The following is a 144,179-nucleotide window of genomic DNA, read 5'->3' as shown; positions in this document are numbered from 1 at the left end:
ATTTTTAAACATTTGTTAACCAGGAAACTAGTCTGACTTGGAACAAAACAAAGCCAAATTTCAGCAGAGCATGAAGAAACACTCCAGACACATCTTTGTAAGGAACGGGAGGACATGCAGACTCCACACAGAAGGCTACCCAGCCAAGAATCAAACCAGAGAACCTGTAGCTGTCAGGCAACAATGCTACCAGTGCACCACTGCACTACAAACTTTGCACGAAAATATAAAGATACAGAAACCACAGATTTTATGAGGAACAGAACAAATATGAGGCAAAAATCTGCATTTTTTTTTTTTACAAATAGTGGTGGGTAGGGAATTCAGGTCCTTGCCACCTGCATCCAAGGTACAGGGTTCAAGCCAGAGTATTTCTACCCACCACTATGTGTTAACAAGGGCATTTCTCACACACACACACACACACACACACACACACACACACACACACCTATAAATAGGTCTGGAAGCAGTAAACCAGGTCCAACTTCATTGTCTCGAAGCAGCAAACCCGCACTCGACTTAACGCTTCCCTGCAAGAGCTTTGCACTCAACTTACCTCACTCCTGATTGGTCCTGTGCTCAAATCCCTGCGTACCTCTCTCCTGATTGGTCCTGCCTGTGGCTCAAGCAGTCCAGAGCTCCTCTCTTCTGTGCGGTCGTCTACCGTATGGCATCTTGGGCATCTGCGGGTCAGAAAATACCTTCTCTGCATCTGGACTGCTGACTCGAGCAGTCAGAGTTCGCAAGGATTCCTGGGCATCTGCGGGGCAGTCTGAGTGTGTCCGCGCATGCGCAGCAGTTCCGGTACTCGTTAAAAAAAGAAAAAAAAATTTTAAAGTTTATGTTTCACGGTATGTATTTTATTTATTTCTAGGTGGGGGGGCTGCAGTCCTGCAGACTGATAGCACGAGCCGCCCCTGATATAACGGCATGTAGCATGATCAGCAATAAGGTTAAGTAAGAACAGGAAGTGTCCCTTATTACGGAACTATTTGTGCCCAGGGGGTATAAAGAGAATTGTTAGAGTATATAGAGAAGAAAGTCATGTCTAAAAGAGATGAATTATATCCCGCTATATTGAGATTACCCCTTATTACTAATAGAGGGAATAAAGGGATCAATTATAAAAGTTTGGTATTTAATTTAGACATGACTGTGGATAGTTGCAATATTTGCATGATTATACAGAATAATTGGAAACATTTTGGAAGGAAATAAAGAATTAATTAAGGCAATAGGAAATGGTTCTGGGGTTGTATATACCAATAGGGTTAATTTTAAAGCCATATTATTTAATGACAGCACTAAAATTTTGGCTAATATTATTAGCAACATAAGTAAAAGGATATTTAAATGTGGTGTTTGCAATGTATGTAGATACATTCAGGAGGGACCCTATGTTGACTTAAATTCTGTTCCTTATACCTTAGAAGTACTAGGTAGGTTTAATTGTAAGACGAAAGGAGTAGTATATGTGAGTGTGTGTTCAGGTTGCTGTGCATTTTATGTAGGCATGACTACTAGATCTCTAAGAGCAGAATTAAGGAATATTTATATAGTATTAAAAAGAAAGATGACAGAAATGCTCTTTATAAACATACTATTGGTTGTGAGAATTATAAAAAAATTCAGTTTACCATATTAGAACAATGCTTGTTAGATCTTAGGGATGGGAGTTTTAAAAACTTTTTAGAACAAAAAGAGACCCTTTGACAAATTAAGATGGGAGATGATAAACATCCAGGACTTAATGATATGATAAATGTTAAATGTTTTTTGGGATAGGAAGCTATTTATTAAGAAATGAAGAAATGAGCAAGATCTATATTTTTTTATTTTTGTTTTTTGAATTTAATGTTAATTGTGTGTTAATGAGTAAATTAATGGAGAGCCATTTTGACTGGTTTTACAGTATTTAAACTATCGTGTTTGTTACATATGTCATTCTGATGAAGTCTGTGCTTGGATGAAAGCGTTGATCAAAGTTACTAGTACGCTAATCTAGTGTGTCAGTGCCTATTCCTGCCTATTCCTGCTGTTACTGTGGCCACTGTGGTTTTGCTGTTTTTGGTATCTCAAATAAGTTTGGTCCCAGCATCAACACCCATTGTCTTTTCAAATCCCAGTTCTGGGATTTGTGAAAAGGGAAATCACTTGGTGGAGACATCAACTTTCTCTGAATCCATGTGTCTCATTCTCCCTTCCTGTTGCAAAGTAGTCACTCACTTCTAATGCCTTGGACTTTGCTTGGGGAGCGGTGTGAATAGGAATAAAAGTGCAAAGTCTCTGGCACAAAAAGGCAGGCTAAAATGTATAAACATAAAAGTAACACTAGCTCTTATAAAGTCTCTCAGCTCTCTGAATTATCTATGGTCCTCAGGACCTTGTCAAGTAGTTGCAGACAATACCACATTGATGTGGTACTTAAACAAGTTATGGAGAAACAAATCTTATCCCCTGTGCAGATAAGCCATGTTAGCTTGGTATATAGTTTATAACACAATCTCACTCTACAGGCATCTTACTTTTGGTTAGATCAAAATTTTGAGGCAGTTAAGCTGAGTAGGACCAAAGCAGGCCATCATGAATGGAAACTGAATCAGGAGGCCTTCCACGATCTGAACCATCTGTGGGGAATTCCTCAGGTAGAACTTTTTTGCCTTCTCTGTAAACAATCAACTGAAAAAATTCTGTTCCAGGACTCCATGCAAAAAAGGCAAGGAAGACAGATGTCTTTTCTTTTCCTTAGACAGGAATGTTCATGTATGCATTTCCAACACTTCCACTGATTTCAAGGGTACTTCTGAAGATTCAGAAAGACTCCCAAAAGATCATTGTGGTGACTCCCTTCTGGCCCAGAAAACAGTGGTTGTCCTTTCTTTTGGAAATGGCCAAGGGCAATTACCATAAGCTGCCTCGCAGGCTGAATTTGCTCACATAAGCTCAAGAGATGTTTTAATATCTTTTAGGTACCTGTTTACTGAAGACGTCCAGCAGGTATTAATGGAGGCAAGAAAGCCTGCTACTAGAAAATCATATAATATCAAATGGAAAAGGTTTTCTAATTCATGGCAATGAAAGAACCAGGTTCATATTACGTTGTCAAACTTTCAAAAGTCCGAACGCCACATGGTCGAACCCATACGTTCGAACTTTCAAAAGTTCGAAAACATCAAAAAAATAAAAAACAGAAAAAACCTACCTGACAGTTGTAAGTAGTGGGCAAGCCCCCTGCACCCCCCACATGGGGGACTGTGCCCCACACCCCCCAATCTTTAAATATACCAACGCCAAGATCGCACTACAGTGCAGTAAAGGGAAGTCTTCCCTTTTCGCACTGAACAGAAATCCCCATTGAAATGTTCAAACTTTTCCAAGTTCGAACATATGGGTTCGACAATATGGTGTTTGAACTTGTTACTGTTCGACAACGTAATATGTATCTGAAAGAACCATCACCCATTCAGGACAAGCATTTCTCTGGTTTTATAGTATTTGTGCGAGTTACTGTTCTATCACCTGTCTTAGTTCTCTATTAAGGTTCATTTGTCAGCCGTTTTAGCATGTATGCCCATGGATCCACCTTTTTCAATGCAATCTCATGTGAGAATGTTTTTGAAGTAGGTACTACATAAAAAGCCTCAAAAGAAACTGATGACTCCTCCTAGAGATCTTACATTTGGCTGACATTTTTATGATTACTCTGACCTCTACAAGAAGAGTATCTGAGTTACAGGGTCTATATTACGGTGTCAAAATGCCGTAACAGCGAATACAAAGACCAACACATACTCAGCAAAATCCATTTCTGCGATTCACTGAATTCTTACAGGGCAAAGATGTAGTTGGCCAACTACACAATTTTGCCCTTTTCTCCACTGTAGTGCGATCTCGGAGTCGGTATATTTAGTTGGGGGTGTGTGTGGGTGAAGCCCCCTACATGGGTGGGTTTGTTTTAGGTAAAATTAGTTTTGTTGCGTTGCGGGGCAATTATTTGTTTGCCCGACAAGTTTTCAGCAAATTGCAGAAATGAATTTTGCTGAATACTTGTCGGTCTTTTCGCATTTGTTGTTACGGTATTTTGACGCAATAATATAGACCAGAGTTACAAGCGCTTATGGAGGGTTAACGTTATCTCATCTTCCATAGGGATGAGGTTTCTTTAAGGACTGATACTACTTTCATTGCTAAACTAGTATCTGAGCTTGCTTTAAGCCAGTCTTTTCATCTTCCTGTTTTCCTTTCAGAATCCAAAGAACGAGGGAGAAAGGATACATCATATCTTGGATGTCACAGACAACTTAGAGTCTATGTTGAAAAAAAAATCTTTCAGAACTTTTGATCAGCTATTCAATTCTTCTGAAGATAAAAAGAAGGGACACTGCTGAAGCAGACTTTTTCCAAATGTTTGTCTCTAGCTGTTACCTTTTATTATTCCTACCACAACAAAACTATTCTAGGCAGGATCAATGCTCATTCTATAGGGCCTTTGCTTAATCAGTGGCTATTTGGAAATAATTGTTCTCTAGAAGTAGATGCTTGGTCCTCTATGCATTCTTTTACAAAGCACTATAAACTCGATTCCTTCTCCAGGTCTAGGAGTGGCTTTGCTAGGAGTATTCTGCAGTGGATCATGGACCCATCCCCTTCCACCTCCCGGTTATTTTATGCTATGAGAATCTACCCATATAGCTTTAATTACTACAGCAGTGATCAATATGAAGAACATAGCACAGCTGTGTATCTAAACTTACCATAATAATAAATGTTTAAATATCACTGCTGTGATAGCCGCTCCCTCCCCCTTGTTTTTGGTGTGTTGTTTATGCCAGGGTGGGAACATAGGTTCATAGGTTCATAGGTAGGTACTAGGCTATTGGCCCTAGAGACTATATAAGCCTAGCCAAACAGTACCCTGTTTTTTGCCAACCAAGAAAATTATTTTCCTGTGCCCCTGTCAAGCAGAGCCACAGAAGTGATCCCCAGGGTGAATTTCCTAACTCACATCCAATCATCAAGATTTTTCTTGGAGTGCTAATGAGGAGCTTTGTTTGATATAGATAGATAGTTTGTTCCAGAGTATGGGAAGTCGCTGGGACAGGAATCTATCCCTCCAGCATGTTCTGTTTATTGTGGTGACAAGGTTTAGGTCCCTAGAGCGTGTAGCTCAGGGGGATTGGGATTTCTTTATGTGGAGCATGTCGAACAGCTCTGGGTTTGACATAGCTTTGTATGTTAGGCAGAGATCTCCTCTGAGTAAGCGATATGTGACAGAGTAAAGCTGGAGTTTTTTGAGATGGTCTGCGTAGGGCATCTGTTTGAGGCCAGTGATCCTCTTTGTTAGGTATTTCTGTGGCCTTTCCAGTTGTTGTAGATGTCTTGTGAGGTTACATACCAAAAGGGGCATTGTATTCTATAATGGGTCTAATGAGTGATGAGTAGAGGGGAACAATGACCTCTTTTTTCCTGGATGAGAAACCTTTTGGGATGAGGTGTGCCACGTAGAAGGATTTCCTGACTACTGTGGTGATGTGATTATCAAAGGAGAGGCTACTGTCCACCTGTATCCCAAGGTCTCTTATCACACTTTCAGTGTTAAGTAGATTACCGCCTATGTGGTAGTTCATGGGTACAGAATTTTTACCAAAAGGGATGACAATGCATTGAGCTTGAGGCCATGGCTTTGACACCAGGCATCTGTCTCAGTGAGGCCCTTTTGTAGGATGTCCACATTGTTAGAAGTTTTGATTATGGCTCCTAGTTTGCAGTCATCTGCGAAATTTGTTAGCCAAAGATCTTCTGTGTTAGCCTGTACTTCAGAGAAGTAGATACCAAACAGGAGAGGACCTAGGACTGAACCCTGTGGTACTCCACTTGTCACTGGTCTGAAGTTGGATTTAGAGTCTGCTACTTTCACAGTGTGGATTCTGTCAGTGAGCCATTTGGCAACCCATCTTGTGACATAGGGATTTATATCTAGTTTAATGAATTTATCTATACTTCCAGAGTGGGGGATGGTGTCGAAAGCCTTGGTGAGATCTAGATACGCTGTGTGAACTACCTTACCCTCATCTACGGCTTTGGTGACCTCTTCAAAGAAGTCTATCCGTCTATGTATTTTTTTTCCGTTTCCTAGCAATATCCTGTCTAGGCTTAGCTTCCTTCTCTCTCTCTCTCTCTCTCTCTCTCTCTCTCTCTCTCCCAATTGGCATGAAAGATCTCAAGGGCTAGGCATCCAAACCTGCATTTTTAGTCAGCTCAGCTCGAGATAACTAATGATTTGGGCACATGGAAGGTACCCTGAACCTTTGGATGCTGTCAGGCTGTTATATTCTAAGCAAATATAACCCATATAGCCTAGGCTGCTGCAGCAGTGATCATCCAAACATCTACTGTTATGGTAAGTTTACTTACACAACTGTACTGTCTTATCTTCTCCTTAAATAAGTTTTGACCCGTACCATCTTTGCTGTACTTAAGCATTCCCTTTCACCTTCTACTTGCCTCTACAGAAATGCATGTTTCAGCAACAGCCAACCACGTGGTGCATAAGCTAGATATAATAACCAGACAAATGGCACAGAGGCAGGGTGTCCATGAGCACTGCTGGCAGCATGTGTTCAGGGATGGACACAGGCTGCTGGTATGGCTGGCAGAAGAGACCAGCTGTCCTTCCCTAGAGGGAGAAGTGTTACTAAATTTTATTCCTGTGCAACCTCTGATGGAACCAACAAGCCTAAAAGGTCAGCTCAAGTTAATGCAGGGGACAGTGATTATGGCTTCTGCCAGTTTAATTTGTCCATGTGTTTGGGTTTCTAATACCATGATGGGAATGGACCCCATTCCTAAGTTAGGGTTTAAGTAGTTCAAGAAATTAGTATTATTTCAGTATTTGATGTTAGTGGAGAGGGCTCTTCTCAGCATCTGCAATGTGCCCAGAACTGCTTCCTTCTGCAGGTCCTATGGAATAACATATATTTGTAGCACACGTAAGTATGATTGTAAATTAGTTTTTATTAGTCCTGGTCCTCCTGCTTCTATTGAAACTGTCTACTGTCTAGGTATTTTACTCTCACACTGCTCTTGTTTCTTCTTGCATATCCTAGTATTTTATGATTTTTTGTCTCTTTATTGGTAAAACACTGTAAGCACTGAGCAATTTCAATCTTCAGTATTCTGTTTGTGTTTTTTGCATGAACTACTATATCCGGTTTTCATGCATTTATTTTTGAAATATTTGTATTGTGTGATCCCATACAATATAAACTTCATCATTCTCTGTAATGATTTGTGGTTCGTGTTGCCAATGTTTCTCAGCTACTTCTGTATTGTAACGTTTTCACAATCCCCAGTTCAACAGTCTTACCACATTATTGTGCCTTTCACTATACAGATCGTTTGCCATGACCGTTTCACACCCAGCAATGAGATGTACAACTGTTTCCTGTTATGCTTTACAGGACCTGCATTTGTCTGTGTCTCCCACTTCTTCAGTGGACTTCATAAAGCAATGTGCATTTACTCCACTATCCATGGCTGCCATTGTTGGCTTTTCATATTTTGGTTTTAGTTTGATAAGCATGAAGTGTTTTCCTTGTTTTCATGTCCAGTTGATTCAATACTTCTTGGGGAAAGTTGAGCACATCAAAACTGCCAGTTAAAACAAGAACAGCAAATTGATTTGTAGCTTGGGCTTTATTCCTAGATATGAAGAAATATTTCAAAATCAGCTTTAGTCTTCTGAAGTTTGTCTTATTGAGCTATATTCTCATTTGTGCATGTTTTATTGTCGACCCTTCATCTATTCCCAACTATTTATATCCTCCCTCCTGCTTCCATTTAACAACTGTTCTTAATTTTGTCTCAGTTTCTCTGGCTGTTACTTCATCCTATTTCACATCCGCTGTAGTAGGTCTCCTTGCCGTTTTCTTCACTTCTTGGAAGTATATCACTTCAATTTCTGTTTAACTTATACCTCGCTAACAAGGTCTTCATAAATAACTTCTCAAAACTGTACCTATTTCTTTTGTTTTGCTGTTATTTGCATTCATTTTTTGTTGTTTCTTAATTCCCTACTAAACCTTTTTAGGTCATAATTGACTTGCTTATTTTATACTTTTCCTTTATTTGTCTGCACACCTTCTAAGTGTTTCAGCTTGCACTGATAGTTTTAGTTTATTATTGTTAATAGCGTATGATAAATCCTGGTCTGTTTTATTATTGTGTGTTGCTTTTACCACATCCATAACGCATAACCTCTTAGTGTACAATATCTGGGCAAAGTCTAATAAATGGAGGGACAAAGGCACAAAACTAGGGACAGTTTTTAAACATTGTTCTTACAAACTTAGAAAATTGTTAGATTAACAAGAATTCTGTTAGCATGCACTTTCTGAGGGATATGAAATCTGAAACTCAAATGTATGTCATTATTTAGGAACTTCAATCCTCAGTAATTTGCCATAAAACCACAAATATGAAGCAAAAATCTGGACATTTGATAGGTGTGATCCCATCTGTCTGATTTTTTGTTGATCTGTTAGCGTTTCTGATTTCGTTTAACAGTGATACTTCTTGTTTAGTTGTTTTATGGTTTTCCGTATTTGAGTTTCTGTGGTGTCATTCTTCTTGTTCTGCTTGTTATCTTCCTTTCCTTTGTTACTCTAGATTTTTGTGATGACGCTTTATCCGCTATTAGTTTAGCTGTGCTATGGTATACCCTATTTATTTCTGTTGTGTCGCGTGAACTTCTTGTAATAGCCTTGACTAACGTGTTCATCTGCTTTACGAGTTTTCTAACATGTTGATCCCAATTACTTTCTGTAATCATCCTATGTTGTACCTCAGCAGCTCACAGGTTCTTCCCACAGCTGTGGTGCATTGTATAGCTAAACTAATGTTGTGGAAAGTGAACATTGTGTGCTAAAGTCCGTCTTAACAATAACACCTTCCACAAGGTAAAATTCTTTTTTTGTCACTATGTAGTAGTTTTGTTTATAATGGATGCATTTCAGGGACAAAGCGTCACTGCTGTGTACCATATGATATAAATGTGCAGTGCAACACACTGACTTTAATACACTTTGCATCAGTGACAGTATATGATGTCACTATTCTTCATTAAATGGAATCATAAATTGCACACTTTCTTACATTCATAGCAGCCTGCAAAGCACAGAGCTGTAGGCAAGTTTAATTTCCTTTTAACAAAAGCCTATTGTAATATGCAGTGTTATCAATCAATTGCATTTCTACATTAAAAAGTATTAAAGCTTTACAAAATCTTAATTTTAAGGGACACGTCTTATAAAGACTGAAATAGCAGAGAACAAAAGTTACTTTTCATTGATTAATTATACTTGCTTAAGTGAAAGATAACTTTGAAAATATCCTTGTATTAGTTTCATATCTCTGTAGATCATGATAAAAATAAACACCAGTAAATGCTTTATATACTGCAGTGGTGGTGCTGCAGTAGCATTGTCGCCTCACAGTGAGACGTTGTCCTGTTCGATTCTCAGCTAGAGTGTCTTCTGTGTGGAGACATGCATGAATGGGCGTACCTTTATTGAAGGTTGTGCGTCAGGGCTTGCAACTCAGCACGTAAAAATCTACTGCCAATCATTAGCGGACCAGACTTCCACTGTGGCGACCCCTAACTGGGAAAAGCCGAAAGACACAAACAAACAAATGCTTTATAAGTCAAAAACATTTTCCCTTTAACTGTCTACACACATAGATGATGTCCAAGTCTCTACACACATTGTTTCTTATTCTAACTTCTCAGATATTATTGTTCTGGTAAGTAATAAGATATTATCTGTTACTCATTTCCTTATTGCACAGCATTTGCGCAGAACTGACTGCAGTGTTCAGTTCTGGGTATCCTTAAGGGCAAAAGCATACAAAGTTATGTTAGATTCCTGGATGAAATTAAGGGGAAAGTAGCACAGAAAGTGGAAAGCAACAGAAAAGAAACTAAGGGAAAACTGATGCACTGAGGATGATATAGAGATGTAAGAAATGTGCTAGAAATGCAAGGAGAGGAACATGAGGAATACAGTGGAAGAGGTGCACAATCAGATGATATCTGCTGGATAGACTGGCAGAGAAAATATGACAGATGCAGGGATGATGATGGGGACAGGGTAAATAAGGAGGGCTGGAGAAAAGATTCGGGTAAATCTGTAGTGCCAGGCTAGTGGTCAGCAGAAGCAGCTGAAACAAAAGTCTCACAGAACGGTGTCCGAGCTGGAAACAGCATCAGTCAGCAGTGACGTTGCTATGGCCAGGTTAACTGAGATATGGAACCATAACAACAGAGGATGGGGCAAGGAAATCCCAGCATACAGGGGGGTTAGGAAGGGTAGGGTTAGCAGGGAAATACAGAGAGATGCACTGTATGTTGAAGAATTGAGGGAGGGTTTTAAAAGAGGAAGTGGTATTACAAAGAGAAATTTGGGAAGGGGACAGGCAGCTGAAGCAGACTAGATGGGAGAGCTGACCATCAGGCTTTGTACAATAAAGTTTCTTGGGGTAGAAAAAGGTTGCTGGTATAATGATATCCGTTACAGGCCACCCAGTGCAACTGTCCTGGATGACAAGCTGGTTATGGATGGCACTGAAGGATAGGCAGGTAACAATAGGGTGGTTATAAATGGTGACCTCAGTCTTTCTGTGACAGACTGGAACATTCAATCATCTCAGGTGGACAGAGAAAGCACTTTCATCAAAGCATTCATCATAGAAGGATTCATGCACAAGCTAAGACTTGGAGACAGGAAAGGTAATATTCTTAGATTAGTTCTCTACAAAAATGCAGTTCTGTGCAAAAAAAATATGAAATAAAGAACCTACAGGCAATGGTGGAGTTCACACTAGCTATAAAAAGAAGAATGGAGCTTGATCAAAAACCAGTAGAGTGCATGATTATAAGGGGGATAACCAGGGGAAGAAAATATGTTTGCTAAACTGAAAATGATATGGTATCCATTTACTAAAGAACTGATTATGTTGAAAATGTTTTCGTGGTAAATTTTCACCAGCATACCTCCCAGTCTTCAGCGTCCTGCTAATGGCCTTGAGACCATTCATTCCCAATTTACTGCTGTTACTTCGGTGACAATTGGCAGGGTGAGAGCTGCCAGGAGGGGCTGTTATCCAGGCAGCTATGGGAACTGATAGATTTTGGTAAGTCTGTAACTCCTCCCGAGTGGCTGATGTATATATTCACTTATGTAAGAACCTGTCGCTTCTTCCTCAGTGCACATGAAAGCTTCTGCACACATACATTGAAGGCTGCCACATGAGCATGGCTTTACACCACCAAGCTTACTTCACGGCATGCACCTTTCCGCAGGGTCGATGTTAAATGTTCGAACATCCAAAATTTCGAACATTACATGGTCGAGACCAAATGTTCGACATTTGGATGTTCGAACATAAAAAAAAAAGAAAATACAGAAAAAAACGCTTTAACAGTGTAGGCAGGGGGACAAGCCCCCAGCATGCCCCACGTGGGGGGCTGCACCCCCCTACTTAAATATACCAACTCCGAGACCACACTTCAGTGCAGAAAAGGGAAATTCTCCCTATCTGCACTGTACGGTGCCATTGAAAGTCTTTCTTCGAGCACTCAAAATTTTGAATGTTTGGTCTCGACCATGTAACATTCGAAATTTTGAGCAATCGAAGATTTGACAGATACCCTTTCTGCAGTAGGTGTCATCAATGGAACAGGTTGGACCACCTCACTCCCCCTCAAGGATGGGTGCACCACCCTCAGTCACTAATTCCGCCCTCTTTCACCAGATCCCCTAGGACTTAGGCCACTAACTGATTCCAGTTTATGTGAGTCACAGTCTGTTCTCCTGTGATGCAAGCCAGTAGGGATGGTCTCAATAATTTAGCCTGCAGTAAAAGATAAGCTTGCTTGAGTTTAAATTAGAGACTAGTTTGTTTGGTTCATACTCATTAGAATACAGATAGATTGGAGGAAAATGATTATCTGCACAAAGCCAGTGTCATAGAGGGTTAAACCCTGACTATGGCCCAGATAAGCCAGTAATGATCAACAGCTTAGGCGTCACAGGCACTGGCAGAGGATGGATGGCATGTCCATTCTGGGGGTGTGCTATGTGTTCAAATGTACCTTGTGGAGGCTGTGAGGCATAGAATGCATTATCCTAAAAGCAGCAGCACTTTGGCTGAGTTGCCACAGAGGTGGGACGGCACTACAGTAAGCTCCATTGCATATCTGACACTGGACGTTATGAGTGCTCATAAGGGGAAACACTCCTCTGCAGCAATATGATGCCATACCAGATGCTTTAATCTTCTCACCAGTCCTGAGCATGGGTTGGAGTTAGTCTGGGAGTTGAAACAGAGCCCAGAAAACCTAGTGGTCAAGGGTAGACCCTGAAAAAAAGCTGATGGCCAGCTAAAGTGATTACTGTATACAAGCTTGCCTTTAATGAGTACACCATTGAATGTTTTGGACTTGAGTCTCTAATAGGTTTATAGCCATAACAGATACAAGTAAACAGCTCCTGCAAGGCTCGAACCAAGGACTCTGCATACTATCGACAAAAGGATTTACCACTAAGCCATAACAGATACAGGAAACTCATAAACTAAAAAATAATCTACACAAATATAACAAAACCACAAAGTGGTTCTCTAAACGAATTGTGCAAAAATGGAATCTATTACCACTGAACATTAAAAGCAATTTTAATAGTGAATTTCTCAAAAAAAAGACATCGGATCTATGGTTTGATTCAACATGCTTTGATTTTTGACTGGCAGGCATTAGCCTTTTTTTGAATTCTGAACTTTGAACTTGAACTTAGATTTTGTACAGTGCATAGAATATTACAGCAAGCTATTTTCATTTGACAACAAGTCTAGAGGATGGTAGAATTTGACATGAGTTCAACTCTAGCAAGGGGTCTAAAGGGGCTGCAGGCATAGTCTGTAAGGTGGAAACTTTAATTACATGGTGATGTACTGGAAAAAACAAACCCAGTAGTGCAGTGTGCTCTTGGAGTGTCAGTCACAACAACCCATAGCAGGAGAAGGACATCGGAATGTTATTACAGAATACATGTATAGTCAGGTTCAATGCCAGAGAGTGGCAACGAGCACCAATGGGAGTTTCGGGTGAACATCTGGGTGGTCTAATATCCTGGGAGAGGAAGATAATAATGCCTTCAAACCCGTGTGAGAACAGATGTGGTGTTATGTGTTGCAGTGTAGTAAAGTTGTTATTTATTTATTATAATTATTGTGGAGTACAAAGTACAGAAGCACAATGTGTTTTTTTTTTGGCTTAGGATAAGAGCATCATACTATAATTAGGACAGCCATCAGTTTCACAGTCACAAGCTGGTGATGTGGCAGCTGGAATACTTGTTATATTTAAGTAAAAAGAAACATTTGGTCTTATTTGTAAGAGTAGGAGATTTGACCCCTTTGGACTTACCCAGCTCCAGATAGGAGTAATGTTATGGCTGGAGAGTTCTTCCTTTTTTGTTAATATAAAACATAAAAGTATAATCAGGACTACTGTCAGTTTCACATTTGCAGGCTGGTTTTGGGGAAGCTGAAGTATTTCTTACAGCTAAATGAAAAAAAGTTGTATATTAGCTAGAAGAACAGAAGATTTGATTACTTGTTATGAGTTAGTAAAATGGGTTGTCTGGCCGGCTTTGGGGTGCATATTTTGCTCATAGTATAAAATTAAGATACCTGTAGTTAAGTATTATATGCAAAGGTTGTGTACTTTCCTATACTGTACAGCCTTTGTCTATAATAGTTGACTACAGTTTAAGAAAGAAAAAAGTTGTATTATGTTACAGTGATGGCAGATAGGTTAACTTCCAACTTAAAGGTATTTATTTATTTTATTTATTTTACATTTGTTAACCGGGGGTGTCTGACTGAGCCGAAAAGGCCCTTTTTCAGCAGAGGCCCGGGGAGAAAAGCTCCACAAAGAAAAATTACAGACACATTTAGTTATTCAGACATGATCAGTATGCACACAAATTGCAAGAGACATGTTTTTACAGTGGTATGCGGCACAGTTACAGTGGAGAGAACAATCAAAAAATATTAATTTTAAAAATAAAGGTAAGTAATAGATTTGTGGTGTACGGCTGAACTTTGGAACGTAGGTAGAATACATACATAGTACACAGGTACAGTACATACATTGTAGATTAGCCAGTGTTTGTGAGTAAGATTGAAAAACTATTATCAATTGCTCTAGATTTAGTATGTATATGTTATCCGCTTTCACTAGCCTGGGGAGCAATCATGGTACTGCCAACTTTGCTTGAGATGTTGCCTGATGAGGTCTTTAAAGGAGGCTTTGGATGATGTGTTTTGAATGCTAGTAGGGACAGAGTTCCATTTTTTAGCCACCGAACTACTATATAGTGCATCTCCAAAGCTGTTGTAGCTGTTGGTGACTTCTAGTAGTAGTTTGCTTGATGATCTAAGAGGCCTTTTGGCTGAGTGATGTTGTACTAGGTTTTTGAGGGAAGGACACTTATTAGGGAGGTAATAGATAGAATGACAGAGGCAGAGCTGATTGTAGGTTAGGAGGTTGGGCAGTTCAAGCCAGTGGAGCTGTCTCAAAGCAATACAGAGATGAGTTCTATATGAGCAATTTGCAGAGAAGCGGGCAATTCTGTTATAGCAAGCTTCCATTTTGCTTAGTTCAGTTTTGTTGAGATTAGTCAGAATGGGAGATGCATAGAGTAGGGTGGATAGAAGTTGGGAGCGAGCAATGGTTGATCTTGTGTTGTTGGTAAGAAATGGTTTGATACGGTAGAGTGACCCCTGTTTGGCATGTACTTTTTTAATAGTTAAGTTCAGATGACTATCAAATTTTAGGTGGGAGTCTATGGTTATTCCCAATAGCTTAGCCTGTGCCACTGGAGCAATTGGAGTAGCATTTGTGGAGTAGATAGTGAATTGACTGTTAGTGTTTTTGTTAGAACTGGTTATAATCATAAGCTGAGTTTTCTTTGGATTGAGGATAAGTTGGGCTTTGGTAAGGTAGTTTTCAACATCAGAAAATGCTAGTTGAGTTGTTTGCAGAAGGGTGGGAATGTTTTGTGCAGCACAGATTAAGGTAGTGTCATCTGCATACTGAATTATAGATGCATGCTGCGTGGAGGTGTGGAGGTCATTTGTGAAGACTGTGAATAGTAGTGGTCCTAAGATAGAACCCTGTGGGACTCCTATAGTTATGGGCAGCTGAGGAGAGAGAGAATTTTCCCATTTCACAGCTTGGTACCTGTCAGTTAAGTAGCTTTGGAACCAGGTAAGAGTGGAATTAGATAGATGATATTGGTTTAGTTTGTTTAGCAGGATTTGGTGTGAGACTGTGTCAAATGCTTTGGACATATCCAAAAAAAGAGCTGACACTTGTAGGCCTTCGTTTTCGAGATGGTTTACTGTGTCTGTGAAGCAGAGGAGAGCTGTAGTGGTACTATGGGCAGGTCTGAAACCATGCTGAGTAGGTGACAGGATGTTGCAGTCTAGGAGATAGTTTAGCATCTGGGTATGGATGCATTTTTCTAGGATTTTGTCCAGGGGGGAGAGTAAAGCAATGGGTCTGTAGTTATTAAGTTCAGTGGAGGTCCCGCCTTTATGTATGGGTGTAACATAGGATATTTTCCAGAGTTTGGGCATATAGTTTTCAACAATTGATCTGTTTATGAGAGTGGAGACTGGGATAGCAATAGCATCTGCTGTGAGTTTCAAGAAACAGCTGGGGAGTAGGTGGGCTGCTGTTGGTGAGGTTTTTAGTTTGGAGAGCATGCTGTTGATTGAAGTGGTGGAAACTGTTTTGAGGGTAAAGCTTGTATTAGTGTTATTTGTGTTGGGGGGGATAGTGAGGAAGGAACTGTCCTGTGATACTAAGGATAGAATTGAGTTCACAAAGTGGGAGTTGAATTGTGTTTCGATGGGAACTTTAGTGTCAGGGGTGGTTGGTTTGGGGGTAGCCTTTTGGGTGGATTTTAGTAGCTGGTTTACATTTTTCCAAAATTATTGCGGGTTGTGTTGGTATTTAGTTTGTAATGTTGTGTAGTAGGATTTTTTGTCCAGCCTAATGCATTTTTTTGCACAGTTGTGCAGTTCTTGGTACTTAGGCTTTGTGTTTCTTTGTTTTTTTGATAGTAATGCCAGGCAGTGTCTCTGGACTTGAGGATTTGTTTGGTTTCTTTACTGAGCCAGGGGTTTGTAGAGGTTCTAACCTTGATTTTGCGTAATGGAGCGACAGTGTCTAGGTGTTGTAGAAATGTTTTGTTGAAATGTGCTATAGCCTGGTCAAGTGGGAGGGATTTTAGGGGGGTCCAGTCACAGTTACACAGTAAAGTGTTGAGGACCTCAGGAGAGAATTTTTTTGTGTTTCTAGTGGATATATAGTTAGTGGTTTTGCATATGCTTGTTCTACTACGTATAAAGTATATTATGTTGTGGTCACTTAAGGTGTCTGGGAGACGGCCTGTGTGAGGGTACAATGTGGGGTTGCTAGTTAGGACCCAGTCAAGGATGGATTCCCTTTTAGATTTTTTATCACACCTAGTTGGAATTTGGACTAGCTGCTGGTAGCCATGGAGATTTATTAGATTACTTGGTGGTTCTGATATACAGGTGAACTAATCTAGGTTGAAGTCCCCTAGAATAAGGGTTTCTTGTGAGTATGTGGAAGAACACCAGGATAAGAAGTCTTCAAGGCGAGCAGGTGTATTACCAGGTGGAATATAGATCACAATTGTGGTGATGACCTTTTTAGGGTGAAGTTGAAGTTGTGAGATAAGTATGTCCCAATTATTGGGGGAGGGGTAGGAGTTTGGTAATTGATGGACAGTTAAGTTGGACTTGTAGAGTAAGGCAATTCCACCCCCTTTACGAAGTGGTCTGTCTTGTCTAATGATATTGTAGCCGGTAGGGAGAACTTCTGAGTTAGCTATGTTTTTATTTAGCCAGGTTTCTGTTAAAGCAACTATGTCTGGGGAGTAGTGTGCTTTGTGGCCTGGAGTTCGGGTATTTTATTTTTGATACTTCTAATATTAATATTTAGCATTAAAAGATGGTTGGTTTTGCTGCTGTTGTTGATTTGCCCAGGGATGAAGAAAGTGGGGGTGTTATGTTCTGACATTTGTGTTGGAGCAGTTTGTGTTGGACAGGATGGATTTGGGCCTGGGTTGGGGTGGATATCCCCACTTATGGTGAGCCTGGAGTTAAAATGATTATACAGATGTTGGAGTTTGGTGAGGAGTGTGAGAAAGTATTGTGTTTTTTTGGAGTAGGAATGAGAGCATATGTGTTTAGTTCTGAATTGGTCCGTTATGTAGTTCTTGAATAAGTGTGGGCAGATATTATTATAATGTGTAGTGTCTGTGTATGAGAGTGCATAATGCAGTGTTGTGCTACTAAGTTTAGGGATATTGCTAGAGTGATAACTTGTGGTGTTGTAAAGAATTATGAGAAGACAGACTAGATTTAGTTGTGTGATAGTCATAATGATTCTAACCTTATTTATGCTGGATTTATATATATATTTATTTATTTATATTATTTATTTATGGAATTTATAGAAGCTGTTTCTTTTTTTTTTTTTGGCAGGGGGGATAGATATCATTAAAACAGCAAAGCAAGGAAGTCCTTCATAAACTGATGAGTTCTGCAGTTACTCCACCTGGTTGGAAGTTTGCCAGCAGGGTTTGTACTGTACAGCATTGTTGCTTCTTGAAAGTTTTGCATACATATGTATGCTTGCATCTCACTCTGTTGAGGTACTTATCAGAACAAGTCAGTCGGTAATGTCCTACAGTCATTGTGCAAATGAAAGCTTTCTATTAGGGTACAGAAAAGGCAGTGGGAACATATCTGATGGAATGTACACTTCCCTGTGTTGTTTTGCTACCAGATGTACTGTTAAACAATCACATGGACAAATGGTAGTTAAGAACCATAAAAGCTTCTCTTATGTCTGTTACAAATTATTGCCAGAGGCATTTTATTTTCTGACACTCAAGCTGTTTAGTGCAATTTGTCATGCAGATTTCAGTTAATACATGAAGTTTTAATTTTTGTTCATGTGAGTGAGCTCCTTTGTTTGTGTTTTTTTTTTTTTTTTTTTTTTTATTATTATGGTCACCTGAGTCTTTTCAATTTCATGTAGCAGTTCTGAGAACCTTGATTTTACAGCAAGGAAAAGGAGCCACATAGAAAATGGCAACTAGAATGCTGAGAGGAACAAAAAGAACACTGTCTGAATAAATGTTTAAGAAACTCAAACTAGGTTTACTTGATAGCAGTGCAGCTACTGAGGATGTGATTTGGTTACTGAAGCCAGTACTGATAAAGTGTGATGGGAATTAGGCTTAACTGCAAGGAAAGGCGAGGTAGACTAGATATGTATGTACAAGATTAAAGAAACACAGTTTAGTCCTAACACTGGAGAGCACTTCTTCAATGAGACGACAGTATCAAAACAAAGTAAGTTGCGAGAATGCATGGCAGAGACTAACACATTGGAAACACCAATAATTTGAAAAAGAAAAGAAATAGGGTAGCTTCCCCTGGATAGATGTACTTGAGCAGACTGTGGTGACACAAATCCTTTTTCTGTTAGCATTTCATGGTATCATGTGATATAGCTATATCTGTACATTTAAAAATGGATTATATTTTCTGTGTAATTAGTGAGGAAAGAGTATAGAAGTTATTATTTCCATGTTAAAAATCCTAGTTTGTTTACTGTATCTGTGAAATGTAAAGGGTATCGCACTAGCAATACTTATAGGTTCATAGATTAGTACTAAGCTAACTGCCCTTGCGAGCCATTTTAAGCTTAGCCAATTGTTTCTTGTGAGGCTCAAACCTTGCACCTTGTGATTATAAGGCAAATACCTTAACCATTAGGCCAACCTCCCAACCTCCCAACTTCCCAACCATTATGTAAGTGTTTTACTTCCAGGCAGCATAAATGCACATTTATTTAATTTATAGTAAGTTTGTTCACAGCTCACCATAAGTGAAGTTCGTTTAAAGCTGACGGTGGAAGGGTTGGAAATGTTACTATTGAAGTAATGCCTTTTATTATACACTTATCTGTGTATTTGATCATCTTAGCTTTTAGGACTAATCTTCAAGCTGCTCAAATGAAAGTTAAGCGAGATGAGACCAGTGAAGAACCTCATGGTACTCTACAAGCAATGGTTCAAGGTGAGAATATTCCTTTATTGATGACTCCTAGATTTCCATATCCTCAACAAGAATGTATTCAAGTGCCTATAGGTGGACAGACTTTCTGAAGAATTAAAGTATGTCTATATGATATCATAAGCCCTACTAAGATACAAAAATGTTGTTGTGCTACTTAATCTCACATCTGTGCTTTTATTCACTATCTTAAAAAGACCCACCAACTTTGTTAAGTATGATCTGTCTTTTTGATATGAAGCAAAAGTCATGACTGTTAACTAATTGATAATATTTCAGGTAATGAATATTATTCAAAATTCGAGTTGTCAGTCAGACTGAGTGAGGGGCATGTAGTTAGAGATATATTTCAAGGAACCACACTTATGCATTTAAACAGAATTACCTGTGTATGAGCTTTCAGATGCAAAGGAATTTTCCAACACGTTTTCAAGCAAAGCTGTCAATGTTTATTTTCTTTTGTATGCCTTATGCATTAACAGTATATAAACCTGACACTTTATCTGGACTAATATCCTATACTGAGCCTAAGAAACTATTTTAATGAAGATGCCCCCTTCAGGAATTATGCAACATTTTATTTATTTGATAATGGGGTAGATGGACAAGTCCAAAGATCTTCTTCAGCTGGAAGCAAGCTTAAGAGGCAATAAACAGTGCAAGTAAACTTAAGTTATACATATCAGATATGATAGAGTTGTTGTTGTGTCTTTCGGCTTTTCCCGGTTAGGGGTCGCCACAGCGGAACTCTGGTCTGTTAATGATTGGCAGTAGATTTTTATGTGCCGAGTTGCCGACCCTGACGCACAACCTTCAACGAAGGTACACCCATTCACGCATGTCTCCACACAGAAGATACTCTAGCTGAGAATCGAACAGGACAATGTCTTAATGTGAGGCGACAACGCTACCGCAGCACCACCACCGCAATGATCAGATATGATAGAGTGTTGGGCTTATTTTTATAAAGTGCAGTGTTATACAGTTCTTATACAGTTGTAATAAAGTAGCAGGTTTACATTAGGTTTTGTCAGTTCATATGCATTACAATACAGTTTGGCTACATAAAATTGCTTCTTACAGGTTGTAAACTAAATTTCCTTGAAAAATAAATGTGCATTTAAATGAGTAAAAAAAGAGATTACAGAGCTAGGCCTTGGAATTAAGAAGAGAACACTAGGGTTGCCACCTTTTGCTGCGGCTGAAACCGGACAGAGACCATACCCTCAGCACCACCATAACTCTGCTCATCCCCTTTCGCTGCTCTCTCTAACCACATCCATGGCCATTTTATGATGTAATTGGCCATGTTGGGGAGGCAGGATGGCTTATATTTCCCTGATCACATTGCATTAAAGACACTTTTCTTTTAAAAATACAGTTCAGCCTATTAATTTTAGCAAACACATGTATTCTGTTTGTTTTGTTAAACTGAATACCAGAGTTTATACAGTGTTTTCTAGACTACCAGTCAATTGTTCTGATTTCTGGATAGTCCGGAAAAAATCCGAATAGGTGGCAAGACTAGAGAACACAGGAGTAAGAACAGTCAAATGACAAAGGAAAACAGTTGAACGACTCAAAGCATTTTTAGAATTTTAAGCCTTTTTAAATTGTTTATCTATTAGCTCTACATAAATAGCAGGCTAGTAATTTGCATCAGTCACAAGTGGGTAACTGTGCTGCAGCCAAAGCTAGTTTCTCAGGCTGCTCAACTTTTATTCAAAATGCCACTATGGACCGGGGGTTAGCCATGTCCTCTGCGGCTGTTGGGGCCAACTCAGTGGGGAAGGGAGAGCCAGTCTTATCAGTCCTGGGAGAAGGAGCAGGAAAGTCTTCCCTGTTTAGTCAGAATGTTGGGTCTATTCCTGAGGAAGCTGCCACTGCCATTATCAACTCTATTGGCCCCATTTTTACTGTCAAAAAGAAACAGAAAATTAAACATTTGCTCCTGCTCAAAATTCCATGGAAAGGAATAATTTATTACATCTGACTCATGGTCCAATTCAGGCTATTGATTCTTCTTGTAAAATATTTTCTGGTAAAAGAAAGATGGATTCCTCTTTTTCTGAAGAGATTCAAGATTTTGAATCTGAACAGGAAGATGCATGGATGGGTACAGGGTTTTTTTTCCCTTAGATTTCTGATACAGAGGAGAGATCAGTTTCTGATTCACCCGTGGGGGTTTCTGTTTCTCTGAGACTATTGCTAAACTGTGCCATTGTTTTCAGTGGAAGAACACGGAGGTGTCTCAGTCTCTCAGAAAATACTATCAACTGTTACAGAAGGATTTTCCAGAACACACATCCATTCCTCCTGTTCTGACTGCTTCAGAGGATGTGTTTGTTCCTGCCTGCAATTTCCCTGCTAGTCAGCCAGCTGCCCCTAAAAGGCAGATAGGATATATGAAGTTCATCGTTCTTTTAAATTTTTACATACTATTCAAAAACCTGACTCAGCAGTTACAGCTTTAGTTAAGTTCACTTCTGCAAAGCACTTAGATAATTCCAATCCTAATCTTTCTGATAATGAGTGGAAAATTACTGATAGGTATGGGAAAATAGTGTATACTTCTACAAATTTGATTTTTCAGAATTTTGAATTGTTAGGCTCATATGTTAAAAGTTTGTTCTGGCAAATTGTGAAAGTATGGTGAATATTTTATCTGCAGTTTCTTCTTGGGAGGAAAAATCTAATTTAAATAAGTGTCTTCTGTTGCACAGGTTACTACTAAATAATCAATAGTGACCTGTTGCACAGGTCACTACTAATTGTTTAGTGAGTATGACTCTATTGATACTTCTTCCAGGGCCATGGCCACTGGTATTGTTTTGAGGAAGTTGGCATGGTTGCATTCTCAGAACCTCCCAGAGGACATTAAAATTTTTATTTTAAATTCTCCTCTAGTACAGATTTTGTTTATGGCCCCTCTGCTGCAGATGTGATGAGAAAGTGTGATGAAAGGGGCAAGTTGATCTCAGTAAACTCTATGATTTTTCTGACATACTTTTCCATATTTTCCAAAAGAGTTTCTATCTACTCATCCAATTTTGGCAAAAAAAAACAGAATGAACATTTTTAACAAAATACAGATAAACAGATGTTTAAGAAGAAATTGTTGGGGGTTCCAAAAAGAAGTCTCAAACATTCCAAAACCAAGGAAATAAAAAAACGTTGTGACCCCCCCCCCCGCCCCCATCCTGGCTAATTGTTTTCCCATTTTTCTCTTGGCAACAGATAGTTTCAGACAAGTGGGTTCTGAAAATCATTCATCAGGGTTACAGATGGAATTGGGAGGAAATTCCTCCATTCCAGGGGTTCATTCCTCCAGACCAGACGTTTTTGCTTCCACCAGATCCTTATCATATGCTGTCCCAACGAGTGATAGAACCAGTTCATCCTTCCCAGGTAGGTAACATTTTTATTCAAGGATGTTCCTAGTGCCAAAGAAAGAAAATTTCTGGAGACCATTTCTGAATCTTTATTTCCTAAACTTGTTTGCCGTAGTGCCCAAATTCAAAATGATATCACATCACAACCTGTTACATTTTCTTCTTCTTCTTTCAGGTTTCCTGGCAGCACTAGAATTAAAAGATGCTTATCATCACTAGTCATCCAAACTTCAGACATTTCTTAAAGTTTTGTGTGTCTGGATCACATTATCAGCTTCCTGCCCTACCATTCGGACTATCCATTGTGCCAAGAGTGTTTACGAAGTATGTAGCTCCAGTTATAGCTCATTGCAGGGTATCCACATTACCATACTTAGATCACTTGTTCATCTTTGCAGAGTCTTTTTCAAAATGTCAGGAATCTCTCCCTTGGGTAATAGATCTCTTCATAAACTGGGATTCCAAGTGAACATTCAAAAATATTTCTAGACTCCTTCACAAAGGATTATGTTCCTGGGATGTCAACTATACACATCAGCTTAAATAGCTTTTCTTCCACAGGAAAATTACATCTTTAACAAGATCTATTTCAAAGCTTTTCCAGTCAGAGTTCAGTTGCTGTGAAGGAATACCTCAGGATTTTTGATCTCATGGCATCTATGATTCTCATGATACCACTGGAAAGACTTTACATGAGAGAGTACCAATGTTATCTGAAATCTTTTTATTCCCAGCATCAACACCCTTTATCTTTTCAAATCTGACTACTGTGGATGATCAAGAGAGAAATCTCTTGGTGGAGACAACAGATAGCTTTAAATCCTGGTCTCCATTTTCTCCTTTCGTACTCCAAAGCAGTCAGTCACCACAGATGCTTCAGACTTTGAAGAGTAGCTTTAGGAGGGATAAAAATGCAGTGGGAGTGTGACACTAAGGAGAGACCCAAGCACACAAATATCAAGGAGAGGTTTGCCATGATCAAGGCACTCAACTTCCTGAACCATCTTTGGTCCCCAGGACTTCTTCAAGTGGTTAGAGACAATACTACAGTCATGTGGTACATCAACAAGCAAGGGGGGACCAGGTCATATCCCTTTTGAAAACTAGCTATGTTAGCTTGGCATATAGCTTCATAGCACAATCTCACTCTACAGACATCCTGGATTCTGTCAAAGCAAATCTATGGGGAAGACAAGCTGAACAGGACCAGTGCAAAACCTCACAAATGGAAACTAGATTAGGGGGTCTTACAAGATTTGATCCATCTGTGGAGAGTTCCTCAAGTAGATCTCTTTGCCTCCTCTCTGAATAATCAACTGGTAAGAATCTGCTCCAGTAGTCCATACAAGAAGGTCTGGAAGACAGATGCCTTTTCTTTCTTCGGACAGGAATGTTCCTGTATGGTTTTCCAACCTTTCCACTAATATCCAGGGTACTTGTGAAGATTCATACAGAATCCCCCAAGATCATTGTGGTGACTCCCTTCTGGCCCAGGCAACCATGGTTCTCACTTCTTTTGGAAATTGCCAGGGGTAATTATCACAAGCTTCCTCACAGGCTGGATCTACTCACACAAGGACAGGGATGTTTGCTATACCTCAACATCAATCAACTACCATTGACTGACTTGATGTTAGGGTCTTAATTCCTTTTAGACACCTGCTTACTGAGGATGTGCAGCAGGTACTAATGGAGGCAAGAAGGCCTTCTACTAGAAAATCATATATTAACAAATGGAACAGATTTTCTGGTGGTTGGTGGCAACAACAAAACCAGCACCCATTCAGGGCTAGTGTTGCTCTGGTTTTACAATATTTATGTGAGTTATGATCCTTTAGCCTTTTCTACTCCTCCGTCAAGGTTCATTTATCAGCCATTTCAGCATATCTGCCTATGGAACCCCCTTTTGCAATGCATTCTCATGTTAAAATGTTTTTGAAAGGGATTTTGTCTAAGAGACCTCAAAGAAAACTCTTGGATCCTCCTTGGCATCTTAATATTATTTTAGAAAAGCTAGCATTTGCTTCATTTGAACCATCTCGTCCGGCAGACTTCAGGTTCTTAGCATGGAAAACTGTTTTACTGAATGTTCTGACCTCTGCATAGATAGATATAGATGATAGATCAACCCCATCTCGTTTTCCACAGAGACAGGGTTGCTTTGAGAATTAATCCTTGATTTATGGCTAAAGTGGTCTGAGTTTAATTTAAGTCCAACTATTCATCTCCCTATTTTATTTTCTGAACATAAAAATGATGGAGAAAGGACACTCCATATCTGCAACTCGGGTATTATCTGAACAGAACTAAATCTTTCAGATCATTGGATCAGTTAGTCATGTGTTGTGAAGATAAGAAGAATGGACAACCTGTGTCAAAACAGACTATTTCCAAATAATTGTCTCAGGTTATTACCCCTTCTTATACTCACCCTATCAAAACTGTTCCTTGCAGATTCAAGGCTCACTTTACCAGGTCCTTGGTGTCACATACGACTTTTTGAAAAGGGCTGGATTCTAGAAGTATTCCTCTGTACATAATTTTACAAACCACTGCAAGCTAGATTCGTTCTGTAGGTCCTGATCATGCTTTGCTAGGGCCATTCTCCAGGGGCTCCTGGACTGTCCTCCTTCCTCCCAAATGTAGTTAGCTAAGGTAATCTACTCATACAGCTAAGGCTACTGCAGCCTTGATCGATATTATGAACATAGAGCAGTTGTGTAAGTTTAACTTACCATAACAGTGAAATTTTCAAGAATAGCTATACTATTTGTTTGCCAGCAGAGCGTTCACTTTGCTTGAAACAAATGGTTGTTCTGTGATGTATATATACTCCCGTGATGACTCTGAGTCCTGATCCTAGGTTATCATGAATACGTTGATGAATGGTGGTATATGATTCCTGTTGTGACCTGGGTAAAATGAGCACGGGGAGAGATCGAAATTTCATGGTTGTTCATTAGGGAGGTCCAGGCTCGAACGGTTGGAAAGTTTGGTATCTGAGGTAAATTCAGAACAGTTTCCTATTAAACTCTTATTAATAGCTTTTATTAGTACAATGTAGAGCTAATTTCAATGTCTCTATTAATTTAATACAAAAACAATCTAATTTAAATTATACAAAAGTTTTACAGGTAAACAGGTTGGCTTTCTTAGTTAATCTGACGCATAAAAGGAGGAGAATTAAAGATACAAGAGTGGTATTAGGAAAGTTATTATAAAATTTTAATTGAGGAGGAGTTACAATATGTATGTAATTTGATATTTCCCCTCTTGGGATTAAGAATGTTTAAATTACTTAATATTTAAAACAAAGATAGATGAGAAATTGAAATAAAGAAAGGAGTTGGCTTAGGAGGTAAAGTCCATTTAGGCTCACACAAATGCTTTAAAGATGATTGGGTAAAGAAACGGTTGGACTTACGGCAGATACAAACACAATACATACAAAATACTGAAAATTACTCTATATTCTAGGTACTTATCAAGGTTAGGTTACAATTTGTTGGCTTAAAGTTTTTCTGTCATACTAATGAAAAGAAAGCTAATCAGAAAAAAAAACAAAAATTAAAAGGGACAAAAAAAAATAAAAATCAATATAAGTAGCGTTTTCTTTAAAAGCATAAATCTTTATTTGAAAATCTTTAAAAACCTTTAAAATTAAATAAAAAAAAAAAATACAAAACAGAACATCTCTTCAAGGTCATCTTCTGAAAATTACATAAGCAAGCGAAATTAGGAGAAATTGTCACTACAATCTTTTCAGCTGCTTTTTCAATTGCATATTCCCAGCAGCCATCCAACTATGCTATCTTCTCAAGCAATAATTCAAGAGAGGAAATCAAAGAAAAGGGTTGAAACAGGTTCTTCATCGGAATAAAACAAGTATAAAACAAAGATACATAGGAAGAAGTGACCAAGACTTTTAGTAAAGTCTCTCTTTCCAAATCCTGATTAGTTTATCTGATTGGTCCTGACAATTTAATGATTGAATTAATGTTTTCTGAAGAGGGTGTACTACTGTCATACCTGTACTACTATTGATTAAAACTTTATTTTTTTAATTTTAAATAAATTAGATTTTTTCTTTTCAAATTTTTTTCTCATTATAACTATTACTAATTTTAAAAGTTGAATATTATGAAGGAGATGATGACAGTGATGCATGATATGAATCATTATTTCTCTCAGATGAGAGTGATTATAGTATTATACATAATTATGAAGATATATTTGACTTAGATATATTGGTATTGATTTCACAGGGAGTTTTTTTTCTCCTTCTTATAATAATTTATTTATTTTTCAATTTTTTCAATATTTATTCATTTTCCATTCAATGAGTCATTTATTCATTAATATAAAAATATCAAATATAAATAATGAAAAAAATGAATTGAATTTTTTGAAAAAAATTATGATATAGTTATAAAAAAAAAAAATAAAAGTAATAATGTAAATAAAAGTAAAACTGCAAGATATCTTGATAAATCTTGATGATATCTTAATATGTCTTAATATCTCTAAGTTAGTAACATCTATAGTTATCTTAATAATCTTAATAGCAATCTTATAATATGATGTTTTATTAAATTAGGTTAAAAAGGTTTATTAAACAAAACATGAAGGTAAGGATAAAGGATATGAAAAGATAATTTTAGATAATTAAACTTTTTGTGTTTTTCACTTTAATACAAAAAAATATAATACATATAATAGCCCTATAAAATCAGCCTTGTTAGCTATGTTTACAAATATAACAATTGTTTTACATGGAACATAGGCATTGTCATACATAATCATTCTTTACCACATGCATAAAATTTTGATTTTATTGATAAGATTAGTGAAGTTACTTTGACAGATAATATGTTTTGGATCTTGGATTGATAATAAGTTTTGATGTACAGTTTATATACAAATATTATACATTCAGATGGTATTTATTTTTCTAGACATTTTGATGCTTTACATTTTTCTATAGATCATTATAGATTTAACATCTTCAATAAATTTAAAATTTTTAATGAAACTGTTAACCATCAAATTAATTTTAACATTAAAGGGACATTTTGCCCAAAAATATTGCCTGCAATATGCAATAATGTATTTATGAATCATTTTAAATTATATATATGAATTAGAATATGTACTTACTAATGAATTTACTTTTACTATCTTATTTTTTAATTTTTATATTGATCTGAATTTTTTTGTTTTGCGATGATTTTTTTCAAGTTTATTTAAATTTTAATAGAATTTAATAAATAATAGATTCAATTTACATTTTGATGGTTATTATTTGGATATTAATAACAGATATTATATTACAGGAGAAGTCAGGGAGAAGTAGGTAAAAGATTCTCTGATAAATCAGTAGAAATTTGGAACTGGAGGTCAGTTCCTTAATGGAACTTGTTGTTTACATCTCCCCCTTATTGTTATGGGAGAAATTATTAGATTATGATAGATATGTAAGAATGAAAAAATATTTAGAAAAATATTAAAATGTTTATTTATTGTGTTATTAAAAAAGATTATTTTATATGGAGTATATATTATATGTGTAATAAAAAATTACATAATAATAATATAATAATAATAAATCAAAATAATAGAAATAATAAGAAAATAAAATAATACCATTACACATATGTTAATAACACTGATAATATTATATTAAAATAAAAACTTAAAAATTAAAATCATTAAATTAATGACGAAAGTTTCTATTTTTCTACATACAATATTTATAGTAATAGTATTTAAAAATTATTTTGTATTTTTTAATTTTTTTGATTTTTGAAATCTATCTCTAATCTTTCCTTGCTTTCCAAAATTTTCTTAAAAAAAAATTTATTTAAAATTAAAATTCAAAATTTATTTTATTTATTATTATCATAATAGTCCTAAATATCAAGTCTATCAGGTATATTTGCTATGGTACTTTTGCTTATGTCGATGTATGTAAGTAAATTTTGGCCATTTTTGATAAAATCAATGATCAACATTATCATTAAAAAAATGTTTTCATGTAATTCTATAGGTATTATTTTATGCATTAAATGTCCATCTAAGCTCTATTATATAGGAGAAACAAAAAGAAAAATTCAATTCAAACGAGAATGCAAGAGATAATTAGGGATATAAAAATTAGAAAGTCAATTGCTTCTCATTTTAGAGGTAGTGGTAATGTAGATGTTTAATTTTGAATGTTTTGAATGTTGAGTTGAAAAAAATTAGTTAAAAAAAATAATAGAAAAATTTAATAAAATATGTGGAAGCTATCTACTAAGCTATCTACATAATTAAATAATAATACTATGTCACCTATTTGTTTAAATTTAGAAATGAATTGGAAAAGTTTAATATAAATTTCTTAAATTTTTTTTTTTATATGTGTATATATTATATGGTATATACCTTTTTTTAATCTTGTATATATATATAATTAATTTAACATGATTTGATTGATTGATTGTATATATTATTTAGTGGGTGTGTTTTGTTTGTTATGTTCATTGAAGGCTATATGCAGCGGCTAAGCTGTATTAAATTTTCAAAAGGAACTGGCGTTGTTTTTTTGGCTTCGGCCTGAATATTCTTCAAAGTTGTTTGAGATGTTCGAATGATCACTGCTGCAGTAACTGCTCCCTCCTTGCACCCCCTTGTTTTTTGGTATGTTTTTTATACCATGGTGTGGACATTTATTTTTAATTGTTTCTGGCATTGCCCTTTCAGGGTTCAGCTACCTAGGGAGGTTTTTCCTGGCAAAAGTTGGTCTGTTTCTTCAGGAGTTCCTATCAAAAAGAAAAAAAAACCTTATATATATATATATATATATATATATATATATATATATATATATATATATATATTTTTTTTTTACCTTATTTACTCTAAGCTCGGGGTTAAATTCAGGCTCTTGACTCTTTCTCTATGGCATTTTTTCTGGTACAAGAAAAAGGGATCTTTATTTTCTGAAGAGATTCAAGAGACTGAACCTCAAAATACTAGTGAAGGGACATTTATTCCACAGATTTCTAATTCAGATTCTGAGCAGAGTGTGGTTTTATCCATTCCTTTTGAAATATTTATTTTCTTTGAAATTATTTACAGAATGAATCAGTTGTTTAATTGGGAAAACAGTGATGCTTCTGAGTCACTCGACATGTTTTATGATTTATTACAACTAGAATTTCCAGAACCTACTCCTATTTATCTAGTTCTTTCTGATTTAGAGGATATTTTTGTCACAGCCTACAACTTCCCTGATAGCCAACCTGTTGTCCCCAAGAAAGCAGATAGACTGTATAAAGTTCATCAGTCTTTTAGGTTTGTATACACTATTCCCAAACCTGACCCGGCAGCTACTGCTTTAGTGAATCCACTAATCTCCTTCTGTCAAGGATAGGAAGCCTTTTAATAGATTTCGGGAAAAAAAAGTGTTTTCTTCTGCAACACTTGTTTTTAGAATTCTCAGCTATCCAGCTCCTGTGTTGAAATTTATGCTTGCCTCTTATGGGAGTATGAGGAATATTCTGGCATTTGTTTCCTCTTTTGAGAATAAATGTTCTTTGTGTAACTTGGTGTCTTCTGTAAGTGACAACCCACGCTTTGAAATACCCATGTTATTCTGCTGATACCACTTCCAGAGGAGCTGCCATTGGAACTGTTAAGAGGAGGTTTGCTTGCTACATTCTCAAAACTTCCCAGAGGATAACAAAAATGAAATTGTGAATTCTGCCATGGATTATACCTGGTTTTCAGTCAGAGATTATTAAAAGTGTGATGAAAGAGAAAAGCTGAGTGAAGGGATCCCTCAGACTTTTCAGCCCTCCATCTCCAAGTTTGCCAAGGGATTCAATGCTCCCTCTACAACCTTTTTTAAAAAGCAAAATAAACAGACCTATCAAGCTGCTGGCAAGCAACTTTTAAAAAGCAGTGGCGGGCAGGATCCAAAGAGAAAGCAGAACCACAAAGGACAGTCCATTTTCAATCCCCACCCCATCATGACAGTTTCTTAATCCTTCCAGCATGTCTGAACCTCTATTTCTGTCTTTGGTAACACATAGTTTCAGACAGATGGGTTCTGAAAGTAATCCATCAAGGTTACAGATGGTGTGGGATTTTCTCCCATTTTTGGGGGGATTCTTCCTCACCTGCCAGACCAAACTTTTCTTTTCTGTTGTATAATGCACAGTATTCTTTCTCAAAGGGTGATGGAAGATGTACTTCCTCAGTCAGGGGAAGGGTTTTATTCAAAGATGTTTCTGGTGCCAAAGAAAGAGGATTCTTGGAGACCACTTCTGTATCTTTTCTTTCTGAATCTGTTTGTGATAATGCCCAAGTTCAAAATGTTGTCATTTTACAGCCTGTCACCCCTTATTCCCCATTTGTGTTTTCTAGTGACCTTAGATTTAAAAGATGCATATCATCACATTCCTTATAAATTCATATCTCAGATGTTTCTTAAGGTTTTTTTATCTGGATCACATTTATCAGTTCTGTGCATTACCCATTGGTCTATCTACTGCTCCAAGGGTGTGGCCTACTGCAGACTATGGGGTATTTACATGTTTCCTTATTTAGATGACTTACTTATCTCTCCAGAGTTTTTTTTTTTCAAAGTGTCAGGAACCTCTCAGTTGGGTAAGAAATCTCCTACACAGGAAGGAATTCCAAGAGAATATACAGAAGTTGTCTGACCGTCTGCCTCCTTTTCAAAGGATTGTTTTTCCGGGGTGTCTCTTGGACACCTTAGGTCAAAGAGCGTTTTTTTCCCCACAGGAAAGAAATAGATCTGTATTTAGATCTATTCCTGAGTTTTTCCACTCTGACTGCTATCTCAACAAGGCATTCCTCAGGCTTCTGGGTTTCATGGCATCTGTGGTATTCATGATGCCTCTTCAAGAATGAGAAAAATCCAGTGGTACCCAAAGTCTTTATGGTCCCGGCGTCAACATCCCCTGATATTTCAGATTCCAGTTTTGACAAAGGAGATTATATGGTAGTGACATCATATTTATTAGAATCCAGGTCTTCCATTCTCTATTTCTACTCCAGCACAGTCAGTTACATCAGACATCTCAGGCTTTATTTGGGGAGCAATGTCTATGGGAATAAAAGTACAAGGTTTTTGAGACAAAAGACAGACAAAAACACATAAACATAAAAGAAATGTTAGCTCTTATAAATTATCTCAATCCCCTCAATTATCTTTGGATCTGGGACCTCTACAAGTGTTTATAGACAATACAGACAATACCACAGTGATGTGATACATAAACAAACAAAGGAAAACTAGGTTTTACCCTCTGTACAGACTAGCCAATCTCACTCCATAGGTATCTCACATACTATCAGAGCAAAATTTTGTAGCAGACAAGCTGATCAAGACCAGGGCAAATCCTCAGGAATGGAATCTGAATCAGAGGGTTTCCAAGATTTGATCCAGCTCTGGGGAATACCTGAAATAGATTTTTTTTGCCTCTGCTCACAACAATCAGTTGGCAACATTCTGCAAGACACATTGCAAGAAGGCTTGGAAGACAGATGCATTTTCTTTTTCTTTGATTTGTACAGGAATGTTTCTGTATGCCTTTCCATCTTTGCACCAATACCTATGATCATGCAGAAGATTCAGAAGGACTCCACAAAGATCATTGTGGTGACTCCCTTCTGGCCAAGGCTACGTGTTTCTTCCTTCTTTTGGAAATGGCAAGGGTCAATTACCACAAGCTTCTTCACATACTGGTTTACTTGCACAAGACCAGGGGTATTGGATACATCCCGACCATAAACAACTACAACTGACTGCCTGGATAATAGAATTTTAATGCCTTTTGCGGACATTTTTCTGAGTACTTACAACAGGTATTAATGGAGGTACAAAACCTACTACCAGAAAATCATATATTGGTAAACGGAAAAGGTTTTCTAGTTGATGCCAGAAAAGAACCAGTACCCATTTGGCACCCATTCCAGTCTAGTGTCTCTCTGGTTCTATTGTGTTACTCCTCAATCAAGGTTAATTTTTTAAGCAGATCTGCCCATGAATCCCCCTCTTTTAGAGCAGTCTCACATGAAAATATTTGATAGGGGTGATGCATACAGAGTCTGCTAGAAAACATGTGGTTCCACCATGGAATCTTAATTTTGTGTTAGAAAAACTAACTCTTGCTTTATTTGAACAAGCTCATCAGACTGATGAGGTTCTAGGCATGGAAGACAGTCTTACTAACTGCTATAACTTCTGTAAGAAGAGTATCTGAGTTGCAAGGTCTCATACTGGGTCAAACTTATCTCATTTCCATAAAAACAGGGTTTCCTTAAGAACTAATCATTCAGTTCTGCCTGAGGTGGTATCAGAGATTACCTTAAGCTAAGTCAAGCTATGTATCTCCCTGTCTTCTTTCCAGAACCTAAAAATGAGAGAGAAAAGGATACTCCATGCCTTGGATCTTCATAAGTTTCATAATAAGTTGCTCAACACAGAATGATTTCCTCACTACTGTAGACATGTGATGGTCAAAGGCTAGATAACTATCTATGTGTGTCCATATGTCCCTGACTACTGGGTCAGCTCTAAAGGGTGTATTGTTAATATGATAGTTATTAGGGGTGGATGACTTCCCAAAGGATATTATTATGCATTGCTTGGCACTTAGTTTTAGTCCATGGCTCTGACACCAGCTGTATGTCTGTCTCCTGGAGAATATTTGTGTCAGTGTGGGATTCAATGACAGCTCCTAATTTGCAATCATCTGCAAATTTAGTCAGCTTGAGACCACTGACATTGGCCTTGACTTCAAAGAAGTAAATACAAAAAGGGAGCAGTTCAAGGACTGAATCCCTGAGGGATACACTTGTGACTGGCCTCATTGTAAAGGTGGAGTCCCCAATTCTAACTTACTGAGTCCTGTCTGTAAGCCAATTGGCTAACCATTGGGTGACATACAAGTTTGTGCCTATCCTCCTAAGTTTGTCAACAATGCCTGAGTGGGGTATTGTGTCAAATGCCTTGGCCAGGTCAAGGTAGGCAGTGTGAATCATTTTCCCTCATCCATTGCTTTGGTTACCTTCTCAAAGAAGTCCACCAGGTTGAGCAGGCATAATCTGCCCTTGATGAAACCAAACTGTGTTGGGTCCAGTGTCTGGAGGTTTACTATATCTCTGTTGATCATTTCCATGATAATTCTTTCCATGGCTTTGCATATAAGACTGGTGAGACTTATGGGGCTTTAGCTTCCAGGATTTGTAGATAGTCCACCTTTGTGGAGAGGGCTGACTGTTGCTGTTCTCCCATTCATGAGGCACAAAGCCTGTTTGGAGGCTACAGTTAAATAGTAATTCCAGAGGCCCTGATAGGTCATGTTTCATGCCATTTAGAAGGCATCCTGGGATATTGTCTGGGCCCAATGATGCAGTGTTCTTTGTCTTAGCTGTTCCCTAGTGATAGTAGAGGGAGTTATATTTGATGGTATTTCCTGAGGGAAGGTTGAGGGGGAGAGATGGGTAAAGTTGGAGCTGAATTTATCAGCCAGGAGGTTTGCTATATCTTTTGGCTCAGTATAGGTATCTCTATTTACAATGAGCTCTGCACACAATTGTGTATTGCCTTTGAGGTTGTGGAAATAGCTAAAGAATGCTTTGTGGTTGTCCTTGGCCTGGGAGGCCAAATTTACCTCAAATTTTGCTTTGGTGGACTTTATTTGCCTTGTGAGTTTTTTTTTTTGTTTAGTTTGATGAAAGTGCTTTTTATCCTGCTGGGTGCTGCACCTTCTAATTTTTGCCATAATTTTCATTTCTTGTTGAAGGTAAGAAGAAGGGACAACCTGTGAAAAAGCAATTTCTAAATGGTTGTTAATGGCTAATACCTTCAGTTGTTCCCACCAAAACAAAACTATTCCTGACAGGGTCAAAGCTCATTCTATCAGACTATTTCAAAATGGTAGTCTTGTGCTGTTAGTTTTTGTTATACCCACCATAATGAACAAATTCCAAGGAAAGTCAAGGCTCATTCTACCAGACAATTTCAAAATGGTTGTCTCATGCTTTTACTTTTTGTTACACCCACTATAATAAACATTTCCAAGCAGGGTCAAGGCTCACTCTATTTCATAGTTCATAGTTATACACTAGACTAATGACCACCAGGGCCTTTATAAAGCCTGGCCATGCAATTCAACCCACTTGTGTCCCTATGTATCATAGGCATTTATTAGGAGGGAGTATGTTAGTTATGAACTTTCTAAAGGTTATGTGTGTTGGGGGGTATGTTAATTTGGGAATTACTCTCTGTCTGTGTCGATCCGAGAAATGGGGTGCCAGACCCGAGGTGAATTTCTATCCATTGGTCAAGGTTACACTTAAATCGGGTTAGGGCCTTGGCTTGATCTGTGGCTTTTTGGAAATGGTTAGATTCTAGAAGGATTCTAGAAGCAGCAACTAATTTCTCAGTGCATACTTTTACAAAGCACTATACATTAGATTCCTTCTCTAGGCCTAGGCTGTGCTAGAACCATTCTCCAGGGGGTCCTGTACATTCATCCTTCTTTCTCTCAATCATGTTAAGCTATGGTAATCTAACCATATAGCTAAGGTTACTGCAGCAATGATCTGTATGAAGAACATAGTACAGATGTATATGTAAACTGTGCAATTTTTCATATAGAACACAAACCAGATGTGTAAGTAACCTTACTATAACAGAACATGATCGAATGGCCACTGCTGCAATAGTCGATCCCTCCCTTGTAAGGTTACCATACGTCAGGGTTTCCCCGGACACGTCCTCTTTTTTGGGCTCCTGTCCGGGCGGTTTTTGAAAATTCTGCAATTTGTCCTGGTTTTAAAACCCGGACAAATCTCAGAATTTTCAAAAAACAGACATCCCTGTTTCAGAGTCTTTTCTCCACTTTGGTTTTTTTATTGGCTCATATACTGGTATACGAGCCAATCAAAAAAACGGAGCTCTGTTCAATGCAGAACTGCTTGATGTTCCGCATTGAACAGAAGAGGGTCCGCTGTGCACGTTTTTGATTGGCTCGTATACCAGTATATGAGCTAATCAAAAAGCGGAGCTCTCTTCAATGCGGAACTGCTTGATGTTCCGCATTGAACAGAAGAGGGTCCACTGTGTGAGGTTTTGATTGGCACATATACCGGCATATGGGCTAATCAAAAACGAGCTCTGTTCAAACACGGACCTTGATGTTCCGCATTGAACAAAATCCCCAAACACGGACCTTTTTTTTTTTTTTTTTTGAAATAATATGTGCTGGTAGCAGCACATAGTTTTTCGTCCTCTTTTACATAACACCAATTATGGTAACCCTACTTCCTTGATCACCCTTATTGTGTATTTTTTTATGCCAAGATGTGGACTGTTATTGCTATGTTCCTAACATTGTCGTCTCAGGACTTTAGCCTCACTCTCTGTGTTGGAGTGAAAGCTCTGATGGGCTTGGCACCCACACTTGATTTTTAATCAGCCCAGTTCAAGGTGACTAATGTTTTGGGCAAGTGGAAGGTACCTGAAGTCTTTGGAAGCTCTCTGGCATTTATGCCCTTAGCAGTGTATAACCCATATAGCTTAGGTACTGCAGAAGTGATCATTCAAACATCTACTGTTATTAAGTTTACTTGCTCAATTGTACTTTCATTGAATTTGCTTTGTAAACCCATACATTATTCCTGTTTGTTTCTTACCCTTCAGAATATAACTTTTGCATTACATTTTCAATGTATACAAATTTATGCATACAGTTATGTTATTCTGTATGCTTATATCTTGTATTTGCTTTTCATCATCTGTAATGGATAAAATAGTATCCTGGCTAGCCTATTTACCTGAGTAAAAAGGTAATAAATAAATAAATAAATGGTATATTGAAAAACAAGCAAATAAAAAATCAACATTTGCTTTTGTACCTAATAGCATTCGAACAAATTTTTCAACTGTCCCTGTTTTGGAAGAAAGTTCCTATTTTGAGGCCTGATTTTCCTCTCCACATGATGTACCTAGTTTTTGGAGGTATGTTCCTATTTTCGAGCTTGATTTACCCCTTCACACAGTTTTCTGAATCCCCCTCATCACACGATTTTTAACGGTGCAGATAGAAAACCACACTACATGACCAACATGCTCGTGACACCAGTAATTTAAAGAAAGATGACACACATCTTACAATTATAATTCCCTTTTCAGAAGGAAAAATAAATGACCTTGTGTTGTAGAATTTGACAACACAGTTCTTTAAAATCTACAGGTTTTACACTGTCTCTTTGATAATGTGCTTATGTTTTTCTATAATGTTTTTATCACTCTGTTTTTTAAACATGTTTATGAGCAGTAACTTACATTCCTACTGGATGCAGGAAGAATTATGTACTATTCAATATGCAAATTTTATGCTGATTAGATGTTCATATTTTTTGCTGAATGCGCCTACTTTTCAAGGATCTTTGTCAATATTTTCAATGTCTGCAGAATGAATGGTATGCATTAAAGTTTTTATCACTATGATGACAACAGCTTTATAAGCTGGCAGAAGATTTGTTTATAAATCTATAAGTTTATTCATTTATTTATAATCTATAAATCAGGGGTCTATCTTAGGTCTTCTACTCTTTTCAATTTTCATTAATAACCTTCACACAGCCATCCCTGAAGTAGCCTGTATCCAATACGCGGATGACTCCACACTGATCTGCACTGCCTCTTCCCTGTCCAACTTATAAACCTTAACCCAGAATACATTTTGCACAGTTGAAAACTGGCTCGCTAATCACCACTTACTTTTAAACACAAATCAAACTAAACTAATCCTCTTCACCCTAACCAGTAGATCCACCTCCCTCACCTTTTCCATAACCTCCACCAATGGCTCCTCCATCACTCCTGAGACCAGTACTAAGCTCCTAGGTGTCATAATTGACAATAATCTCAAATTCACCCTTCACATCAATAAAACTATCAAAACCATTAATAAAAAACTTGGCCTACTATACAGAAATAAATCCTTCCTAACCCCATTAACTAGGACTGCCACTGCCCGAACCCACCTACTCTCAACCCTTCTCTCTGCTTCCCCCATTCTCACCAATCTGAATAAAACTAACCTAAATAAACTTACTTGCTGCTATAACCATATGGCTAGATTTACCATGGGCTCTTCATACAGGACCCACCATTGCCTTAACCTTAAGCCCCTCGGATGGCTCGAACTACCCACATGAATCCAGTTTAACCAGCTCATTATCACCCACAAAATTCTATACAAACCCGAAAACACTCTGGCTCTAACAAATATCATAAAACCATATCATAATCTCAGACCACTTAGATCATCCAACAAATCACTTGTCCAAACTCAAAAAGCATCTAATTCTGCTGGTGACGCCCTGTTTGCCAACTTTGTTGGAAAAACATGGAACTCTCTCCCAACTATTTTTACTCAGGAACCCTTGCTAAACCAGTTCAAAAAAGGCCTCAAACAATACCATATGGGACATTGGCTCTGTCCCTGTACCAACCCTGTAACTCCTACCCTAAACCATCTGTCTTATGCAAGCCACTTCTGTCTTCATTCTTTACTGATAGCAACCACATCTTGCCTTCTTTACTGATAGCAGCCACATCTGTCTGATATGTAACAAAAGTCTTTATACTCCCTCTCTAAGACCACAGATTATGTCATTTTGTAAACAAGCTGTAAGTAACTTGTAAATAGTTTCTACTTCAGTATGTACTGCTTAACAACTCTTGCATATAACTCTGCTTCTACCTTATTCAACATATATTTTGTAATCACTCTTACTTTTGTGTAAGCCCTCTCTACGGGGACACCTCTATAAGAACTGTATAGATATTATTGCTTTTTTTATAAGTGCAATTGCTTATTTTTTGTAACCTGGAGCTTTTCTCCCCGGGCCCCCGCTGAAAATGGACATGTATCCAGTCAGACTATCTCAGTCAACAAATGTAAAATAAATAAATAATAAATAAATATAAAATGAGCAGCAAATAAGCACATTTTAAGAAAAAAATACTTTAAAGGGTAAATATCTATATTCCTGGCCTGTAACAATCTCAGTTTATATGTACAGCCATGACAAAAGAAACCACCAGCAGTTATATCAAATGTTATGCACATCTGCCACCGTTAGTGAGCATTGAAAGTCTGTATTTTACATGTGTACATCTGTTTAGTGCTATCCTTGCTTCTGCACTGCAGGTCATGAGTAAGAAGGTGGAAGATGAGGCTCCAGGAAGTCCAGTAAGGAAGTAGACCTGACAGTAAGAGTGCACCTACAAAGGGCTGTGAGACCTTTCATTGAATGTATGATTCAGTTTGAAGGGATGGTGAGTGGAAACTGCCATTCAGAAACTGAGAGCAGCCACAGGGGTGATATAAAAAGAAAGACCATCCAATGCCTTATGCTATTGGGACAATCAGGCAGAGGTTGATGGGTGGCCTTCAGACACTATGGCATGTTCACAGTAATCTTGTACAGAGCATAGTACACTGTTCGGGAGCATCTGACTGGTCTTCCTCCAACATAGTTTTTACCCCTGTACAGCAGTCCAGATACACCACCAACTCTCCACTGGGATTAGCCTCCCTGGCTTCCCAGAGTACAGCATTCATAGCTTTTCTGACATGTTCTAATCTCCCTGCCCTCCAACAGCATCATACCTGGTGCAAGGCTTGCTAGTTTAGCAGCAACAGGACTCCCAACCTCTCCTCCCAGCACTATCTATGACCATGTGTGCATCAGCTCCATGACCTGGATGGTCAAAAGGTCCCTTGAAAATCTACACAAGCTCAGGTTAGACTTCTATATTTTATTAATCCTACTTTTTATGATAGTTTTATATATTAAAACATTTTGATGGTTTGATGTGAATATTATGTAATATAGCATGTTTATTTGTAGTTGGTGTCATAATGTGCTTCCACTCATATGCACCCGTCAATGTATATGGTATCTGCATATATATGTTCATTATTATGTGAATTGGCATCATCAAGGTACAGACTTTTGCTATTGAGGGGCACATGGTCTGCTGTTGTGAATCATTCAAATGGTGGTGCATGGGTGGACACTGCAGGTTACTTACGTGTCATTGTTGTGGGTCACATCTTGCTATGCATTTTGCATGGCCTTCTGATATATCCCAAATGTTCCAGTAGAACACTGTGTGCAGTTATCTTTAGTCCTTATATATTCACAACTACTCACTCATCAGTTCTAGGTGCCTTCCTTGGTGCAAAATTCCCAAATGTATCTATGCCATGTACTGTGGTGCATGCATGGATGTGAACTATGCCCTCTGATGGGGCATACTGATATTCCTGATTTCACCTTGTTGTGTGGTTGAAAAATATACTTGTGAATTCTTGGAAAAATAGATAACAAGACAGTCAGAAAAATGAAAACATGTCCCTACCATCTCTTGTAACAGATTTTTCACTATAAATTGCAGATGCTGAATTATGCATTGTTAAAAGTTTGTGTGCTGTGATTTATTATTACGTCAAATAGTTTCAATATGTACTGAAATGAAAATGACACTTTAAAGAGGAAAAACTCATTACAATTTCTGATTTTGCTCATCACAATTTATTTTTTAATACAAATGAAATATACAAACTAATCAGATAAGGACTATTGTTTGTTTCAGGCAACCACATCATCGCCATCATCAACCTCCCTTATTCCCATTTTCTACTCAGGGTTGGGACGTCATGCCAACTGTCACCCTCTCTCTCAATTCAGTACCACTCTCCTGCATTCTTCGATAGTCATGCCTGACTTTCATAGGTACTCTCTCAGACAAGCCATCCATTTTACTGGATGTCCTGTTTTCCCTCTTGCCTTTTTCCTGTCTGTCCCAAATCGTCTTCATCAGATTGTCTTTTGCTTTCCTGCACATGTGCCCGAGCTACCATAATCTGCTCTCTTTGACCTTACTATAATTATAGCTACTTTGGCTTCTGCTCTGATGTCCTCATTTTTTAATCAAAATCACAGTGTGCATCCTACCACCCATCTCAGGCACTTCATATCCATTCCCTCTAACTTCCTCATCTGCTCTGCCTTCAATGTCCAGGTTTCTGTACCATGCAGTAATACTGGTTCACTACTGTTTTGCACACCTTATGTAGGTCAAGTACAGCAGCAGCCACAACAAAGTTAAAGAGCAAAGCAAATAAAAATATTTAAAAACACATATTCTGCAGAATAAATACAAACCATAGTATGTCAGCAATATACAATGTTTGAGTATGGGTAATGCTAGATTTATTCATCCCTGGCTTGAGTTAAGGCTACTTGTTTTGTTCCTAATTAAAAGTCCTTGTCAAATATACATGAATTCCAGTGTAGCCTACAAGACATACCTAGGGATTCATAAAGAACCCCAGCACTGGCAGTAAAAGCTGCCACCAAAAGGGACTGTTTATGAGATGCAGGAAATTGGGATTCAGAGACTTGTTGGCTGCAATGAGAAACTCTTTCTAGCCTAATTTGGATGTCTTTGAATTCCCCTTCACTACTGTGCATGCAAATCAGCAGTCTCCTGAGAAAGTTAATGGTAGTGGCCCATGTATCGCATTGGCATAGGTACCACTCCTATTCACTCTCCACACACATGGACATATTCAAACACGCACACACATACACCAACATACCACTTACTTGTCCTTGAATTGACTAAATGTCCCCAATGTTTCTTCTTATCTTTTTGCCCCTGCCCTTGTAAATCAGAGATAGTTACAGTCAGTTAGTAATGCCAGATATTAGGGTTTCATTTTCCTTGGCGTTAGTAAAGTGCATCATGATGACAGATTGTGCTCTATTAAATTCTTGAGTGAGTTCAAGTTCTCCCTAGCATTGTTTAGTGTTCCTCAGGGCTTCGTCCCAAAGCATCCCCAACATGGACACACCTTCATCCCTCTCAGTTCTGTGCCCCTGATTTTACAGTCTGGCCCTTCTGTTGTCTTTTATAGGTGCTCTGTCCTCATAACTCACAAACTGTTGTAGTCATTGAATCGTGACAGATAGAGTTTAATATGTCTTATTGTGTGAAAACCCTACTATATTAACTGATCAGTTAGAGTCATGGCTTAACGCTGCTGTTTTCTGTGTCAAGGCAACAGAGATTGAAACTTTACCCCCCCCCCCCGTTTTACTTTACTGTTAATATTTTAAAGTATCCCTAGTATTCAGTGGTGGTACAAATGACTATTCTTGCTATGAGGGTAAAGGGCTTGAAACTTTTTAATGTTTTTAAGGCACATTATTTACAGTAGAGTACTCCTGGTGTCTTGTGCTCCCCCTGCCCATGTCTTTTTTTACTGCAAAATTTTGGTATTTTACTTTTTTTAAATGCTTTGCTTTTATGGCACAATATAAACAGTTATCCTTGGTATCTAGTGTTGTTCCCACCAATGTTGCAGGAATTGCTTATTAGTCTAGGGCATGTGGGGTACACACACACACACACACACACACACACACACACACACACACACACACACACACACACACACACATTCATGCATACACATACATGCAAACACAGCCCTCTCCCCATTGCACTTATGGGCACACTCACCCATTTACCCACCCACCCACAAACACACACACACACACACACACACACACACACACACACACACACACACACACACACAATCCTACCCTATCCCCTAACTAAGCCCCAACACTGCGACCACACAGGCAGATGCACACACTCATACATACACTCATACATGTAACTACACACATATACACACACAACCAATACACTACTTGTTGCTAAACTCCCTGGCACTTCTCTGAATTGCTCAGCTGCACAAATGGCTTACTGCTGGAATTTGCTGGGGAGAACACATGGCTAATTAGCATGTGTCCCTCCCCTGGAATGTCTCATTCTCATTTGCAGTAAGCCCGAGATACAGCCCACTGCAGTGCTGCATATCTTCTTGGTGCAGCACTATGGCAGGGCTCTCTCTGAACTGGAATTGTTTGTACTGAATGGTTCTGATGAGGTTTTGATATACATTGAAATGAAAGCACTCATCCTCTTTTAGTAAAGAGTTTTTATCCAGTATTTTATTTTAATCTGTGGAGCACTGACTTGAGTGTGTATGTGATATTGTGGATTCTGGCTTCAGATAGGCAACTAACCATTATCCTCTCCTTGTCTAACATGGTTAGTGTTGTACAATAAGTATGTGTAAATAAGTACTTACTGTACCTCCATCAGAGGTTCACAGAAGCACACTGCTCACATTCCCAAAAATCACACTGACTTGCCTCTTTGTCACCAGGTGCTGAAATAAAACATATATGCAAATCACACATACTAATACCTTTGCCAGTCTACCACCTTCAGGCACTCCAGTTGTTCTGTCTGTCTCCAGGATAGTTCAAACCGTTTGTGCTGACACTGCTGCCCATTTCTGGAGTGCTATTGTCAGCAATGAGGGCCTCATCAGTCCCTTCCAAAAGGTCCACATGAGAACGGTTGTTGGGTTGCAGGACATTCTTAAGAAGAATATGTCTATGCACCAGCAGCCAACCCACAACTGGGGCTGTCTCCTGCAATAAGTTGGAACCAATGATCTTCAACACATTGTTGTCGCAACATCAACCACATTAACAATAAAAACCACGTATGTTGCCAACCATTTAGTTTGCAAAATTGTTTATTCTCTGACTTCTTCTCTTGAGGACAAAAGAGGAGAATAAAAAATTCTGTACTCTAATTCCTGTGTTCCTTTTGCTGGTTGGCAACAGACATGAATTTTATTGTTTTTGTTACAAGTTACCACTGTCGGATATTGTGGTGCTTTCTTAATCATCTCCATTAATAGCAGATAGCTAGCAAGGTGTGAGAGCATGACTTGACTGATAATAATAATTGATTGGTCACATATACCGGCAATCATTCTCTATGGATTATGTCACTGTGTGTGTGCGTGTGTGCGTGTGTGTGTGCGTGTGAGAGAGCACACCTGATGACATCCACATGGTACTGCGTAATATTACTACATCTCAAGGCACATAATGAGAGCTACACACCATCATTCATGCATGGAGCTGGTCACTACAACTGGAAACACTGGACTCATGAAACATATGGTGGCGTTATAATGAATGGATATAGACGCACACTGGCCAGTCTTTAAATATCATCTGCATACTAATGTGTATTAACAATTACCGGTACACTATCGTATTGTCTTTTGGTAGAATAATTTGGCTTTATTTACAACGTGTATACATTTCAAATTGATTTTACTTGCAGACTAATAAGTAAACAATGTGTTTTTCTTTATTCTTGTGGGTTATATTACACTGTTAAAACCATTGCAGGTTATATATTTTATTGCAGAAGTCATTAAAGTCTAGCAATGTGTACCAGGATATATTGTGATATTTAAGTTACTGTGTTCTAAAACAACATTTATTTCAGGAACTTATTAGTACTATGTGAATCTTTTGCATTTCATAATATGGTTAATAAATAATGCAAGTGTCTATGATTGCATCTATCTCTTGTTTATGCATTGAATGGACTGACAAAGATATAGAACTTCATGAAACAGGAGAATGAGGCATTAATGAATGCCATATGTGCTGAAGGTGCCCTGCTAATGGGTCATGGTGGGAATCAGCAGCTGAGACAGAGAAGGTGGACAGAAGTAGTTACAGATGTCATTGCAATGGGATGATTTAACTGACTTAGCAGTGAATGTAGATAAAATGCTAATGACAGGACAAACTGTATTATAAGGAAGACTCAAGACATCTGGCTGTCGCAGGAGACTGGAAAGATTCTGCCTCCAGCTTTGTAGCTTACTGCAGATGACAAGGTCCTACTGGCCTAGGTCCACAAAATCTCTGTTAAATGGAATGGCTAGTAGTGGGGGGTTCAATGCACTATGTAAAGAGGGACTGCATGTCCTTATTATACACGTATATTTTGGGTTAAATGCACTATGTGAAGCAAGATTGCATGTCCTTATTATACACGTATATTTTGGGTTAAATGCATTATGTGAAGCAGGATTGCATGTCCTTATTATACACGTATATTTTGGGTTAAATGCACTATGTGAAGCAGGATTGCCTGTCCATATTATATACGTATATTTCGGGTTAAATGCACTATGTGAAGCAAGATTGCATGTCCTTATTATACATGTATATTTCGGGTTAAATGCACTATATAAAGCAGGATTGCATGTCCTTATTATACACATATATTTCGGCTTAAATGGACTATGTGAAGCAGGATTGCATGTCCTTATTATACACGTATATTTCAGGTTAAATACACTATGTGAAACAGGATTGCATGTCATTATACACGTATATTTCGGGTTAAATGCACTATGTGAAGCAGGATTGCATGTCCTTATTATACACGTATATTTCGGGTTAAATGCACTATGTGAAGCAGGATTGCATGTCCTTATTATACACGTATATTTCGGGGTAAATGCGCTATGTAAAGCAGGATTGCACGTCCTTATTATACACGTATATTTCTGGTTTAATTCGCTATGTGAAACAGGATTGCATGTCCTTATTATACACGTATATTTCTGGTTTAATGCGCGATGTGAAGCAGGATTGCATGTCCTTATTATACACGTATATTTCTGGTGTAATGCGCTATGTGAAGCAGGATTGCATGTCCTTATTATACACGTAAATTTCTGGTTTAATGCACTATATGAAGCAGGATTGCATGTCCTTATTATACATGTATATTTCTGGTTTAATGCGCTATGTGAAGCAGGATTGCATGTCCGTATTATACACGTATATTTCTGGTTTAATGCACTATGTGAAGCAGGATTGCATGTACTTATTATACATGTATATTTCTGGTTTAATGCGCTATGTGAAGCAGGATTGCATGTCCTTATTATACACGTATATTTCTGGTTTAATGCGCTATGTGAAGCAGGATTGCATGTCCTTATTATACACGTATATTTCTGGTTTAAAGCGCTATGTGAAGTAGGATTGCATGTCCGTATTATACACGTATATTTCTGGTTTAATGCACTATGTGAAGCAGGATTGCATGTACTTATTATACATGTATATTTCTGGTTTAATGCGCTATGTGAAGCAGGATTGCATGTCCTTATTATACACGTATAATTCTGGTTTAATGGGCTATGTGAAGCAGGATTGCATGTCCTTATTATACACGTACATTTCTGGTTTAATGCGCTATGTGAAGTAGGATTGCATGTCCGTATTATACACGCATATTTCTGGTTTAATGCACTATGTGAAGCAGGATTGCATGTACTTATTATACATGTATATTTCTGGTTTAATGCGCTATGTGAAGCAGGATTGCATGTCCTTATTATACACGTATATTTCTGGTTTAATGTGCTATGTGAAGCAGGATTGCATGTCCTTATTATACATGTATATTTCTGGTTTAAAGCGCTATGTGAAGCAGGATTGCATGCCCTTATTATACACGTATATTTCTGGTTTAATGCGCTATGTGAAGCAGGATTGCATGTCCTTATTATACACGTATATTTCTGGTTTAATGCGCTATGTGAAGCAGGATTGCATGTCCTTATTATACACGTATATTTCTGGTTTAATGTGCTATGTGAAGCAGGATTGCATGTCCTTATTATACACCTATATTTCTGGTTTAATGCACTATGTAAAGCAGGATTGCATGTCTTTATTATATACGTATATTTCTGGTTTAATGCGCTATGTAAAGCAGGATTGCATGTCCTTATTATACAAGTATATTTCTGGTTTAATGCGATATGTAAAGCAGGCTTGCATGCCCTTATTATGCATGTATATTTGTGGTTTAATGCGCTACGTAAAGCAGGACTGCATGCCCTTATTATAGATGTATATTTCTGGTTTAATGCGCTACACAAAGCAGGATTGCATGCCCTTACTATACATGTATATTTCTGGTTTAATGCGCTACGTAAAGCAGGATTGCATGCCCTTATTATACATGTATATTTCTGGTTTAATGCGCTAGGTAAAGCAGGATTGCATGCCCTTATTATACATGTATATTTCTGGTTTAATGCGCTATGTAAAGCAGGATTGCATGCCCATATTTTACATGTATATTTCCGGTTTAATGTGCTATGTAAAGCAGGATTGTATGCCCTTATTATACATGTATATTTTTGGTTTAATGTGCTAGGTAAAGAAGGATTGCATGCCCTTATTATACTTATATATTTCTGGTTTAATGCGCTAGGTAAAGCAGGATTGCATGCCCTTATTATACATGTATATTTCTGGTTTAATGCACTAGGTAAAGCAGGATTGCATGCCCTTATTATACATGTATATTTCGGGTTTAATGCACGAGGTAAAGCAGGACTGCATGCCCTTATTATACATATATATTTCTGGTTTAATGCGCTACGTAAAGCAGGATTGCATGTCCTTATTATACATGTATATTTCTGGTTTAATGCAGTATGTAAAGCAGGATTGCATGTCCTTATTATGCACGTATATTTCTGGTGTAATGCATTATGTAAAGCAGGATTGCATGTCCTTATTATACACATATATTTCTGGTTTAATGCGCTATGTAAAGCAGGATCGCATAGCCATATTAATGACGTATATTTCTGGTTTAATGCGCTATGTAAAACAGGCTTGCATGTCCTGAATATACATGCAGATTTCTGGTATAATGCACTATGTAAAGCAGGACTGCATGTCCTTATTATACAAGTATATTTTTGGTTTAATGCACTATGTAAAGCAGGATTGCACATCCTTATTATACACGTATATTTCTGGTTTAATGCGCTATGTAAAGCAGGATAGCACGTCCTTATTATACACGTATATTTCTGGTTTAATGCGCTATGTAAAGCAGGATTGCATGTCCTTATTATACACGTATATTTCTGGTTTAATGCGCTATGTAAAGCAGGAATGCATGTCCTTATTATACATGTATATTTCTGGTTTAATACGCTATGTATACCAGGATTGCATGTCCTTATTATACACGTATATTTCTGGTTTAATGCACTATGTAAAGCAGGATTGCATGTCCCTATTATACACGTGTATTTCTGGGTTACTGCGCTATGTAAAGCAGGCTTGCATGCCCTTATTATACATGTATATTTCTGGTTTAATGCGCTACGTGAAGCAGGATTGCATGCCCTTATTATACATGTATATTTCTGGTTTAATGCGCTATGTAAAGCAGGATTGCATGCCCTTATTATACATGTATATTTCTGGTTTAATGCGCTACGTAAAGCAGGATTGCATGCCCTTATTATACATGTATATTTCTGGTTTAATGCGCTATGTAAAGCAGGACTGTATGCCCTTATTATACATGTATATTTCTGGTTTAATGCGCTAAGTAAAGCAGGATTGCATGCCCTTATTATACATGTATATTTCTGGTTTAATGCGCTATATAAAGCAGGATTGCATGCCCTTATTATACATGTATATTTCTGGTTTAATGCGCTATGTAAAGCAGGATTGCATGCCCTTATTATACATGTATATTTCTGGTTTAATGCGCTATGTAAAGCAGGATTGCATGCCCTTATTATACATGTATATTTCTGGTTTAATATGCTATGTAAATCAGGATATCATGTTCTTATTATACATGTATATTTCTGGTTTAATGCGGTATGTAAAGCAGGATTGCATGGCCTTATTATACATGTATATATCTGGTGTAATGCATTATGTAAAGCAGGATTGCATGTCCTTATTATACACGCATATTTCTGGTGTAATGCACTATGTAAAGCAGGATTGCATGTCCTTATTATACACGTATATTTCTGGTTTAATGCACATTGTAAAGCAGGATAGCATGTTCTTATTATACATGTATATTTCTGGTTTAATGCACTATGTAAAGCAGGATTGCATGCCCTTATTATACCTGTATATTTCTTGTTTAATGCGCTACGTAAAGCAGGATTGAATGCCCTTATTATACATATATATTTCTGGTTTAATGCGCTATGTAAAGCAGGATTGCATGCCCTTATTATAGATGTATATTTCTGGTTTAATGCACTATGTAAAGTAGAATTGCATGTCCTTATTATACACGTATATTTCTGGTTTGATGCGCTATGTAAAGCAGGATTGCATGTCCTTATTATACACGTATATTTCTGATTTAATGTGCTATGTAAAGCAGGATTGTATGTCATTATACAAGTATATTTCTGGTTTAATGCGCTATGTAAAGCAGGATTGCATTTCTTTATTATACACGTACATTTCTGGTTTAATGCGCTATGTAAAGCAGGATTGCATGTCCTTATTATACACGTATATTTCTGGTTTAATGCACTATGTAAAGCAGGATAGCATGTTCTTATTATACACGTATATTTGTGGTTTAATGCACTATGTAAAGCAGGATTGCATGCCCTTATTGTACATGTATATTTCTGGTTAAATGCGCTACGTAAAGCAGGATTGCATGCCCTTATTATACATGTATATTTCTGGTTTAATGTGCTACGTAAAGCAGGATTGCATGCCCTTATTATACATGTATATTTCTGGTTTAATGCGCTATGTAAAGCAGGGTTGCATGCCCTTATTATACATGTATATTTCTGGTTTAATGCGCTACGTAAAGCAGGATTGCATGTCCTTATTATACATGTATATTTCTGGTTTAATGCGCTACGTAAAGCAGGATTGCATGCCCTTATTATACATGTATATTTCTGGTTTAATGCGCTATGTAAAGCAGGATTGCATGCCCTTATTATACATTTATATTTCTGGTTTAATGCGCTATGTAAAGCAGGATTGCTTGCCCTTATTATACATGTATATTTCTGGTTTAATGCGCTATGTAAAGCAGGATTGCATGCCTTTATTATACATGTATATTTCTGGATTAATGCGCTATGTAAAGCAGGATTGCATGCCCTTATTATACATGTATATTTCTGGTTTAATGCTCTGTGTAAAGCAGGATTGCGTGCCCTTATTATAGATGTATATTTCTTTTTTAATGCGCTATGTAAAGCAGGATTGCATGCCCTTATTATACATATATATTTCTGGGTTAATGTGCTATGTAAAGCAGGATTGCATGCCCTTATTATGCATGTATATTTCTGGTTTAATGCTCTATGTAAAGCAGGATTGCATGCCCTTATTATGCACGTATATTTCTGGTTTAATGCACTATGTAAAGCAGGATTTCATGTCCTTATTATGCACATATATTTCTGGTGTAATGCACTATGTAAAGCAGGATTGCATGTCCTTATTATGTACGTATATTTCTGGTTTAATGCACTATGTAAAGCAGGATTGCATGTCCTTATTATACACGTATATTTCTGGTTTACTGCACTATGTAAAGCAAGATTGCATGTCCTTATTATAACCGTATATTTCTGGTTTAATGCACTATGTAAAGCAGGATTGCATGTCCTTATTATACACGTATATTTCTGGTTTAATGCTCTACGTAAAGCAGGATTGCATGTCCTTATTATACACATATATTTCTGGTTTAATGCACTATGTAAAGCAGGATTGCATGTCCTTTTTTATACACGTATATTTCTGGTTAAATGCACTATGGAAAGCAGGATTGCATGTCCTTATTATACACATATATTTCTGGTTTAATGCACTGTATAAAGCAGGTTAAATGATTACTCAACATTTATTTTTTAACACAGCTGCAGACCCTGTTATATAACTTGTTGGTTGATATGGCCAGGCTGTATAGCCAGTGCATCAGTTAAGTGTTTCATCAGGTATAAAATTTTAGGGGGTATTCTGCATAGCTGATGCATTTTAAAGGTTCTCTATTAGCTGGTGAGATACACAGACTTGTGAAGGATCACAGGATGATGAAGATCCTGGGCCCAATTGCTAACAGTTTTACTGCTTTGCCAGCTACATGGCTGAGGATACAATTGTTGCAACTGTCATGGTTGAGTCTACTACATACATACAGTCTGCTGATGTTGGAGACCAGGGCAGCAGTGGGGTTTTGGATGCATCTGCGGAGATGCAGGCACATACTGTGGTGAATTTGAGGCATGTGAGGACACACATGCTATAAAAAGTGAGGCTAGTGGCTCATTTTAATAACTGTTGATATGCTTATTTTGGGGACCTGTGCTGCATCAGATCATGTTGGGGTCTTATTCAAGTGGACCTAGTCTGTGGTAGACTGGATCATTATCATCATCATTATCTTCTTCATCATCATCATAATCATATGATTCACAGCATGCTGATATGAGAGTGGATGTACAAGATGCAGCCTCACAACCTATGGCTGGGCAACTGGGAATGCTGTTGCCCCACCATGGAGGGAACGGTATTGTAGCTGGGGTGCAATAACTGATGTAGATATTCCCATGGGTAAGGCCCAAAAGCAACATGTGGAATTATTGTAATCAAGCATAGCCCAACAGGCCTACAGATCTAGGACATTGCACAGATTATACCACACTATGGACTGCTTCCTTTATGAGTACCATATCCCTCTGTTCAAGAACAGGATACCAATAGGGCAAGGCATGTTGCTCAAGCCTAACGTTACATTTGCAGGTCTATGCCATGAAGTTGATATTTTAAACAATATTGTCAAATAACTTGTGCATCTATTCACTACCATGGCAACAGAGGCCTGCTGGTACTACTACATCATAGATTGGGCCACTGGTTTGATACTTCTCAGCATTTACAGGGCATCCTCACCATGGCCTCATGGGAGACCACCATTTTTGGTAAGCCCATCACCAAGCCTCTGTAAAGTTGCTGCTGCTGCTGGTAATATTCTGTCATGTGCTTAGAGAGGTAAGGCAGCTAATTCCTCATTATCCCAGTGGGCTACCACTGAGGACATACACATGTCAGAGCATAGATGAATGGCAAGCAGGTGTTGTTAGTCTCATACAACACATGCCTGCAATTAGCAATGGCTGGGAAAAGACATGAGGAATCTGATTTGCTGTAGGGACTGTGTGGGTTGTCCATACAGAGTGTGTGTGTCTGCACAGTGATTGGGAAATGATGAAATAGCAACTATGAACTCCTGCATTACAGAGTTACTATGCTGTTGCAGAGCCTTATATTGATGTGTACATATGAATGTATGCATTTCATGATATGTTTTGACAACAGTGATATGAGAAGCTATACCTAACCTAACTGAAGACCTGCCAAATCATTGCACCTTGCATCTTCAGTGCCCTAATCTGTTAATGTGAGTGGGCAAGTCACTGTACAGGTAGTAGTGTATTATCTGGATATTGTTGTCGCTTTCTGGGGTCATCAGCTGCAGGGTGTGGTCCCAGGCTGCAAAAATCTGATAGACATTGGCTGTAGACCACTGTATATTTCCAGAAGAGTCAGCCACACAGATGAACATCATTCTGAGGTGGACAAAGATATATACAATGATGTAATTGTCCCTTCAGTGAGCTCTGTTATATGTCTCCTGCTGTGGTGTTTATGGGAACCAGACCAGTGTGAACCGCCATGTTTTTATGGTGTATACAACACTGCTGAGGAGTCAACAGTGATAGATTAGGCCACTTTCAAAAGCCTGGTATATTGCATTTGAGTGTCAGATACTGGCATTATGACCTCTTCCAAGACTGCATGGATACCATCTATTATTTATTTATTTATATTCTATTTTGTAACCCGGGTAAGTAGACTGGTCTGAAGAACCTTTCAGCTACATTCCAGGACCAGATGGGTAAAAGACAGCATAAGAGACACATACAATTGTACAATTATATAGCATTCATGCACAATTATGAAATTAAGTCTGCTTTCACTCACAGAAATGTTTTAGTAAAAGGTGACTCTATAATTAGGCCTGCATACACCAAAACCGCCAGACTGGGTACGAACAGGGTGACTGTATTTTGCTTGTCCAGCACCAGGATTGGTGATGTTAAAAGGACCCTAAGTTTCCTTAAGCCAGATAAATATGACTACAATCTAGTGATGGCTCATGTGGGAGTGAATGATCTGAGGTGCTCCACCCAGAGGCATATACAGAGAGAGACATGATGGAACTTACTATGCATGTGTTGGAGGCAGGAAAGAAACTGGTCTTAACTTGTATTTTCCCTTCACCAAGAATGATGCTTAGATAACAAGACAAGATAATTGGCTTTAAAAATTGGCTAAGTAGTTGAGTCATTCTAAGGGGATCCTGTATATGTCAGCCTTGGATGATATGGTAGATAAGGCTTCCTGTTTCACCAAGAATGGCTTACACCTGTCAGACCAGGCTTTTGAATACTGGCTAAAGCCTTTGCTGCCCCTACAGTGCTTTTTAGGCAATGTCCCTCTACTAGACTTTCCTAGATAGAAAACTCAAACTCAGGTTTTGACAAAATCAAGCTGGTATACTCAATGCTAGGAGTTTAAATAGAAAGATGTCTGAATATGAGCCCCTCTTCAACTTGAAAAAAATCTTATTTGTGTAGTTAATGAGACACAATGACAGCACTTCCTGTTTACCAAGGTTTAATGCCCATCATGCATTCAGACCTTTGGGTAACTGCAGGGGAATGTCTATATTCGTTAAAAACACTATTACTTCAAATCAAATTACCCACAACCCTAACTAGGAAATCACCCTTCACAGATCCAACTATTACTTCATTGCTAGCTACAGATTCCCATCAGTGTCACCGAAAGATCACAGAAATTATCTCAGCACCACAGGTATATATTCTTACCTTCTTACTAGGGGATCTACTTTAAATGACTGAAAGTTCATAAAGCCGAACATTATTTTGCCAAGGTGGAAATAACAAAACTGAAAATACTGAACCACATACTTTTTCCCAGTGCAACTAAACATTTGCCAAAAACGACAGTAAAACACATCGTACTATCTAAAACCCACCTAGTTGGGAGGCTGAGCCTGCCACCCCCCCTCAACTATATATGCCAACTCTGATATCAAGCTACAGGGGTTCCTATCATGTTGTCGAACTTTTAAAAGTTCGAATGTCATATGATCGACACCATATGATCAAACTTTTAAAAGTTCGAAAGTTTCAACGGAGATCCCTGTACAGTGCGGCAATGGAAGTTTTCCATTATCTGCACTGTAGTGCGATCTCTGAGTTGGTATATTTAAAGAGCAGGTGGTGTGGCGGGTGCAACCCCCCCATGTGGGGGGTGCAGGGGGCTTTCCCCCCCTGCTTAAGCTTTCATGTAGGTTTTTTTTCTGTGTTTTTTTTTTTATTTGATTTTCGAACTTTTAAGAGTTCGAACATATGGTCTCGACCATATGGTGTTCGAACTTTTAAAAGTTCGATTATCTGATATAGACCCGCACTACAGTGGGGAAAGGGCATATTTCACCACATTGGGCAAGTGTTCATTATTTTCAATTTCATTATTTTCTTCTTGTCAAAATAACATTCAGCTTTATAGGCTTTTGGTCATTTAAAGAAGACCCTTTACTAGGGGACTTCAATTACCCAAGCATTGATTGTTACACTTACACCTCTACAAATAGTTATGCTCAGCATTTTCTAGACTTTGTTAATACCAATGCACTGGAGCAAATTGTAAAACTACCTACTAGAGGCTCTAATATGCCTGAACTTGTCCTTACCAAGCTAGCCCCCACCTGTACCCCACCTCACATCTCCTCAACCCTGATTAAATCTGACCACAAAACAGTCATTGTCCCTGTCAGCTGTACTGGTACCACCCCACCACCAAATAAGACCATCTTTAGGAACTTCACCAAGACAGACCTACTTCAGTTTGCAGAAGATCTATGCAAAATTACCAACAATCCCTTGCAAATGGACCCAGCTGAGAGGGCTACTTCATTCACCTTACCCATCCACCTTAAATATAATGGTAAATTGAGGACTAAACCTCTCTGGTGGATCTTGTGTGTTAATAAATGGTAACACAAAATAAGGAAGACAGTGAAGGGTTGCACCAAATTCCCAGCTCCCTACCACAAGACTACACTGAAATTTGCCAGCAAGGAATTTAAAAATACTATTAGAAAATGTAAAGCAGAGTATCAACTTAAGGTTGCTACAAGTTCCAAAGGAAACTACAAATCTTTCTTTAGTTATATCAAAAAAATTAAGGAATAATGTTCAACAATGCACTGAACTCATCCATTATAATCTCATCCATTCTGACCCCAAGGATGTAACTGATGTATTAACAGACAAATTTACTTCTCACTTTACCCTTCCTACCCACATTTTTCCCCTCACCTTCCCTGATAATTTAGTTTCCCCTGAAATAACTTTGGAACAAGTTTTAGAATCCCTTTCATAGGTTCATAGGTAGTTACTAGGCTAACATGCCAGGAGCCCTTACAAGCCTAGTCATATTTATCATGAGTTTCATTGATCTAGGTTGCATTTGAAGAGGGTCTGAGAGAGGCTCTACATCACGTGAATGGGAAGCTTCTTCCAGAAAAGGGATAGTCTCTGGGAGATATATCTGTCTGTCAAGCATAATTTCTTCATGTGAGAGGCTAGGTTAAGATCCCTGGAGCAAGTGACCCTAGTGTAGTTTTATTTATGAATGTGTAGCATTTCCATTAGGACCTGGTCAGAGACTGCCCTATAAGCCAGGCACAGGTCACTCCTTAACAGCCTTAACAGCCTGTAGTCTTTCTACGTAGGACTTCTTTTGTGTACTCTGTATTTTCTTGGTGGGAAACCTCTGTGGTTTCTCCAGCTGTTACAGGTATCTGGTGAGATACATGCAAAAGGGAGCATTGTACTCCATTATTGGTCTGATGAGGGCAGAGTATAATGGAATTATAACATCCTTAGATCGAGATGTGATGCCTTTACTTATGAGATGTGCCACCCAGAAGGATTTCCTTACCACTGTGGATACATGGTGGTCGAAGTTCAGATTGCTATCAACCTCAGTACCCAGATCACATACCACTGGGTCTACACTTGGGGGGGGGTACTATCTAGAATGTAACTAGCAGAGATATTAGCTTTCCCAGAGGGGATAATAATGCATTTTTTTGCATTTAGCTTCAATCTGTGGCTTTTCAAAGACTAAAAATAATTCTTCCATTGGACCAGACAATATACCAGGCTGTATTTTCATGAGTGCTAAGTATGCACTGTCTGAGCCTCTATGTAGACTGTTCAGACTCAGCATATCTACAGAATGTGTTCCTAATGCCAGAGAACAGCCACTGTGACTCCCCTGTACAAGAGTGGCCCCTCTACAGACCCATGTAATTATAGACCCATCATCCTCACCAGCCTTGCATTCAAAGCCATGGGCCATTTCATAGCAGAAATCATTTATGCAGGCATAGGCAATGTTACTGATCTAGAGCCTTGTCAGTGTGGCTTTGTGAAGGGCAGGTCCTTTCTCCTGAACCTAGTAAGCTTCTTTGAAAAGGTTACAGGGGCTGTGATCAGTGGTCATTCTCTGCACACTGCTTATCATGACCTATCCAAGGCTTTTGACACTATCACCTATGCTGGCATTAGTGAAAAATTAGACAAGCTTAAAGTAAATCCCTAAATTGTTTGCCCAATTCCAATAGATTCCAAGTTGTAAAAGTTGATGGTTCCCATTCTGAATGTAAAATTGTAACTAGTGGGGTGCCACAGGGATCAGTTTTAGCCCCTCTCTTGTTTGGCATTTATTTTGTAGACATTCAATCCAGTACCCCGTAAGTGTGATTGACCAAGTTTGCTGATGACTGCAAACTAGGCAATGCTATCCACTCATACACTGATACAAAATATATCCTGCAAGGGCTGAAATATGCACATACATGGCATATCAAAAATAGTCCAACTAAATGAAAAAAAGTGCAATATAACATTTAGCAGAAAGTTGATCTCATCTCATATGCTATAAACAGCACTCCTGTTCAGACAGATATGGTACTTATGTGTATAACTCTCTTTCATGTAATCATGTGTCCACCATAGTACGGAAATCCATGGGTTTGATCCAGTTGATCTCCAAGGAATATTAAAATGCTAAGAAGTTATCCTACCACTGTGCTCTTCCCTTATCAGACTCATCATTAGTGGTGGAAGCAAGATTAAGAAGGGAGGTGAGGATCAGTGATCAGCAGTATGGTTCCATGCCAGGAAAAAGCACTATAGATGAGATGTTTGCTCTGAGAGTGTTGATGAAGAAATATAGCGAAGGTTTGAAGGAGTTAGATTGTGTCTTTGTGGACTTAGAGAAAACATATGACAGGGTTCCTAGAGAGGAGTTGTGGTATTGTACGAGGAAGTCAGGAGTGGCAGAGAAGTGTGTAAGAGTGGTACAGGATATGTACAACGGTAGTGTGACAGTGGTGAGGTCTGCGGTGGGAGTGACCGATGTGTTTAAGGTGGAGGTGGGATTACATCAAGGATCAGCTCTGAGATGTTTCTTATTTGCAATGGTGATGGACAGGTTGACAGATGAGATCAGACAGGAGGCTCCGTGGACTATGATGTTTGCAGATTACATTGTAATCTGTAGTGAGAGTAGGGACCAGGTTGAGGAGACCCTGGAGAGGTGGAGATATGCTCTAGAGAGGAGAGGAATGAAGATCAGCAGGACTAAGGCAGAATATGTGTGTGTGAATAAGAGGGAGGCTAGAGGAATGGTGAGGATGCAGGGAGTAGTGTTGGCTAAGGTGGATAAGTTTAAGTACTTGGGATCAACAGTTCAGAGTCATGGTGAGTGTGGAAGAGAGATGAAGAAGAGAGTAAAGCAGGGTGGAGTGGGTGGAGAAAAGTGTCAGGAGTGATTTGTGACAGACAAGTACCAGTAAGAGTGAAAGGGAAGGTCTACAAGAGGGTGGTGAGACCAGCTATGTTATATGGGTTGGAGACAGTGGCACTGACAAAAAGGCAAGAGTCAGAGCTGGACGTGGCAGAGTTAAAGATGTTAAGATTTGCACTGGGTGTGATGAGGATGGACAGGATTAGGAATCAGTATATTAGAGGGTCAGCTCAAGTTGGACGGTTTGGAGACAAAGCAAGAGAAGCGAGATTGTGTTTGTTTGGACATGTGCTGAGGAGGGATGCTGGGTATATTGGGAAAAGGATGCTAAGGATGAAGCTACCAGGTAACAGGAAAAGAGGAAGGCCTAAGATTAGGTTTATGGATGTGGTGAGAGAGGACATGCAGGTGGTTGGTGTGACAGAGCAAGATGCAGAGTACAGGAAGAAATGGGAATAGAGGATCCGCTGTGGTGACCCCTAACAGGAACAGCCAAAAGAGAAGAAGAAGATTGAATACAGTGCCCTCTTTGGTATGCACAAATCCAAGCATATCACTCAATTGGAAAGACCACAGAAACTTCTGACCAAATAAATTAAAGACCTTAAATCTTTCAAGTACCCCAATATATTAGCACAACTCAGGTGGCTGTAAGGTGGCATTTATCTTGCTTTTCGAGCCATGAAAGTCCCAGTCCTATTTGATCTCCTATTTCTTTCCAAAACCAATAGCTCTACAAACACCAACACTAAGGACCTAAATCTACACTAATAAATAAACAAGACTCGCTGGAGAGATAGATTCCTACCTCAATGTATTCCTAGTCTATGGAATAAGTTACCACTGCAAGTCAAACAAAGTGCTACTTTGGCTAATTATAAAACAGTCACATGCTGCATCATTATAGAGTTGCTCCTTTTAAGTCAGTATGAAGATTGCTCCATATGATAGGACCAAGCCTTGAAAAGACCCCTTCACCAAATACTGTTTTAAAGGGTGATGTGTGAAGATAGATATTATCAGGTTGTGAATTTCTAAGGGCTGTAGTTCAGGTTCGGTAATGGGAAGGAGTCTTTTTAATAGGAGAAGTATCCTTTGTTTAAAATGCTATATATCAGCGAACTGAGTAAGTAGGTGGATCTTTTAGTTAATGGGAGCCCATTTATCTTCTACAAAAGAAGGCAGAGATGAGTGCAGGTGGCCACTAAAAGGACCAACCTCCAGGAATGGTTTACAGTGGTCTGAAGTCGTTTAGTATTGCAGGAAAAATGAAAGGTCATTAGATGAAGACAATATTCCGTTTTGGGAGGAGAAAATTATTTAGCTATGGCCAGTCTAGTGACACTTGAAAGGAAGTGTGAAATTCTATAATGGTTTCATTTGGTGCACAGTGTTATCTGTGTGGGTACAGATGCTCAGAAAACGATCAGGAATAAGACCTAAGAGTTTATGTTCTGTGACTGTGGGTATGAAAGTTTTGGGAATCTGATATTGTAATTGTCATTGTGAGTATCTGAAGGAATTTGTGAGGGCAAGAGAACAGTATTACACTGTGTTTGTTTATGGTTTATTAAGCTAGTTGGTTGAGGCCCATTGTCAGAGCTTGGTGAAGTATTGTTGCAAATGAATTTGCAAAGTATATGGGCATTTATTATCTTGGAGTAGGACAATGTCATCTGCCTAAAGTATAATGTTCAGTGAGGGAAAGTCATCTGGGAGGTCATTGATGAATAATTTTTTCATCATCATTTGCAGGTTTCTTGACTGTAATGTATGTGGTATCCACTGTGCTAAGCATAGCTAGCAAGTGTCAAGTTATGTGGAATTCATGCTTCACTGATGTTTGCTGCACATCTGTCTGCAGCAACTAAACATACACACCTGGACAGGGCTTCAGACTATTCCGAAACTGCAGTGGGATCTCCCTGGTTGATGCCTACACTACCCTAGTAGTGGGATCTCCCTGGTTGATGCCTACACTACCCTAGTAGTATCTTCATTTGCCACCTGAGACAGTCCTGTGGTCAGAATTGCCATAACCATTAGTATTCACATTTGCAAAGGTATCATTTGACCCTTGGCCATCCTTCTGCACAGGCTACAAGACATGCCCAGTGTTTTGTGCATTCATTCTGAAATGGTCAGTTTGCTTCTAGATAAAAAGTGATGTATACAAGACTTTCAGCCTGCTGTGATACCCAGAGAAACAACAACAGACAGCCTGGTTTGTGGCAGGCTAACAGCTAATGCCTTACTTACTGCAATCACACTAGATATGCTACAGGATGTACTGTCCACATTTTATTTGGATTGCACACAGTTCTATTGATATATAGATACACCTTTGGGACAGAATTGTGTTTTGAACTGCTGGCATGTTTTAAGTTCATCTACATAACAGTAATAATGCATGGTTGTATGACAACATTATCTCTAAGTCCATCAATCATGCTTAAATTGTGCTTCCCTTTAGAATGGGATTTGGATCACACACTGCTAGTATACATTGCTCACTGGCTTTGTGAGCATTGCCTTTGTCATGGTATTAAACAACTCTTTACTGTTCTGCTGCCTCATGTTACGCTGAGTGATATGAAGATGATTATATTGGAAAATAAAGATTTTAGCTGAATTACATCAAGTACATCAGTGGAACTGCATAATATTGTCCAGTGGAAATAGTATGACAATAGGGTCACAACCAATTTTGTGTTTGTCACTTCACTGCATGTCCAAATACAATTTGAATCATGCTGAAAAAATAAGGCACATGTTATGCACTCCTAGAATTAGTCAAAACAGTTTGTTGCAGTTAATGAATTCCATGTAATTTCCATACCTAAGAATGATAAGTTTTAAGAGGTAGACTTTTGTAGGGGACATAGTAACTTGGTTTAAAATGGCAAATAGACATGTTTTATTCACCAGATCAAGTAGTAAACTGGATCTTTTCAATTTTTCACTTAGATCTAGTTCTCTCCTCTCCTGCACTTATACTAGCTTATTAGTCTAGCACTTTACCAGAATTTCTGTAGCAATTATTGTGCACACAAAAGTGCTACCAGCACTAAACGGTCTACAAGGAAACAGATCCAGTACTTATTATCAATGCCCACCCCTCCAAGCATGTCTAAAGGTCAGTTCCCTGTGCTTTCTCCTACTAACCTGGTGAACATGGGCAACCTGAGGCAGTGTAGCAACTGCCTCATGTACACCGACAAAGACACTCCCAAGCCCACACAGAGGCATATATCTCAAACACACCACACCACATGGAACACAAAAGAAGCACCACCACCAAACAGCACTGCCTTCACATAAAACACACACACAACACATCACCCTCCAATGCCAACACACACAAACACACACATAAAACACTCACCAAACAGTCTACCACTCCAATGAGCCCCTCAAGCAAGACAACCACTTTCCCCAATACAACACAGCCCTAAGCACGAGACCACCATATCCACTAAGATATCCAGGCACCAAAGAACCTAAGGCAAGTAACACCCAATAGGGCAACACTAACAGGCAACACACTGGTAACACGAATGCTAAGGATCTTCGATGAGAGAGAGAGAGGCCAACCTCACTAGGCTACCAATTGTCAAGCTGAGCAGGTGCAGCTTCCCTTCACCAGCAGAAAATGACCAAAACAACAGCACAAACATACTGGTGGCACAGATACACCATGGTGAATGTGATTGCCTAAAGTGGAGTGACCCTGACCTGATCACAATGTCCCATGGTATGACCCACAGTAAGAGAATGCGGTATGACCTCACCCCTAAGGGTATCCACCTGACCCCAGAATGATGATTGAGTACAATTCACCAGGCATCTAATGATCTACAGAAAATACATGGCTGTTCAATTCTTGGCCTGGGACATCTCTGAATCAATCTTCTATGGCCTCCCATATCTCCCTGGGATGACTAGGATCTGATGCAATTATCAGGCCCATGCTAGTTGCCCTTTTTATATTCTTTGGATATATGCTCCTCCAACCTATAGTATCACCAAAGAAAATGCATCCACCATAAGAGCTACAAACACATGCTAATCAGAAAATGAAATGCAACAGTCAAAGCACTCTAGCTAAAAAACTAAATTTCAATTCAATCACAATAAAAGCTGAAACAGAGACATTTGTGCTGTAACAGAGACATGGCTCAATGCAGCAGAAAGCCACACCTTTCAGCACCAGGTAACCCCAGATTTTCACACCTCAGCTTTCATACTTGCACCTTAATATTCATAGACATTTTCCATATTGCCAGACTGGTACATACACCATGCAGCATCTTAGATAACACAGATACTCAGAGATACTTCAGATACAGTCAACATTGGGTAGCCTGAGTTATAGGTCTTCAACCATGTCCCATCTACAACCTAAACCATTTCTTGCCCTCAATTATCCCCATTTAACTGCACGTACTAGGTCCAACCTAACACTCTCTTACCACCTAACACTTACTTACCCTCCATTAACTGGATGCAAAACACTTTGCCTAACTGCTTTCCTGAGTTCATAGCCTATGCTATGGTTCAGCTGCCCCTAACCCCACTTTGAAGTATTCTACATCCACTTCTAGTAACACTTGGCTGGTCATCACTAACCAACCCAAAAATCATTGTACCTCCAACAATAGTCCTAGATACCAATAAGGAAATCCACCACATCCTCCCAAATCCACCCACAAATCCCCTCCAAACCACCCCACCACTAAAAACCAACCACCTTGAAACCCCCAAACAAACTAAACTAACACACAGCACCCATCAAAATACCCATACATTGCATGACTCACAAATCATACACAAATGACTAGAAGAACAGACACCAATAATGCATATGGACTACACAAATGGCCATAGAATAGAACCAAACCAATCAATAGAAAAAATATGCTGAAGGAGAAAAAGGAAGCCAAAAAAACAAGCCCCCAGAAGGAACAAACTCTGGAACAAACTGAAGGTGAAGTCCTTGAAAATGAAAAATCTCAGCCTCAACAAAAGTTGAGATCCCTCATCAAAGCAATAAGAAAAAGCTAGAAAAATTCTACAAGCAGTCAGAAATTAGAAAAGATAAAGAGATCTCCACAGCAAGAAGCCTTCACTAGGAGCCCCACCATTGATTACATATTGGTGCCTCAACTAGTGCACACACTACCTGAGCTGCTGCCACAGCAATCCCCAGTTACAGACCCAGCATTTGCCCCCAATTACTAGACACGAACCACAAGACCCACCAGTATACTGCCATGCCAACACAGTGCCACCATTATTGCTGCCCAAAAATACAGCAATTGCCAAACACAACAGAAAGCACAAACAGAAGCCAAGAAAATATCCCTGGGGACCTAACAATATCCTAGTTGTATTCTGCACACCTCACTGTGAGTCTTGCTCAATCACACCTCAACCCCTCAGCTCACCACCTAGACCATCTCTACCTTGCTCCCCATCCCTCTCCACAAAGGAGGAGAGACCTCACCCCTGGGACACATTAGCCTTGCAGAGAACTGGAAGCATCACCCCAATGCTATGGAAGCATCATCATGGACTAAATGGACAGGAATCTGGGACCTAATAATCCCACTCAGTTTGTTATTGTGAATTCTAGGATCACATGCATTGTATTTTTGAGTGGTCGACTTCTCAGAGTCAGTCACCAGTAGATGAAAGCAAGGTGGTTCATACAGCCTAGCTTGATCTGGCCAAGGCTTTTGATACCATTCCCCACTCAAGCTTGAAGAAAAGCCCCAAAACCTGCTGCCAGGTCCAGCCATCACATCACTAGGTGAGTTGCTGGCTCACTCACAGATAGGCTCCAAGTCAGACAGCTGATAGAACCCACAGTCAAGCTGCCCATTAGTCCTCTGTCCTTGAGTCACTCTTTGAGTGTCCTCTGTCCTGGTTCAGTCCTGGGTCTGAAGTTGTTTTACTCTCTACTTTCTTGGCTGGAAAGGCATCAGAGATTGGGAAAGTTCACAGATGATTGCAAGTTGGTGATGTTGATGTTGACCCTCCCGGCTTCACTGAGACTGAGACCAAGCTCAACTGGTGTCAGAATAGCTGCCTTGGCAAATGCCAAAAAGCCAATCCCTAAAAAAAGTCCCCAATGGGACCCAAAACCCATTAATTACCACATTGATGGTAGTCTGGTAGTCCACGAGAGCATTATAAGAATATCTGTCAGGTTGGACAACTTTGGAACTTTTGATCACCACATTGCCACTGTGGTCAGAAAGTCCTTTGCATTGGCAGTATTCATTAGGTCATTGTTTTGAAGGGGAGGAGAAAGAGGTCATTGTCTCCATCCTCATTTCCTACAGTCATTCAGTACGTAGTACAATGCCCCATGCAGCCCACACCTGCCACTACCTCAACTACCCAAAAAAAAAAAGTACCTCAGGATCAAGAAAGTAGGCCACAAACCCTTAGACTATTAAAACCAAAAACTCCAACTGTCTCCTTGTCTCTAATTGCCTACTTCTCATTGATCTCTGTTTGCCATGTCTGACCCAGTTCTGTTTAGAATGCTGTTAGAAATGCTACATCTAAAGAAACCCCATTTGCTCCGCAGAGACCCTTCCCTCACCACAGTACCACAATTAACAAAAAGGGGAGGAGGGACAGGTACATAGCCACCAGAGAGACTGCCTATGCTATACATGTCAAGCATATACATGTCAAGCAGAGCACCCAAGGCACTTCTTGAGAAGTGAGTGGGAAGGAAAAAAAAAAATATGGGAGGGGATAACTCCAGCTCCTCCAAGAAGAGAGGCACTGGGAACCAGTAATCCTATGGTGAGTGAGGTCCTATGGTGAGTGGCCATTAGCCTAGTGCACACCTATGAACCCATGTGGGTCATACTGAACCCCACAAGACCTCTGAAGCAGAGTTTCAGTTAAGTTTTGGGGGATTTAAACAGCAGCTCATAAAATATAATATCTGGTTAAATGTGTGGGGAACTGGCATCTTCAACGTGATGTGCTAGGCATTGCTGAGAGCACGAATTATAGAGTGACAAGTCTGGTTTTGTATTTCCCACTTCTCTTCTCCAGATCTTTTTCCCCATAGCTGTCTGGCTGTAAGTTATTTCACTGACATAGAATGTAATTTGGCTTGAAAGTAGACTGATATAAGCCAGTGGTAATATATTTATCTGAGCTTGTTTAAATATCGGTGCACATCTAGTTGTGTACATAGTAGTCCAACCCCAGTCACAGTATAATAGTAAGTTATTCTAACCATTACAAAGATGAAGCAAATGTACAGTTCTGACAGGTGGAGATATGCTGCGAAGGTAATTAAATGGCTTTTTATTTATAATGTCATTTCACTTTGTGATAATACAAAGGAAAAATATGACTTGAGAACATATTTGGTTCTTATTTATACTCGACTGATATGCATTTTAATAAATAGGGCTGGAAGTATTTAGTTATCTTTCTTTATAACAAAGCTGGTGCTTTGACAGGCAGCTGACAATGCCAATTTGCACTTGTCATCACGGTCTGAGTTATGTGCCTGAGTGTCTTTTTTATTATTATACCAGTTATACAGATATTGGAATGCAAGCTACAAATGCATGAAATGAAAAGAAGTGATGATTTTGGTTTGCAATATGGATAGTGAGGTAGAAAAAATCACTGCCATTTGTTTACTTTTTCTTGCTAAACAGTGCTGAACTTTTTTTCTAAACATAAATACAGATCTCTCTACAGAAAGCATTTAAGGGATGGGGTGATTTTAAAAACATTTTATCTTACGCTTTTAAACAAATTCATTGCATAATCCAAACTGTTTTATAAACCTTTGTGTCTCATACTGTGATTCCAACAACAGTTTTGATGTACTATGGAAGTAGAAGGTATGACACGTACAACATCTCTTATCAAGTTTGGACACGGTATATATATTTATACATGATTCTAGACTAAATTGTTGTCTGCAGGGCAACTAATGTTTTTGATCCACTGTGAATAATTATGTTGTTTCGCTGACATGAGAGTTATTGCCATGACAAATCTAAACCCTTAAAACAGCACATTGCAAATATTGCAGAACACTCCTTAACAATTGTTTGCCCCTCCACCCCTAATAGCCCCACACTTCTGATATCTACATGTGCCAACTCAGAGATACTTGGAGAAAAAAGGAAAAGGCAGAAAACAGAAATAAAACTCACCTTCTCCCTGTTGTTCAAGGCCCCCTAACCAAACGTGAAAGCATGGCCAGTTCCATGGTATTGAAACAAGAATCTCAGCTGTGACATTCTGAGACTCATTAACCCATTAACATGGCATCTGCCACATAGCCAGTTCCATGGTATTGAAACAAGAATCTCGGCTGTGACATTCTGAGACTCATTAACCCATTATCGTGGCATCTGCCACATAGCCAGTTCCATGGTATTGAAACAAGAATCTTGGCTGACACATTCTGAGACTCATTAACCCATTAACGTGGCATCTGCCACATAACCCGTTCCATGGTATTGAAACAAGAATGTCGGCTGTCACATTCTGAGAATCATTAACCCATTAGAATGGCACCTGCCACATAGCCAGTTCCATGGTATTGAAACAAGAATCTTGGCAGTGACATTCTGAGACTTGTTAACCCATTTGTGATATGCTGCAGGCTTCCCAGATTGAGTATGTTCGCCTTTCTTATGATTAGGTGACTTTTTATGGTTTAATATTTAGTAGGAATACTGACTTGTATCTATTTTGTTTAAGTATGTGACTGATATTCTTCTTCTGGGATCATGGAAGATTTTACAGTACTGCAAAATCTGCCAAGTACCCACATCCCCAGACCAAATAGGCTGGCAGTCCTAGCTTTCATATATTAAGAATATCCCTCATGGTTGATATAAGCTTAACCAATTAGAATTTGTTTTTCATTTTAGCAGCCATATTTCCATATTAAGCTTTTGAATGCCTTGTTAGTAATTTGTGTGTTTATGTGTGCACCTATTTCCCTCAGTAGAAACAGTATAAGAAGATTATGATGTATCTCTTACAAACCAATGCAGAGACCCCACATGATCTCTTTTTCTTTAACCTTAGTGTGCCCATGTTCATTATTGTGGCCTACATGGCATAGGGCAGATACTTAAATGATGATATTTCTAAGCTTGTACTTTTACCAAAGCCCTCCAAAGTCTTTTCTGATAATAACTACTACATTTGCACACTACAGGTATCACATATTTCAAGAATAATGAGCCAAAAACATAAGTGCTGCCAGTTTTGGGACACTGATATTGCAATGTGCACATTCATAGGTTCATAGGTTCATAGGTGTGTACTAGGCTAATGGCCCTGGAGCCTTTACAAACCTGGCTCTTAGGATTACCCTGACATTGTGCCACCCGACCTTAGTTCCTAGTGCCTCTGTTGAGTAGAGCCACTGGAGTGATCCCCGGGGTGAATTTTCTATTTCCCATCCACTCATCAAGGTTTCTCTTGAAGAGGGCCAGTGAGGTGCCCTGTTTGACATGTATGGGAAGTCTATTCCACAGCATGGGCAGTCTCTGAGTTATGAACCTGTCTCTCCAGCATGTTTTGTTGATTGTGGTAATGAGGTTAAGGTCACTGGAGCACGTGGTGCTCTTAAAATTGCTTCATAGACTTAATAAATTCTAGACGTGCTTACTGATAACTGAGAAACTGTTAGCAGCTGACAGCTAGCTCAGTCTCGTTGAAAGCACAACTTCTTGCACATTCAGGTTCTAACAGGTACCACTTACTGCTTTTCCCAATCAAGTGTGCATTGTTCTTGCTTACATCCTTCTGCTGAAGTTCTGCATTTTGTTACTACCTCTGGTGTAGTGCTGGAGTTCCCTCGCTGTTTTCTATAGCAAGCAAAATTTTCAAATATATCACAATCTTAGAAATGGGATTCTGTTAGAACTGGAAATATGTCTTCCTCACATAATAGAGCTGTTATCTTTTATCTACAAGAATGTATAACCAAATGACACAGACCACCTGTACTGCAGATTTAGCACAGATGACCCTGCTCATTGTTATGAAGACTTTAAGCTCTTTTGGGTTTGCATACTAAGTCATCAGGCAGTGCATTGCTAAAAATATGTTGACTACTATACTGATGTATGTGTATTGTTACAGCAGAGGAATTCAGTAGTAAACTTGTAAGTTATTTTGGGAAACTGTGTTGGTAGCATTATTTAACTATATCAGTTATTACATTAAAATCACCTCAGCAACTGTCTTTAGATAACAGTGCACACAGAAAAAAGTAAGAAAAAATAGACTCAAAATATAGTTTTGCAATAACTCTGTATATGAGTAAATTAAATTATTTAAATGTTTTGTTATAGTGGCAGAACCACTGACTAGTTTGCGTCTTGCTCTTACTTAAGTCAGAATAAACCTAATAAAAGCAAAGCAAGCTGTTGTCATTTATAGTTTCATAGATTAATAGGTAATCACTAGGTTAGCTGCCTGTGTGGGTCATTTTAAGTCTATCCAGTTTCCGTGTTTGTGCTCAAATTAACCTATCCCATTTGGATAGAGATTGGCCTTACCCATCACGTGGTTGACAGTTACATATTACCCTTAATGAGAATAACTGGGATCATATCATACCCATGCATGAGATAAAGCATTTAGGAGATGCTTCTGTCCATTAGTAGTACAGGGGGCAATTCTGGGGTAAATTTTCAGTTTCCCATCCATAGATCCAACTTGCGCTTGAATATTGACAGGAATTAACTTTGTTTTATGTGGATGGGGAGTCTGTTACAGAGCAGTGGTATCCTCTGTGAGATACACCTGTCCCTCCAAACCATTTTGTTGATGTTTCAGAAGAGGTTTAGATCCCTAGACCAAGTATTTCTGATGCCATTTGATGAGCAGTAAAGTAAATCCATCAGTATTGGATCAGATATTTGTATTTACTGAAACAACAGCTACGAAATACCAAATAAATTAAAAATACCAGTCCGTGGGATTTTATCCCTTAAATGTACTTCGATGCACTTTTGACTGCATTACACTGGTATTTTATCTGTTCTTACCTGTTTAATATTGTGCAAGAATATATAGTTTGTTTGTTTTTTTTTTTTAATTAATGTAAATATTTTGTTAAGAAGTTAATAGTTTTTAATACTGTGGAACATTAATATCAGTGCTTCATGCTATTCAAATGAATAGCATGGAATAAGAGTTTCTGATGTTATAGCTTTTATTAAACATCTGAAAATTTAAATGAGAGCCATTAACTGCATTTGTTGTGTCTCAGGATATATGAATATTGGAATTTGCTTAGACATGAACATAACTGAGTTTTCACTTGTGTGTAAGGATTACAAGTAAATTGACACTTCTTTGCATACCATAGCTGTTTGGGATATGCACTTGCCTTGAATATTGCTAAACTTTTTTTATGTTGAAGTAACACGTTTACCCAGTAGGTGACACTCTCATACAGCTATCATTCAGGACAGGGGGCTTTGCTAACTTCTGCCCTAAATCTGGAACTCTCCATCAGGGTGGTTAGTTCTGACTTTAGCTGTCCTTACAGATGTGCCTACCACAGCGTTAATAACAGTTACTGATTAATTGTTAGTGATAACATTCTGAATACTCCAGTTAGTACCCAGCTTCTAAAATATGAACTGTCTGCAATGATTGCTGTGTTTGCCAACCTTTTAAAAGTTTAACTAACTGCACTCACTGACATCAGGCAACATGAAAATATTAATGTTGACCATTATAGCTTGCAATAAAAACTTATTTTTTATTCACATAATTCTGAATAGAAAATGGAGCTATTGTGTAAGTCAAGAAGGAATAGACAGTCCCAGTTTTTTGGTGTACCTCTCCACAAAACTAGAAGTAATCCATTTTACTTTTTCTCTGTAGAGTTGTTGTCCATTTAAGTGTGGAACATAACTTTTGCACAGGCAGGGAGTAAAGAAGGGGCAGGTTGCCTACTTCTTCCATGTAAACTTCATAGCAAAAATAAAAGTACTATACTTTTTGTACAGTTGCCCAAAAGAGGTGGTGACAGCTGACATGACACCCTGACCACATGCAACATTTGAAAAGGGAATTGGTAATGAAAAGGAGGATGATTTTTAGCGCTATTTCCTTTTATTTACAATTCCTGACTGGCTGTCAGGTGAATTAATTTTATTTGCATCTGGTCAGCTGGATTTGTGTTCCAAGTCACACATTATTTAAGAACATACACTCTTTTATATTGTGTCTAAAATTTTGTATACTCCCCTGTACATACACTTATCAACAGTATGTTAAGGCCTAGTAAGGTTTTTCGAGGCCTTAATGTTAGATGGAAGTTTATTCCAAAGTCAAGGACAATGTGGGATAAAATTATCTTTCTTTTTACTAGGCTTATTTACCCTTATTGTTAACTGAGCTCTCACATCAGAATATTTTATCGCAGACATATAGTTCTAGTCACATCATGACCATAAATACTTCAGCTTTCAAGGACTGTTAGATAGTCCCTGAAAGCAAGTATTGGGATTCCTCCTGTGAAATTCCATTCAGCTAATTCTGTTGAGATAATTTCTAACTGTGTCTATTAAAAGCAACTTAGCACTATATTCCATTACTTGTTAAAGGTGAGTTTTATATAGTTTATTATGGAGGGGCTGTTAGTTTAGGCATTACTACCTGCCTCTGTCTATCAGAGACATAGGAGCCAGACCTAGTGTCAGTGCTGATTTCCCATCAATTGGTCAGGGTTACGTTTAAATAGAGTTCGGGATGGACTCTGCTTCACATAGATGGGGAGCCTGTTCCAAAGCATGGGGATCCTATGAGACACATATCTATCTTGCCAATGTGTCTTATTTATGTCACAAGCACAATTTAAATCCTTGGCTTGAGAGGTTCTGATGCTGTTCATTTTGCAGATGTACAAAAGGTCCATCAAAGCTGGATCCAAGGATGGCTTTTATGCCAGACATACATCGCCTCTCATTAACCTGTAGAAGATATGGCTTTAAGGTGATCCATAAAGGATAATGTGTTTATACGCTGGATTCTCCTGGTAAGGAACCTTGGTAGCATATGTCTGGTCAGGTATATACCAAAGGGAACATAATACTTAAAGATGGGTCTGATAAGGGCTGAATAAAGTATCACAATGACTTTCTTCAATCCCATGCCCTTACTTATAAGGTGGGTGACAGAGAATCATTTTCTTACTACCTTGGCCATATGTTGACCAAAGGTCAGATTACTGTCTATATATTTTCCCAGATCCCGGACTATTCGGTCAACTCTTAGGGGTGTCTTATAAATGGAGTAATTAACCTGGATGGCAGTTTTCCCAAAAGGCACTGTCACAAAAGGAAATATTGTCAGCCCAGCTATCTAAAATTTTGTAAATAATTCTATGTCATTTGTGAATATTGATATGATTTATACAGAACTGTATTGTACTGAGTTAAATGTAACCACAGCATGCCCTGCTGGCTTAAAATAGAAATGTACAGAAACTGTTGTAATTGTATGACTGTATTTTTAACAGTAGAAACTAGAACTTTCAGAGTTAACTTGCAAAACATCAAGAAAATAAGTTGAAATTAAATGATTTTATGATTGTGCTATAAAAGTTATCTCTCAGTTTCAGTGTAGCAGACACAATGTCTAGAGCTAGAAGTTGTTGTATTAGAAGAGAAGTAATTACTAAGTTTGAGATGCAGAAGTGCTTTATTGCTTTATGCCTTCCTAGCAGCTGCACAGCTCTAAGCAAACAGCTGAGAGATATGTATTTTTCACACAAAGATGTTAAATTCTGTTAGTTTCTGACAAAAGGGGGTTTAGCCTGGGAAATGAAGTCAGGTGACAAAAAATGTCATCTAAGCTAACCCAGCAGTAATATTTGATATTAATTTAAGAACTCTCTCAGAGAGAGACTCGGCATTTTGTATTTCATCTTTGACTTAACAGGAACATCCACTCATCATCACATCTGCACTTGCCGTGCTGTAAGTAAGTCTAGGATACAGTAATTTCTCTTAGATACAGTTAGGTAAATAGTAAAGATTAGTTTAGATATTTTCTGTATTTATTTGAGACTGTCATTCATTGTGGTTTTAAATATTTCCTGTGATTTTGAACTCAAAGTCACTGTGAATACATATTTATTATTGTCTTGTGCTTTCATTATTTATTATTAAATATATTTCAACCTATCTTTGTGGCTGATATTTGTGAGACATATTTAACCTCTGAGAGTACTTGTATATATATTTGGTGACACTGTACAGACCACTCCAAAATAGCCTTGCTCTTGGTCAGACTACCATTTGGATTAATAGTAACATTACACAGTAGGATTGGACACTCTTTGTTAGGGGCCTTAAGTAGCTGATAAGGGGTTATGGTGGCAATGATAACTACCTTATAGTCTGGGCAGAAGGGGGCATAGCTAGTAAACCTATGCCAGCCTTTCCTAGGTGTTCGTATATAAAGCAAATCTCCAAGAGTGTGTGTGTGTGTGTGTGTGTGTGTGTGTGTGTGTGTGTGTGTGTGTGTGTGTGTGTGTGTGTGTGTGTGTGTGAGCTACTTAGGCAGGGACATGAAGCACTGGTTGGACAGAGACAGTGTTGGAGGACTTGGCTAGGAACCCTGGCTAAGGACTCAACTCTATAGCTGCGCCAGTGGGGAGTCTTATTGGAGATTTGGAGAAAGAGGAAGAAACCAGCCCCAGACTGACTGATCTCTGTGTGCTCTTATGGGAAATTGCACATTATTGTGTGTGTACTTAACATCCTCCCATTGTTTACGTCCCCCATTACCAGTGGTGAGGATTGAGGCTCCTTGATTACTGTGCCGGTGCTGGGGTGTCACAGGCACTATAATGCATTTCTTAGCACTGGGTTGTAGTCCATGACTTTGGCACCAGTCAATTGTCTGTGTTAGACCCTCTTGTAAGATGTTTGTGTCATGGGGGACTCTATAATAGATCCCAGTTTGCAGTCACCTGCAAACCTGGTCAGCCAAAGGCCCTTGACATTAGCTTTTACCTCTGAGAAGTAGATGCCAAATAACAACAGTCCTAGCGCAGAGCCCTAATGTGCCCCACTGGTGACTGGCCTCTTAGTGGAGGTGGCACCACCAATCCTGACTTCCTTGGTCCTGTTTGTGAACCAGCTGGTAATCCAATGAGTTATGCTGGGGCTTATGCCCATTTTGATGAGTTTGTCAACTATAACTGAGTGGGATACTGTACAAAAAACCTTAGCCAGGTCCTGGTAGGAACTATGCACTGTTTTCCCCTCATCCATTGCCTTGCTGACTTTCTCAAAGAAGTGCACCGGTTTTAATAGGTATGATCTTCCCCTGACAAAGCCAGACTGGGTTGGGTCCAATAGCTGAAGGTTGCCTATATCTTTGTTGATCCTTTTGATGATAACTTGTTCCTTGGCTTTCCATATTAGACTAAACAGATTAATATGTCTGTAGTTTCCAGGGTTGGTTGATGGTCCACCCTTATGAAGTGGAATAACTGTTGCAGTCCTCCATTCTCATGGTGCAAAGCCTGTTCTGAGGCTATGACTGATACATGACTCAAGTGGTCCTAATATGTCATGTTTCAAGCTATATAGAAGGTATCCCTGGATATTGTTTGGGTCCAATGAGACTGTCTATTTGGCCTTAGCGAGTGCCGCCAGGACCTGTTCCCTGTTAATAGTTGGTGGGGTGTATGCTAGTAGGTGTTTTGTGGAGGGAGGCATGGGAAGTGGGCAATGAGGTTTGAGGTGAATTTGTCAACCAGCAAATTCACTATTTAGCTCTGCTCAGCAAAGGTGGCACCACTGACCACCAGTTCGGACCACTGGTATGGGTGCTGTCTTTGAGGTTTTGGACATGCCTGTAGAAGGCCTTGTGGGTGTCTTTAGCCTGTAAAACTATCTTGACCATGTAATAGGCCTTGTGTAACTTTAATTAGTTCTCTTAGTTTCCTGTTTAGTTTAATTAGAGAGCTCCTATCATTATGGGAAGTGCTCTTCCTGATTTTATCCATAACATTTTTTCCTTTTGCTATATACCCTTTTAAGGTTGATTCCACGTGTGCATTTTGCTTTTAAAACTTATTTTGGACTTAATTATAATAGGTATAGCAGCCTTTGTACAGCCATTTACAATGTTGTACAAGGTCTCTGTGAGCAATCCCACATTGGTTGCTATGAACTTAGGGTTGAGGGCCACTGAATTTTGATAAACTATCAGTTAATAGGGTGTAGGTTACTTTGAAATAGTTTGTAAGTATTACAGAGTTTGCTGGGGTTACCAAGTTGATTTTTATTTCAGATGAGACAGCTTTGTGGTCTGACCTTTCAAGTGATGATGTGGCATGGGTGGGGCATGCAGCACTTTCCCATATTGGTGAGTACCAGGTCTAGTATGTTTGAATGTGTGGTGGGTGTGAGCACTATCTAATCAATGGTATTTGTGTTAACAAAGTTTAGAAATTGTTGTGCCTGCGAGCATGAGGCAGTGTATGTTTCCCAGTATATAGAGAGGTAGTTAAAAGTCTTCCTTGAATAGGGTATTTGGTTTAATGGTGAGTCTGTCGAGTAGGTCTAAATATGAGCTATGGGATTCTAGGGACATAGAGAGTGGCCTATAGCTTGCAAGGATATGGTGGGGAACTTTGTCTGTATTGATTTGCAGGTGGATAAATTCCAGGGCATCATCTTGTTTAACCGATGTAGAATTATGCTTGTTGCTAATAAAGATTGAAACTCGTCTACCCATACCTCTCAATCTCACATCACAAGAAATCTGGACAAAGCCAGAAATAATGAGTGGGACAAAGCACCAAAAATTGGGACAGATTTTAAAAATTGCTCCTATAAACTTAGAGAGTCCATATAATAGCAGGTTCTGAATTATTATATATTTTCTGAGGAATATTAAGTCTGAAACTCAATTGTATGTCATTACCTAGTGGCTTCAAATCTCAGCTAGAAAACTACAAATTTTATGAGGAAAAGACCAAAAATATGAGGCAAGAATTTGGAAATTCTGTGAAAATCTGGGCAGTTGAGAGGTATGCCTCCACCTTTTGTTTCTGTCTGTGCAGCTGATGGTCTAAGTGTGTGGAAGTTACTGAAGCCTTGCACTGGAGGAGTACTTTCTATGGATTTAAGCCATGTCTTGGTAATGGCACAGATGTCTATATTCTAAGGAGTGAGGAGAGCTTGTAGGGTGTGGAGTTTATTGTTTAGGCTCCTAGCATTAAGCAGTAACACATTTAGATGTCTTTGGGTTTTATTTGCTATGTTGATAGGTTTGTCAATTTGACATTACCCAAAAATGGCTCTAAGGGGTATATAACGTTTTAGCCAATATTTGAAAGCCAACTGGAGAGGAAGGTGCAGACCATCCTTTGCAAAGCAAAGTTGCTTGTTAATCACCTCCTCCCATGCTAATAAATTTGGAATCCCCCTGGAAAGACACCAGAAACTAAGCCAGTTATTGAAGTTAATCATCTTTCGTTCACACAGTGTGATCATCTTTGGTGAAGGTCGAATGTTGCTCAATGATAGGCACATACTTCCCTGAGACATATATTCACAGAGATCAACAATGTCTCTCTTCATATAATCCAGGGAAGTACATCTCAGGTTGATAACTCCAACATGGACTATGATAGAATACTACTGGTACCTGTGGTGTAGTGGCTTGAGTGTGTCTGTAACTTGGTGGTTCCAGGCTCCTTTTAAACAACTAACCTTTATCTTCTCCTTGTTCAGTCTGGTAAGTGCGTCATCTGTGTATTGTACAATGGAGTCCCCTATGACAAGTGCAAATAGATTTTAAAATAAACTGAGGAGCTTGTTTATTTTGTTGTTAATGATGGCGATGTTGGATCTAAATCTTACAAATTATTCTAAACTATGGCACCCAGGTCCTTTATCTGTTTCACTATAGTAAGGTAAGAATCATTAGGTAATCATAGACGTTCTACCAAAAACTAAACTGTACATCTATGAAGATTAAAACAGACAATCTTTGCTTGCCTAGCTAAAACATCTTTCAGCTATTGATTGAGTACAGTATTAGTTCTGATTGTGAATTATGTACATTTGCACCTGATTTGCAGTAAGCACACTTGGATAACATTGTGTTTTTTTTTTGTTTGGGGAACAGAAAAGATTATTATGGAATGTCACAGCTCACAGAAATCCACTCTGAAGTGTAACTTCAGATTCATACTCTTTGTTGTCTGTTCTTCAGCTAATTGTATATCTATTTGGTTAGATAAAGATCGACTTTATTCAGTTTTAGTGTATTAGTAGCATCTGTATGTTGGATAGACATGCCTATGACACCAGTTACAATGTCTAAATCCTGAATGACAATTCATGGAAGTCGGTAAGGATTGTTAATCAGGATCTGTTGGTATAAATCCATGCAGACACAGGTCTTCAGCTGTGTACATTCAATCACTGTATAACATGCCTAAGAATGGATTGATTACATTTCCCTACTATGGATATCAAACTTCTTCGTCTAGCGATATTGACAGTGTTTCCTTCCCAGCTATTGGGAAACACAAATGCCTTTCTTAGTTCTCAGGCATGCAGCTGTTTTATAAAAATAAGCCTGTATAATGACATAATAAGAGAATTTCTTATCTTATAAAGTGCTGGTATTAATTTGGGATCCCTACTGCAGTTAGCTTTGACACAGTCTCGTGTCTTCTTTACCATATCCATAATATATCTGGACAGAGTGGCTTTAATTGTAATGTACTCTGTATTTTCTTTATATAGCATTTATTCTGCAGTAATGCCTTTGGTCAGCAAAATGCACTTCAAAGACAGGTCCAATGATGTGAAATATGTCCAACTTATGGACTAACACATATGTGCGCACACACACACACACACACACACACACACACACAAACACACACACACAAACATACACACATGCATAAACACACACACAGACACACACACACACACACACACACACACACACACACACACACATGCATAAACACACACACAGACACACACACACACACACACACAGAAGTGAAATGTTGCTTATAAATCTAATATTTGAATCTCATTTTCACTTGTAATATCTGTAGCCTTCTTCTCCACCACGAGGCTTGTTTTTCCTTGTACTATTCCTACATTTCTGCTAAGTTTGGACACATAGTAGATCCAGGCACCTGGACTTCAGAACAGCACAACGTTACTCAAAATGGATTTGTTTGTTGTCAGTGTCCCAGTCAGCAGTATTTATTTCATATTTATCATTATTATTTATTAGTATTCATTTACAGTCAGCTTTATTTTCTTAAAGGTAGCTTTTTGAAATTCATGCAATGTGGTTATCAAGAGATATGCTTTAAAACAGGAAATGTTAAAAACATAGTGCAACAACCAGAGTTTCTTAGGAATTCAGGTACTTTAATTTTGTGAATCCGATTCAGTGTGTTACGTAGAACTACATCAAATACATTACAGCCTCTGGGTCGCAGAGTATGAATTAGTTAATTCATACTGCTAAACGTTGTTTGCTCTCAGATGCATTTGTCACTGACTCCCTATATTTAGGGAAGGGGGAGGAGAGGAGAGAAGTAAGAGGCTGGATAAGTTGTAGTAACTGGTGAGAGGTTAATTAGTTGATAGTAAAGCATTTAGGGATTTTAGTATATAATGTTAAAAATGGGAGGGAACAACCTGTTTGATAATGCAGCTTTAGGTAGCCCTCCTTTCCTGCCTGCCTGGGTAGGGAAGGCTTGGGGGTACATGAAACGGAAGAAGGGACCTTTCCTTCAGTTATGGAAGGAGGGTCCTTCTTTTCCCCTTTTCTTTCCATGTTGTGTTAATGCATCATTGTGAAGTAGTTCAAGTGAGCATGCTACTCTGCTTAAGAAGGGACAGTGGACGGTCCATAAGCATTAATGATGATGATGATGCTGTTTGAAAGGTGAGTGGCCTGCCATGTTGCCAGATTTGTTGTTTATTGTTCACTATCTGATTTTGTCTATTTTCATCCAATTCAAGCTTTGGCGCCATTTCCTAAAGCTGTGGATTTGAAGGTCTGACTCTTCCCATACCCATAATTCCCTCCTCTTCACTAAAGTACCTTAAATCTCATTTGCTGCCTGATCTTTCAGACATGTTTTCTGGTACCTAAGACTCCAAGGAAGTCAGATTCATCAGCTTCTGAGATCCGATCTCCCTCTCCATACCCAAGATTTTCCCCGGAACCAGTGAGGCCTAGACTCCACTCACCCATTCTACAAGCTAGATGGTACTCCTGACCTCTGTCAGTGGCATCACCTTTGAGGTCTGTCCAGTCCACCAGAAGCCTTACCAAGATGGATGTTGATAAACTGATGTGGAGATTCCTGAGGACACATATCTAACCAGGGGTTCTCCTGGCACCACCCCCTCGGGCACTCCTGGTATACGTCCAGCTACCCTCTCCATTGTTCTCTCCAGTCCACCCTCAGATCCAGTCTCCATGGGTCCAAATCCCACCTGGTGCACCTCAATCAGAGTCAACAGCTTTGGTTTAGTCAACATTCCTTACTCTGTCAGTTCTGATTCTGCTGGATCAAGACAAGTCTCTGAGCCAAAGTGTTGGTGTTGAGACTCCAGCAATGGAGTCAACCCTGAAGTTTTTGGTGCTGTCTCTGCCTCTTAGGACTCTCCATAGCTCAGATTTGATGTCTTTCTTTGAGCCAACACCAGTTGGGACTGGAATTATTCCTTCATCTTCAGTTACAAGGGACATCCCATCAGTTCCAATCTTAACATTGTCCTTCGAGGTGTTTGAACAGGTTTTGGCTAGGCTAAGAAGTCAAGTGCTGCTTTTGAGCTCTGATCTGTCCCAGCCTCTATTGGATCATGTGTCTCCCTTCATTCTTCCAGATTGCCAGGGACAGTCAGTCCTTTAAGTTTAGTGGATACTCATCAGCTGAGTTTCCAGTCTGCTTTGGACCTTTTTCCTGAGATCCTCTCAAGACAAAGTCCTAGAAAACAGACTTATAAGTGAAACACATAGATTCTTCTCCAGAATCTGTCACAGAAAACACAGATCTGGATGAAGCTGAGGATTCCCAAGACCCCTGTAGAAGACATAACCTTTGGTGACCTCCTAGAATTGATGAAGCAGCGAGGGGGTTGGTCGACTAAAGCTACTTCACCAAATTAATTTGTGTCCCTCAAGGTCTTTCATGCTGGCTCATCTGCATCATGGATGATACCACCCGCTGATGCCCTTATTCACCTGGTGGCTCAGTGGGTGTGGAAGGAACCTGATGTAGTGGAACCTATACCCAAAATGTCAGACAGGATTTTGGTAGCCCTGAAATACAGAAGGCACTGGAACAAGGGTCCACCAGTAGATGCCATGGTAGTAGTGGCAGTTAGAAAAAGGAACTGCCTAAGGAGAGTTCCTCTGTTCACCACCCCAACAGGGAATCAAGAATGTGGGACAGATTTGGGGAAATGGACATATGCTTCAGTGACTTTCACACTTTTTTTGCACTGCACTGCACTATCTTGCCCATATGACATGTTCTCAGAGAGACTTTACTAAAAAGCTTACCAAAGGGTAACTTACCAGCAGATATTCAAATAACAGTGGACTCCCAACTGTCTAACTTGCAGTCTATGTCTAATGTGCCTGTGCATCTGCTTTCCAATGTAGTCAATGGCATGGCCAGAGCAGCAGGTACTGTTATTACTATGCACTGGCATGCTTGGATGTATCTGTGTGATTGTGCAGAAGGTTTTAAGATGTTCTTCATGAATGCCCCAGTCAATACTTTTCGGACCAAAAGTTAAAGAGATGCTTACTGAGAGTGAACAAGATGGTAAAACCCTATCTGCCATTGGAATATGTTGCTCCAGCCCTCAGAGGACATTTTCTAGAAACCAAAAGGGCAGTAAGAAGACGTGAAGAAGATCACAGAGTTATCATGAAGACACTCCTGGTGACAGCCTCCCCCCAGGGCATGGGGGAGTTAATTTGAATGGACATCACCCTAGGGGCAGAGGCAGACTGCATAACCAGGGTTTTCATGGTCCCTTCAATGAAAATTCCTACCAGCACTCCTGAAAGGCTACCTGACTACCTCACTCTGGAGGAAGTTGAGGGTGCTTATCCTTACACTCATAAATCTGGCAAAATATTGCAACAGATTCCTGGGTGTTAGGAATAATTACTAGAGGTTATATTATATAATTTTACCTAGTTAGTTGAAATCTGCAGCAACAGATGTTTTCAAGTTGCTAGAAACAGAGTCACCGAATAGGTCTCCCCAGTCCAATAAGGATTCAGAGTCTATTTCAGATTATTTTTCATTCCAAAAGACAGGGGACCTAAGGCCAATTTTAGACCTCAATCATCTCAATCAATTCATAAGACAGGCAAAATTCTCTGTTGTTACAGTGCATTCCATATTGCGTCTTCTGAAGAAGGATGATTGGATGTGCTCTATAGATCTCCAGAATGCCTACCTATCACATAGAAATACAGAGGCAGTCCAAGAGATTTCTCCCTTTCAGGCTGAGAGTCAGTCATTTTCAGTTCAGAGCACCACTATCTGGTCTTACCACAGCTCCTCGGGTGTTCACCAAGGCTATGGCAGTGGTAGCAGCTCATTTCTGACTGCAAGGGATCCAGGTGCTCCCATATCTAGACAACTGGCTCCTTACCACTATGTCCAGAGATCTACTGATTCAACATCAGGACCTGTTGCTTCACCTTGTACTGAAACTGAAGTTTACAGTCAATCAGTCCAAAAGTCAACTATCACCCACTCACCATATATAATTTATTAGATGTCACCTCAACACAGTCTTTTAAATTAACAAATTCCAGATACAATAGTACTATCCTTATGCCTAGTCACCTCACAGGTCATTCAGAAGTCACTTCCTCAAGCAAGGTTTATTCTTCACCTGCTAGGATTGATGGCTTCTACCATTACATTAGCTCCCCTAGCAAGATACCACATGAGAGTACTAGACTGGGCCCTCTCAGTTCAATGGTCACAAAGTCTTCAACCCCTTCATACCAAGATTAGTCTCACACAAGTTTGCAGAGATCATATCAAATGGTGGCTAACTTGACCTTTTGTACACCAATTTCCCAGGCTACAGTAACCACGGATGCTTCCCTTCTGGGGTGTAGGGCATTTTGAGGGGAAGATGACTCAAGGTGCTTGTTTCCCCCTAAAGAGCAACCTTCACATCAGTATCTTGGAGATGAGAGCGGTCCTCCTAGCACTGCAGGCATTTAAGGATTCCCTTCCCAAGGCTGTGATTTCCATTAACACAGACAACACGGCAATAATCTGTTAAATGACAAATCAAGGGCAATAATCCATTAAATGACAAATCTGGGGAACCCCAGGGTGTGGCAATGGGCAACATCTTCCCAGCATTTTCTTTTTTTTCTCAAACTTTTTTTTTTATTTTTCAAATACATTTTAATGAATTCCATAGTATTTATACACAACATCTTAAATAACTATGTACACTATTTACATTAACCTGACACTATAACAGATCTTAATCTATACAGTTACTTTATAAGTTTGTTCAATCCATTATCAGAGTGTCTGATCAATTATTGTATAGCATCAATCAACAATAAGACTTTTCCCCAATGTTGTTGATACATGGCCTTGGAGAAATTCTTATTTCTTTAATTTTAATTTCCAATAATGCTGTGGTCTTCAGTAGGCTGTAGAAGTCTTCCAAAGTTGGTATAGTGTTTATGTTCCATCTTCTTGTTATACACTTCCTTGATACTGCAAGTATAGTCCATACTAGATACATGTTTGACCTATTCAAATGAGGACCTTCGTTCACATTTAATAATACAAGAGCTTTAGTTAAATAAAATGATTTATTAAACATAGCTTGTCTAAAGTTATTAATACCATTCCAAAATGGCTTAATTTTAACACAATCAAAGAAAATGTGGTTCCAATCTGCATTGTGTACTTGCTCACATCTCCAACATATTTCTTTTATGGAAGAACTAATTGTACTGATTCTGTCTGGGGTTAGGAATGCTCTGTGCAAGCATTTCCAATTAAAAACTTTCCAGTATTGTGTAAAGGATGTATATTTTATCGATAATAAGATATTTGTTTTAATATCTTCAGTTAATTGTATTGAGGGTCCTTTTGGTATATATTTCCAATATGAGGTTGTGGGTGTTGTTTTATAGTTTATCAATATTTTGTAAAATGTTAAAATACTGTTTCCCATGTCAAAGTCATTATATATGATTTCATATATGTATTTCGTAAATTTAGGTATTTCTTTAAATGAAGAATTGTTAATTATTCTACTTAAATCTTGCAAATATGACAGAATACTCCGTAAAGTTAGCGAGTCCTGTTGTGGAATTTTGTATGTTGTTTTTATTACTTGCATATCTAAACATTTTAGTTCTTTGCTACATTGGAGCCAACAAACAAATCATTTCTGTTCCCAGGAATTAATAATTTCTCTATATATTTTATGTGGAAACTTCTTTGTAACTATAAATGATGTTAATAGATCAAACCAGATTTTTAAATCTGTATTTGCATTAATAATTTTCCTAAATGAGTCAATGTAATAATTAATCATACAAGTTTTAGTGGGTTTGGTTATCTTATATTGCATAATAATACATGTGTGCCATGGCAAATTGTTTTCATCTGTTATTTGATTTTTTTTTTTTTGTAAATCAAATTCATTTATTAATATTACAGTTAGTAATTCTTTCCAATTTGCAGAGTCATTTGGATTTATCCACTCTGACATTGATTTAGATGTTGATGCTTTTATATAGGTTCATAGGTTCATAGGTTTATACTAGGCTATCTGCCCTGGGGCATTTACAAGCCTAGCCAGAGTGTGTTTGGCTTCCGCCACCCTTTTAGATCGGTTTACTGTGCCTCTGTAGAGTAGGTCACAGAAGATAGCCCTTTTAAGGTTAGTTTACTGTGCCCCTGTCTAGCAGGGACACAGAGGAGATCCCATGGGTGAACTTACGATCTCCCATCCACTCGTCAAGATTTCTCATGAAGAGGGTCAGTGAGGGGCTCTGCCTAAGATGGACTGGGATTTTGTTCCAGAGTGAGGGCAGCCTCTGAGATATGAATCTGTCCCTCCAGCATGTCCTATTTATTTCTGTGCTGAGGTTTAAGTCCCTGGAGCATGTAGCTCTAATGGATTTGGATTTCCTGAGGTGGAGCATGTCCATTAATTCTGGGTTGGACATGGCTTTATACGTCAGGCATAGATCACCTCTGAGTAGGCAGTAAGCAACTGAGTAGAGCTGGAGTTTCTTTAGCCGAACTGCAAAGGGCATCTGTTTGAATCCCTTGATCCTCTTGGTGAGGTACTTTTGGGGTCTTTCAAGTTGCTGCAGGTGTCTGGTAAGGTACATCCCAAAAGGGGCATTGTACTCAATTATGGGCCTGATGAGGGATGAGTAAAGAGGCACGATGACCTCCCCTGATCTAGATGTGAATCCCTTCATGATTAGGTGGGCTATATAAAATGTTTTTCTAACCACTTTGGCCACGTGGTTGTCAAATGAGAGATTGCTATCAACTTGGGTCCCCAGGTCCCTAATTACTTCTTCTGTACTTAATGGATTACCACCTATGTGGTAATTTGTGGGCACTTTGTTTTTGCCAAAGGGGATGACTATACACTTTTTGGTGTTTAGCTTGAGGCCATGGTTCTGGCACCAGTTGTTTGTTTCTATGAGGCCCTTTTGGAGAATGCTTGTGTTGGCTGGAGAGTCGATTATGGCACCCAGTTTGCAGTCATTTGCGAACTTGGTCAGCCACAGTCCTTCTGTGTTGGCCTGTACCTCCAAAAAATATATAGCGAACAAGAGAGGTCCCAGGACTGAGCCTTGTGGGACGCCACTTGTAACTGGTTTGGAGTCTGACATGGCTCCAGCAATTCTAACCATGTGGGTTCTGTCCTTGAGCCAGTTTGCAACCCATCTAGTGACATAGGGGTTTATATTTAAGCTGGTGAGCTTATCTATAATGCCCGAGTGGGGTATTGTATCGAAGGCTTTTGCGAGGTCCAGGTAGGCTGTGTGGACCACCTTCCCCTCCTCAATGGCCTTGGTGACTGTTTCAAAGAAATCAACCAGGTTGAAGAGGCAGGATCTGCCCTTAACAAAGCCAAACCGGGTAGGATCCAGTGTCTGTAGGTCCCCAATATCTTTATTTATGAGGTCCATGATGATCCTTTCCATAGCTTTGCAGACCAAGCTAGTCAGGCTTATGGGGCGATAGTTTCCAGGATCCGTTGAGGCACCACCTTTGTGGAGAGGGACCACTGTTGCTGTATGCCACTCTTTGGGTACATATCCTGTAGTAAGGCTGAGCTTGAACAGTAGTTTTATGTTTGGGTTTAGCTCTTCTTGGAGTTCATGTAGGACGCAGCCCGGGACACCGTCTGGTCCCACTGATGCTGTGTTTTTTGCTTTGGAGAGGGCAGCTCTTACCTGAGCATCTGAGATTTCAGGGGGGGCAGCACTCTGCTGGGATAGATATTTGCCCTTTTGGTGGGGGGGGAGTTTGTGCTGAACCTGTCAGCTAGGATGTTGGAAATATCTGTGGGTTCGGTGTATTTTTTGTCATTTTGGACTAATTCTGAGCATAACTGGGAATTCCCACCCAGGTTCCTAACATAACTAAAGAAAGCCTTGTGATTATCCTTAGTGTCCTGTACAATTTTTCTCTCGAAGCTGGCTTTAGACAATTTTATGAGTGCCCGTAGTTTTTTGCTAATACTGATCAGAGATGCCTTCCCTTTTTGGGATTTTGCTCTATCATGTAGTAGCTTCCTCCTTCTATTGTATAGTTTGTTTATGGCTGGGGTCCACCAGACAGGACGTCTGCCTTTGGAGGATTGGGTCTTGGTTTTATTTGGGATTGCATGATCCATGCATTCCTGAAGGTGTTCATAGAATGCATTTATAAAGGATTCTGCGGTCTGGGCCATATTTTCCACAGGCCTGGGGGCTTTGAAGGATTCCACCTCGGTTTTAAAGAGTGTGAAATTTGCTTTAGAGAAGTTTTTCACTGTGGTTTTCAGGGCAGGGGGTGGAGTCGGGATGTGAATATCCAGTGAGATTAGTTTATGGTCTGATCTTACCAGTGAGGGATACACTTCTGGTCTTGAGCATAGAGTCCCCATGTTGGTGATGATCAGGTCCAGTATGTTTTCCCCTCTTGTGGGAGTGGTAACAAGTTGTTCCATAGCATTTGAGTTTATAAATTCTAGGAACCTTTGGGCTAGGGTTTTGGAGCTAGGGTAATGCTCCCAGTCTATGTTTGGGTAGTTGAAGTCGCCCAATATAATGGTGTTTGGAGAGACCTTCATATTTTCCAGTGTTCTCAGGAAGGCCGAGTGGGGTTCCTGGATTTGGGAGGGTGGTCTGTAGCAGGCTATAAACTGGAAGGCAGTTTTACCCACTGTTAGTTGCACATGGATAGTCTCTGATGCTTTGTGCTGTGCCACCAACCTGGAGGTGTGGGTATCTTTGTCGAATATTGATACTCCCCTCCTTTTGTGGTTCAGTCCAAGTTTTGGGGCCGAAAAGCATGGTATGAGGTATAACCTGGTAGTGCTGGGGTGCTCTCGGGAGCCTTGAACCAGGTTTCTGTTCCTGCACAGATATCAATGTTCTCCATGCTAAGGAGAGTTTTGAGTGCGTGCATCTTAAGGTTTAGACTTCTGGCATTGAGTAGCATTACTCTTAGTTTCTTATCCCTTGTGATACCTATGGAGGTGGGTTTGTCTTTTGAGCCTTGCCTAAAAAAGACACTATGGGGGTAGCAAGAGCCTTTGCCAATATCCAAAAACCCAGGGGTGACAGGTGCAAGCCGTCCCTAGCGAAGCATCGTGGTTTGTCGAGCATGTCATCCCAGGCTGACAGGCATTGGATCCCCTTTGAATGACACCAATACTTAAGCCAATTGTTGAAATTGATCATCTTGTCTTCATATTGTGGCATCATTCTTGGTGAGGGTAAGATGCTACTCAAGGTCAGGGTCATACCGGCCTGGGCTACATTCTCAGAGAGCTCCTCTATGTCTCTTTTCATGTAGTCCAGGGAGGTACGTCTCAGGTCATTCACACCAGCATGGACAATGACTGAGTCATATTTGTACTTGCCTTGGAGTGACCTGAGTGCTTGTGTTATGTGGCGTATCCTAGCGTCCAACAGGCAGCTCACCGTGACCTTCTCCTTGTTCAGCCTGGTGAGCGGGACATCAGTGTGCCTGAAGATAGAGTCACCTATTACAAGTGTATCAGGTGTGTTGTTTAGCCTTAAGGGCTGTGACTGTTCGGCACACTGGCTTTGTGAGCTATGTGTTGCACGTGTTTTGTTTTGGGGTAGCGGTTGCTTGGGTGTCTGCTTTGGAGGTCTCTGCTGCTTAGGCAGATTTTTATTTAGAGCCTCGAGTATGTTTTGTGTGTTTATGTGTTTGGTTTGCTGTCGTGGTAGGTCTATGTGAGACTGGAATTGTAGTGAGTGTGGTTTCCTTCTCCTCCTGACTGGTTTCGCCAGTACTGAGTTGAGAGTGCTTAGCCTCCAGTATGGTTATATGGTTGCATCTCTCACATGTGTTGGAATTTGTTGGGAGGAGGAGAGGGTTGTCTGTGTACATGAGGTAGTTGTAACATTGCCTCAAGATTCCCAGATTCACCAGCTGGACCGGAGAGGAGATTGGCAACTGACCTTTGGACATGCTAGAATAGTATTGGGAATTCCTTTATAATTGAAAAAAAAGGGCCAATGGGGCAAGATACTCAAGAAGAGTTTGTGAGGGTGTAGTGCTTTTAATTTTTTAGTGCTGACTTATATAATTGCTTTAGTGAGCAAGTGCCAGGTAACTTAAATGCAATGTGTTACAGGTAACTTAAATGCAAAAATGACAAACAGTAACTTTCTTTCAAGTGAAACAAGGAAATAAGTACAGTAAGCAATGCAGATATCACTAGGGATCCACAGAAGCACTGAAAAGCTGTGTTTTAGGTGGAATTAGCATTTCAGGGAAATAACAAGCAAACAAACAACAAGCATACAAACAAAGCTAGATTCAGCAGGCCTGGATCTAGTCTATGCTACAGCAAACAAGGTGTACCAATTTCAGTAAGAAACAGTTCAAATATGCAGGCACTATAAGCCTTTAACCAGAAATTCCCAGCTCAGAAGGGCAGAGTCCAGCCTCTCCTCCCACAAGAGTGCAGACCACGAACCTTCTTAATGTAAAATAACTGGCCTGAAGCCCAAGTGCTTAAACCAGAACTAATACACTTTTAGAATAACAGACACTGAGCCCTCAATCAACAGTTCCCAACTTAGAAGGAAGTAAGCTACCTGTCCTGCCACCACAGTGCAGGCCACAAACCTTCCTAATGTAAAACAACTGGTCTGAAGCCCAAGTGCTTAATCCAAAAGACTTAGAATGATAGCTACACTTTAATCAAGTTACTACCAAGCAGTAATAAATACAATTGAATACTTTAAAGAATGCCTGGATTAGTGCTCAAGTTATACAAACAAAGCCAGATTCAGCAGGCCTGGATCTAGTCTATGCTACAGCAAACAAGGTGTACCAATTTCAGTAAGAATCAGTTCAAATATGCAGGCACTATAAGCCTTTAACCAGAAATTCCCAGCTCAGAAGGGCAGAGTCCAGCCTCTCCTCCCACAAGAGTGCAGACCACAAACCTTCCTAATGTAAAACAACTGGTCTGAAGCCCAAGTGCTTAATCCAAAAGACTTAGAATGATAGCTACACTTTAATCAAGTTACTACCAAGCAGTAATAAATACAATTGAATATTTTAAAGAATTAATACACTTTTAGAATAACAGACACTGAGCCCTCAATCAGCAGTTCCCAACTTAGAAGGATGTAAGCTACCTGTTCTGCCACTACAGTGCAGACCACAAACCTTCTTAATGTAAAACAACTGGTCTGAAGCTCAAGTGCTTAAACTAAAAGGCTTAGAATGAGTTACACCAAGCAATAATAAATACAATTGAGTACTTTTAAGATGACGCAAAAGCAAAATAAAGTAGGAAGAAACACAAATACAGTAAAAGCAGATACATTTTTTTTGAGTGAGCAAATGAGATGGGCCCAGGAGTTACAAGACAGAAACAAGTGCAAATGCAGGCCTTCAAATCAGAAAGCTGAGAGAGATGGAAGACCGCCCAAATGACCAATAACTACAAATTCTGGGCCAGAACCACTCCTTATGTGTTAGACAGGTTACCTAGTGCTTACCACTCCCACTTATAAGCTAGAAGGCTTCCTTCCAACACAGAAAGGCTTGGGGGGCTCAGAAGTTTACAAATAGTCCTGGATACAGCAAATCTGTATCTGGAACACTAATTACAGGAAAGGTAGGAAACAGGCTTACAATTTTTTTTTTCAGAAAAGTAGCAAAAACAGTAGTAAAAGCAATTCACATGCAAGCTGGCACACTTGAGTATGTAGCAATATTAGTCCACACACAGTTTGAAAAAATGTAATTAAATTAAAAAGGACTAAAAGCAAGTGCAGAAAGGGTTTATTAGGTAGAATGCAGTAAAGAGATGGGACTGGGGGAGTGTCCTAGATCAAATCTACAGTGGGACGGGCACTGCAAAAGCCACCGAATTTAAACTACAACCAAGAACAGGGAGATGTGAGGAATCAGAGTGCAAATTATAAAACCAAAAAATATATAATGATCTCTGTATATTTGCAGAACAGTAAGACAACAGATATCTAAGCAACAATTTAGCTCTATAATACAGAATAATACAGAAAAATATACTCAGCTCTATATATTTGCAGATAGTCTTGTAAGGCTGTCTCTCAACACACAGGTTCCACTTTAAATGCAGGCTGCTGCTATTAACAGGTCAAATTAAGGGAACCTTGAGTTAACAACACACAAGCTATAGAAACCAAAATGAGGGGGGGGGGACAGTTTCAACAGAGATGTGAGGAATCAGAGTGCAAATTATAAAACCAAAAAAATATATACTGATCTCTGTATATTTGCAGAACAGTAAGACAACAGATATGTAAGCAACAATGTTATTAGCTTTTGATTGATTTTTGATTCTTGTGGATAAATTATGTAGATATTTGGGAGAAGTGGCCAAGGTATTACTTTTTAAGTTTTTCTAAAGCTAAACTAGTTTTATGTGTTAGAATTTTGTTGCATTTTTTGTTTAATACTTCTGTTTTCTTTTTCATCTCCAAATGATTTACATTTTTTTTCAGCTTTTACTGACAAAAGTTTGGATTGTAGATCTAATCATTCAGAATCCCATTCCTGATTTTTTTATACCAAGTTAGGATTTTACCATATATGTAAGCTTTTAATGAGTCCCATATCATTATTGTATTTATCTCTGTGGTGTAATTAATATCTAAGAAGAACTGTAATTCAGATAATAACCAGGGTTTGAACTCTTTAATTTTAGTTATATATGCTGGAATTCTGGAATTAAAGAGTCATGTTTTGTACCCATTTTGAAGTTTTAGTATCAATGAATTGTGGTCTGAAAAGGAGCAGGGAGTGATTGAGAAATTAATGATTTTAGAGTGTAAGTCATGGGCAGCAAATATTTTATCTATTCTAGTTTGGGTACCAAATCTGTGATCTTGATGGGAAAACAACAAAGATTTATCTTCTTTAAATTTGAAAGTATCTGCCAGATGAAATGATTCTACCCACTTCTTTAAAGCTTTTGATACAACAGATGTACGCAGCGGTCTTTTATTTGTAGTTTCAGAAATATCAAATATTCAGTTAAAATCTCCTCCTAATATTAAGTTGCCTTTTATAATTATGGGAAATGAAATCCAAGTGTTTTTTAACAGTTCCTGGTCCAATCCCTGGGAACCAGTATAGATTGGCTAGGGTCCATATTCTGTTATTATAATTATTACTAATGCCATAAGGACTTCTTTATCTTCATATTTATAAATGATTTCTGGGTTAATCATATTTGTTTTCCATAAAACTGTTACCCCTTTCATCTTTGTCTTATAAGTGGATTGCACCAATATCATATATTCCTTAGGATTCTATTTGTAATTGTCATTTGTTTTGAAATGAGTGTCTTGAAGGAAAACAATTTGTGCTTTGTTTAGTTTTAAATATTTCTGTAGATTTGATCTCTTGCTAGGATTGTTTAAGCCACTGGTATTTAATGATAATAAAGTTAAATCCATCTTAGGTTATTTAGACTATGTAGTTTTTGTTTTATTGTGACTATTAAATATTTTCCTCTGATAACTATAAAGTGTCCAGATAAAAAAATACCCAAACCAGCCAAAGGTTACTCAGTAGGAAAAAAGTAACTGCAGTAGAAAATACAAACCATTTAACCACCAGAACTGACAGCATATAAAAATGTTTATACAGAACATATAGGAAAAGCTTTTTCATACAAACAGTGCTTCATCAGATCCATCAATACAAGAAAACTAAAGCACTTTATATATTGAAAGCAATTAGCAACGACCAATAAAACCATTAAAACAATTACTGGTGCAAACTACATTTCTTTAAAATCGACTTTAAAGGTACAGCAGCATTAATACCAGGCAGCTTGTCTGCCAGCAGCCTAACAATCCATTTAGTCTCAGCTATCTCAAGCCTATTATTAAAGTCCCCACCTCTCTTATCCATACATACTATCTGTAGTGCTAAATACTCAAAACTTTCTCCAGGTTGCATAGAAATATGCTTTGCTAATGCATTAAGCATATTCTTGCGTCTAGTGTCACCTTGATGCTGTAATATATGTTCCTTCCGCATCCTCACAGTCTTCCTTACATAAAATTAAATGCAATGTCTGCACTTAGCTAAGTATATTAAACCTTTAGACTTACAGTCAGCATAAAATCTCGGTAAAAAAAGATACACCAGGGTGGGGTGCTTAAATCTAGCCTCATTGGAAATGAAGCTGCAGGCTTTACATAGTCTGCATGGATAAGTCCCAACATGTTATTTATTTATTTATTTAATTTGAAGTTTGTTTGCCAGGATGGTCCATTGGGCCGAATGAGCCCATTTTCAATGGTCTCCTGGGGAGAAAAGCTCCATAGATACAATATAAAGTATAAAATAAAATAACAGTCTGTTAAAGTACAAGAAGAATATATATAAGCCAAAGTAAATGTTACTGCAACTAGAATACAAAGAAGAACAATATGTAATAATTCATATGAGTTTACAATTTTTAGTCTCTATAATCACTAAAATAGATGTTAAATCAAAGACAATAGTGAGTAAGTATGTACAGAAGAATTAAACATAAGCAGTTATTTACAATGTGTATGTTCTCATAGGGGGATGTGATTGTAGGCTAAGGGGGTAAGGTAGTGGCTGGGGATGTTAAGCAGGATGGGAACATGACCATTCCCAGGGAGATGATAAGTGTAACTGGAGGAGAGTTTTAAAGGTGGGGAGGCTGCCGGTGCTATGAATACAAGGTGGGAGGGAGTTCCAGCGACGGGCTAGGGAAAAAGAGAGTAGGAGTTTGCCTGCTGGACGGGCAGGTTTATGGAGTTCAATCAGGTTCTGAGTGCTGGTTCTTAGGGGTCTGCTAGGTAAGTGCATAGTGAAGGTTGAGGTAAGGGAGGGGCAGAGGGAGGGCTTGAAAATGAGCTTATTAGCATGAGTTAGCTGAGTGTAGATAAGGAAGTTGGGAAGCTGTAGCCAATTTAGTTTGTGGAGGGCAATACAGTGATGGGAGGAGGATCTGTGCCCAATGGTGAATTTGGCGATTTTGTTATAGCAGGAGGAGAGTTTTGTTTTGATAGAGGATTGTAGGTTGATTAGGAGTGGGGCACCATAAAGGAGAGAAGGGATGAGGTATGTGGTAGAGAGGAGGAATCTAGTGGATGGGGAGAGGAAGCGAATATGGCAATAGAACATACCATGTTTCTGGTGTGTTTTTTTTAATGTTTGTTTGTATATGGGTATCAAATTTAAGCTGATTATCGATGAGAGCTCCTAACAGTTTAGCACTGGAAACAATTTCAAGGGAAGTGTTGTTGTGACTGGTTATGAAGAATGAATTTATGTTGATAGTTATGTTTTTGGATGGGGTGAATATCATGAGTTTGGTTTTTGATGGATTGAGAGCTAGATGGTTATCTAGCATCCATTGTTCAGTGGTTGAGAAGGCATCTTGAGTTAGTTTTATAAGGGAGGGAATGGAGTTAGCATCACAGATAATTGTTGAATCATCTGCATATTGGACAATTTTAGCATTAGGGATATTGTGGTGGAAGTCATTAATGAAAATGTTGAACAGTAAGGGACCTAATATGGAACCCTGGGGTACACCAGTGACAGTGTTGAGGAATGAGGAAGTAGATTTCTTCCATTTGACAGATTGTTGCCTGTTGAAAAGGTAACTGGTAAACCAGTTGATAGAAGAGGGTGAAAGATGTAGGTTAGAGAGATTGGTCAGAAGGAGGGAGTGGGAGATGGTATCGAAAGCTTTAGAAAGGTTTAGGAGGAGGGTGGAGACAATACAGTTAGAGTCTCTGGCTTTATTCACAGTTTCAAGGAAGGAGAGTAGTGCTGTAGTAGTGCTGTGACCAGGTCTGAATCCATGTTGTGTTGGGGTTAGTAGGTGACTGCTGGTGAGGTAGGGTAATGTATGTGGATGCATTTTTCAAGTAGTTTAGAGATGGGGAGATAAGATGGCGATAGTCCTAAAGTTGGAGATGTTATTATTGTTTCCACCTTTGTGGATGGGAATAATGTAGGCTTTTTTCCAAATTTGGGGTACATAGCCTTCTTGGATTGACCAGTTTATAAGAATACAAATGGGGAAGGTGGCTTCAGCAGCTGTCTTTAGGAAGAAGGAAGGGATATTATCAGGGGCATTACAGCATGGTTTTAATTTTAGAAGGAGTTTTTTTTTATAGTTGATATAGGTAAAGGTTTGAGAGAGAAGAGAGGAAGGTGGGGGGTGGAAGTACCTGAGGAGGAGGGGATAGTGGGAATTGTAACAGGATGAGTGGAGTTATTTGTGAAGGATGATGTTAATTTAGATATGGAGTCGATGAAAAAGCTGTTAAATTGGGAGGCTAGGTCGGTATCGGAAGCATTATGATGAGAGTGTGGGTTTTCCTTTCTGCCGGGGTTGAAGAGGGAGGAGATACTATCCCAGAATTTTTTTAGGTTAGTCTTGTGATTTTTTTGGAGGGTGATATAGTAGGATTTGCGGTCGGAAGTGATGATTTTTTTAACTCTGTTACAGAGTATTTTGTATTTGTTTAGGGTGGCTGGGGTTTTGTTTTTATAGTGGTTCTTCAAGGCTTTATCACGGAGGCGCATGACATGTAAGGTATCTTTGGTTAGCCATGGGATGGTTTTGCTCTTAATTCTTTTAGTTCTTAGGGGGGCCAAGGGGTCTAATACGTTTAGAAATGATGTATTAAAATAAGTGACAGTTTCATGTAGGGGAAGAGTATTCAGAGGACTCCAGTTAAATTAAGTAAGTCAGAGAAGGTGTTGGGGTTGAAGTTTTTTAAGGAGTGTATAGAGATGGTGGTATGTGGCAGTTGTAGGGAGGGAGAGGGACGGTGAGCGAAAGTAGGAAAGTGGTCACTGAGAGAGTCAGGGATGGTACCACTAGTGGAGATAAGGTGCGGGTGTGATACTAGAATCCAGTCTAGGGTGCTTCCAGAGGAATAGTCCATTGATGTCCTGGTTTTAGAGTTGATTAGCTGATGGAAGTTGTAGAGGTTTATATTTAGGGGGTTTGTTGGGCATTGGACAGAGGACCAGTTAATATTAACGTCGCCTGGGATAAGAGTTTTATTTGTAATATTGGTGGAGAGCCAAGAGAGTATGTCCTCAAGAATAGGTATGTTGTCGCCAGGAGGGATATAGAGGGAGGCTAAGCATATGGTTTTATGCTTGTTTAAGTGGAGTAGGGCTAGAAGTAATTTGGCGTTGACAAATTGGGGAATAGGCTTAGAATATAAAGTAACTGAAAGGGAAGAGGAATAGAGTAGAACAACTCCGCCTCCTTTTTTATGGGTTCTGTTTTTCCTGATGATATTATAGTTGGGGGGAGTCATTTCAGAATCTTTTATGGAAGGTTTTAGCCATGTTTCAGAGATTGACAATATGTCATTATGGTTATGGAGAGGCCAGGCATGGAGGTTGGGGATTTTGTTACATATACTTTGAGCATTTAATGCTGAGAAGGAGAGGGTTTTTACAGATGAAGGTGTGTAAGAGGGGGTGGTTGAGGAGTTAATGGGAGAGGGACCAGAGTTGGGGTGTATGTCTCCAGAGAGAAGGGTGGTGATAAGTTGGTGGAGATGAAAATAGAGGTGATTGGAGTGCTTTCTGTATAGTTTAAGGGTTGTATGTTTTGTATAAGTAGTGCTAGTTAGGCTTAGAGTAGTATGCTTGTAGTTGGGAAATAGTTTGAAGGGGAAGAGTAGGGAGAGGTTGCAGAAGTATAGGTGAGGGCTTATGGAGGTAGAGTAGTGTTGGTGTTGTTTAGGGATTGAACTGGTTGTGTGAAAGTGGGGGGAGTGAGTAGTGCTAAAGGGTTTGGTGACGTAGGTTAGATAGGATAAACTAAGTAGTAGTAGTAGATGGGTTACAAGTGAGGATGGTTTTGTCAGCATTATTGAAGTGTAGGGTTTTAATTGGGATGAGTGATTGATATGAATGGAGTGTGGTATGGCTGTGAAAAGGCTAGGCTAGATATTGAGAGGTGGTAGGGGTGGAGCTGAGGAGTAGGGGTGGGGAAAGATTGAAGCTGATTGGAGTGGTTGTGGTTAGTGGGTTTTAAATGTAGAGGTAGTGGGGGTGGGTGGGAATTGGGGCAGGGTAGAGGAGCAGAGTGAGCCTGCAGGGCGAACGGATTGAGATGAGCCAAGAAAGGAAGACCAAGGACGTGGGCTATGAAAAACAATCAGTAAGGGTAGGAGTAAAAACACAAGGTAAGTAGCCACAGGGGATAGAGGCAGGGCAGTGTGTCAATGGTGGAATGAAAACATAGAATTCACAGGGGTGAAGAGGTAGAAAAGGCAGTTGGAGGTTTTATTAAAGTTAAGAGCATAAAAGATTGAAGTAAAAGTCAGTTAATGGATGGATGCTGCCACCTGCTGATCAAAGTGGGTAATTAGAGATATTTGGAGCAGCACTGGGAGGAAAGGAAGGGATGAGTCTATGGAGCCAAGGGAGGTTGGGTTGGTGCTGGGCTGCTGGCTATCACACGCCGGGTCAAAAACATCAACCAGCGGCACAAAATGACTATGCAGTATGGTACATACACTCGTTTAAGGGTTTGGTTCTTGTGGGGAGTTAGGACAGTTTCCCAATACACCACACGATCCCTGAGATGGTTTTTACAGGTAGGGAACCAGGGTACTTTGTAGCACAAGTAGGATGTCTGGGGTAGCTTGAACGTATTGATAGCAAGACCTGTTTAAGTCTTTGGTTCTTGTGGGGAGGCAGGACAGTTTCCCAATACACCGTACGATCCCTGAGATGGTTCTTACAGGCAGGGAACCAGGGTACTTTCTAGCACAAGTAGGATGCCTGGGGTAGCTTGAACATATTGATAGCAAAACTCATTTAAGTCTTTGGTTCTTGTGGGGAGGCAGGACAGTTTCCCAATACACCGCACAATCCCTGAGATGATTCTTACAGGTAGGGAACCAGGGTACTTTGTAGCATAAGCAGAATGTCTGGGATAGCTGGAATGTACTGATAGCAAGACTCATTTAAGTCTTTCATTCTTGTGGGGAGGCAGGACAGTTTCCCAATACACCGCACGATCCCTGAGATGGTTCTTACAGGTAGGGAACCTAGGTACTTTATAGCACAAGTAGGATGTCTGAGGTAGCTTGAACGTATTGATAGAAAGCCACAAATGGAGCCAGCAACCAAAGGCATGACCAGGACTGGAAGGGGCCAGAGGATGATTTAAAACATGAACAGAGCTTACAGTAGACATCTGTGTAGACTTGTAACACAGTTGCCTTTTCAATGACAAATTATTTTTAAATGTGAACCTGGGTCTATCACCTACAATATCTTTAATCCTATCATCAGTAAGTAAAACTGGCTTTCTAACTATATTACATACCTGATGAATGTTATTCCCATATGTCAATGGTAATCTAAGGATATTGTTACCACCATCAGTCCTGTTAGGAGAAATGCTAGTACTAGGTCGATTAAAGAAAGGTTTACCCTTATCATTATGCATTGCATTAATGTCCTTCAAAGTATTATCAAGAGCATCTTTCCTATACCCCCTTTTCAATAACTCTTTTCCAAGTTTACACGTGGCCTTGTGATATTCATTGTCATCTGCGTGTAATCGCGACATTCTTAAATATTGGCCCTTAGTTATATTATTGAAGACATGCTTTGGATGCATGCTTCTATAATGCAGCAATGCATTTTTCCTGCATAGTTTCCTAAACAAAGAACTAGAAATAGTACCGTTGGCTAGTGTTATCTTAGTATCCAAAAATTCTATGGATGTCAATGAATAGTTCAAAACAAACCTAAAACATTGACTACTGGATTCGAGATATTTCACAAAATTCAATAAGTCACATACTGGACCCTGCCACAAAATACAAATATCGTCCACAAATCTTTTATAGTAAATAAGCTGTGTTGAATATTCATGTTGGGATAGAACTACCGTGAGCTCACAGTCAGCCAACACAAGGTTGGCATAACTGTTAGCACACAGTGTCCCCATCACTATGCCTATTTTTTGCTTAAACAAATTGTCATTAAACATAAAAACATTGTTACATAAAACAATTTCCATTAATGCACCTATACATTCAATATGTTCAAAAGAATAGCTAGTATTAGCCTGTAAAAAACATTTAAGAGATGTAATTCCCAGGTCATGGGGTATAATAGTGAAAAGCATTTGAATATCCATAGTCACCAAGATAATCTCATCAGAGAAGTTACCATGCATTCTCACAAAATCACATAGAGTGCTTAAAAAGTGCTCTGTGTCTTTTAAGACTGTGGTTGCCTTTTTCTATGGTTCTTTAAGTTGGTTTTCAATATAAATAGATATAAATTCAGTTGCCCATCCCCTACCCGATACTATAGGATGAAGGAGCGGGTTAAGAAGTGACTTATGCACTTTCGGCAAACCATGAATAGTTGGTACTATTGGTTCTAGCACAAGCATAAAGTCATATAAATGTTGATCTAATACTCCATCTAATAACATTTCATACAGTTGACCATGTATCCCATTGATAATAGATTTTAACCCAGCCTGTGTAATACATTCCTAAGTCAAAGTATCACTAAGCATCTCTAGCATATTTGCTTCATAAGAAGCAGCATCCAAAACTACAACAGAGCCCCCTTTATCAGCTGGGCAAATAGTTAATGCAGCATTCATTCTCAATTGTTTCAGTGCAAAAAACTCATCCCTGGTTATACTGTAAAAATGATTCTTACTAAAATTAAATTCAAACCATTCCTTTTCAATAGTTCTTACAAAAATATCAAGTGTTGGTGGTAATTGTGGAACAAACAGACTGGAGCGTCTCATGCTGTTTGGAGTTGTTCATTGCCCACTAAATGCTAATTTCATTGCAATGTTCATTGCAAAGAGCTTAATGTCTAAAACCACATCTTCCAGTTGTATAGAGCATGAGGGTACAAAACGTAGGCCGTTATCTAACAAACTTACTTGTGCAGATGTTAAAGTACAGGAAGATAAATTGTATACTGGCATGCTGTCTTCTTCTGATTCAATTCCTCCATGATGTATTCATTCTCTAGAGATGGCTTCCATCTCTTGCATCCTTGACTGTAGCTCTGCCCCCTGCCCAGTTGTTGTGGTAGCCAGAAAGGGGTTGGTAAATTTGAAAATACAGTGTCTAGGGATATCGCAGTATTAGTATCCTTAGGTCTGGCTCCACTAGATGACAAACTGACTCGTTCATCAATAGGGGCATGCAAGACTAATGATAGGAGTCTCAATCGATGTAGCATGCTCATCAGTCTCTAAAGCCTGAAGTACGGCTGTTTGTGGCTGGGAATGTGTTTGCTGCTGTTGATCAGTGACTGCAGCTTGCACTTGTTCATTAGAAATATTCACTGTCCGTTTGGACTGTCTAGGCCATACAAAAATATGTTTGTATAACTATAAAGTATATGTTTGAGCTTTTAAAGGAAATTATCAGTTTTATACTTTGAGTGTTTACCAATAAAGTAATGTTTTGGTCAGGCATGCTAAAAATGTTTTTGTGAAATAACAAATTTAAATTAATAAATATCAACAAAACTGGGATCCGCACTTGCCATGGAATGAAAATCATTCCTAGTCTGATGGATAAACCTAAGTCCATCAGATTATCACTCATACCTTGACAATCCAGTACATCTGAGCTCCATAAATTGAATTATCATATGGAGAATATCTGTAATAGAAATAAGCAATATTTATATTATTTTGAACAGATATAGTACTATTGTAGATTAGACAGAATTCTAATACAATATTAATGTCTACTTATTGTATAAGCAATTAATATTTACATGAAAGATAGATGACAAGCAATTCAATCATAGTAAAGTAGGATGTATCATATATAAACCCCCAGTAAAAGATTATAGCACACAGTTATTTAACATATTCACCCTTATTGATGAAGTCTTTCAAAACATATTACTTAATATAAATAGATGGTGATAATATTTATACCTAATGTTTTACTGGATATATCAGAAGTTATATTTCATTGTTTGCCAGCATTTAAGTAATCACTTTGTTTGTTGCTAACTTACTTAAAGCATCAAGTTTGTTTTATGTGAACATTGATGAAAGTTAGTGCATTTTAATTATCAGTGCATCCCTCTTCCCCCCATTTCTTACACATAAGGATTTTCATATCTATCATTTCTTATTATAAAATGAGTGAAATTATAGGCTAAAAACAACAAACTCACTTATTGTGTTTAATGATTACAAGCTCCCTTTCCATATTCATAAATTGCCATTTTATGGCATATACTGAAAGTTTTTAGATTTAAATGGCAACATTCTATTTTGTATAATCAGCAAAGGTTAAACTGAATGATTATTGTGAATTTAATACTATTTGTTCAGAATGTGATTGTTACATTCTGTGACATTCCTAGTTCAGGCTTCTATTGTTTCCCTTGAACAACTTTGTTAGTTTGATGAAATGTATAAAACATTAGTTACCTTGGTAACAGCTTAAGTATTATGTATGGTTAAGATGGGTTATAAAACCACAATTCAAGTTGAAGCAATTATATGACTTGTTATGCACATTTACTTGTATGAGAAAATTGTCATGCTTCCCCTTGATGTTCAATATAGTGCATGTCATTTATGACAAGTTAAAACAGTAGTGTTATTATACACAAGCTCATGTTATTAAACTGTGTATTTATTGTCAATTTACTATTATTTGTTCAGAATATGATTGTTACATTCTGTGACATTTCAAGTTCAGGCTTCTATTGTTTCTCTTGAACAACTTTGTCAATTTGATGTCATGTATAAAACATTAGTTACCTTGGTAACCCCTTAAGTATTATATATATATGGTCAAGATGGGTTACAAAAACTACAATTCAAGTTAAAGCAATTACATGACTTGTTATGCATATTTACTTATATAAGAAAATCATCATGCCTCCCCTTGATGTTCACTGTAGTGTATGTCATTTATAACAAGTTAAGACAGTAGTGTTATTATACACAAGCCCATGTTATTAAATCCTGTCTTTAATATCTAAATTCAGCAGACTGCTTTATCTTATATGATGATTATACATTTTATGTCTAGATTTACTAAAATCATACATTACATAATTATTGTGTTTTTTTTTTTTTTTTTTTGCTGTTGCTTACTTATTTGGTAGACCACTAGCTGTAATGCATATTCTTATCATTAGCTCCTTCTAAGCACATTTATACAGTCCATAGACTTTAAATTATGAGACCCTTCTAGTTTCTTATTTGTTATAAGTATATTTCCATCCTTACATACACACATATCAGTACTTCAAGCACGGGCAACAATGCTCATCCAGTTTGCCAGAATACCATTCACTAGTTCATGTGGTGTGTTTCCAGGCTGTTCTTAAAATATCCAAATCAATAGTTGTCCTGTTCCATTTTACCAGCCTGTTCCTTGCAGTGGCCACTCTGCCAGTGAACCACTCAACACACCTTCCATTCCCACGGATATTTCCATGAAGGAAATCTGATGACTCTCTAGCACTTTCTGGCAACCCCAAACACCCCTAGAATCAGCTATCCCCATATGCGCAACACGTCTGAGCAAGCTCACTTCCCAGACCAGTGCAAAGGGTACTGCACAAGACCAAGTGCTCTTAGTCTTTCACAATAACTCAAACTTCCACTCTTATGTACGTCCTTAATGTGGTTGGACCAAAATACATTTTAAATATAAATTGTGCTTATTATTTTTTTTTTATCAAGAATCAACTTAATGTGCTAAACGACGTGTTGGGAGACTATCAATATGTATATATGTGGTTTAAAATAGCCCCTTTATTATATATATATATATTTTTAAAACCATAAACTTCATTGCTGAGAATCATCTTGGAGGCTCCTCAGAGCCATTAAGCATTATCATCACTATGTCTCCGTTACTATAGCAACCTGGGAGCATCTGTTTCTGTTAGTGTGTCTGTGCACTGCATACCAGAGGCTCACGATGCAGTTGAAGCAAAGCTTCATTTCACTGCAACTTCAAGCCTAAATTCCCTTCAGCAGCCAGGAAAAGAACAGAGCAAACAGATAAAAAAAAAACCAAGAAGCCGCCACAACAAGAAATACAACATTCTTCCAGCCTTCCCACCTCTCACTTAGCAGATGTATAAACAAACTATTCTCTGCCAAAAATATCCCAAATCACAGTTTTAGCCACCCCCTTCCCCTGGATCCAGGCTAAAACACCAAATGTCTCTTCCTAATACACAAGCTTTAGTAAACCTCGATCACAAGCCTCAACCCACAGCTTCTCAGAGAGAAAAATGGCAACATGCAACAATTGCCAGACACAGCTGCATCCACACACACCATGTCAGGTTTAATCAAATAGCTCTCAAAGCTATGATACCTGCCATAATTGATATTAACTATGTTTAGACAGAATAATAATGACATTTGTACTAGCTGCCAGACATGGCTGCATCCACGGACACCATATCAGGATTGATAAAACAGCACTCGAACCTATATCTGCCATAATTGATATTAACTGTTTAGACAGAATAATAATGACATTTGTACTAGCTGCCAGGCACAGCTGCATCCACACACACCATATCAGGATTGATCAAACAGCACTTGTAGCTGTGATACCTGCCATAATTGATATTAACTATATTTAGACAGAATAATGATGACATTTGTACTAAGAGCTTGCTACTATTATTTAACCAGGGTATACATGACATTTCTAAATCATACTTTAACTGAAGAAGGCACTTGTCTCCATTATAGCATTTTTTTTCAAAACACTCTACTGTTACTGCTATTATATATGATGTTAATTTGTTACATTTGAGTCTGAACTCTGATGAATGGTACCTTGTTGAATTAGTTCATTAATTACTTAAATTATTATAAGCAAAATAAATGAAAAATGAGCAAGATAAGTATTCATTGAGTTCAAGTAGGGGAATAGAAGCTTATCTGTTTGCATTATATGTTGCTTTCTTTGGCTTCTATATAATGTAAAAAGTAACCCATCTTGACAAATCTTTGTGAAGAATTATTGGACTCTGAACATTCTGAATAAATCATTATTGTTTCTCAGTTGTTTAAACAACTCTCATTTTTTTTAAATAAAAGCAGATGACAAGTGATGTACCATATCAGTTGATACTTTGAGAGATGTAGTTGTAAGAGTTATTTTTTTGGGACAGCTATCTTGGAATCAGTTTTTTGTTTCTTCTTTCTAGCATCAGTCCAAGGATTTGTTTCTTTTATTCTTTTAAGAGTAGGGGCCATGCATTCCATTTCTTCTGGGACAGACACTATGTTGTTGTTTTTGATAAATATAGTAGCTTCTTCTAAGTCATTAAAGGTTCTCATCTCATTGGCAAAAAGTATTTTTATCTTGGCTGGAAAGGCCAGCTGTGCTTTAATGTTGTTTTGTTTAAACAGTTTTATTATTGGCCAGAATTCTTTCCTTTGTTCTAGTATTCTGGAAGAATAATCATTGTCAAACCTTATCAGGCTTTGATTGTATTTTAAGGGTGGTGTTCTCCAAGCAGATTTTAATATTAATTCCTTGTCCAGAAATGAAAGTTTTATAACAATGGATCTAGGTGGAGCATTTTTTGAGTTAGAAGCAGGTTTCCTCAGTGCTCTATGCACCCTATCAATTCCAAATGAAAGTCCCTCTTTCAAGTCTAAAATTTCAGGAATCCAGGTTGTTAAGAATGAAATAATGGCTTCTCCTTCAGTATTTTCAGCCAGACCGAAGATCCTTATGTTGTTTCACCTTTCCCTGTTTTCTAACTCATCTAATTTGTTAAGCAGCCATGTGTTCTGTTTAAGCAGAAATATTTTTTGGAATTCTTCCTGTTTGAGTCTCCCTCCAATGTCATTTAGAGAAGTCTCTATATTTGTTATTTTTGTATGGTGTTGCTGTAATAGTTCCTTAAGAGTATCAGCCTGTTTTTGAGAATTTAATTTGAGGTTTTCTAAGTCATTTTAAAGCCATCCATCTTCAGTGATAGTTCCTGTAAGGTACATGTCATCAATTGCAGTTCTTTTTTCAAAGCAGCATCTGGATGAGAATTCCTTGCGTTGTTCATATTCAGTGACTCAATATATCTCCAAGTTAGTTGACAGGAATATTTTTGTATATCTCCACCAAAATTGATATTTATGTAGTTTAGTAGTTTATCTATAGATTTCTGACATTTTATACTTGAAAATAATAAAATTTTCCTATATTATTATACTAGTTTATGGAGCTCTCAACATTCACTGCTCAGTTGGGCATCTAGGCTCTGCCCCTTCCCATCATTTTCTGATAGCAATGCATATTCCGGGAATGTCAAATATACTAGAGGACAAGTTGAGCAGGATGAGTCTCCTAACCCTTGAGTGGTCCCACAATTGAGCAGTGGCAACACAGATTTTCATCCATTGGGGCAAACCTTGCTGCAAACTTTTTGCCTCATACCTAAACAACAAGTGCAGCAGTTATTTTACCTTGATCCCTCCACAGGGGCAGTTACCGAAGGATCTCCAGTTCACAATTGGACCACTGGTCTCCTCTATGCCTTCCCCCTAATACCACTAATAACAAAATTCATCCAGAAATCCAGAAAATGCAAGACCAGAGTGACCCTTATTGCTCTGTTTTGTCCCTGACAGGTTTGTTCCCCTTCTTTTGATCTAATTTGATACATCCTCACTGGTTAATAAAGACACTTCCTTCAAATTCTGAAAACCAAGTCCACCACAACGAAAACCAAGACATTTTTCAACTTAAGTTTTGTTGAAAGGGAAGCTATAACAGAGCTTAAAAATAATAGTAATTTAAGGATTATGAAAAGTGACAAAGGGGGTAACCTTGTCTTGATGAATACAGATAGGTTCACAAGTACAATGGAAATATATTGAGTAATAAAAATGAATATGTTGAAGTTCAGAAGGTGAAAATTCTGAAAGCCTATAAAAAGATCTGTGGGTTTTTATATGATTGCCTGATGAATTTGGACATGTATAACGTTTGTCTCACAGAAACACCTAAAGTTGGAACCTTATTCCAAAAATTCATAAGGATTGTGTAAACCCCCCCTTTTAGACCAATTGTTTCTTCTGTTAATTGTGTGACCAACGGTATTTCTTTGGTTATTGATTTGCTTTTAAATCCTATTATGCAGAATATGAAATCTTTTTTAAAGGACTCATGGGATTTTCTCAACAAAGTCAGAGAATTTTCACTTGGGTTTCAGTTTGATACAGAAAAACATATTTTGGTTACAGTTGATGTGACCTCCCTATTTACATCTATCCCGCATAAATCAGGGGTGAATCATGTAAGGGAATTTCTGAACAGATATACTAGTCTACCCAACCATAAAATTAATTTTTGTTGTGACTTACTGGAAACAATGTTGATGAACAACTATGTTTTATTTAATAAGAAATATTATAAACAGATGAAAGGGTTGCCATGGGTTCTTAGCAGCTCCGTCATATGCTAATGTTGTTATGTGTTGGTACGAGACTTTGGTTTTAGATACCAAAATATGCTTTTATAAAAGATTTGTGGATGATTATTTTTCATTATGGAAGGTAACATTAAAGAATTTGCTGAATATATTAATTTAAAATCTGAATTTTTAAGTTTTGTACTCGGGAGACTGTGAAAAGAGTGCCAACTTTTTGGATGTACATCTGGAGTGGAATGGCCATTTTAAGCATTTTATAGTTGTATATATATATATATATAGAAAATATACTTTTACCAATGGGTACCTGTATTATCATAGCAATCATCCTCACTTTATTAAGAAAAACATACCCAAAGGACAATTCATTAGGGCCAGCAGAATGACCAGTAATGATGAAGTACTATGGGAAGAATTTCATTTTATTACACAGTTATTTATGGATAGGGGATATGAACAAGGATATTTAAAAAATGTATATGAGGAAGTAATCAATAAAAAATACCCATTATCCCCCTATTTTAAAGCCAGATTTCCAAGGATGTGTTAGCAATGAAAAGGAGACTAATACCAATAGTACTAAGTTGGTTTGTAGTCTAGATATGACTATAGATTGCATGGATACACGTAAAATTATTTATGATAACTGGAAAATTATGCAGGGGAATAATTAATTATTTCAAATGGTAGGACCAAAACCCTTATTTCGTGTATAAGAACAAATCAAATTTTAAGGGGTGGTTACAAAATTATAATTCTATGTATTTGGTTGAAAGTAAGCCCATTGGTAAGACACCAGGGATGTTTAAATGCAGGGATTGCAACTTTTGCAGGTACATATTAGAGGGTGCCTTTGTATCTTTAGAAACATCTTCATAGACATTGAAAGTTCCAGGGACCTTTAATTGTAGGACTAGAGGTGTTTTATACATCTGGGTGTGCAGTGGCTGTCCAACATTTTATGTAGGCATGACTACCAGAACTTTATTAGAAAGATATGAGAACGTATCTATAATATTAAAAAGAAAGATCTAAACAGTTCCCTTTATAGGCACACTGTGGAGTGTAAAAAATATAAAAAGTTTATTTTTTCTGTTGTGGAGAAAGGAAAGATTGATTTAAGGGATGGAGGTTTTAAAAATTATTTAGAACAGAGGGAAACAAGCTGGCAAATTATTTTAGAGGCTGACAAAAATCCAGGATTAAATGAAATATATCAAGTGTTTTTTGAAAAATAAGTTATATTTAAGTAGGAAATGTTCTTGGAAAGTTTTTATGCGTGTTTATATGTGTTTTATGTACAATTGAAGTTTGATTGATTAATTGAATTATTTGTTAAGCAGGTGGTGCAAAGCACTTTGGCATGTATAAGACAGTGGTTTTATGGTTGTATTTGTGTTTCTGATGAAGTCTACAGATGAAAGCGTTTGATATTAAAAGCGGTTTATGCTAATACTGGTGTTCCTGAGGTTTTGTCCAATTGTCTCTTTAGTACCATACAACCTCACTGTTGTTGGATTCAAATCCAGATCTTCTGAGTCATCCATCTGGATTGTCTCTTCTGGATCTAAAAGCCCTGAATTGACTGCATGGTTTCTCCAATTTTAACAATAGCCAGAGATACCAGGCTATCTTTACTGGTAGTCCATATTATTTCTGCCAACCAGAAACAGTCTTTTTCTATCTGGGCCTCATCAAAAGGGTAGATCATTTCTCTGTGCCTCTCCTTGATCTTAGATTTTCTGTCAGAGCTTTTTCAAAAGGGGTCCAGTTTCTCCATTATCAAGAAACAGATAGCCGCTATATCAAATTTTCACATAGGGTACAATGATGCTTCCATAGCCTTTCTTAAAGTCACAAAAGCCTTCATTAAGGGTACTTTCTTACTCAGACCTCCAATCAGTGATCCAGATTCCCTATGGAATATCATTGTTGTGCTTAAAGCCTTGACCCAAACATCCCTCAAACCAGCAGTTTTAGTAGACCTGAAGTTTTTCTCATGGAAAACAAATTTACATCTGTTAGACAAATTTCTGAATTACAAGCACTATCTTGCAAGCCACCACATTTTTGTTTCATAAGAAAGAGTGGCCTTGAGAACTAAGTCTTCTTTTCTACCAAAGGTGACATCTGAAACAAACCTGAATCAATCAATTGATTTGCCAGTCTTTTTTCTCAGATTGTCATGCAAAGGAAAATATATGCTACACATGTTAGATGTTCATAGACAGCTCAGATTCTAGTTACATCAGGACGTCAGATTAACTATTCATATCATTTTCTAAAGTAAAACTGAGTAAAAGCATATTTAAAGTCACACTTTCTAAATGGCTGTTGGAATGCGTTTGCTATGTTTATGATAAAATGGGCTTACCCTTACATATGAAACCAAAAATTCATTTGACAAGAGCAGTGGTTACTACTATGGCCTTCATGAAGAGCATCCAGACTGATGACATTTGTGCTGAAGCAATATGGTCCACAGTCCATACCTCTGTATCTCATTATAAAGTGGAGATACAGGCCAGATCATGTTCTTCTTTTGCCAGCATTGTCAGGAACGTCCTTTCTTGATGCCACCCCAGTGTTTTTCAACTTGAGAATCTGTCCCAAATGTTGAAAAGGACAAAAACAGACAACCTTGGATACAAAAGTTATGTACTTACCATAACCATAGCTTCTTGCAGTCTCATTTTCTTCTGGTTCAACGTCCATCCCTTTTTCCTACTCAGTATTGTCACAAACAGCTACTGGTGACTGGACAGACCACATCTGAAACTCTGTTTGTAAACATTTTTCTATTTTTTACCTTACTATTGGTATTAATATGGCCCCTAGCCATGATGCCTATAGGTTCTTCAGTCTTAGGTTGGCTATAATATTTAAGGATATGTCAGCAAACTCAATCTGAAGTACTTTAGTGGAGAGGAGGGAATTATGCGTAGGGGAGAAGTCAGACCTACAGATCCAGACCTGTAGGAAATGGTGCTGAGATCGGATCTTGTCAGTTCCAGCAACCCAAAAGCTGACCAGGAAGAAAATGAGACAACACAGATGGATCTACCATTATGTTAAGTACATAACTTTCATTTTTACAAGTTGTGAATTCAATCTGAATTATTTATGAGAGGTTTTTGGCACATTACCTAGAAAGTGGTTAGTTGCATATTTCATTGGTGCAAATTTTGTATGTGAATCCTTATTAGGCTCACTCTCCTCCTGGCTGCTGTGTCCCCCTGGTCCAGTGGGCTGCCTCTATCAATCTTATAAGCTCTGTCCTGCTATAAGACTTGTGTATTCTACCTGCCTACCCTGCAAGAACCCTCAACATAAACTCAACTATCAAACTACAAACTAAAGGAAGCTGTTGTCCTATTTTCAAATCACCCGCCATCCAAAGAATCAGAGAAATGTATAAATTCTATCCTGCTGTAAGACTTGTGTATTCTACCTGCCTACACTGCAAGAACCCCCAACATAAACCCAACTACCAAACTACAAACTAAAGGAAGCTGTTGTCCTATTTTCAAATCTCCCGCCATCCAAAGAATCAGAGAAACTTATAAACTCTATCCTGCTGTAAGACTTGTGTATTCTACCTACCTACCCTGCAAGAACCCCCAACATAAACTCAACTATCAAACTACAAACTAAAGGAAGCTGTTGTCCTATTTTCAAATCTCCCACCATCCAATGAATCAGAGAAACGTATAAACTCTATCCTGCTGTAAGACTTGTGTATTCTACCTGCCTACCCTGCAAGAACCCCCAACATAAACTCAACTATCAAACTACAAACTAAAGGAAGCTGTTGTCCTATTTTCAAATCTCCCACCATCCAAAGAATCAGAGAAAGTATGTCTGACCTCTCTTCTAAGCTGAGAAGTTGTATTGTAACTAAAACCTGGACATTTGCTACAGTTTAGTACTTTGTATTAAATCTCCTACCTGAACCAGGTACCCAGCAGCCTACCTCCCTATCTCCCCTTTAGGGTATTTGTCTCTCCTTAATTTGTGTTGTCCAACTCTGTCCTCTTTCTTCTGCTTCCTCCTACATGATTTAAACTGTAATTTTAAACTTTGTCCACTAGGGGGCTCCCTTCCCTAGGCTCCTATAAGCTTCTAAATAATCCTTACATTTATCTATTTTAGTTCAACACTAAACTACTCTGTTATACTTTTCTGTCCTGCCATTTATCTTACTTTGTCTAGTCCCTTCTCCTTTCCTCATTTTTTTTCTGCTAGTCCTTAGCCCTTGCTATTTTATAAATATACTAGCACTCCCCTCTTACCTCGTACTTCCAAGACATTAGCTGTATTCTGCTATTTCACTGATTGTTTCTGTGAGCTATTTCTCACTTGCTCTAACCCGCTCCGTTCGCCCTGCGGGCTCAGACCGCTCCCCTACGCTACCCCCAATTTCCACCCACCCCCAGTGCACTTAGCCTTATACTAATCAGACCACACCTCTAGCTTATATTAACCAATTAACTCTCATTTCCTCATTAACATACCTATCCAATCCCCTGCTACCTTCATCTACCTCATTTTTCCCTCTAACTACTCCACCCTTTCACTATCTCTTTAACTTACCTATCCTATCACCTGTTACCTTCATCTACCTTTTTTCCCTTTAACAACTCTACCCTTTAACCTTCCTCTTTCCTCTATCTCATATCTCCTAGCATCTATCTCCTATTCCTCAAAGCCATGGCTACTGTACACAGGCCTACCCTCAATAATGGGTTTCTCTTTCTCACTATTCTTATCCCCCTATTTTTATCCCATTACCTTACTTGTTATGAACATCATAGCCTCTCTAAATTTCAGCTCCCCTTAAAACAAACAATTTCAATCTCTCCTCTAGCCACACAAACCCATTTGGACATAACATCCTCATTGTCCTACCGTCTTCCAAAATTCTATAGAATAACCCATATTAAGTATCCACACACTAGAAAACAAATCCCATTCCTCTATAAATTCCTGAAACACCTTCACAGCCCTCTGCAGCTCCTATTACTGCATGGGGATATACATCCTAACCCAAGCCCAAATAATACAATCTCAGATCCTCATTCTGACCATCCCATCACTTCTCACATCCTCACTATCACCGACAACTCTCTCCTCATAGGTCACCTCAATATACGTAGCCTAAATAATAAAATAACCCATTTTCATGCCCTGCTACACGTGCACTCTTTTGACATCCTATGTCTTACAGAAACATGGCTCAAACCTGTTACTAAGGATAATGATATACTCCCACCAGGTTATAACATCCTGAGATCAGATCGCCTAAGTAAAAAGGGTGGTGGTGTAGCAATACTATATAAATCTCATTTACAGGTTACACCCCTAAATACCCAACCTCCCTCACCCAGTAGTGTTGAAATCCTAATCTCTAAACTACAGATACATGCTAATAAATCATTATAGATAATCTGCTCCTATATCCCTCCAGGCAACAATATTAACACTCTTGAAACTGTCCTTAATTGGCTCTCCACATCCTTTCCACAAGAAACCATACTCCTTGGAGACTTTAACATTGACTGGAACTGTTGTAACTCTGCCCAACCAATAACTCATATAAGCCTGTATGGCTTCAATCAAACCATTACCTCCCCTACCAGAACCCATAAACCTAGCAACAAGCAAGCCAACTTAGATTGCATACTAGTTAACAGTAATCCCCTTTCTTATAAAACAGGATACTTCCTGATGATATCAGTGACCATTCTCTTATCTTCATTGACAGACAAAAAACCCCATACCTAACCACACAATCTATAGAACTATCCATAACAAAAAAACCCCAACCCAGCTAGCTTCCAAGCCGAACTTAAAGCTTGCAATTGGTCACCCCTTAAATACCTACCACTTGACAAAGCAGTCTCTTACTTTAATAATAAATTTCTACAAATCCTGGAACACCATGCCCCCTCTCTGACAGTCAGAACTAAGAACAAACCTGCACCTTGGCTCACTAAGGAGACAAGACAAAAAATCCTTCAAAGAAATCGAATCTGGTCTAAATGGAGAAATACTAAAAACCCAACTGATCATGAAATCTTTAGACAGTTGAGAAATGCTACATAAAAATCAATAGTCCAAGATAAAAAGAACTACTACCATAAGCTCCAGCAAGCCCAACATAAAAACCTTCAAAACTTCTGGTCGGGTATAAACAGCATACTCTACCCAGGGCACTCCAAAACTCCAACCCCAGCTAATATGACTCAAAATTCTCCCAGCCAAATTGCCAATTCCTTTAATAAATTATTTGTGGACTCAGTCCAATCATTGGCAAGTACCTTATCACCAGCCAGCATCTCCAACACACTCTCACAAACCATTTTACCTCCTCCCCTACAATTACAGCCTGTTCTAAGCTCTCTCATCCATACCCAGCTTCAAAAACTATAACCATGTACCCCCTCAGCAGACCTCCTTCCAGCTGAATTTCTGCAAATCGCAGCCACAGTACTTGCTTACCCTATCTCTAACTTAATTAATAGGACCATCACAGAAGGCACTATACCATCTGTTTGGAAGGTCTCATATATTATACCTCTGCATAAGGGAGGAAACTCAACTGAACTCTCTAATTTCCATCCCATTGCTTTACTTTCTCCTTTGGCAAAAATCATGGAGAGATGCATTCACTGGCAACTTTTCGATCATCTCCTCCAAAATAATCTTTTAGCCAACTGCCAGAATGACTTTAGGCCTTTTCATAGTACTACTACTGCACTCCTATCCTTTTCTGACTCAATTAATAAAAATCGAAACAACATCTTGCTCACCTCTGCTCTCTTTCTAGACCTCTCCTAAGCCTTTGACATGGTGAATCATCAACTAATGATAGATATACTTGCTTCACTTTCAATCGACACTCAGGCAGTCAAATGGTTCGAATCCTATCTAAGAAATAGACAACAGGTAGTCCTCTGGGACAAAAACCTATCTACTCTACTCCCTATCTCGCAGGGAGTCCCACAAGGCTCTGTTTTGGGGCCCTTCCTCTTTTCTATTTTTATCAATGACCTGAAAACATCCTTACCTCAAACCACCTGATTCCAATATGCTGATGACTAGACCCTAAGCTGCGCCGCAGCATCTTCTGCTGAACTCCAGTCTAACACCCAAAAAGTATTTACCTTAGTTGAAAACTGGTTCTCCTAATTCTGTCTCCTCCTTAACGCAAGGGACGGCTTGCACCTGTCACCCCTGGGTTTCCGGATATTGGCAAAGGCTCTTGCCACCCCCATAGTGCCTTTTTTAGACAAGGCTCAAATTCTAAACCCACCGCCCTAGAAAACAATAATGGAAAAAAACTAAGGGTAATGCTGCTCAATGCCAGAAGTCTAAATCTCAAGATGCACGCCCTTGAAGCCCTCCTCAGTATGGAGAACATCGATGTCTGTGCTGTGACTGAAACCTGGTTCAAGGCTCCTGAGAGCACCCCGGCACTATCAGGTTTTACCTCATATCATGTGTTCCGGCCCCAAAACCCGGACCGTACCACAAAAGGAGGGGGTGTATCCATATTCATCAAGGATACCCACTCCTCCAGGCTGGTGGCAACTCACGAAGCATCAGAGACCATTCAGGTGCAATTAACCATAGGCAAAACTACTCTACAGTTTGTAGCATGTTACAGGCCACCCTCTCAAACTCAGGAACCCCACACAGCCTTCCTGAAGACACTGGAGAGTATAAATGTCTCTCCCAACACCATCATATTGGGTGACTTCAACTACCCAAACATAGACTGGGAACATTACTCAAGCCCCAATACCCTAGCCCAAAGGTTCCTGGAGTTCATAAACTCAAATGCTATGGAACAACTTGTCACCATTCCCACAAGAGGTGAAAATATACTAGACCTGATCATCACAAACATGGGGACAAAATGCTCCACACTGGAAGTATATCCCTCATTGGTGAGATCAGACCATAAACTAATCTCACTGGAGATCCACATTCCGCCCCCACCCCCAACAAAAAAGACCACAGTGAAGAACTTCTCAAAAGCCAACTTCACACTTAAGACTGGTGTGGTATCCTTCAAGGCCCCTGAGCCATTGGAAACCACAACCCACGCTGCTGAATCCCTTACAAATGCTTTCTACGAACACCTCCAGGATTGCATGGATCAAGCAATCCCAAATAAAATCAAGACCCTTTCCACCAAAGGCAAGCACCCGATCTGGTGGACCCCAGCCATAAACAAACTTTACAACAAGAGGAGAAAGCTACTACAAGATAAAGCAAAATCCCTAAAAGGGAAGACATCTCTGATCAATACTAGTAAAAAACTATGATCACTCATAAAATCATCCAAGGCCAACTTTGAGAGAAAAATCGCCAAGGACTCAAAAGACAATCATAAGGCCTTCTTTAGCTATGTTAGAAATCTGGGTGGAAACTCCCAGATATGCTCAGAATTAGTCCAAAATGATACAAAAATCACTAAACCCACAGACATTGCAAACATACTGGCAGACAGGTTCAGTGCAAATTTCTCCCCCCCCCCCCCAAAAGGAGAAATATCTATCCCAGCAGAGTGTAGCCTCCCAATCATCTCAAATGCCCAGGTGAGAGCTGCTCTCTAAAGCTAAAAACACAGCATCAATGGGACCGGATGGTGTCCCCGGCTGTGTGTTACACAAACTCAATGAGGAACTAAACCCACACATAAGGCTGCTGTTTAATCTTAGCCTTACCACAGGATACGTGCCAAAGAGTGGCGACGGCAACTGTGGTCCCACTCCACAAAGGCGGTGCTTCTACGGACCCTGGTAATTACCGCCCCATAAGCTTAACAAGCCTGGTCTGCAAAGCTATGGAGAGGATCATAATGGAACTCATAAATAAAGACATAGGGGACCTACAGACATTGGATCCTACCCAATTCGGCTTTGTCAAGGGCAGATCATGCCTCTTGAACTTGGTCGACTTTTTTGAAACAGTCACCAAGGCCATTGATGAGGGTAAGGCAGTTCACACAGCCTACCTTGACCTTGCAAAAGCCTTCGACACAATACCCCACTCGGGTATCATAGAAAAGCTCACCAGCTTAAATGTAAACCCATATGTCACAAGATGGGTTGCAAACTGGCTCAAGGACAGAACCCACAGGGTTAGAGTTGCTGGTGCCATGTCAGACTCCAAGCCGGTCACAAGCGGTGTCCCACAGGGCTCAATCCTGGGCCCCCTCTTGTTCGGCATCTACTTTTCAGAAGTGCAGGCAAACATAGGAAGATTGTGGCTGACAATGTTTGCAGATGACTGCAAACTGGGCGCCATAGTTGAAAATCCATCAGACACAGATATCCTTCAGAGAGGTCTCATAGAAATGGATAACTGGTGCCAGAGCCATGGCCTTAAGCTAAACGCCAAAAAATGTATAGTCATACCCTTTGGTAAAAACAAGGTAACCCCAAGTTACCACATAGGTGGCAATCCATTAAGCACAGAAGAGGTTATCAGAGACCTGGGAACCCAAGTCGACAGTAACCTTTCTTTTGACACTCACATTGCCAAAGTGGTTAGGAGGACCTTCTACATTGCCCACCTGATTATGAAGGGATTCACATCCAGATCAAGGGAGGTCATTGTTCCCCTGTACTCTTCACTTATCAGACCAATGATTGAGTACAATGCCCCATTCGGAATGTATCTTACCCGACACCTGCAGCAATTGGAAAGACCCCAAAAGTTCCTCACCAAAAGGATAAAGGGGCTCAAAAATATGCCATATGCTGCCCGACTGAAGAAACTCCAGCTCTATTCAGTTGCATACCGTCTGCTCAGAGGTGACCTGTGCCTGACATACAAGGCCATGTCCAACCCGGAATTAATGGACATGCTCCACCTCAAAAAATCCAAATCCACCAGAGCCACAAGAGCAAGAGACTTAAACCTCAACACGGATATAAATAGGACGTGCTGGAGGGACAGATTCATCACCCAGAGACTCCCTATGCTGTGGAACAGAATCCCAGTCCATGTGAGACAGAGCACCTCGCTGGCTCTGTTCAAGAGGAATCTTGACCAGTGGATGGGAAATCGTAGGTTTACCCCGGGGATCATCTCTGTATCACTGCTGGACAGAGGCACAGCAAACTAATGGGTATAGTATTCTTCAAACTAAGGGGTGGTGAAAGCCACACAACTCTGGCTAGGCTTATAAATGCCCTAGGGCAGATAGCCTAGTATGAACCTATGAACCTATGAACCTATATCAGTGCGCATGTGTATAAATGCAATACAACATAGTCCTTTCTATCCTCAGGATTAAGATCTGAGTGTATTGGAATAAGTTTGACCTTATCCTTGAACGCCCAATGTTAAGCTTTATTTGTTTATTTGAATATATAATTATTTATTTTTGATACAGTGAGTCAGAGTCAGACTGTCTCACATCCACTAGTGCAACCTGAATTTTCTTATTTAGCAATTGGATATGAGTTAAGTTAGTGCCTAACTTAGACTGAGTGTTATCCCTGAACATTATCTCAGGAGACAGTTACCTACTCTTCACTGGGTGAAACAGCAAGGTCCTGGAGATCTGGATCAATTATATGCAGGGCAATGTTTGGACAATTTATTAGTATGTGTGCGTGACCAGTTTTAAAAGAAATCTCCTGAAATCTTTTGTACACTTTCTCATGAGAGTATAAAATATTTTTACTTTGTTGTAGTAATTACAGACTTAATAATCCTGAGATTATTTAGTTGTGCTTCAAAATCATCAGTATAGTCACTTTTATGTTATAAGGTTACTTCAGTGTTTGAGAAAATACTCTCTTATTGTGTTTATAGGCCACTTAAAACATTTATCATTTGCACAGACTGAAGGAAGATGTGTATAAAGTAGTAATATTACCTGAGAAAGTAGCCGAATATGGAGGGTGTAATAAAGTACTTGAAAAACATGGAGCCTGTGGAAGTAGTTCAAATGGTAAAAGGACAGATGGTACTATGGCTAACTAGGTTAATACATCACTGTTTCCTGTTAAACTGTAAGAGAAGTAGTACACACCAAGGAACTAGAAAAAATGTTTTTCCTGGCTGAAGTTCCTAGTATCCCTGCAATCTTTTCCCATCTACTGCAATCAGATTAATATTTATCTCTCATCTCTTCCTCTATAATATCTCTCAGCCTTTGCCTTATCTCCCTATAATACTTACACACCTCAAACCTCAATCTTTCTCTACATCCAGACACAAATCAGTACTTTTTTCGGACTACCCTTCTTTACCATGCATATCCTACATTGTTGACAGACCCCCACCATATAAATTCATCTTCATTCATATCAGTATTCTGTATATCTACCTATAAATCCCTATACTTACCTATCAATCCTATACCTACCTATCATCTTACGTTATTTTACTCCTATTAATTTCTGCTACCTATAACTGCATCCTTTCACACCCCTCCCACCACATGTCACCTATCCATACATGCTTGTAAATTACAAATATGTCACTACTTCATCTTTTATTACACGTATTATTCACTATACTCACTTTACACGTATTATTCACTGTACTCGCCCTCTCATCCAGCTATTTCCAGTCTCACTTAGACTGATACTTACCTACACCTACCACATTATACTTAAACCAGAATACCTCAACACATTTCTCTAATATCTCCTCCAACCTATTCAACATTATGTTAGCATCCTGAAATACAAACTAACAGCACCTGCTCCACCATTATCTAAAATCATGTATAAACTCAAACCCAAATGTAAGTGGCTCTTCAACAGTCACATTGTTAACTGGACAGCACTACATGGAGGGGATGTACATCCCAATCCGAGACCCACTCATCTAACTCCAGATCCCACCAAATCAGTCTCCACACATCCTGAAATAACAGCAGGTTACCACTGTTACTAGGAGACACTAACATAGACTAGCAAAAAATAGCCCTAGAAAACCCAAATAAATTATATTAAGCTATACAGCATCTCTCAATTAATCTCAATTGATCAAGACTCCAACTAAAATTAACAAGGCTGCATCTAAAAAAATCTATCCTCGACTAAATTCTAACCTCCACCCCAAACAGTGTTACACAAATGGCACCCTACCTGATAGCCTAAACCACCGCCAGTTAAGTTACACAATCAGACACCTCAAACACTATGAAACGGTCAGAAACCTCAGTAACTCCAATAAAGAAATGTTCAATTCCTGCCTGCTGCAGATCTGTGCTCCACTTAAAACTCTTCCCCTTGATGAAGCAGTAGGCAGATTTAATATATTATTTCTAAATATCCTGGCAGAGCAAGCACCATTAAGAACCAAAAGAGCTAAAAACAAACCAGCCCTTGGTTAACTAAAAAAACAAAGCAACTCATGCAACTTAGAGATAGTGCCTGGAAGTCATGGCTATAGGCCAAGTTTCAAACATCCCTGCAACAATACTGGCAGTTAAGGAATCACAGCAAACAATGAATAAAACAGGACAAAAAGCATATTACAGCAAGAAGCAAAATTCATTTTACTTATTTATCCTTTGTTGACCAGCTTAGTCCCACTAGACTAGTAACTTTTTCTCAGGAGAGACTGAGGTGGTATTTATACTACAATGGTAAATTCCACCAGGGCACTGGGGAACTTCCTGTACTCTTTTCAATAGGTGCAAGCACCACCCACTCAGGCAGATGCAACAATAGTTTAATGACTCTTCTGAAGGACAGTAACTGAAGAGTGCGGCACCCCATATGCTGCACTGCAATATCAACACTCAATCTACCTGGTGTGGAAATAGAACCCACAACCTTTTATACCAAAGGCAAGTGTGTCACCTGTTGTGCCACTGATACTACCTATGCACTAAGCACTCAATCAGAAATCCTTCTCCTTGACAACTCAGAACTCTCCCTGAATCCAAAAAAACTATACTACTGTTCACCCCTCATCATCAAACAATCCAAAAAAAAAAACTTCTGGAAATCAATAAATACACTGTCCTGACAAATCAACCCAGCCCAGCCCATCCTCAACCAATACCTCCCAAAACATTGCCTCACAGTTTAACTCTTGTTTTATAAAAGAGTAACCTCCCTCCTACAAAACAAAAACTTCTTCAAATTAAGCCATCCCATTCCAATCATTGAAGACACAAAAGACTTTCACACTCACTCCAGTGCCAACAACTACAAATAAAAACTACCTACACACAGTTAAGATAACCACTGCCCCTTACCAACTTCAATCTGAATAACTAAAACTTGCTGCAGATAGCCTTGCATATCCTGTCTTGATTCTAACAAACCTCTCTATAAAAGAAAAATACGTCCCCACTTTATGGAAAAAATCCTATATAATACCACTCAATAAAGGTGTCTTATCAACTGAGCTCACATACTATAGACTAATCGCCATTCTTTCACCCTTATTCAAACACTTGGAAAGTGCATTCACCCTCAACTTACAATGTATATTACTTCTCATGACCTATCTCCCTTACAGCATGATTTCATACCTAATCAAAGTGCAACCTCTGCCCTTCTAAGGTTCACAGATATAATTAATCACAAGAGAAATTCAGGTCATCTAACCTCAGATCTATTTTGGGATCTCTCCAAGGTATTTGACACAGTGAATCCTCAAATTCTCTTAATTAGACTCCCTTCCCATAGGCTATCAACCTCCTCATTTAAATGTTTTCTTATTTATCACTAATCCCGAGCAGTGAAATGGCAAAATGATTTCGTCTCTTTCCATCCTTTATCTGTCAAGTCCAACAAGGCTCCATCCTAGGATCACTACTGTTTAACTTATTTAAATCACCTAAACATAGCAGCAAAAGAGGCCACCACAGTACAATACGATGATGACCCCACTCTAATATGTGCTGCTAGGACACTACCCATGCTCCAAACATTCACCCAGAAATCTATTTCTTTGACAACTCACAACTCATCCTGAATCCAATAAATAAATAAACTACTACTGTTCACCCCACAACTCTATCTCCTCCCCGAAAAACTACCTTTAATATACTGTCATCCAGCAAGACCAATAACTACTAGGTGTGATTATGGATGAATACCTGAAATTTGATCTCCACCTTCAGAAAGCCATAAAAAAGATACAACAAAAACTAGGCTGCCTCTGTAGAGTAAAACACTACCTTACTGACTCTACTAGACAAAACATAGCCATTTCTTTTCTACTCTCCACCCTATTATATGCCTCTCTTATCCTACCCAATCTCAACTTCTCTCTATCAGCCAAACTAGAACAATGATACATTAAAGTAGCCAAATTCACAACCAGCCAACAATATCAATCACATCATTGCCTCTGACTAAAACAACCAAACTCTTCCAACTAAACAATGCTCTCTTGTACTCATAATTAATTACAACCTTCAATTACTGCACAACCCAGAAAAAATCCCATCTTCTTACGCCATCAATCAACCTTACACCACTAAGAGACCTCTATGCCCCACTGACAAATTGTTACTCTCCTTAACTAAATCTAACAACTATGCAGGATACTCTGCATAGCTACACTGCGACGCTACTAGCTAGAATACCATCCCAACTCCACTTAAGAACAGTCTGCAACCTGAAACACTTTAGATGGCAACAGAAGCAACACCCAACAGATAAATGTCTCTGCACCTGCACCACCCCTGGTTAAACTGGTATTAATATAACCATATGAATTTCGGCCATAACTCTCTGCTGCACAGAACTCATGCACTGTTATCACCACTATATCCTCCTTTGTCATCTCATCTCCTTTTCCTTCCTTGTGCCACCTCCTCTCCTTGATTTCTTTGGCCTGCTCTAACACCTCATCTTATCTTCCTGTCCCCTACATTTTGAACAAGGTTTTACAGTAACAAACATTCTTACATAAAACCTGACAATCTATACATACTGATAATATTACACTGTATATACTTCCCTGTATTTAAAAAAATATTCATATACAACCCAGGAAACTGTTATTTTTAATCAAAACTGTTTGTAAATGATGTAATTGATGTCAAGGATGTCTGAATAATGGGGCTGTTGTTCATGAATGAAATTGATTGCAAATGAGGAAACACTGCAAATGATGTCCATAATATCTGTATAATGGAGTTTTTCTGTCGAGGCCTTGGCTGAAAAAGGGCAGTGCTCAGTCGGACTTTCCTGGTAAACAAATACGAATAAATAAATTAATAAAATATTGCCCTTTAGTTCTAGGAAAAGCATTACAGAGCAAATGCTATATCTAGCTAATTAGCTATGTATAATGTTATCATATTTTTAAATAAACTTTATAAGATACTCAACAAAGAAAGACCCAAAAATATTTGTCATACTCTCATTTTGTCCAACTGTGGGCTCTCTTGGGAGCACACAAACACACATTTATTTATTTATTTTAGATTTGTTGACTGGGTTTGTCCAACTGTGCTACAAATGCCCATTTTCAGCGGAGGCCGAGGAGAAAAGCTCCAACAGAAAATAGAAATTTTACATATTGAATACATATAGAAATACATTCATCAGTACCACAGATTATTGCATTACAGTGTCATACATTAAACTGTGGCAAGTGAAATACATAGAAATACATTCATCAGAGGGATACATTCATAATTACATATTATATACATAATAGTGCAATAGTTTCATAGCTGAAATATTTTACTAGTTATGTTTGTACAGTGATATACCAAGAGGAGAAGATAAAGTAGTAAGTTTAAAGACACACCAACTAATAATCCACAGAAAAAAGAAGAACAGAGGTCCAGATCCACTCAAAAATACTGTTTATTGAGCGTTTTTGTCTCTCTAATGGAAACTTCCTGGAGTTTCCATTAGAGAGACAAAAGCGCTCAATAAACAGTATTTTTGAGTGGATCTGGACCTCGGTTCTTCTTTTTTCTGTGGATTCAAAGTAGTAAGTTTATTTATTGAAGGGAAGGAAGAGAGAAGAGAAGTAGAAGGTTATAGGGGAGGGTTTAGGGGGGATAATTACATTGGCAAGTCCATTTTTCATGAAGGTATTTTTTGTAGAGGTTTTGAATTGATTGGGATATTCAAGGGATCTTATATCTAGTGGTAGGCTATTCCAGGCCTTGAAAGGGTTAAAGCTATAGACTAGGTGACCCATTTTGGTCCTTGGTTTGTAGATTTTTAGTAAGCCTTGCTCAGAACTGCAGAGTAATCTAGTGGGTAGGTAATGAGAGATTAGAGATGAGGTAGTTAGACAGAAAGACGGTTTGTAGAGAATGGAATGAATAATCTGAAACTGATTATACCAAAGCAAGTTAGGTAATTCTAGCCAATTTAGTTATTTTAGTGAGAGACAGTGATGGAACTTGTAAGAATTTTGGGCAGCAAATCTGGCAATCCTGTTATAAGTTGTTTCTAACTTGCTTAGTAGTCCAGTGTTGAGGCTGGTGAGAATTTGGGAGCTATAAAGTAAAGTGGGTAAGAGATGGGCATTTGAAAGGGTTAATTTTGCTGTTTTAGTAAGATATTTTTTGTTTTTATAGAGGAGACCTAGTTTAAGATGTGTTTTTTGGATACAATTATTGACGTGTAAATTAAAGGTTAGTCTATCATCAAGAATAACACCTAAAAGTTTTGTACTGGTGTCCACCTGTATTTGAGTATTATTTTGTGAGAGTATGGAGAAAGAAGACTTTATGTGGTTAAGGTTTTTAGGGAGAAAGAGTAGTAATTTGGTTTTCTTTGGATTAAGGATAAGTTGGTTTTCAGATAGCCAGTTTTCTACAGAGTTAAAAGAGGATTGTGTGTCTGATTTTATTTGAGTTGGTGATTCAGCAATAGTGATAAGTGTAGAATCATCTGCGTATTGTATCAGTGAGAATCCAGGACAGAAAGAGTAGAGAAGGTTGGTAAAGATGTTAAAAGAAGTGGCCCAAGGATGGAGCCTTGTGGAACACCCATTTTAACAGAAAGAAGAAGGGAGAAAGCTGAGAGCCATTTGACTGATTGAAGTCTGTCAGAGAGATAGCTGTTAAACCAAGATATGGTGGATGGAGGGAAGTATAAGTTTACTAGTTTAAGGAGAAGAAGTTTATGAGAGACTATATCAAAGGCTTTAGAGGGGTCAATGAAGAGACAGGAAATAAGATTGTTACTGTCTCTAGCTAGTGATACACAGTTTAGGAAAGACAGGAGAGCTGTAGTAGTGCTGTGCATGGGATGAGAGCCATGTTGGGTAGGTGTGAGTAGATTTTCTTGCAGAAGGTAGTGTAAGACTTGATTGTGTATACATTTTTCCAGAATTTTGGAGAGTGGTGAGAGTATGGCTATGGGTCTAAAATTAGTTATATCTGTGGAGTTTCCTCCTTTGTGTATTGGAAGGGTGCAAAATTGCTTCCAGATGGAAGGGACTGTGGATTCCATAATAGAACAGTGATGTGATGATATGAAAGCTCATGACACATAGATGCAGATGCATTTTTGCACCTTTTCATGTTTTTCCCATGACACCACTTATGAGCTTGTGTACTCTTCACTGTGTTTGTTTTATTTTAGGAACCAGATGATGGGAACATTCCATGAGAAGACCCTGACTCTTTGCTGCAGATGATGGGAGCATTTCATGAGAAGACCCTGACTCTGTGCTGCAGATGACAGGAGCATTCCATGAGAAGAGCCTAACTCCATGCTGTGGATGATGTGAACATTCCAAGAGAACACCCTGACTCCGTGCTGTGGATGATGGGAGCATTCCATGAGAAGATGCTTTTTTCCTTGCATCTTGGACTAAACTTTGCCCCAGCAGTCACTCTTGGAACCCATTCTCACATAGTACAGTTCAAGTAAACACACATGCCTCACAGCAAAAGGTTTTCAGTTTGTCTGAAGGTGCGGCAATATGTGAGAGTGTGCATTCTGTGATAGGCTGGCTCTCTGTCCAGACTGAGTTTCAATGCCTTGTACCCATTGCATGCTGAGACAGGCATCGGTATCTCTGCAGTCCTCTAATGGATAAACTAGGTTATCAGAGAATGGCTGCATGCACACACACACACACACACACACACACACACACACACACACACACACACACACACACACACACACACACACACAAAATGCCATTTCTTAACATCAGTAAAATAAGTAGTGATCAGGTAGATCCTCTAATAAAATGAAAGTAGAAAGTATATTGATCATATTCTGAAGAAAGTATACATAAACTTTTAGAGTTTAATATAATCTCCTTACCGTATATAATACCAAATCATACCATTTTTGTAATAAAAGTGTAGATTTGCATTTTATTTTGTTGATAAGGATTGCCCACCTGAGTATTTTCTCACCACTAAAATTCACTGCCATAATATCGTGAATGACCGAACCAACGATACATTAAGTCATCAATTAATGTAGAGGTAGCTGTGTTTCCATGCTAAATGTGTCAGTAGTAGTTTCTTACATTCTAGAAAGACATGATGTTCTTGAAGTTGGAACACCTCACACTGAAAATTAACACCAGATAATAAAGTAGCGAAACCATAATATAAGTAAAAAGCTACTTCTCTAAAGTGGTAGGTTGATATTCATCACCTATAATGCTTTGCAGATGCATATAAATCAATACTCAAAACTTACCATGACATCATTTTATGGGTGTGATTTTACAGAGAAAAATTAGTAAACAGTGAAACTAAAAAAATTAAACAAACTATAATATTCATTTTTCCAGAATAATTTACAACTTTATTATGAGGAATATAATGGGAAATTAAATATAATGTAAAAGAAAAATGCTTCTGAAAGTGACCAATACACTTTAAGATAAAACCTGTGACTCATTGTTGTCCATCTTTGTTTGTTTTAGGAACCATCTAATGGCAACAGTTGAGGGAAGTCATATGATTGTGCACTGCAGGAAAAGTGTCCTGAACTAAACATATATTATTCAGTTCTAGAAGCAATGCTTCCATAATTTGTCACACATGTAATCAAACCCTCCTTGCTTAACTCACTCACAGTAAAATAAAATGGCAAATACACTCATAGTTATCATGCAGTTCAGTTACTAAAATTCCAACAAAGGCTGCCAGACATTGTTTTGTTTTTGTTTAGTTTTAGATACCAGCCAGTGGGAGCATTCCAGGGGAACTGCATTGCTCCTTGCAGAGCATGTATTTGAAAAGCATGAAACATCATGTATACAGCCAGTGGAGTCTTTCTTAAGCCTAAATATATTAATAAAGACCTTTAAAAGTAAGTAGAGCATCACTGTGCATTCAAAAGCCTGTCATCTGCAGCACGTGTTTGTCCTTTAATAGTGATTTGCACATTTCCCATTATGGTAACCTGTTTTGTCAGTTCTCTGCATTTGCTGTAGGACTTATTTGCTTATATGTTTGAAATTTATTTGCGATCCAATCAGGCTTTTTCGTAAGCTGAGTGAATCCTAAAACAAGTTCAATCCCTATTTATGTAAAGAGTTGAAGCATGTGTCTACAGTTAATCTGATTTAATTGGTTTGATTGCATTATTAAGGAACTTTAAACATAAGATGAGGAACACTATACATTCAAAAACTATTAAACTCGAACACTTACATGTCCTTTGGGTGCTTTTTATGCTCCCACCCCGATACTCTTTCCAAGTGACGGTTGCACTGTATTTTGTCATGGTCTCTGGTTTGGCCATTTGTGCAGTAGTTGTGGTACTTGTTTGTGTTTAAGTCTGAACCAAAAAGTCCTAGAACTTACTCCTGGAACCTGTTCTCCCACAGTGTCCCTTACATGCTCAGTCAGACCAATTTCTTTATTCAAATACAGTAAAATAATGTAGTCAGAGTATGTGGTACTCAGACAGTTCATTTAGTAAGTTTCAATCAAGGTGAATGTCAAATAAAATGGAAATCATACTATGTATAAATCAGCATTAAGGTAAAATTAACAACTTTTGATGTGCTTGTTTGTTACTGGAATTGTATTTTATTGCTACTTAGAACACGGTCTGAGTTAAAATGTACTGCTATCATATGGGTGAATTAGTTTTACTAATATCAGTCTGAGTGGAACACTTCAATTAATTTTAATTATGCCAGACTGAACAGAGCAGATCAAAATGTAGTCACCAGAGCAACTTAAAATGAACAACTTGCAGCCAAGTGGATTAATTTTGCAAATGCTGTAATTAAGAGATTAGACAAAATTAAATCTTGTAGTGACATTTTTAAATCATGTGCTTTTGGGTAAACATATGTTTGTTTGTGTGGTATACATGACAAGTTGGCATCCAACAGCATTCTATAAGTAAGAGCATAGCTTTTCACACAATCTCACAGAAAAAAATAAAAGTTCTTCTTTTTACATATTTTGGGACAGTTCCCATTTTCTATTCCAAAAGTAAAAATAAAATCACTCACTTTTAACAAAGAATATAAAATGCAAGTGTCACTTGTTTCTGTGCAGAATTAAACCTGGCATTACATCTATATAAAATGTGTAAGAAATTAAGAATAAATATTAAGCAGACAGAACCACATTCTGATATTTTTTTGTATAGTTTTATTTAAATCATTTCATGTAATGCATTTGTATAAGGATAGCTGAAATTCAGTTGTATTTTAAATTTTATGTTAGTCTAAACTGAGCTGTCAGTTAACTAGACATCATGCCTTGTACAACAAAGATGGACAAATGTGTATATTTAAGTTTATATTACTGAAGCTGTAACACAAACCAGTATGCTGAGTAATACTGTCATAAACTCAGCTTACAAGTAGGTAGATGAATAGCTACTAGGTAACCCATGTCCCCACACTGGTAAACATTTGTGACACATGTATAGGACATTCTTTCATTTGATAATTTAGTGGAAAATCCTATCTGTTTCATCATCTCTAAGGTCTGTAACTACTAGTAAATCATACAATATCTCAAATGCTTTACTGCACACATACTATATGTGCTGGTGGCCATAAAGCATATTCTATACTGTCTGATGTTTATGCAGCTAGATTTTCAATATTCTCACTGATGCTTAGCCTTTTGGCTATTTGAGTTGTATCCTACCTAGGATACAAAAAACTGCCAGCTTCACAAAGCTCCGTCTCCCTCCTATGTCATCACTCTAACAATTGATCAGTATCAGTCAGCCCAAAGGCAGGAAATCAGTAGTCAGAGTGAAGAAATCTTCAGTACTTTCTTGCCACCTCAAGAGAAAGCAGCTCTGAGTTTCTATAGGAGCAGCAATAGACCTTGAAGCTACATTTCTGGAAGATAAGTCCCTCAGGGGAGCCCTTCCACACAGAAATTGTTGTCCTTATAAGAAGATAATAGTTATTTTATTTTGTGACTAAAAGTGGCATTTCCTCACAACAATGGAAGTTTCCTGTAAGGGACCATTTTTTTTAATGAAAGGTTGTTCTTTTGTTATTTAGGGGTTATTTTTGAGATAAGCATGGACTTTTTATGTAGTAACCGCTTATTTGATTTGTGACAATTAAAGAGCTAGGAAGCATTTTAAATGGGCAGAAAACATTCTGAATGTATTTAGTACTTCTGTACACCTTGTGACTACTTACCTGTTATCTGTGTTAGTGTGCATTGTAGTCAACTGCTTTATTTCTAATAGGGATTTTACTATTTTTGTTAAAGTTACAGGCACTGTGCAGGGAGCTGTAAGTGTGTTTGCTGCTTGTGACTACTTCTGTGACAACTTACCTTGTGACTGACTCTTACCAGCACAGCTTGCCAGCTTTCAGTCCTCATCCATGCCTGCAGCATGGATACTTACTCTGGTCCTGTTGGCTCTACTCCCACTGTACCTACAAAGAAGAAACAACATAATGAAGAGCCCTTGCCACCGGTGCAGGCTCAGTCAGTAGCTTAGTCATTGGTGACTGAAGCAGCAGTGCCCTTCCATTGTTTCTAGGAATACTTACTTTGTTTTTCGGGGTCTTCTGGTGTAGTACTTTCACCCTTCAGGGACTGGGGGTCAGCTACATCTTCAGCTATTCCAGTGCCCATTATGGGTATAGGAGAACCATCTTCTATGGCTCAGGGAGGCACTCAGGGGTATGCATCTTGGTGTAAATGAGGAAAGAGGCCTCTTAAAGTGGCTGAACTGCCATGTCCTAGTTGATTTTCAGTAATCTGTTACCTGCAAAGAAAAAAAAGAAAAAAAAAATACAGGTTAGGCATTATTCATCTGAAGAGAGTGTGTCTGTTAGAAAAAATTAGTATAAACGAAGAACTAATACTGAGCAGGAGTGAAAGTGAGAAAATAACAAAAACTGATAAATCCAAGATATAAAATCCATGTATTTATTGCAGACAGAAACAAACGGATAAGCGCTTTCACTGTATCAGCTTCTTCAGATCCATGAAACAAACACCTAATGCAGACTTATATATTGAAAGCACACAGATACAATTAAACAATTAACCTATCAAAGAATTGATTCAATACAGGATTCTATTTAAAGGCATAGCAGTTTGCAAAAAACTAAAGATACACACTACAGAAGTATAAATACATAAAATACCTAAAACATATCATACAATATATGTAGAAAATATGTATGTAAAAAATAAATAGTACATGGAAAAAATTCCACATATTAAAAGCATAAAAACTCTAAAGCATGAGGGCATAAACATAGGCATACTCATAATAAAAATAAACTACATAGAATCACTTGACATGCCTACACTGCCTCAGCCTAGGTTTGATGGATGCCCTTTCATTTAAACCTAATCCCCTATCAGCCCTCAATAATGTTATCCAATCACTCTCTTCCCCTTCAGTGTAAGTCCTGATATCACCACCTCTCTGAGTTGGGGTGATGACTTCTAACACTCTAAACAAAAACTTATGGTCATGGCCATGCACGGCCACATGTTTAGCTAAAGCATTATGTAGCGTGCCTTTCCTGATGTGATAGTTGTGCTCCCTCATCCTATCTCTAAGTGGGCGGTTGGTCTTACCAACGTAGAAGGAGGAACACAACTGACATACTGCTAGGTAAACAACATGTACGGTCATACAATCCGCCTCCACTTTAGTATAGAAAACCCTTCGCAAATCAGGATGAAAGAACTCCACATTGCTGTCTATAAAAGAGCAAAACTTGCAGTGACCACAAGGTCTAGTACATCCTGCCTTCATAAGATATTTATCCGGTTTAGGATAACACAACATCCTTTTCAAATTGTTCTTATTCCTAAAAAGGAAACGTGGAACTTCACCTATAATCTGCCTAAGGTCATCATCGACCTGCAGGACTCCCCAGAACTTACTAACTATCTCCTTAATTTCAAATTGATCAGACGAAAAAGTAGTAGAAAACTTAACACAGTGATCAATCTTTTTATCCCCAGTGGCACTGGGATAAGTAGGACCAAAGTAAAGGCTGGCTACAGTTAAACGTAGATTGTGTACTTCATCTAGGTGTTGATTGACCTCGTTCACATTATACCCCCTATCTATCAACCTCCTAGTCAAGCTGTCTAATTCATCAATGAACCCTGTATCCATAAGGTTTAACCTGAAAGCCCTAATTGCTTGTTCTCTCATAATATTCCTAAATATGAATGGTGGATGCATGCTTGTTCTCATGAGTAACGAATTACAGTGACAGGCCTTGCGAAATACCCCTGTATTAATGATGTCATTAGGTAACCTTTCAATAAACAAATCCAAAACCTCAATTTTATGCTCAGAGAAATGCATTGTGAACTTGAGGAAAGTAGTTAAACTGTTCATCATTGTGAACATGGATTGTAATTGTGCTGATGTCCCTTTCCATAAGACGAAGAGGTCATCCACAAATCGCCGATAAAAAACTACATGCTCCATAAACAATGTATTACTAAACAACACATGTTCCTCCCAATGGGCTAAAAATATATTGGCGTAGCTGTTCGCACAAGGTGTGCCCATAGCTACGCCATCACACTGCCTGTAAATAACATTTTTGAACAAGAATAAATTATTTTCAAGGACTAATTCTAAAAAATGTGTTATCAAGTCAATCTTAACATCTAAGTAGCCACTATGTTCCCTTAAATATTCTGAGACAAAAGTAAGTCCTATTCCATTCGGTATAACTGTGAAAAGTGACTGCACATCGAAAGTTACAAATATGCAGTCAGCAATCGTTCCTTGTTGTTTAATACATTCATAGAGGTAAATTAAGAACTGCTTAGAGTCTCGTAAGACAAAAACATTGTTGTTCAAAACCTGCCTCAAATGTTCTCTATGAAGACAGATAAATGCTCTGTTACCCACCCACGGCCAGAGACAATCAGTCTCATGGGTGGATCTTTAGGGTCTTTATGTATCTTGGGTAGCCCATGTATCACGGGGATAACAGGCTCCCAGATACAAAGATATTCATATAGTTCCTTCCCCATTAAGTTGCTCTTAAAAATATCCAAGAGTGTAGAGCCAACATACCTAATAGTATCATTGACCTCATCTACTGTAATCACTTCATAAAACTTATCACGCAGCATCATCATCATTTTAAAAGCTATATAGTAGGAGAGATAGATCCATGAGGTCTGATAACCTTACCTATAAGGAGAGGTTGAGCTTAAAGAAATTGCAAGATGATTCCACATCATTATAAGGCCAGCAGATAAGGGAGGAAGGATCGTTGTCATGGATATTTTGCATTATAATACTACCATGGAAATGATGCTGCATGATAAGTTTTATGAAGTGATTACAGTAGATGAGGTCAATGATACTATTAGGTATGTTGGCTCTACACTCTTGGATATTTTTAAGAGCAACTTAATGGGGAAGGAACTATATGAATATCTTTGTATCCGGGAGCCTGTTATCCCCGTGATACATGGGCTACCCAAGATACATAAAGACCCTAAAGATCCACCCATGAGACCGATTGTCTCTGGCCGTGGGTGGGTAACAGCGCATCTATCTGTCTTCATAGAGAACATTTGAGGCAGGTTTTGAACAACAATGTTTTTGTCTTACGAGACTCTAAGCAGTTCTTAATTGACCTCTATGAATGTATTAAACAACAAGGAACGATTGCTGGCTGCATATTTGTAACTTTCGATGTGCAGTCACTTTTCACAGTTATACCGAATGGAATAGGACTTACTTATGTCTCAGAATATTTAAGGGAACATAGTGGCTACTTAGATGTTAAGATTGACTTGATAACACATTTTTTAGAATTAGTCCTTGAAAATAATGTATTCTTGTTCAAAGATGTTATTTACAGGCAGTGTGATGGCGTAGCTATGGGCATACCTTGTGCAAACAGCTACGCCAATATATTTTTAGCCCATTGGGAGGAACATGTGTTGTTTAGTAATACATTGTTTATGGAGCATGTAGTTTTTTATCGGCGATTTGTGGACGACCTCTTCGTTTTATGGAAAGGGACATCAGCACAATTACAATCCATGTTCACAATGATGAACAGTTTAACTACTTTCCTCAAGTTCACAATGCATTTCTCTGAGCATAAAATTGAGGTTTTGGATTTGTTTATTGAAAGGTTACCTAATGACATCATTAATACAGGGGTATTTCGCAAGGCCTGTCACTGTAATTCGTTACTCATGAGAACAAGCATGCATCCACCATTCATATTTAGGAATATTATGAGAGGACAAGCAATTAGGGCCTCCAGGTTAAACCCTATGGATACAGGGTTCATTGATGAATTAGACAGCTTGACTAGGAGGTTGATAGATAGGGGGTATAATGTGAATGAGGTCAATCAACACCTAGATGAAGTACACAATCTACGTTTAACTGTAGCCAGCCCTTACTTTGGTCCTACTTATCCCAGTGCCACTGGGGATAAAAAGATTGATCACTGTGTTAAGTTTTCTACTACTTTTTCATCTGATCAATTTGAAATTAAAGAGATAGTAAGTTCTGGGGAGTCCTGCAGGTTGATGATGACCTTAGGCAGATTGTAGGTGAAGTTCCACGTTTCCTTTTTAGGAATAAGAACAATTTGAAAAGGATGTTGTGTTATCCTAAACCGGATAAACATCTAATGAAGACAGGACGTACTAGACCTTGTGGTCACTGCAATTTTTGCTCTTTTATAGACAGCAATGTGGAGTTCTTTCATCCTGATTTGCGAAGGGTTTTCTATACTAAAGTGGAGGCGGATTGTATAACCGTACATGTTGTTTACCTAGCAGTGTGTCAGCTGTGTTCCTCCTTCTACGTTGGTAAGACCAACCACTCACTTAGAGATAGGATGAGGGAGCACAACTATCACATCAGGAAAGGCACGCTACATAATGCTTTAGCTAAACATGTGGCCGTGCATGGCCATGACCATAAGTTTTTGTTTAGAGTGTTAGAAGTCATCACCCCAACTCAAAGAGGTGGTGATATCAGGACTTACACTGAATGGAAAGAGAGTGATTGGATAACATTATTGAGGGCTGATAGGTGATTAGGTTTAAATGAAAGGGCATCCATCAAACCTAGGCTGATGAGTATGCCTATGTTTATGCCCTCATGCCTTAGAGTTTTTATGCTTTTAATATGTGGAATTGTTTCCATGTACTATTTATTTTTTACATACATATGTTCTACATATATTGTATGATATGTTTTAGGTATTTTATGTATTTATTCATCTGTAGTGTGTATCTTTAGTTTTTTGCAAACTGCTATGCCTTTAAATAGAATCCTGTATTGAATCAATTCTTTGATAGGTTAATTGTTTAATTGTATCTGTGTGCTTTCAATATATAAGTCTGCATTAAGTGTTTGTTTCATGGATCTGAAGAAGCTGATACAGTGAAAGCGCTTATCCGTTTGTTTCTGTTTGCAATAAATACGTGGATTTTATATCTTGGATTTATCATTTTTTGTTATTTTCTCACTTTCACTCCTACTCAGTATTAGTTTTTCATTTATACTTCTTTTTATTTTCTCTGAGCAGGGGTGTTTACCTGTGAAGCAGCATCTTATTTGATTTTTTGTTAGAAAAGATTGTCTTACCTTAGCCAGACAATTATTACAGGCTGTTAATCCTGGTGCCCAGAAATACTTATCTGTGGGCAATGTCACTAAAGAAATTCCTACGGAAAATATGTCAGAGGATTCTGACATGGAAACAGTGCTTCTTCTCTTAGTAATTCACAAGCCCATAACTGGTTTAGAGGAAGCTTGCTCCTTTCCACCTCCTTTGGAGGAGTTTTCTTTCTCTCAGACTATTTCCAGGATGAATGAGGTATTTGTGTGTGAGCAAGCAACTGTTCCCCCAGAATTGAGGTGATACTATGATATATTACAAGTGGATACACCTAATTCTACACTTATTCCTCCCATTTTGTCAGTTGTAATAATCCCGGCTTTCAACTTTCAGTCCCTAAAAGGTGTATGGGCTGTATAAAGTACCACAAAGTAACAAAATTTTGTTTTCTCATCTTTCATTAGATCAGATCCAGCTGCAATATCTACCTGTTCATCAGCTGGCAACGGATTGTTATTTAGTAACAACCCCTCCACAGTCCCTGGGTATGTAATTGAATGTTTGCTGATGAATTAAAGTTGGAAATTTTGAATTCTGCATTAAATAGGAAAGCTTAGTTTGGCCCTTCTGATACTGATTCTGTTAGTTCAGGAACTGTCTAAGATTTTTTTCAAGCCCCTCTTTACAAATCTCCCATATCCTCTTTTCCATTTTAAAAAACAAGTAATCCCTGCCAATACAAGGCAAACAATGAGCAAAACCGAGATAGCAGGAGAGCAAAGGTATAGCCAGGAATACTCTTTCTACTCTACTAAATACATTTTTTTCCAGAGCATCACATCAATATAGCTTTTTTAGTCATTTTGTCTACAAATGTTAAAATGAATGCCTCCAACAACAGGTGCAATATTGCTAATCCAAAAGCAATATCTTTGATAGTTTTAGAGAGAACAGGTGAAAATGTTACTTACATGTATTAAGTGCTGGGAGAGGGCAGCATTTTGAGAGATTGTGTCCATTTTTAAGTACAAGGTCTCCAAAGGGTGTAGCACTAAGAGCTTTTGAGTATAAAATGGAATTTGCTTGTTACACCCATGCAAGAGAGGAGCTACAGAAAACAAAGATCTTTTCCAAAAAAGGGGCAGTTTAATATGTCGGAATGACTATTCCAGCATTCTATCCCCCAATACCTGCTTCTCTTACTCCTATATCTCAAAATCTGCCCTAAATTCTGTTTTTTTACATTCCTCTTTGTCAAAAGATTGTTTCAGACTCTTGAGAACTGAGAGTGGTTCAGGAGGGGGTACAATTGGCACTGGATACAAATACCACCATTCATGGGAATTCCTCCTTATCCTTTAAACCAGGGTTTTTCCTAAGGTTCTTCTTCACTTACTCACCCTAGGAGTCACAGACCCAGTGCCTTTAGATCAAATGGGCAAGGGCTTCAAACGGGCAAGGGCTTCTCTTCCAGAATATTTCTGGTACCAAAGAAAGAACTTTCTTGGAAATCAGTTCTACATCTTTCTTTTCTCAATCTGTATCTGAAAGTGCCAAAGTTCAAAATGCTGACCCTTTAAACACTGTTATCCCTTATACCTCCCTTGAGTGTCATGGTAATGTTTGATCTAAAAGATGCTTATCATCACATGCCCATAGTCTCAAGCTTCAAGAAATTTCTCAGATTCTCTGTCTCGGTTGCATTATCAGTTTTCTGCATTATACTTTGGGTTATGTACAACTCCAACGGTCTTTACAAAGTGTTTAGTCATAGCTCATTGCATACTGCAGAGCATTCACATATTTCTTTATTTACACAATTGATTACAAATAAATGTATATAAATGTCAAAGAGATGTTGACTATGATCCATGCCTTAAAATCTCTTCATCATCTATAATGTCTTGGAAGTCTTTGGGTGATTATGTACAGTACCACAGTAAAGTGTACATAAACAAGAATGGAAGCACAGGGTTATACCATGTGTGCTGGGTCTTCTTCTTCTTTCAGCTGCTCCCTTTAGGGGTCACCACAGTCGATCATCTGTTTCCATTTCTTCTTGTCCTCTGCATCTTGCTCTGTCACACCAACCACCTGCATGTCCTCTCTCACCACATCCATGAACCTTATCTTAGGCCTTCCTCTTTTCCTGTTACCTGGCAGCTTCATCCTTAGCATCATTTTCCCAATATACTCTGCATCCCTCCTCAGCACATGTCCAAACCAAAGTAATCTTGCCTCTCTGGCTTTGTCTCCAAACCTTCCAACCTGGGCTGACCCTCTAATATACTTATTCCTAATCCTGTCCACCCTTGTCACACCCAGTGCAAATCTTAACATCTTTAACTCTGGCACGTCCGGCTTTGACTCCTTCCTTTTTGTCAATGCCACTGTCTCCAACCCATATAACATAGCTGGTCTCACTACCCACTTGTAGACCTTCCCTTTCACTCTTACTGGTACTTGTCTGTCACAAATCACTCCTGACACTCTTCTCCACCCACTCCATCCTGCCTGTACTCTCTTCTTCACCTCTCTTCCACACTCACCATTACTCTGAACTGCTGATCCCAAGTATTTAAACTCAGACACCTTCGCCACCTCTACTCCCTGCATCCTCACCATTCCTCTACCCTCCCTCTCATTCACACACATATATTCTGTCTTAGTCCTACTGACCCTCATTCCTCTTCTCTCTAGAGCATATCTCCACCTCTCCAGGGTCTCTTGCATGTGTTCCCTACTCTCACTACAGATCACAATGTCATCTGCAAACATCATAGTCCACGGGGACTCCTGTCTGATCTCATCTGTCAACCTGTCCATCACCATTGCAAATAAGGAAGGGCTCAGAGCTGATCCTTGATGTAATCCCACCTCCACCTTAAATGCATCCGTCACTCCCACCGCAGACCTCACTGCTGTCACACTACCATTGTACATATCCTGTACCACTCTTACATACTTCTCTGACACTCCTGACTTCCTCATACAGTACCACAACTCTTCTCTAGGCACCCTGTCATATGCTTTTTCTAAGTCTACAAAGATACAGTGTAACTCCTTCTGACCTTCTCTGTACTTCTCCATCAACGCTCTCAGAGTAAACATTGCATCTGTAGTGCTCTTTCCTGGCATGAAACCATACTGCTGATCACTAATCATCACCTCCCTTCTTAACCTATCTTCTACTACTCTTTCACATAACAGCATGCTGTAACTGATCATTTTAATCCCTCTGTAGTTACTACAGCTCTGCACATCACCCTTATTCTTAAAAATCGGTACCAAAACACTTTTTCTCCATTCCTCAGATATCCTCTCACTTTCCAAGATTTCATTAAACAATCTAGTTAAAAACCCCACTGCCATTTCACCTAAACACCTCCATGCTTCCACAGGTATGTCATCTGGACCAACAGCCTTTCCATTCTTCATCATCTTCATAGCTTTCCTTACTTCCTCCTTGCTAATCCACTGCACTGCATAATTCACTATCCACACATTATCTAACCTTCTCTCCCTCTCATTCTCTTCATTCATCAGCCCCTCAAAGTACTCATTCCATCTGCTCAACACACTCTCCTCGCTTGTGAGTATGTTTCCCTCAATATCCTTTATCGCCCTTATCTGCTGCACATCTTTACTAGCTTGGTCCCTCTGTCAAGCCACTCAGGACAGGTCCTTTTCTCCCTCCTTAGTGTCCAGTCTTTCATACAACTCTGCATTGTTTGTGCAGGGTAAAGTGTACATAAACAAGAATGGGAGCAAAGGATTATGCCATGTGTGCAGGGTAAAGTGTACATAAACAAGAATGGGAGCACAGGGTCATGCCATGTGTGCAGGGTAAAGTGTACATAAACAAGAATGGGAGCACAGGGTCATGCCATGTTTGCAGGGTAAAGTGTACACAAGAGTGGGAACACAGGGTCATACCATGTGTGCAGAGTAAAGTGTACATAAACAAGAGTGGGAGCACAGGGCATACCATGCGTGCAAGGTAAAGTGTACATAAACAAGAATGGGAGCACAGGATCATACCATGTGTGCAGGGTAAAGTGTACATAAACAAGAATGGGAGCACAGGGTCATGCCATGTGTACAGGGTAAAGTGTACATAAACAAGATGGGAGCACAGGGTCATGCCATGTGTGCAGGGTAAAGTGTACATAAACAACAATGGGAGCACAGGGTCATGCCATGTGTGCAGGATAGCTATGATGGCTTGGGAGTTAGCTCTACAGCATTTCTTAACCCTCCAAGCATCTGACATTACATCAAGAGCAAAATATAGTAGCAAATGAGCTAAGCTGGAATGTAAATTGAAATACGGCTCTTCCAGAAGTTGATCCAGTTGTGGGGAACAACTGAAATACATCTGTTTTCCTCCTTTCAATACAGATGGCTGAACAACTTCTGCACCAGGACAACATTGCAGGCAAGCTTGGAGAACAGATGCATTTTAATTCCTGTGGCATTTCTACCCTTTCCGCTGATACCCAGGATAATTATGAAGATTCAGAATGACTCTCCCAAAATCATTGTGGGGACTGCCTTTTGGTGCAGGCAGCATTGTTTCTCCCTCCTTATGGAACTGGTGAAATGCAGTTACCATAAGCTTCCTCACAGACTGGTCCTAGTTACACAAGACAGGGAGAGTTTGATACACCTCAGTCTCAAACAACTTAAACTCACTGCCTGGATGATTCAATGCTGATACCTTTTAAGCACCTCTTTTATGAGGTTGTGCAGTGGGTACTAAAAGAGGCAAGAAAACATGCTAGTAGGAAATCTTATATTGGCAAGTGGAAAATATTTTCAGGTTGGTGCCTAGCCAATAACCAGGGCCCCATCAGGTGTCATGTACCACTGGTTCTGAAACATTTGTGTGAGTTAATTTCCTCTGGCCTGACTTACTCTTCTGTTAAGTTACATCTTCCAGCCATTTCAGAATGTCTGTCCATGGATCTTCCCTTTTCTTCTCTGTTTTTAGTAAAACAGTTTCTTAAGATGGAGGGTTACATAATAGGCCTCCTAGAAAACAAATGTCCCCTTTCTGGGAACTTAACTTTGTGCTGGAAAACTTAATTATGTCTCCCTTTGAACCAGCTCCTACTTGTAGCTAGCACATCCTGAGGGCAGGCCATGCAATGGGCATTATCTTGAGGGCAGAACATGCAATGGGCATTAGTGCTTAACTACCCTGCACTTTTGCATAGGGGTGACATCAGTTGGATGCCTCTGTTCAACCTCAACAATGCTTTCTGGTTGTTTATCTGGTTTCCACCAAGGAAATTGAACAGTATCAGATCTGCACCTCCCATTCCCCCCTAGGATGGGCACACCCATCTTTCACTGCCACATCTCAGAAGTCTGAGACATTAATTGGATCTGGGTCACCTGAACCATAGTCAAGGCATTACCCCTGTATGCCATGGCACTGGCTGGCAATGTTAATTTCTGCCTACAAATTTTACAGTTTTCATCACATTTCTCCTTGCCTACAATTGTATTTACTATACCCTTCTGTTCTGTGCCTATGCATAATCTGTTTTTTTTCTGTCTGTATCTTACTGTACTGCTAATCAATTTATGTTTTATCACTTGTTTTGTATCTTCCACTCTGTGGCTAAAATGGGTCTCTTTGACTCAGTCTACCATATCAGGTAATAAAAACATTAATAAACAAAATTAAAGGAGAGATCATCTGTTCTTATCTAGGTATAGGGCACTGAGGAATAAGCAAAAATAAAACAGTCATCTCCAATAAACAAACAGAGCCCAGTCACCAGGAAAATAAAATCAATACAGTAGGATTGAAATCCAAAATTCAGAAAAACTCTAACTGATTAGTTATAATTTTCCTATCTGACTAAAGAAGACTTCCCCTGATCTAAACTAAATTACTACAACAGAGCAAAGGAAAGCTTACAGTTCTTGGTGAGTCCTTTTTGGTATCCATTGCACAATACATCTGTAACTGTCACTGACTGCTGTAACTGACTTCTGGCAACTGACTGTCTTCAGCAGGCTATTTTATAGACTAGCCTAACTGTCAACTATTCAAGTTCTAATTTTCATTTCATATTTTGAAAATCAACCAACAGCTGTTTTCTAAATATTCCTTCCTGTCTTTCAGCTTCTAACAGTAACACATAACAACTGTCAACATTCCAATAACATCAACTACTGACTAGCTGAATGCCTTTAGAATGTCTCTTCACAAATATGCACAGTTAGAAATGCAAAAGGACACCGTTCAAGTCTTTAAAACATTTTGTACAAACAGATTATAAAGTAACATGTAAGAACCAATTTACACCACCATGACTAGTCATGCTGGCATACAATACATAGGACAATCTGAAATTATGTACAAAAACTCAGCCAGACATGCTAACACAAATAACGACTAATTTCTTCACAGTACTTCTCAGTACTGCAGACTGCTGTTGCTTATGGTATCACTGTTGATGTTAGCACTGCTGATGGCTACTTATGATTCTGCTGCCAACTGTAGCACATTTAATGTGAGTAATGCTGATTGTACCTTTCAGTACTGCAGTATTGCTGCTGCTTATGGTATCACTGTTGATGTTAACACTTTTGATTGTACCTTATGATACTGCTGCTTATCGTATAACTGTTAATGTGACCACTGCTGATGGTACCTCTCAGTACTGTGATGCTTATGGTGTCACTGTTGATGTTAGTACCTTTCAGTAATGCTGCTTATGGTATCACTATTAATATTAGCACTGATGATTGTACCTTTCAGTACTGCTGTTTGCAATATCACTGTTGATGTTAACACTGCTGATTGCACTTTATGGTACTGCTGTTTATGGTATCACTGCTGGTGTTGATAGTATTTTTATAAGAAGAAGGTAGCATCTCATTTTCATTCCATCATGCTCTCTTACCATTTTATTGCATTCCATCACCAATGTAAATCAAAATTCGGTATTGACAAAATGCTGTTTCCATGGGTAATATGTCCTACCTCTTTATCAGCACTGAAGATGGTGTGAACAGTAACTTTAACGGAGTTAGTTTTTCTTCAGGATTATCACGTAGTGCGGAACATAATGGGAATTCCATGACTAAGGGCAAAAGGCAAAGGTGGTGGGAATATACTATTCCAGCTGCAATAAAAGAATTGTGCAGAAGGTTTTGGCTTTGCTGTATTTCTTAGCTGTGAAATGTTTCAATTGTAAAAGTACATTTTATCTGATTTAGTTTAAGAATTAAGGAAGTAAACTGTTCTTTGTCATTAACCTTTACTGTTGTCTTTCTTTATATCTCATACATTGTTTTTAAATAATAAAACACAAAACAATCTGCAGTACAGAACAGCAGGTGAAGTCTATAGGCTTCAAATAAGGTTCAGTATGTAGTCTTGGCTTTTAAGTTTTCTTTATCTGTGCTTGCCTGTATAATGACTCACCAAGTTAGTTATAAGATAGTACTGTGCGACCTCTATAAAATGTCATGTGTGCCACTAGGCCTATTCAATTAAATGAAAAAAGTGCACCTTTATGACTTTACAAGAATGCATGGGTGAGTCTGTCTTCCTTTAGTCTGGCAGAGACAGTCATGTGCACTCCAATAATTCTTTTGATGCCTCTGAATGCCTAGGAGCCAGAAAAACAAAAAAGAAGCAGAGCAGGATATATAGATCATGCCCATGCAAGTGTATGTATATCCCTAAATTCCCTTTTAAGAATTAGATTTTATACAAGAATTTCTCAACACAATTCCTGCCTTCTTTGTTGAGGCCTTGCAAATGTAACATTTTCTTTATAGCACAGACGGAAATAAGAAAACACACAGAGTCCTGAACATGCTCACACACACACACTCATGCATGCACACTGAGGTACATACACACTCCCCCTCTCTCTCTGTCTCACACACACACACACACACACACACACACACACACACACACACACACACACACACACACACACACAGTACATTGTTCGAACAATAGCATTTTATTTGAGATTATAGTATGGGTCTTCCATATAAATGCAATCAAATGCTAAAAAATTAAATCATGGTAACTAGAACCATATTGCAGACCTTTGTTATAATTATACAGTCAAACAAATTCTGTTCAAAAAATAAAATGCAGAAATTAATTCTCTTTAATTGAAAGGATAACTATGTAATGATGGTGCTTCTCTTCATTTACGCCCAGTTAGTGATGATGTGTCAGTTAATTTTATCACCTTTCTACGTTACTGTGCTTCATTGTAGAGGTTAACATCATTCACCCAGCAAGAAGTTAGAGGGCATGTAGTTTTCTGCTGAATCAGCAGCTTTTCAATGCTGAGCAGTGAAATGAAGGAATATGATACTTCCTAAGCAACTGCTTATATGTCTGTCATTTGTGGGTGTATACAGTGAAATGCAAAGCTACCTGATGCTAGGTAACATATATACTATCCCGCTGACTAATAACAATTTGTGTTTGCATCCTGTTTATTCCTCCTCTAGGATGAACATAACATCCTCCCTGAAGCCACTGCACAAACACTGAACAAGAAAGCAGAACAATCCAAAGACAGCATGCTGGACATGACTTATATTACAATACGGTCTAAGCTGTTAGCCTGCTCAGTTACTGACACAGGAAGATTCATGTGCGCAGTGACCCAGCATGGTTTAGGCACTGGATAAAGAGGAATGGCAAAACGGTATTGTTCCTTAAATGTTCAAAATATTCACAGGCAAACAGGAAGTGTTACAAAGCACAGATACGCTGACAGTAATATTTAGATATGGTTCATAGGTTGGTACTAGGCTATCAGCCCTAGGGCCTATACAAGCCTTGCCATAACAATTCCCTGGCTATTTCTTCCCACATTATTTACTTTCCTGGACCCCTGTCTGGTAATTACTTGGGTAGTTTCTGATGGTGAATTTGTGATTCTTACTTCAGACACAGTGTTAAAAAACTTGAGAGGGACTGGGCTTCTAAGTGAGATATCTTAAAAGAGTGATGTGCACTTTTTCTCTCTTTTGAAAGAAAAGCACCGTGCGAGTTACTTCTTTGCAGAGATGGCTGTCTCGACATCTGTCTGTTGAAGCACTGATCTGTGTTTCTTTACATGTTGGCAATCTTAGAAGTAGAATCATGTGTTGTATGACCTCTTTAATAATTTTTCAAAGCCGTGTGCAACTACATATAGTTGCAGTAGCTTTGTCAATGATATGCACCTTCAGAAACTGTTCACATAAACGCTGCTTGTCCCATATCTGGTATTTCAGTTCTTTAGACAGAAGATATAAAATCATTCATGTAAGTTAAAATAAATATTCTGAACAGGAAAATAACTGAATATAAATAGAAGTATTCTTTTCACCAAGCCTAGCAAACTGAGTGAATGTACATCTCCATACCTACAAAAAGGTATATCTGCAGGTTGCTAAGGTGAAATTCCTAGAGCGCCAATAAGTTGAAGCACAAGCCTTCGAAGAACAAACCTCAGATCCCTGTTTACCATAATAAATCACTGCTGGTGGCCAGCAGTGATTCCCTTCTTTTGGGAGATTTGTTTTCTTCCTCTAGCTGGTGGGACTGTGAAGATGGTATATATATATATATATATATATATATATATATATATATATATATATATATATATATATATATATATATATATATATATATATATATAGATACAGATATATATAGATATATATCTATAGCTATATATATATATATATATATATATATATATATATATATATATATATATATATATACATATATACACAAGTTCAAAGACTACAGGGGAATTGCACCCCACATCAGGTAGTGCAGTGGGGCTTGTCCCTGCAAAAAATACTGACAATCTACTTTGCCCTTTTGTGTTTTGGACATTAGTTTTCTTAAGCTCAAGCTTTTTTCCATTTGATATTTAAAGGTGGGATTGTACAAAATAATAGAATACAGATTATGTTAAAAGAAGGATGGATACTACTGAATTAGGCACTGAAAGTACCGGCAATGCCTAGGGGGAAAACACACAAGTGTTTGTAAAAGGAAGAAATAAAACAAATGTTAATGATTGTAGCAAATCCATGCATACATATTGTTTATATAATAATGACATGATACTGGTGACTTTAAGAAGGGTTTGTCAGTACGTGGTCTGTATGCCCTGAGACTTTTAAGAGAGGTCAGTTCAGCTGAGATTGTATCTGTGTGCACACGTTGTCTGTTCTCGCTTTACTTAGTGAACCTATCTATGTACGTAATACATTAGTGTTAAAAGTTTTATATATATATATATATATATATATATATATATATATATATATATATATATATATATATGGGATCCGGACACATGCTCGACTAGCATATATTTGAATCACAAAATATTGAACATACATACACGAAAGCGCTTAACATCGACAAGCACTTCCGTGTATGTGTGTGCCTGTTTTGTAGATCGGACTACAGTGCGGGTAAGGGAAAATTACCTTTTCCCCACTGTAGTGCGATCTCAGAGTGAGAATAATAAAGTAAGGGGATGGGGGGTACAGAGGGTCTTTAGGCCTTTTCAGATAATGAATGGGTGGAACGTTCCTGAGTTTTTCGACAGAGTGAAAAGCATGGATGGGGACAGAAGACTTACTTCATAAAAGACTGCAAGCAGATGTGGAAAGAGTTAACAGCAAAAAGAAGAAAATATCAAACCGCAGTACCTGTAGGGTCCAGGGTGGCCATGGGGGTGCAGCGGTTATAGTTGCCACCTCACAGCAAGAGGTTCTCCAGTTTGATCCTCAGCTAGGGTGCCTTCTGTACGGAGTCTGCATGTCCTCCCTCTGGTTGTGTGGGTTTCCTCCAGGTGCTCTGGTTTCCCTCCACATCCCAAAGACATGCTGTAGGTGGACTGGACACTCTAAATTGGCCCTAGGCATGACTGCATGCATGTGTTTGCCTTCTGTGGAAGGTTGAGCGCCAGGCTGGCAACTCGACACCGTAAAACTCCACTGCCAGTCATGAGGGGACAGCTGATCTGCTGTGGCAACCCCTAACTGGGAAAAAGCCAAAAGAAGAAGGAGTACCTTTAGAGTCCAAACAAAGTTAAGTACTAAAAGAATTTGTATTATGAACAATGTGTGCAAAAAGTAGTTATAAACATGGGGTTTGGCATCAGTCCCATTCCTTAAAGAAGAGTGCAAATCATTTACAAAATGGCATAAATCATGTAAAGTACATCAGAAAACAACCTTAGTAGAATATGTTGAGGAAATACTATGTTCTAAAGTTGTTAGACCAAAGACATGTTATAAAAAATATGCTTAAAATGGCTTCAGTACCTTAAGTGGAAGTTGATGTAATGGGGAGTATGGCTAGGGTGGAAAAAGCCTCATTTGCCAAACAGCTTTAACAGTGTGCTGCTCCTTCACTGAAAAGCTAGGCAGAGTCACAAACATGTATCATACGGTTATCATGGCATCCTTGGCAGCATGCCAGAAGACATCACATTCCAGAAAGTAAACTGCACCCTTCATATAAGAAAGTCAGCAATCTGTTCAAAAAAACATTGCTAGGATATCAAGTAGTGAAGGGTTCTCTGCCACTTTCCTCTGTTCACTGACTAGTTGGTGTTGGTCTGATGTAGTGGTGGTCAGACATTTCGCAGTCTGCTACTTGGCCTAGTTACTACAGTTCCTACAGGCTGTGTCTGGTCTATGGCCTATGGGACTGGGGACTGTCATAGCAGCTGCATTAGTGACAATAATTTTTACAAATGGAACATATGTGCAGTAAAGCTGAACATTTCCCATCTTTACCACTAGAAAAGGAAAATGTAAAATGTATTTATCAGTGTTGAATACCAGTTCACAGACAAAAGAAAGAGTGAGACAAGAGGTATGAAATGGTAGGAAGCCTAGGCGAGTAGCTGAGTGCCTACATAGATGTCAGATAGGATAGTGTGAGCTGAGGATAATGAGTAAAAAATGAATGTTCCACTTTGAAATTATCACTTCTGAACCTTAGTATTGTATATGCAGTTTTCTCACAGATTAATGAATGTTTAGAAAATTCCAGTAAGGTAGTAATACTACCTTTGAAATGGCAAGTAGAACTCTGTATGGACCTGTGAAAAGTTTGAAATATTCTTATATCATTTTAGCGACCACAAATTGAAAATACTAAGTAATAACAATGGTGATAACAACATTCCATTCAAATGAGCAAATACTCACAACTACAATATAGTAGTGACTGTAGCTATGTCTCTGATATGTCTATAAGCATATATTCTATTGAGTACTTAATACAAGAATTACAAAGATGAAACTGATTATCTGGTATTCATAATGGGTTGACTATCCTTTCCCGTTGCAAATTTTAAGGTTACAAATCATCTGTAAGGCTGGACCACAGTTTGCATAGCATGGTTTCTGTGACTGAGTGATATTTGAAAGTGCTCTTTTCAATGGTAGGGGTTGTCTTTATCTACATATGGTTTGATGTAGTCTATCCATGTATGCCACCCCTGGAATGATACATTCTGTGATGCTTTCCAATTGCCGGATACATAAATTCCTGCCATAGCTGTAAGGTGTGTGATCCAGATTTTACAATACACACCAACCCGCTAAAGACATGGATGGTTCACTGTAAAAACATTACAGGCTTTGCACATATGTACAATACCAAACAGTGTAAAAAGTCTTTTAGTAATACTGTCCCAGAGTAACCTAACTGGAGAGCACTCCCAGAATTTGTATATGCCTGACACATTTGACTGTTTGCAATCTGAGTGCATCTGCAAGGAATACATATTCTTTTAATTACTGTTGTGGGGAAACCAGACCCCTTTGTGAAAAAAACACATATATCCTCAGGTTAATATATATATATATATATATATATATATATATATATATATATATATATATATATATATATATATATATATATAAATGGTATAGCTGTTACCTGTAGATATTTAGGCATATTGAACTTATTTGATGTTGTGTACCTGATTTTTTTTCTTTTTTCTTCTTCCACATCTTATACAAAACTGTGTAATAATGTGTCTCCAATGTATAACTACTTGAAACTATATCAAACTATATCATTGTAAGAATAGCTACTTTTGCAATATTTTTTTTGGGGTGGATACTTCTGTAATATTGTTACTTTTATCTGGAGCTTTTCTCCTTGGGTCTCCATTGAAAATGGGCCCCTGGCTCAGTTGGACTAACCCAGTTAACAAAATGTCAATAAATAAATAGATAAATATTTAGATAGATAGATATAGACAGATAGATATAGATATAGATATAGATATAGATATAGATATAGTTATAGATATAGATATAGCGATATAGGCTCATAGGTGTGTACCACAGTGGCCTTTAGACACCTAGACATGCATCCCAAATAT

This window comes from Protopterus annectens, chromosome 3.part0, assembly GCF_019279795.1.
Source record: "Protopterus annectens isolate FY-2018-M chromosome 3.part0, PAN1.0, whole genome shotgun sequence".
NCBI classification, from domain to species: Eukaryota; Metazoa; Chordata; order Ceratodontiformes; family Protopteridae; genus Protopterus; species Protopterus annectens.
Note: the sequence above shows the minus strand (reverse complement) of the source record.